Source organism: Mytilus galloprovincialis, chromosome 2, assembly GCF_965363235.1.
Source record: "Mytilus galloprovincialis chromosome 2, xbMytGall1.hap1.1, whole genome shotgun sequence".
In the NCBI taxonomy this organism is placed as follows: domain Eukaryota; kingdom Metazoa; phylum Mollusca; class Bivalvia; order Mytilida; family Mytilidae; genus Mytilus; species Mytilus galloprovincialis.
Window position 1 is genome coordinate 88,172,538 of NC_134839.1, and position 121,896 is coordinate 88,294,433.

Sequence of the window (121,896 nt, forward strand, 5' to 3'; positions counted from 1 at the left end):
TATTATAAAAGTGTCAAATAAACCATTTACAGGACATGGGCTCTGGTAATATGTAGCTTCGTTTCGTCTGTATTTAAGTCCAGACGCTATCTAATTTAAAAATATCGAGTTGACCTTCGAAACCTCCGATGGCCATATAAGGGATATACACATAAATATAGATATAAATAGATTAAGTAAACTTGTGCTCTTGGATTTTTGTAGGTCTTTTAAATTTCATATTATAGATTAACAGTATATGATAATCATCGTTTTTACCTGTATAAGAACGATTTTTTTTAAAGGATCGAATCAGTCGATCAAATGATTTACCTTTGTTTCACTTTCAATCTTTACATTCTTTTCCTTTAAATAAACGATTCATGCGTTATCCATCTCTAGCTACGGTTAAATTGAAGTTCACATGAATACGGAATCAATGAGGTCGAATTATCCACTTGCAATGTTTCTTAGTTTATCTTGACAACATTGAACCAAACTTAATGCTAAAAGCAATTTATTATTCCACTAGTCTATTTCATGTATCCCTTTCATTAATGATTGAACAAAAAAAAAACATATTTTAGATTTTTTACAAATCTCGTGGTTAGTGCCCCTTTAATGGTCGACCTAGCAAAGAATCTTGTTATACATTCAATCAAAATGACTGTAGTTACTTTTTTTTTAATAGACATGTATTTAGAAAAGTTAAGTTGCGATGGATAAATTTCTTTTGTTTATTGAGAAATTCCTATCAAGTTTAAAGAATTAACATTTAACTGCATTTCATATAGCAGCAAATGGAATAATCGCGACAAGAAGGAAAGGAGACATACATCTTGTATACATGTTGTACCAAAGAAAATAAGCTGTAAATAAATGCTGTTTTTTTTTGTATTTTTATTATCGTTAATTAACGTTTCGAATAGAAACCATCTGAAAATACAATTGATTTGGAGTTAGTCATTTTGATGAACATCTATCGATTGTTTGTTTTATCTCTCACATTTATTTCGTGTTATAGAATTGATGTCTCCTTGACGTTTATAGTAATCGGCATATTAAGCATACAGTAAAAGTACACATTGTCCAAAAATTCTGCAAGAGTATCTGAAAATTCTATCCATTTTAACGAATTTAGCTAAAACTGCGATTCATATATAACTGCAGGGTGAAGAAACAATAACATAAACGGTGCCATTGTTTTGCACAAGATACGCATTTCTACAATCTCTTCAGTAAGGCTCAAGGCCAAAATATTTGAAAATCCAAACTTTATTAACAAAATGAATAGCTTATAAATATTTTGATATGAGCGCCACTGATGAGTCTTATGTAGACGAAACGCGCGTCTGGCGTACTAAATTATAATCCTGGTACCTTTGATAACTAATTATAAACCTTAAAGGACAAAAAGAATAGCCAAAGCCGGGCAAGGAATCAGACCTTTGTATGGGGAGATGTATTCCTTAATCTAAAAAAATATATTTTAAAAGTTTGTAACAGCAAATTTTTATAACATAGTTGTTAACATCCGTATTTGCATGCCAGTACCGATGTGAATGCTTTATTCCAATGAAAGAAATTGGTTCATATTGGCCATCAAATATAATCTCCCAAAGACTAATAAAGGTATACATCATTGTCACGTATTCTAGTATAATCAAAAGGTCAGAAGAATAGCCTTCATTAAGATAAGTCATAAACTAAAGACCTCATTTAACGTGACACCATGGCGAGAACTGTATTCTTGTTGCTTGGATTATTTCTTCCCGTTCTGATACAATCAGATGGTAAGCCGTTAAAACTGTATATCAAATCTTTGAACATCATTTAAATTGCTAGCGTTTACAAACTAAAAGTATATGCGATAAACGTTCTGGTATTTCTATTATTTACTTGGAGACCTAATCCTGCTGACGCTTCAGTTTAGTCATATCAACTTCTCTTCAACTGATATGAATTTTGTCTGTCAGATGAGCACAGGACCAAAATAGTAAAAATACAAAATTGACCTTTCCAGGGTTTTGGTCTTTCAGCAAATTGTTGACATAAGTACGAAGTTATACATAATAGTACTTTTGATCAGTAAAATTGATTGACTGATCTTTTATTTTTCATTGTTGTGTTGTGGAATATTGTCTGTCTTTCCATGTGATTAATTTTAGCAACTGTGTTTTTCTTCAATTTTATTTTTTATAACCTTCTTCGATTAGTCTATTCAACCAAAAGAAAATTTTGAATTCTGAAACTCTTTTCCTTTATCAACAAGAAATACACTCATCATAGATACCGTCATTAATATTTCAAATGCTCCAGACGCTCGTTTCGTGTAAAACGATTGGTGTCAAAATGGCACTTCTATTATCCTGAAAATGTACCCATTATGTCACATCAAACTCCTAAATGTATAAACCAAGTTTGATAAAAATGCACATTTTAGGTCTTGATCAAATGACTGAATTTTAAAATGCATTCTTAGCATCAACAAAAAATAGTAAAATCAATGAGTATAATTAATTTTCTGTGCTAATGAAAACAGAAAAAAAAACCGGGTCATACGAAAAATATCTCTACCGTAACACTGATATAATCTGGTTTTGATGTCCTTTATGACAAACGTTACATGTGAAAATTGCTACTAATTTATGAATTTTTTTAACCAAATATAAGGGAAATACTTAGATGTACCATATTAGTAAAATCCTTGATAGTTTTCAATTTTGAAGACACCAAAATATCCTTAAATATAAGAATTGATTTTCCTGTTTTACTCTATATGGCATTGCGATGAACGTTCTGGTATTTCTATTATTTACTTGGAGACCTAATCCTGCTATCGCTTCAGTTTATTCATATCAACTTTTCTTCAAACTGATATGAATTTTGTCTGTCAGATGACCACAGGACAATAATAGTAAAAATACAAAATTGACCTTTCTAGGGTTTTGGTCTTTCAGCAAATCGTTGACATAAGTACGAAGTTATACATAATGGTACTTTTGATCAGTAAAATTGATTGACTGATCTTTTATTTTTTATTGTTGCGTTGTGGAATATTGTCTGTCTTTCCATCTGATTAACTTTAGCAATTGTGTTTTTCTTCAATTTTATTTTTTATAACCTTCTTCGATTAGTCTATTCAGCCAAAAGAAAATTTTGGATTCTGATGCTCTTTTCCTTTGTCATTCTATTATCCTGAAAATGTACCTATTATTTCACATCAAACTTCTGTATGTATAAACCAAGTTGGATAAAGATGCATATTTTAGGGCTTTTCAAGAGACAAAACACTAAAGCATATATTAATCTGCTTTTTTTGGGGATATACTAAAAGTTCTAATATTTTGATAAACACGATTTGTTTGACAAGGTTTCCCGTTTACAAGATTAGTATAAGAAACACAGACTATAGTAACTGAAATCCTCTTACATATAATACACGATGTCCGTACTTAGATTGTGAATGTTCAATTGTTCCCAGATTCTAGGAACAAAGGTACATTTGTGAATCAAAATGTTAGTAATCTATCTGACGAGGCTTATTCAGCCTTGGCTCACACAGAATACCAAACTATTAAGGGCTCCAAAAAAGACTAGCGTAAATCATTCAAACGGGGAAACCAACGGATTAATCTATATAAAAAAATGTGAAACGAGAAACACATATGAACCACAACAACAAACGACAACTACTGAACATCAGATTCCTGACTTAGAACAGGTGCAATCAAATGCAGCGGGTTTAAACGTTTTAATATGTACCAATCTTAACCATTATCTGAAACAATAGTGTAACATCCCAACATTGAAAGACACACTATAAAATAGCAATTGAAATGGCTAAACTCAATCAAAAGAAATATTAACACAAGTAATCATACACTGAACGAATACATTTGATATATGGCACAATGTAAATCCAATATCAATAAAATAAGGGGTAAGATGTTTAACAATTTTAGAAAAACAACAACAACCTTGAACAAAAAGCCGTCATATAGAATAATGTACACAGGTAAATGAAAATTATTTTGTCGTTTATTTTACAATACTAGTACAAATGAAAAACGGAAACATTGTTTACAAAATAAATATTTTTGGTGTTCATGGTACTGTATACATAGTTGTATTTCATAATGATCGTTATATGTTTTCAATAACAGAAACATAGTTCTCGATTTCAAATTTTTGTTTTCAAACATTCTGAAAATTAATGTTCTGTTGTCGTTATTATTTCTCTTTTACATCTTTCTCACTTTTTTATTTGATAGGTACGTTTGATCCAAATGCCTTAGGCTTTGGGATGAGCAGCGGATCTGGTAGTGGATCAGAAACTGGGGGGTCTACTGGAGGATTCGGAGGAAGTGGTTTTGGACAGAGCAGTGGATCTGCTAGTAGTGGATTCGGAGGAAGTGGTTTTGGACAGAGCAGCGGATCTGGAAGTGGCTCTGCTAGTGGTGGATTTGGAGGAAGTGGTTTCGGGCAAAGCAGCGGATCTGGAAGTGGATCTGGAAGTGGTTCTGCTAGTGGTGGATTTGGAGGAAGTGGTTTCGGACAAAGCAGTGGATCTGGAAGTGGCTCTGCTAGTGGTGGATTTGGAGGAAGTGGTTTCGGACAAAGCAGCGGATCTGGAAGTGGCTCTTCTAGTGGTGGATTTGGAGGAAGTGGTTTCGGACAAAGCAGCGGATCTGGGAGTGGATCTGGAAGTGGCTCTGCTAGTGGTGGATTTGGAGGAAGTGGTTTCGGACAAAGCAGCGGATCTGGGAGTGGATCTGGAAGTGGCTCTACTAGTGGTGGATTTGGAGGAAGTGGTTTCGGACAAAGCAGCGGATCTGGGAGTGGATCTGGAAGTGGCTCTGCTAGTGGTGGATTTGGAGGAAGTGGTTTCGGACAAAGCAGCGGATCTGGGAGTGGATCTGAAAGTGGCTCTGCTAGTGGTGGATTTGGAGGAAGTGGTTTCGGACAAAGCAGCGGATCTGGAAGTGGCTCTGCTAGTGGTGGATTTGGAGGAAGTGGTTTCGGACAAAGCAGCGGATCTGGGAGTGGATCTGGAAGTGGCTCTACTAGTGGTGGATTTGGAGGAAGTGGTTTCGGACAAAGCAGCGGATCTGGAAGTGGCTCTGCTAGTGGTGGATTTGGAGAAAGTGGTTTCGGACAAAGCAGCGGATCTGGAAGTGGAGGATCTTCTGGAGGATTTGGAAGTGGTTCTGGTTTTGGTAGTGGATCGGGCAGTGGAGGAACTTCTGGTGGATTTGGAAGTGGTTCTGGTTTTGGAAGTGGAGGAGGCGATAGCAGCAGTTCAGGTGGATTTGGAAGTGGTTCTGGTTTTGGTAGTGGATCAGGAAGTGGATCGGGCAGTGGAGGATCTTCTGGAGGATTTGGAAGTGGTTCTGGTTTTGGTAGTGGATCAGGAAGTGGATCGGGCAGTGGAGGAACTTCTGGTGGATTTGGAAGTGGTTCTGGTTTTGGAAGTGGAGGAGGCGATAGCAGCAGTTCAGGTGGATTTGGAAGTGGTTCTGGTTTTGGTAGTGGATCAGGAAGTGGATCGGGCAGTGGAGGAACTTCTGGTGGATTTGGAAGTGGTTCTGGTTTTGGAAGTGGAGGAGGCGATAGCAGCAGTTCAGGTGGATTTGGAAGTGGTTCTGGTTTTGGTAGTGGATCAGGAAGTGGATCGGGCAGTGGAGGAGCTTCTGGTGGATTTGGAAGTAGTTCTGGGTTTGGTAGCAGTAGTTCGTCGTCAAGCAGTGGTAGTTCATCAAGCAGCAGCAGCAGTTCTGGTACATTTGATCCGAATGCAATCAATGCTAACTTCGGAAGTTTTGGTGGAAAATAAACACCAAATGTATTTTCTTTGTTTATATTTTCCGAATCATGCATATATATTGTGTTTCTTTCCTATGTTTCATAAAATAGCAATGGTTCTATCCGAAAAATACTAAGAATAAACATAAAATCTTAGTATATATAAAGTTTGTGTGTTATGTAAATACATCATCATTGGGGTTTAAACTTTTAGTCTTCGACTAAACTATTTCCCGCTTACTATTAATCATAATTCGCTTTGATCGCCTTTACAAAATAAATCAAAGTACTGAAGTACTGAACATCAGATGACCGCAAGTGCTTGTGGATGGTCAAAAGCACATGTCACAGAAAAAGATCACATCTCTATACCTGAAACTGAGGTTAATGTACAGAGATATATATTTTTTTTTTCTGAGACAAGTTCGTGCGTAGATGATGAATAAATGACAGGAAATTCAACCGCACCGTAATAACCATTATATTGTAGTGATACAAATCAGTATACCTGGGATTATTATACTAATATAATAATAGTCCCAGAGTATACACTGGTTTGTTGTTATATATTATATCAATATAATAGTTGCATGTATATTTAATTTTCATCCATTTGTATATCATTCTATTCTACTATTCTAATAATAGTGCAGTGCAAGTACATGGTGGACACTTCTGTAAAAAAAGGATTTTTCTAAAAGATTGGATATGAGAAGCAATTCATATTTTCCCGCAAAAACAATAACAGAGTTACCGGTCCTTGTCGGGTGTGTCGCAAAACGTTCTTGAGATATTCTTCCACAAGCTTTAACACAATTTTTTGGTACGTGTGCTTAGATATTATCAATGATTTTTTTACTTTTAAATATATATCTAACGACAAACATTTTCATATTATTAATTTGTGTTTCTAAAAGATTGGATATGAGAAGCAATTCATATTTTCCCGCAAAAGCAATAACAGAGTTACCGGTCCTTGCCGGGTGTGTCGCAAAACGTTCTTGAGATATTCTTCCACAAGCTTTAACACAATTTTTCGGTACGTGTGCATAGATATTATCAATGATTTTTTTACTTTTAAATATATATCTAACGACAAAACATTTTCATATTATGAATTTGTGTTTAAAAATTTTTTTTAGGAGTATCCATTGAAAAAATGAATTTAAAACAAGCGATAAGTAATGTTTTTTTTTGCATTACATAATGTCCGCGGATCTATAATTTTATAGATCGGTTGAAACCCCAAAACTAATTTGCATAATGGAAATGTAGGCGATAGCAATACATCGGAATGACCTCACGGTCATCTCGATGTAAAAAGTAAAATAATAAAACTACAAGGAAATTTTAAAACATATTGTCCATGAACAAAAGACAAAACCACTAGCTCAAACACATTAAACTAATGGAAAACAACTGTCATATTCCTTACTGGTATTTCTTTGTGTAGAAAATGGTTGATTAATCCTGGTTTTATAGCTACAAAAAACTCACGGTTTTAGTTAGTAACCCGGATTTGTTTTCTCTCAATCGATTTATGACTTTCGAACAAACTAATAGTACTGTTGCCTTCATGTATGAATGTTTCTCGTTATCCATTATACTTATCAAGATAATAAGCCAAAACAATCTTCATTTAGGGGCTAGGGGTAACTACCATTTTTTCCATGTTGGTTTATTTTTAGATCTTGCTGATCATAGAAACTAGTACAAAATTAAGGGCATATATAACAGTTTTTGTGAAAATAGACAGTAGTTGATATCAACACTCAGAACATCTTGTCAGATTTTTTTTAACGCTTATGGACGAAATTTGCATACGAGCAGGTACCCTTATGATTCATTATTAGCCATGTTAGCCTTGATGTTTAAAAGGCGGGACCAGTGGACACATTTATAAATTAGATACCACTAAAATGCCTGTTGTAATTTGGGTCAGTAGTTTCAGAGGAGAATTATTCAGGCCAGTTTTTTTTAGTTTAGTTTAAACAATATTTTATTCAAATAAATTGAATTGGATTGGGCAACAGGCATAGCCTATGTAAGCCCTCTCCACAAAACAAGGTACAATATATTACATTCAAACAAAGCAACACATTCACAAACATAATGATAAAACAGAATTATTTTTTTTCAAAAATACCTCTTAGCTGACAGGAAAGATGTTTCAAATAGTTAACTCACAAAAATAAGAAAAAATAAATTATGAAAAAAGTTTTAATATTCTAGGTGATAAGCTCCAGCATTGATTTAGAGGTCTCACATTAAATTAAATGGTCTCCAGTCAGCTATATAAAATAATAAATTTAATTAAAATGTCAATTGTTCTTGAACAATTGAGAGGTCTTTCCTTTTCGTAATGTAAAATACATGTTCCAATAGTCGTAGAATGCATTGAAAAGCTCTCAAACACACATAAAACCGTTAAAATATGACAAAAACAACAAATTCGCTATTTAGGACATGACCTTGACTTTTGACCTTGTGATCTTTGTAAAGGTCATTGCTCCACAATGTCATTATAAAAGACCCCATGGGTCTAGGACCTTTGGTTCAAGAGTTAAAGCTAATTTTGTCTTTTCAGAAACCGTTAACGGGGGTTATGCCCCTTAAGGGTATGTCAAAGCTCTTCGGTCAACTGTAAAAAAGTTGCGCCTTAGTCAACTCAACATTTTTCACTATTTACTATTTCTGTAAGTATAATCGTTTTTGAGATCTCCAATAAAAAGTTGAAAGGTCAAAGGTCAAGGTCAACCTTAAAAAGCTTGAAAACACACTAAAAATCCTTTATATAAGGTTAAAAACACTAAATTCTCTATCTGGGACATGACCTTGACCTTTGACCTTTTGACCTTTGTCAAGGTCATTAGTCCCCAATGTGATTGCTGAAGACCCCATGGGTCTAGGACCTTTGGTTATATAGTAAAAGCTGATTTTGTCTTTTCAGAAACCTAAAACAGGGGTTATGCCCCTTACAAAAAAGTCAAATCTCTTCGGTCAAAATGTAACAAAGTTGCGCCGTAATGACCCAAACATTTTCCACTATTTAAAATTTCTGTAAGTTTAATGGTTGCTGAGATTATCCGGTAACAAGGTGTTAGGTCAAAGGTCAAGGTCAACATACACATTTGACCTTGAGGTATTTTTCAAAGTCACATGAATTGATGATGAATGGTGAAGATCCTAGGTGTCTACGACTTACGGTTTCTGAGTTTGGGTGGCCAACCGACACCAGTTAATTTTAATAGGGGCATAACCCTACCAATGAGTTGTTGAATCCTTTCGATCCAAATGTGACGAAGAACCGGGGTCTGGTCCTGAACAAATTTCACCCTTTGTTTTTTTTCTACCTATTACGGTTACGGTGTTGGAACGATAACAAGGTTTTTGGGTTTCGGAGGTATTACTCCGAACCGACAAAATATTTCGACTCACAGGGTGAGTTCCAGATAGGTATTCATGACACCGATACAAAGTGTGAACATGAAAGCGACACGTCTTACGGTTAAGGCTGCTAACTTTGTCAAAGTTTGGCGGAAGAATAATAATAAACAGAAGAAATACAGCAAGGTCTTTCCCTTTAGAAAAAGGAAAGACCTTAATAACTCATTTATAAAACAACATGTTTGATATCATGTACTTATTTTTACTAAATTATTGCGCCTGAAGAAAAACGACAGTGAGTAGTAACCATATTGATACATTAAAGAATTATAATAATATAAAAAGAATTTAGAATGTTAATAATAAGAAGAGAGAGAGAGAAAAAAAATAGGTTTAAGAAATTAAAGATATACAAATTGAATATATGAATGATATCGAAATAAAGGTGCATTTATTAGCTTTTTAGCTTTAATAATATTAATTTCAATGTACTGTCATTTCATTATTAACTTTTGTTTCAGTTTTAATTATTTTTCAGCTGGTTCGGGTCTAGCAGCTTAAATATAATATAAAATACAGACATACAAAGTAAAAGTTAATTTGGTTTTGGACTATAAAATACATTTCATTATACAAATCTCTCTGAATTTTTTATATATTCATGAACAGCTTTAACTATCTGCACATTGTCTTCATTACTCATAGATTAATCACCAAATAATATCAACTTTAAATCAATATCAACTCCATAAGCAGACAGTTTATTAAGGAGTGTGATCCTGTTAAAAGTGTATGATGGACAATCAAAAAAATAATGTTGATTGTCTTCACATTTATATAAACATTTAGGACAGAAAGGTTGTCAAAAAATCATGAAACAAGTGAGAATTTAAATTGCTTGCATCGTTTTGTAATTGACAATGAATAATATTAAATTATCTTAAACCTGAACAAAAATATTTAGGAGGAGTCTCTGGTTTATATATTTTATCAAGTGCAGATTTAAACTGGTTAAGGTTAGGTACCCATCATCAAATTTTGCTGAAATAATTCTAAGCACCTGCAATACTTCAACACATTTGTATAATGTAAAGTGCATATTGGAAATGTAATTCTTAAATGAACTATAAAGTTAGTTAAATAGGTTACAAACGCTTCCTTGTGACTGCTGCTGGAAATGACTTAATTGTGGCAAACGAAAGATATAAATAATATGTGCAAATATCTACTACTAACAATGACCACTGCCCTTTCCTCGATCTTGATATCTATATCATTAATGGGAAGCTTAATACAAAAAATTATGATAAAAGAGATGATTTTTCATTTCCTATCGTTAATTATCCATTTTATATGGTGACGTTCCCTTGTCACCATCTTATGGTGTTTATATATCTCAACTTGTACGATTCGCTCTAACAACGTATTACATTTTAGCCAGAGAAATTTATGTATTACTGAAAAATTATTACACCAGGGTTTTCGATATCACAAACCAGTCAAAACATTTACTAAATTTTATCATTGGTATAAGGAAATAATTCGTAAATATAACTCAACATGCAGACATCTTATTCGTTCAGGTATTTCACATCCAATCTTTTATGGAAATATTCTTTACAAAGCACAACAATGTCAGTATTCACCTCAAAAGCTTACAAAATTTTTAAACAGACTTATTAAGAAGGAATATAGTTACGATACTGTTGGCAGGTCATTAAAGATTGCATATTTTGGCTTTAATATTGATTCACTTATAGGGTCTTTGCATCAGAAATAACCACGTTTATTTAAAAAACAGTTGTTGGCATGACATGGGTTATGTTCTTCTCATATATTTATGATAGTATGATACTTAACCACTAACGGGAGGGATTGTGCCCTTTCCTTGATCTTGATATCAAGCCAAACCTGGTTCTTTCTTAAACTTTCAATCAGTTTAATTGAGGTCTGGAGCTGGCATGTCAGTTAACTGCTAGTAGTCTGTTGTTATTAATGTATTATTGTCATTTTATTTATTTCCTTTTGTTACATCTTCTGACATTGGACTCGGACTTCTCTTGAATTGAATTTTAATGTGCGTATTGTTATGCGTTTACTTTTCTACATAGGCTAGAGGTATAGGGTTGAGATCTCATAAACAGGTTTTACAATGCCGCAATTTTGCGCCTGTCCCAAGTCAGGAGCCTCTGGCCTTTGTTAGTCATGTATGATTTTTAATTTTAGTTTCTTGTGTATGATTTGGAGTTTAGTATGAAGTCGATTATCACTGTACTAGTATACATATTTTTTAAGGGGTCAGCTGAAGGACACCTACGGGTGCGGGAGTTTCTTGCTACATTGAAGACCCATTGGTGGCCTTCGGCTGTTGTCTGCACTATGGTCGGGTTGTTGTCGCTTTGGCATATTCTCCATTTCCTTTCTCAATATTATTTCACTTCTTGTTTCAATGAAAATTAATCTAAGTTTCCCTTTTGAAATCTTATATCAATGAGTGTTATCGGGATTAGTGATGGATTAACAGCAATGAAAATTCCATATCATGTCAATTTTACATAGTTCTAGTGAGGGACTTGTCTCATATCAACTCATTTTAATTCATTACAAAGGAAATACTGATTCCCATTATGAATTCTTCCTTGTAGTATTAGTCGAGACTCTCCTGTATTAAAAGAGAACATGAATTGAATATTAGTAACTTCACTTAAAGACATTAACACCTAACTAACCTTTCAAATGTGTGTAAGGATGTCACCTGAATGTCATTATCTATGTCGTGTTAAGAGCAGCTACAATTCTAACACCATACACTTCTCAATGATTCTTTATTCTTTGAGTACATTTACAACAGTATACATTTAACATAAGGCAAATATATATATATAAAATAATAAATTCTTTTCACTTGATAACAATCCTTTTTGTTTTGGTTCAGTAAATAAATTATAAATTTAAAACCAATGAACATGATCAACAATAATAAACCTTCAATAAAAAATATTTAAAAATGATATAGCTTATTGTAGAGTATAGTCAAAAGAAGGTACAGAACTAAAATCAAAATATCTAAACAAGCACCATAAAATGATTGTTCCTACAGTAACACTCAAATAACATAATTAACACATATTCTGTTCTTGATATAAATGGCAAGAAAGATCACTTTACATAATTAAATACAACAAAAACTCATTTCTGAAGATCCTATTTTTTTATATCATGTTTTCATCCTTTTATTATTAGCAAGCTTTTAAGATCCTACACGGCCAATTTTGCATAGGTACTATTTTTGTACTTAAAATCTGTAGTACTGAAAATTTACTTTTGATATTTAGTACTACTTCTTTATTTTAAAATTATTGTACTTTTTACGTACCTTTATTTTACAGTACTTGATTTGTACTTAAAATTTTGGTACAGAAATAATACAAAAAGCGATCACAATATTCCATGTTTGAAAATCATAATTTTAAGAGATTTGAAATAAACATACCATCAAAATGCTGAAAATGTAACGTTGTAACCAAAAATATGTAGTACTTAAAATTTCAAGTACAAATCAAGTACTGTAAAATACAGGTACCTAAATATTACAATAATTTTAGAGTAACAAAATAGAATTGAATATGAAAAGTAGATTTCCAGTACTACAGATTTTTGGTACGGACATAATACCTATGCAAAATTGGTTGTGTAAAGTTTGTTTTGGGTGCAGGTAATACCTGTAAACTGGTTGCCAATTTTTTTTACATAATTTGTAAATTGCATTTAATCTCAACGTAGCTTTTTCTTTATTTTTTATAATTACAAAAGGTCCTCATACTGTATAATTCTCTTATTCCTACCCAGGTCTAACATATCATAATAAATCTTAGGAGATGTCTCTGCATTAAAGAGCTTTCTACTAGTGGCCCTTTTAGACAACATTGCTCATCTTGCAAAAGGACTCAATTGAAGATAAGGTCTGATGTATTATTCCTAAATTAATTAAAATAGATTATTGAGTTTCAGAGGTAAAAAGAAAATGTAATTTTTCACAGATGATGACGGATGTGTTTAACGACCTTGACTACCTATACAGCCCTCAAATGGTCAGTTTTCAATGATAAAGAAAATTTGTTGAATTTGATCTCTGGCACTCAATGTCTCACGTCCAATCTGAACAAAATGATGATCATTTAAAGACACCTTTCAAAAATTCCAAAATCATTCCTGTAAAGTTCGCTTAAAGAGTGTGGAAAGTTTGCAAATAATGGAGCAAAAAATATCATTTAAACCAGGCTCTAGATTTGAATAAATTATTATGAAAATTAATTGAAATGCAGATACATCCGATATTATTATTTACATGAAATTTGACTAATCATTAGAAAATCCATCAAATGTTTGATTACTTGGTTATACATTCTAATAAAAGGATATTATGCATATACATTGAAATGAAATCTTATAATACTGCTGTAACTTAAATAAAGCAAATGCACATATATGTGTTTTATAATTTTTATATTAAATTGTCTAGTAAAAAATCTGATCAAACTCAGTTATCAGCTGAAGTTAATCACAAAATGCATTGATTAATTAAAAAGATAAAACATCATTTAAAGAAAGACTAGCATATAAGAAATAAAAATTAACAAAAATAGCTAAAACAAAAAGACAACATTCAATATATTATAAAAAAAGACTGGATTTCAACCTTTAATCCAAAAACGCATTATAGTACATGGATTTCTCTCCTAACAAAAAACAAATTCTTATTTGAAATTATTTGACTGGAACACAACAATTGTAAAAGTAATGATTTATGCTCTTGGTTAAATATTTTTTGGTTAAATTCTTTTTAGCTATTCTGACCATCCAATGAAAGGAAATGATTAGTAGTACAACTACAGTTTATTAATGCTGATTAAAAGGTTTTGTTGGTTTATCACATTTCTATTTTGTGAATTCTATAAAACCAGTTTCATACTCTCTTAAAATTGGTGTCATAAAAAAACAAGAATAAACTGTTAGTAAATAACAGCATCCTTATCATTTTCAATCATACCATAACAATAGTGTAGGAAGCAAATTGTAAACTGTTAAATTCAAAACATTCTTTTAATACAAGTCACAGCCATATCAAAGTTTGTAATGCATTCAAACTGTGTGTAAATTACTTTCTATTTGATCCTGAAAACACATTTAAAAGACGAGTGTAAAGTAATTTTACAATTTCTATAAATGTAATTAAAAGTCCAATTCAACATTTGGCAATTTTGGATAAAAATAAAATAATTTTTACAGGAGAATTGATGTAATTTATATAATACAATATCTCACAACCTTCGAAGTATGTTTTAAATGCATAGACATTATCAAATGGATTCACATACACATTGATACACCTATACTATTTAGGTACAATATATTATCTATATTTTTTATACATCACTTCAATTGAAAGAAACAATTCCAAACACATTAACTATTCTTATATATGGGAAAGACCCATTTGATTTTGGGGAGGCAGGATTTCTTTAGTGGAATATTCATTTTCACCTGTAGCAAGAGTGAGTTTTTTCTACATGTATGCATTTTTTGTTCACCTTTGTACAGAATAAAGTCCTGCTTTGCATGGGCAGAATATTTTCCCAACTCAAGGGAGGTAATTGTTTACTTGTAAAAAAACCCAATAGCAAGCAAATGGTGGTTGCGTATTTTTTAATTTGCTACCAAAAAAAGTTTTCATGAATTCATCCATTTTAAATGATGGGATCACTGCTTTGACAAATAAAAAGAATAAGGATTCTATTGTTTCTTAAGAATCTGATTATTTAAAACATTTTACACACATTTATGACAAAATATATAACATATTTATAGTAGGGTTAAAAAATATACATATGCAGTTTTCATGCCTGCTAGCACTTAAAAAAGTTATCACTACAGTTCTATAATTTGGTGTGTCAATTTGGTGCATGTGAGACAAAATTTGATGTCAACTTTCCATTTTATTTGAGTACATTTTATCGACCCAATAAATTAACCCTAATAAGATTCTCAATCTACTCACATGCACTATAAATATGATTTTAATAGTTTTACAAAGGTAATAACTTGTTTTCAAGTTGGCTGCTAAAATAGGGTTGGTTGAGAAGTAGATAGCAATATATTATTTAACCTACAAACAGTAAATGATTGTCTTATTCATAATACACTATTTAAGATTACATAATCCATTCAAGTATTAAACATAGGAAATAAATACAAAAACTTAATGTCAACAATTTATTTTACCTTTTTATATCAAAAAGACTAACACCTTCAATTATAAATCAAAGAAGTTAAATTAATTTTCATCTTTGTTCTTTTAAATTTAACACTTTTTTTTAAAATTATTTTACCAGTTGATTCAAATTTTAATATTTTAAGTCTATATACCTTAAATTAGAATAATTTAATATTCTATAAGTTATCTAGAGAAATTTCATTATATTTCTCCAAATAGAATTGAAAATGTTTCAAAGAAACAAAAACCAGACAAATGAACACAGAACAGCTCAAAGCTACCAATACGTCAACGCAGCAAGAAAATTCTGCCCCAGAGGTAGGCATCAGCTGGCTTCTAATGTCATAAGTATGAACTTATAGAAATTTACTTCAGGTTCATATCATAAAAAACATAAAATTTGGGAAAAAATATTTGAATGGAACATCTGGAAATGCATAAAAAGTGGATTTCTTTGTGAAAACACAAGAGACAAATGAGACCAGTATATTCCATTAACATTGCAGTACAATACTGTTTCTGAGTTCATTAAGCTACATTCTGATTGGTCTCCTGAGGTGTTTGCTGATTGGTTGTCTGTTGCTGTAAAGGTGCAGAATTTTGATGAGGTGCTTGAGGTGTAGTGTTCTGATAGGTTGGTTGGTTCAGATTTGTATTTTGATTGGCTATCTCAGTGTATGGTGGTGGCTGAATTGGAACTGTATCTGTATTAATAGGCACTGTATCTGCAGCTACAATATATAATAACAAACTTAATTGCTTTGTTCTGTTTTAATATATAGTTAGCTTTTACAGACATATTTAAAATAGTGCTGTTTACACCACTTACACACATATATATATATATCCACATTTAATGTAGCTCATGCCACTTCTAAATTCTAAATTATTCTTTCCTATAAGAAATCTAGAAAACAATAAGCTCTTAAAGAGTCTCAATTGTTAATGTGGGAAACATATGCCTTTTTGATATTTATGTTCATCTTTTTTTGGGGATTAGTCTTTTGTTTATAAATTATCTAAGTTTACCAGTTGTAATTTATCAGGCATTATATCTTGTAATACTAGCATCTTGTAACAATGGTATCCTTGTTACAGGTATCTTGTTCTGCTTGTATCTTATTATGCTTGTATCTTGTTATGCTTGTATCTTGTTATGCTTGTATCTTGTTATGATTGTATCTTGTTATACTTGTATCTTGTTATACTTGTATCTTGTTATGCTTGTTTATTGTTATAATTGTATCTTGTTATGCTTACTTGTGTCTTGTTATGCTTGTATCTTGTTATGCTTACTTGTATCTTGTTATGCTTGTATCTTGTTATGCTTACTTGTGTCGTGTTATACTTGTATCTTGTTATGCTTACTTGTGTCTTGTTATGCTTGTATCTTGTTATGCTTACTTGTATCTTGTTATGCTTACTTGTGTCTTGTTATAATTGTATCTTGTTATGCTTACTTGTGTCTTGTTATGCTTACTTGTATCTTGTTATGCTTACTTGTATCTTGTTATGCTTGTGTCTTGTTATGCTTACTTGTGTCTTGTTATACTTGTATCTTGTTATGCTTACTTGTGTCTTGTTATACTTGTATCTTGTTATGCTTACTTGTGTCTTGTTATGCTTACTTGTATCTTGTTATGCTTGTGTCTTGTTATGCTTACTTGTGTCTTGTTATGCTTGTGTCTTGTTATGCTTACTTGTGTCTTGTTATACTTGTGTCTTGTTATGCTTACTTGTGTCTTGTTATGCTTACTTGTGTCTTGTTATGCTTGTGTCTTGTTATGCTTACTTGTGTCTTGTTATACTTGTGTCTTGTTATGCTTACTTGTATCTTGTTATGCTTACTTGTGTCTTGTTATGCTTACTTGTGTCTTGTTATACTTGTGTCTTGTTATACTTGTATCTTGTTATGCTTACTTGTGTCTTGTTATGCTTACTTGTATCTTGTTATACTTGTATCTTGTTATACTTGTATCTTGTTATGCTTACTTGTGTCTTGTTATACTTGTGTCTTGTTATACTTGTATCTTGTTATGCTTACTTGTGTCTTGTTATGCTTACTTGTGTCTTGTTATACTTGTATCTTGTTATGCTTACTTGTGTCTTGTTATACTTGTATCTTGTTATGCTTACTTGTATCTTGTTATGCTTGTATCTTGTTATGCTTACTTGTATCTTGTTATGCTTGTATCTTGTTATGCTTACTTGTGTCTTGTTATAATTGTATCTTGTTATGCTTACTTGTATCTTGTTATGCTTACTTGTGTCTTGTTATACTTGTATCTTGTTATGCTTACTTGTGTCTTGTTATGCTTGTGTCTTGTTATACTTACTTGTGTCTTGTTATGCTAACTTGTGTCTTGTTATGCCTACTTGTGTCTTGTTATACTTGTATCTTGTTATGCTTACTTGTATCTTGTTATGCTTGTGTCTTGTTATACTTACTTGTATCTTGTTATGCTTGTGTCTTGTTATGCTTACTTGTGTCTTGTTATACTTGTATCTTGTTATGCTAACTTGTATCTTGTTATGCTTACTTGTGTCTTGTTATGCTTACTTGTATCTTGTTATGCTTGTGTCTTGTTATGCTTACTTGTGTCTTGTTATGCTTACTTGTGTCTTGTTATACTTGTATCTTGTTATGCTAACTTGTATCTTGTTATGCTTACTTGTGTCTTGTTATGCTTACTTGTATCTTGTTATGCTTACTTGTATCTTGTTATGCTTACTTGTGTCTTGTTATACTTGTATCTTGTTATGCTTACTTGTATCTTGTTATGCTTGTGTCTTGTTATACTTGTATCTTGTTATGCTTGTGTCTTGTTATGCTTACTTGTATCTTGTTATGCTTACTTGTATCTTGTTATGCTTACTTGTGTCTTGTTATACTTGTATCTTGTTATGCTTACTTGTGTCTTGTTATGCTTACTTGTATCTTGTTATGCTTGTGTCTTGTTATGCTTACTTTTGTCTTGTTATGCTTACTTGTGTCTTGTTATACTTGTATCTTGTTATGCTTACTTGTATCTTGTTATGCTTACTTGTATCTTGTTATGCTTACTTGTGTCTTGTTATACTTGTATCTTGTTATGCTTACTTGTGTCTTGTTATGCTTGTATCTTTTTATACATGTATCTTGTTACGCTTGTGTCTTGTTATGCTTGTATCTTGTTATACTTGTATCTTGTTATACATGTATTTTGTTATGCTTGTATCCTGTTATATATGTATCTTGTTACACTTGTATTGTGTTACGCTTGTATCGTGTTATACATGTATCTTGTTATACATGTATCTTGTTATACTTGTATCTTGTTATACATTTATTTTGTTATAGGTGTATCTTGTTATGCTTGTATGGTGTTATATTGTCGCTGTTATGCAAAACCTCGTATCTAAGGTTTTGACAATTAAACACCAGGCAGTAAAAATTGAAATCTTTTTATCGATTATTTAGAATTAAATATGTATATTCCACTGTATGCAAAAAGATCTGATCTTCTAACCAATCAATTACCAAGATGGGCAAAAATTTCTGCACCTATATTGTATTTTCAAAGCTTTTCATTATTTTTAAGCTAATATGTTAGCTTTGAGAACCTAAAATTGATAAAACTGTACCTGTTATAATGTCAGCTGCCGTGCAAAGTGTTTTTCTTTTGAGATAAGATATTTTAGCACAACAAAATGTCTCACCAATCCGACTACACTTTTTCGTCATATGTCAGAATTTGGATTAATGATTGGTTAGAAGATCAGATATTTTCGCATACAGTGGAACATACATATTTAATCCTAAATAATCGATAAAAAGATTTCCTCAAAAAATTGAGATACGAAGTTTTTGCATAATAGCGACAATATGTGTATCTTGTTATACATGTATCTTGTTTATACTTGTATCTTGTTATGATTGTATCCTGTTTTATTTGTATCTTGTTATACTTGTATCTTGTTATGTATTTATCTTGTTACCCTTGTATCGTGTTATACATGTATCTTGTTATACTTGTATCTTGTTATACATTTATCTTGTTATAGGTGTATCTTGTTATGCTTGTATGGTGTTATATGTGTATCTTTTTATGCTTGTATTGTGTTATATGTGTATCTTGTTATACATGCATCTTGTTTATACTTGTATCTAGTTATGATTATATCCTGTTTTATTCGTATCTTGTTATACTTGTATCAGTTTAACTAACCTGTTCTACTCTGACTTGAATCTCCAGGATAAGGAGGAAGATTTTCTTTATTGGTAGGATAAAGTCCTGGGTGCAACATTACCTTAAAAATAGTTAAGCCTAAGTTAATTAGATCTACAAATTAACAATCTATCCTTTGTTTATAAAAATCTACTATTTTAATTTATTATATTTCTAATATTTTATGTAAGCTGAGTAAAAGTGACAGATATACAAATGCATTTCAAAAGTGTGTCCATGCATAACAATATTATTCCAAGCAAATAGAGAAAATTAAAACTGATACCAAAATATATCATTATGTTCTCCAAATAGGTGATTAACTCATATTGATATTGAAAATGTACACATAGAAATTCATGTTCTCAATTGTTTGTATTATTTCCTGATTAAGAATCTAAGTACATTCTGGAATATTAAAATTGACTGAAAATAATCAACCACAAAATTGTAATTTTTCCAATGAGACAAATTTGCCATTGCTGTATCTGATATAAGAATAATTTTATCTTCAGACTCTAAAACATCTAGTTTATCGAAACTGACTAAAATACCTCAGAATAAGGAGGTGGTTGGTAAACATTGCTATAAGGCTCAGCACCAGGCCCTGAATATGCATAAGATGTAGGGTTTGTCTCCCCTGTGTTAGTGAGTATGATTGTTCTGGATCGTCTGTTACTACGCGTTGGGGAACCAGTCCTCCTACGAATAATCCTCTGACGCTGTTTGTAATATCCACAACCTCCGAAACATGACATCAAAACAAACAAAATTATAAACCTGCAAAATACATTTCATTTAATTTTACAATAGTGTCACTGCATGTTAAATATATAAAAAATAATATGTGGACAGTGTTGTATTATAGTTCACTTTAGTCTTTAAAAATATGAATAACTTGTAACAGAACTATAAATAATTTGTATTACAAATAAATAAAGAGTTTCTATTCTGTCTTTAAAGACAGATACTGAAGTTAATCTGTTACAAGAAAAGCACATTTTTGTACCAATATAGTTGCAGACCATGAAAAAATTCAAACATATATTGCAGTATCAATAACTGTAATGATTTCAATAGTCTGAAGAAGTAATTTCACACTTACTTTATAATGACCCTTAAAATCTGTCAAAATTGATGATCAATTTTTTTTCAGCAAATAGTTGGTCATCCTATGAGATTATTTGCAACAGTTATTGAAAGGTTTGATTAACAAAGTATGTGTAATATACAAGTATCTAAACATCTGCTGATAATATCCGCCTTTTTGGTGTTAAAGCATACATACATTTTTTTTATTTTTATTTTCAATTTTCTTTGAAGTACAGGCACTCCTGTGTTTCATTGATTTAAGTACAAAGTTTAAATTTTTGATACTCTAATAATCATAATCATGGCAGTAAATACATGTAGTAGAATTGTGCCATTTTTCTAATGTCTGTAATATTATACAAATTTTGATTCCATACATTAAGACATTGTGCCTTGTTATCCTTAAATAAAGACTCTACCTCTACCTATCAAGTAGAGAATATATGTACCCTGTTATCCTTTATTTAGGACTGTGTACACTTCTATCTTTTACATGTAGTTTAGAATATGTATCTAGTTATCCTTTAGTTAAGACTTTATATCCTGTTACTCTTAAGTTTAATCTGAAGAAATTCTACTAAATAGTCAAACTTACCAGAAATACCAAAGATTCCAAAAGGACATTCTATAACCATAGATATAATCATCATCGTTGTCGTGGCAGCAATTACCATGACAACAGGTGTAAGGACTGTTACATCTGAAATGAAAACTTCATGATTTTCCAGGTGTTTTTTGTTGGTTTGTTGACTCATGCATACTCAACTTCTCCTGATATAGTACTTAGTACTTATCCAATTTATAATCATATTTATCAAATAATATGAGCAAATCATTTCCAAGACAAACTAATATGAAATAACACAACAATGATCCTGAAATCTAGCATTTGAAATGCCCAACTGCAACGTAAAGCAGAAAGAAATCAAATTTGTTGTACAAGCATTAATAGTATTTGAAGTATACATTTACTTCATATGGATTAAAAAAATATCATTGTGATGTCCAATATTTAAAAAAAATATACAAACTGATATATGACACCATAAATTATGTACAGTGCTCAAACCCTAGACAATGCCTTGCAATATAAAGTCGCTTCACTTGACTAAAGAATATTAGAAAGCTCTTCTTTTTTTTTTTTTTGCTTAGATTGTTTATAGGTCAAACATAAGTTTCCACAATATCAAAGGAGCATAGATCAAATTCAAAATTCTGCTAACAGAAGTATGAAATGTGCTACTGTAAAATTATATATATTGTACATTTACTTACATTATCCCATTGGAACAAGTTTCTGCAACAACCTGTAATATATACAATGCAATTATATATTGCAATACATAACTGAGAGGACTATATTCTATTTGTATAAATAAGAAGATGTGGTATGAGTGCCAATGAGACAACTCTCCATCCAAGTCACAATGTGAAAATAAAAGAACCAAAAGTCTAGTGTACATGTATATATATACAACAAATGAAAAAGGTATTTTGAGGTGCATTAATTATGTACATGACATGTACGGTATCAGGTCCGTTCGCGCCCAATACACTTTTGCACCCTACACGTTGGCACCTCACATGTTCGCCCCCGAAGTCCGTTCGCGCCCAATTTTTATTTGAATTTTAGTTGAATTATTATTGATTGTATACCAAATAATTCTTTTTTCTTGTATAAAATTTCAAGAATTGTAATATAGATTTTTTTTTATTAATTTGATGATTAATTATAAAATGTTAATTATGTATGATTACTGCTAATTGGTATAATTTATAACAGATAAATTTGGTAATATTGTTGATTGTTTAAAAATCATGATTGTTGATTTAACTTGCTTTGATGTACTGAGCCATCTAAATTAGGAAAAGGTGTGCGACAAGGTGATGGCTTAAGCCCCCTCTTATTTAATATATATGTCAATGACATTGATTCAATTTTTCCCCAAGAATCATGTTTTCCGGTGCAGCTTATAGACACTAGAATGAATTGCTTATTATATGCTGACGATTTACTGTTACTATCTGAAAGCAAAGAAGGTCTTCAATCCTGTTTAAATTCTCTAAAAACATACTGTGATAGATGGAAGCTAAATGTCAATTTAAATAAAACAAAAATTATGATCTTCAGTAAAGGTAAAAAAGATTTTAAAAAATTCAAATTTTTTTATGATAACAAAGAAATTGAAATTGTTGAGAAATATAAATATCTGGGTATTATCATTTACTTAAATGGAAATTTTAAACATGCTGCAGAACACTTATACAAACAAAGCCTAAAGGCACTTTTTTCTCTGCATTCTAAGACATTTGGATTCAATACTATAGATCATAAACTAAAATTAAAACTTTTTGATACTCTTATAAAACCCATAAGTACTTATGGATCTGAAATATGGATTAGTGACTACAATAAAAGACTCAAATATTGATAAATTACCTTTTGAAAAAATTCATAATAAATTTTGTAAAAATATTTTAGGAGTTCACAAGAGAAGTTCAAATATGGCAGTAAAGTGTGAATTAGGAAGACAACCTACTTTGAATCATATACTAACCCTAGCCCTTAAATATTATGATCGACTTAAACAGCTTCCATCTGACAGATTGCTTAGTGAAACATATAAATTAGATCATTCATTATATACTGATGGACACAGATCTTGGCACAAATTTATCTCTAACTCTATTGAAAAATATAATTTAACAGACAATAATCTCAATTTAAAGAACTTAAAGGAAAATATTAATAACCAACATTCTAATAACACTTTGCATAATCTAGAAAAATTACGTTCAATTGAACAAGACAATAAATTACATTTCTATGCCAATATTTATTCAGAAGAATTTAAATTGCAAAATTATCTATCTTATAAATGTTCTCCTAATATAACAAGAAATCTTACAAAATTAAGAATTAGTTCCCACCCTCTTTTGATTGAAAAGGGTAGATATTTCAGACCAAAAATTAAGAGAGAAAACAGAATATGCTCTAACTGCAATCAAATAGAAGATGAAAAACATTTCCTTATTTATTGCAAAAAATTTGAAAATTATAGAAAACAACTATTTAATAAACTAAATTTTAATTCACAAGATCTGTGCCCTGAAAAAGTTATGGAAACCATTATTAGTTTACTTAACCCACAAAATATTGATGACACAAAAAATATATGCCATTACATACAATTATGCTTTGAATCTTTGTAATTTTATTCATTTAACCTTGATTTGATATTTTGTCATACATAATATATATTTATTTATGTGATGTAATATCATGTTAATGTGGGGGAAGACATCATTATACTTGTATTGATTTTCCTGATTTAATAAAAACTTGAAAACTTGAAACTTGTAAATACTGCATATATATTCAGCTTGGTATGAGATTAATTTGAAGATTTTAAATCAAAAACATGAAAGATAATTGTTTTTAACAGCTTGGCTCCTTTGATTTGTTGTAAAAAAAATCTTTATAGCAATGCAATAACAAAACATGATTAAGATTTTATCAACACATAAAAAACGTTGTCAGAATCTCACTTTATTTAGAAACAATGAACAAAAAATATTTATGTAGAGCAGTATTTAACATGTTTAACACATCAAATAAATATATTTGTAGATAGCAATACATTTACCAAAACTTGATTACAAAATGAATAACAAAAAAAAAAAATTCTATAGCACAATACCACTGAAAACTGGGCACAAACTTGTAGGGTGCGAAAGTGAAAGGGCGTGAACTGTGAACATGAATGGGTGCGAACATGATTGGGTGCGAACAGACCCGGATTCAACATGTACATGCATGCAATCTTAGATTCTTGTCCTTACGACCAAATGACAGTACATGTGTTCTTCGCAGACATTTCATACAGAATCGTGGTAAACAGGAAAATTTGAAATCCCATCTTGTTTATAAAATTATAGCATTTTTCTAATCTAATTTATCATTTGCATTTGCTGAACACATAATTAAATAATGCAATCAGTTGTCTATCTTGATAAAGAGTTGCCCTGTCAGGTGTGTTGATCTACCTGTACAAGTGATTGGTGATCCCTAGCCAGATATACCTAAGGGCTTGAAAACTGTAATCATAATCATTATCGCTATTTGTCCCCATTACTGGAAATCACAAAAGTTCCTGTAAAATGTTGACATCATATAAATAGAAAACATCTGACGCCAAAATGGAAAAGTGATTGTTCCAAGATCTCAAGTAAAGTTCAAGCGGGACAGATTTTCTGGTCAAGCAGGACTGATTTCCAAATAGCAATAAGGTGTATTGGACTAACATAGTACTAGTTACAAATCATGTAAAATGTAATTAGTACGGTCTTCTGCAGCAAATAATAAGAAAATTTTAAATCAAGACATTTTTCACTACGGTAATAGCCAAAATGGTTTATTATAAAACCTGTACATGTTCTATTTGTATGAGATGTCCTGACTTGTTTACAAAACAGTATACTGTCACTTGTAAATAAACAGTTTGACAGTTACGAAACAGTCGAGAGAAACCTTTTCATAATTTGTACTGTTGTAGTATATATTTACCTGAACAACATTATTTGTTATGAAAATCACAACAGATACAATTGAGTTCCTTAAAGGAAACATATTGTTACTTTTGTTTATCGTTTGGACATGTTAAACCTTCTAAAGTAAAGACATAAATGTTATTCAATAACACAAACAAAATGGATTTTCCACTTCCGGTCTAGTCTAATTTCTGATTAAATTATTTCCCTTTGTTATTTTTTGCCCCATGGGCTTATATTTGTAAGCAATAATCGCTGTGACGTCTAGGTGTTATTTAACTAATTGTTCACCTTTATCTGTTTATTTTTTTTTATTCAATAATGATAAAGTTTTTGACAGTGTCGCCAGAACCTGCTATAGTATTTTAATCAGAAGGAATGGTTTTTTATATAATTGATTATGCTGTATTTTAATGGTATTCATAAGCAAATATATAATATATATAATATGTACAATATTTTATTGTTTTTTTTTAAATAATATAATATTGGTTATACAGTCTCTCATAAATCTTTTAAGATTGGCACATACAATGTGAATTTAAAGTTTGTTGTTATACATGTATGTTTTACGTAAAAGGAGGGGGGGGGGGGAAGGGGGGGGGGGGTGGGGAGAGGGGTTTTAAGCCTTTTTTTGTAATATATAAAATAGAAATGAAGGGGTAAACCGACAAAACAGAGAATGGGAAAAATGTGCAGATTAAATTAAAAAATATTATGCAAAGTTTTTTTTACTATCAATGTGCCACATTAAAAAAAAATAATAAAAATGAAAATATCAATATAAAAACGCAAAAAATTTAATAAGAATGCGAAGTCATATGTTATAGGACTAGATATATGGGATGTTAAAATAGAAAGAATCGCCTTGATGATCTTGATCATAACGAACAACAAGAGTGCACACGCTGAAATGTCTCGCCTTCTATACTAATCATTGATATTATGTTGATAGTCCTAAGTATAAAGCTTTATTACAACTGTCTCATAAACTTAACATTAACCAAGATAACTAAACACAGACCAATGAACCATGAAAATGAGGTCAAGGTCAGATGAATCATGCCAGGCAGACATGTACAGCTAACAATGCTTCTATACAACATATATAGTTGACCTATTACTTATAGTTTAAGAAAAATAGACCAAAACACAAAAAATTAACACTGTGCAATGAACCGTGAAAATGAGGTCATGGTCAAAAGAAACCTGCGCTACTAACATAAAGATCATAAAATATTTCCATACACAAAATATAGTTGACCTATGGCATATAGTATTAGATAAATAGACCAAAACTCAAAAACTTAACTTTGACCATTGAACCATGAAAATGAGGTCAAGGTCACATGAAATCTGCCCGCTAGAAATGTACACCTTACAATCATTCCATACAACAAATATAGTAGACCTATTGCATATAGTATGAAAAAAACAGACCAAAACACAAAAATTTAACTATAACCACTGAACCATGAAAATAAGGTCAAGGTCACATGACATCTGCCCGCTAGACATGTACACCTTACAATCATTCCATACAACAAATACAGTAGACCTATTGCATATAGTATGAAAAAAACAGACCAAAACACAAAAATTTAACTATAACCACTGAACCATGAAAATGAGGTCAAGGTCAGATGACACCTGCCAGTTGGACATGTACACCTTACAGTCCTTCCATACACTGAATATACAAGCCCTATTGCTTATAGTATCTGAGATACGGACTTGACCACCAAAACTTAACCTTGTTCACTGTTCCATGAAATGAGGTCGAGGTCAAGTGAAAACTGTCTGACAGACATGAGGACCTTGCAAGGTACGCACATATCAAATATAGTTATCCTATTACTTATAATAAGAGAGAATTCAACATTACAAAAAATCTGAACTTTTTTTTCAAGTGGTCACTGAACCATGAAAATGAGGTCAAGGACATTGGACATGTGACTGACGGAAACTTCGTAACATGAGGCATCTATAGGTCTTCCACCTTCTAAAATATAAAGCTTTTAAGAAGTTAGCTAACACCGCCGCCGCCGCCGCCGCCGGATCACTATCCCTATGTCGAGCTTTCTGCAACAAAAGTTGCAGGCTCGACAAAAATGACTTACACATTAAAAAGTAAAAAGTAAAAGTGCAGAAATGAACCCCTTTAACCTAGCTCCTTTATTAAATGGTTTCATAATTAATAATCAGATACTGTAATATAAAGGGTCATTTACTTCAGTTCTTCTTTTTATATTGTCATCATCGCCTGATCATAATTCTCACTTTCCACCTCAAGACTAGTTCCTAAAGTTTTTGAAACAATATCAAGTAAATGTCAAAAATCAAACATGAAAGACCCTTTTTCGGACCTATTTCACCATGTTCACCGGTCATTCAAAATCCAAGTCATATAGAAAACGCTACTAAAATTCTATCAATATGGAATAATCTTAGTTATTATGTTGCTCATCCAAAAGATACAACACGAAAGGCCAGTTGATTTTAAATCCCCGTTCTAAGTGATCTTGCTACATGTATCTAATAATCATTCTGAAATACAAATCACAGAATATCAATCTATTTCTCATTTACCAATATGATTTGTTTCGTAAGAATTTTGAATAAAAAAAATCTAATATCGCTTGTCGCCTGTTCCATTTATTAATTTGTTTTCATCAGATAAACAAAATTTCGAAAGCTGACTTTTTGCTATCTGAAAAAATGGGTCATCTATTAAGTTTTCACCAACTTTCGACCATGTAAGTTCGGTAAAACATGCAAATTTGCATTTTTAAAGATGGAGTTGTCCCTCTTAGTACACAACTTTTGATTTGTTTTTTATTTCAAAATACAAATTATAACTAAAATTGTATTAAATGTTAAACTAAAAAAAAAAAAAAAATATCAGATGAAAATCGTTGTTTATTTTTGAAACATAAGCGTTATTTTTAAATAATACTTCAATGTAAAAATGGAAGTGGACATGATTAGTGTCGATAGATTGTATTGGTTTGTACAGATTAAATTTTGTCAATACGGATCAGATTTTATCATAAAGAGTTATACTGGAATAATATAACAATAAGGTTTATCAGTGTGTTTTTAATTGAATGAATAATTCACGCCGTTTTTTAGTATCAGGTTAAAGTAAAGAGTGTGAACACGGTTTGGTGAGGAGGACAACACGTTGAGGACATACACACCTTGATTTTTATTTCTCAATATTTGTTGAGTAGTAACAATCCTGTCCTCCGGACCATTTAGTGTTTTCTGTGTTTTCAGAGTAACAGATGAAGTCGGGTATACGTCACGGGGACAACAAAACCTGTTACTCCAAGAAAAACACCCAACAAAACTTAAAGATTGACGAGATAGATTAGACTGTAAATCTGCATGGTACATGATAAACTAGAGGCTCTAAAGAGCCTGTGTCGCTCACCTTGGTCCATGTGCATATTAGACAAAGGACACACATGAATTCATAATAATATTGTGTTTTGGTGATGGTGAAGAGTTTGTAGATCTTACTTTACTGAACATTCTTGCTGCTCACAATTATCTCTATCAATAATGAACTTGGCCCAACAGTTCCAAAGGTAAATATTTTGTAAAAATTTACAAAATTTACGAAAAATTGTTAAATATTGACTATAAAGGGAAATAACTCCTGACGATTTTGTTCATGTTGAATTATTTGTAGATCTTTTTTTGATGTACATTATTGCTGTTTGCAGTTCATCTCTATCTTTATCTCTATTCTTTGATAATATTGTAGATAATATCAAAAAACTGCAAAGAACTTTGATTTGATCTAAATGCTTTGGTTTCAGAGATATGATCCAAAAACTGCATTTTACCCCTATGTACTATTTTCAGCCATGTCAGCCATTTTGGTTAGAGGGCAGGTTCATAGGACACATTTCTTAAAACTAAATACCATAATAAGGATTGTAACTAAGTTTGGTTAAATTTGTCTCAGTTGTTTCTGAGGAGAAGATTTTTGTAAAAGATTATAGAATTTTTCGAAAAACTGTTAAAAATTTACTATAAAGGGCAATAACTCCTTAACGGGTCAACTGACATTTTTGGTAATGTGGACTTATTTGTAAATCTTACTTTGCTATACATTATTGCTGTTTACAGTTTATCTGTATCTATAATAAATTTGTAGATAATAACAAAAAACTGCAAAAATTTCTTAAAATTACAAATTCAGGGGTAGCAACCCAACAACGGATTGCCTGCTTTGCCTGAAAGTTTAAGGGCAGATAGATCTTGACCTAATAAACAATTTAACCCTGTTTGATTTGCTCTAAATGATCTAAATGCTTTGGTTTCAGGTGGGCAAGGTGAGCTTATAAGTAAAGAAAGAAGACAAAATCAGTGTTCATAAGTCTTAGATAAACGATAGAAACATTGCAAAAAAGAAAAAAAAGAAGACGAGCGACAATCGAGAAAGCTTTAAGATTGAACGACACGAACCCTCCAAAAAGAAACTGGGTAAGATCTCAGAAAGGCTCAAGTAACTCATTGATCTCCACACTGGCTAGTCTACTGGCATTCATAATTATTTCATTGAATTCTGTAAATCTTATTGCTGGTTTTGTTAAGAATAAAAGATGTAGATTTATACGCCAGTGAGACATCAACATACGACATACATTTTGTACATTTAAAAGCATAACGATATCTTGATGACAGAATTAAATCTTAAAAAGACTAAAAATACACAAAGCTTCAGTTTAAATAAATGTATTTTGTAAACGCCGAGTTCACTCTAACATATTTACAAAGTCATTATTATGTACAAAATATGACAAAGTATCAGATGATATAATTGATACATCATTGTTCCTTTACCAAGTGTCACCACAACTGTCATATAACACGGAGTCTTTGTTTTTAGCATCATGATAACCTGAAAAGATATAAAAAAAATAGGTTAAAAGAAAAGAAAGGGATGTACTAGTGTCATAGCTGAAAATATGAAACTCACAGAAGAAACTAATATCTCCATTTAATATTACAATAAGAATTGCATTTGGCATACCCGCGGTATAACGTACTGAAGTTACGCACGGAGTTCGGTTTAGCAAAGGTTACGGTACTCGACATCGTTTTTTTCTCTCTCTTATTTCAACCAACTTCTGTACAAAACGTCAATACGGCTGTAATATTTTTCACATGCGTCTGTCAACCTCGGAGTTGTATATCGCTTGTAGTCTATGGATACTGGTATTTATGGCAAATCTTTGAACTTTTGCAGACCAAAGGCGTTTACTTCCTTGTACCTGAGAGCACCATAGGGTTTGTTCTTTTTTGAAGTCAAAGCAGGAAATGGTGTTGTTGACTGATAAATGTCAGACTCATATTTGTTTTTGTAAAAGTAAAACGACGATTTACACTTTTTATCTATCATATGGAATCCGAGAACTAGGGAAAATATTGCATTTCGCTGATCAGATTTGAATGCGTGTTTCAGATGCAGAGCCAGTACTTTGACGGGGACATAATTAGCCAACGTTTAGACTGAGACTTGTAAAAGTCTACGGACTCATCATATATGTAGCTCCATAAAGGGGGCGGGGCTCATGTGCATCCACCCTTTAATCAACCTCTGTGTTTTATATACCTTAACATTGGTATGTAATTTGTATATGTTCATTACAAAAAAAAAAAACATTTACAACAAGGATACAATTATCATATATGTTTGCTAAAACTTTTGTTACAAATATAGGATTTTCACATTGAGGGATGATACCATTTTCTGACATTTTTAAAACTATTAAGATTCTATTAACACCAATATAAAAATCTTCAGACAATTTTATTGATTGTGTATCAAAGGATGTAGTAAGTACTTACGATAGTCATGCTTTATAAGACAACTTACCTTTATATCAGTTAGTTCCTATCTATCTTTCTTTTTTTCATTATTTGACCGATATCCTTTCCATCTAACAAAAATTTCAGACTATTTTTGACGTTTCTATTGAGCCGTTTGATTCGTTTTTCCTGTCCTCTAAGCTCATTAAACAGGTACGACATTGTCTGTGCAATCTCTGTCAGCATGGATCTCTCCCAGGACACAACATCCCAATTATCTGACATCATGTTCAATATCTTATCTAGTTTAGAATTGGTTACATCTTTGTCTTTTTCTGTTAGAGTATTGTTAACACCTATCACACGAATCTGTTTAATTCCCGGCTTGTCTTTTCCGACAACACCATTTGATCGTTTATACTGCAAAGTGTCGTTAGATTTTGGTACATTTAGATTTTTGCCACTTGAGTCCATTATTTCGGCATTCTGTTTGTATTCTCCGTTGAAAGGCACTTTTCTTTTTCCAGTTCTTGTCTCTTTTACACCAAGCAGGGTATCTAATATGTGTAAAGACTTAAATCTTGAAACACGCTCCTCTCCTTTTCCAACTTGATATTTCTTGTCAGCTTTGACGAATGGTTTACAATGACATGACACAATGTAAACAAATAAGACAACAAGAACCTTCATTTTGCAGAACAGTTATATCTTAAAGCTTATCTAGTATTGCATTGTTGTACGAATATGAACGATAGCTTTATCGGTACCAAGTGCACGTAATTAAACACTACGATAAACTTGAAATCCTGGGGCTAAATCGCAATACAGCAATGTTAACAGCATTACATTATTATTATAAATTATGAAGTATAACACTCCAAATGCAAAGTATCTTAAAAGGTTACTTATACTGGTGCTTGATTAATCCATAGTATATAAAACAAAAATAAGGAGATGTGGTAGTATTTTCAATGATATACCACTATCCGCCAAAGTTCAAATGAAATGAATGTAAGCATTCCAATTCATAAGAATAAACGAAAACATTTGAATATCAATCGTGTCTAACGATTCCAAGGTTGAACAATAATTTTTGGGAGAAAAAAAAGAATGCACCTGTCATGTAATTTACAATAATTTAAGGTGGAGTTGATTTTTTTGTATAAATTGTGTATATATAAATTGATGGTGATTAAATGCTAGGTGTTGAAATCGTCTATGATGCCAAGGCCAGTGCAATCACCTATCGTATGGTAAACGGTCAATTATATCTTCAATAATCATAAACACTTGAGAATTTATTTGGTTTTAAAAGATATTTACAACTATATTAGAAATATCTTTAACATAATAACGGGTTAAATCAACTTTTTTTTGTTTAAAAAAAGTACAGTTCTTTCTTCTCAAGTCGTCAATTATAAAGAATTAAAAGATGAAACAATTCTTCATGGCTTGTTTAAGAAGTTTATAACATATGGAGATTTAAATCGGTGTCTGGTGACGATGATGTACTTTTACAATACCCAATTTCCATGTCATTAAAACTTTTTCAGACATGCGCACTTTAATACCTCAATAAATAACGCCACATGCATATTGGTGGGATGGATGTGTGTGGAAGAGGGGTTGAATTTTCGTATATATATTTTTTTTCTAATATTGTGAACGTTTCAGGTGTGCCGGGGGTTGGAACCCCATTTTCAATTTTACGGAATCCACTCCTGCATCCTTTCAAGCTTCTTATACATTTAAAAAGACGTACATAATGACTTTGTTGAAGACGTTTATTCAAATATATACCCGGTTTTTGTTTGGTATGACTATACTTATTTACTTCTGAACTATGACAATAAAATACTTCCGTTTTCCATTACTGTATACCTTACAACAAAATTGTTTTCATTTACCTGTGTACATTATTTTATTTGGCGGCATATTGTCCAAGTTCATGGTTGTCTTTCTGATATCGTTTAGCATCTCACATTGTATCATAGACCAAATTTATTCGTTCAGTGTACGTTCACTTATGTTTATATGTCTTTTGATAATGTTAAGCCATTTCTATTGATATTTTATAGTGTGTCTTTCTATGTTGTGATGTTACACTATTGTTTCAGGGTGAGGGTTGGTACCTATTAAAACAATGAAACCCGCTGCATTTATATGCACCACCTGTCCTTGATGTTCAGTGCTTGTCGTTTGTTGATGTGGTTAATTAGTGTTTCGCGTTTTTTTTTTTATATAGATTAGACCGTTGATTTTTCTGTTCGAATGATTTTATACTAGTCATGTTTGGGCCCTTTATAGCTTGTTGCTCGGTGTGAGCCAAGTCTACATGTTGAAGACCGTACTTTGACTTATGTTGGTTTACTTTTACAAATTGTGACTTGGATGGAGATCGAGTTGTTTGATTTGGCACTAATACCACATCTTCTTATATCTATTACGTCAACGATATCAACGATATCAAACCGAAAAATCAAAATAAAACATGCAAAAGATATCTGGGGTTGAAGTCATAAAACTTTGCTAGGTTCCCGGAGCACAACATTCATGCTCGAAACATGAAATCCAGCATTTTGATTGGTTGATTTTGGAGTATGCGAACAAAAAACTGACTCGAAAGTTTTATGACCGCATGGCCAGGAAGTCAACATACGGTCTCCATCGATAGCGTGTGTATGATAAGTCTCATTGTGCACTTATTTAAAAATGAATTGTTATTGTATTGCTATTGGTTTGATAAAGCATATAAGTGAATTGGAAGAACCCTTTTTGCATTTAATAATTTTTTGGATTGAAAATATATATTCTTAGACTATTCAATTCTATAAAATTGCATTTAATTTGAAATGTATAGAGTTTTAAATTAACACGTTGTATCAGCAGTAAGTTAATCTTTTATTCAATTGCTTTATAGAATTGCAATCCTCAAATGAAAAGATAAAGATAAAGATCTTACATGCAGGTGCAAGTACAGACGATTATAGTTACGCATCATTTTATAACTTCAAAAATATAATTTGAAATTATATTTGATATCATTAGCTCTTATGAATACAGATGCGTAATCAATTCAAGGTAATGATCTTCAGTTGTTTTTTTATGTTACATAAATCACTTTAGGGTATTACGTACGGGTCTTCTATCATCTCGGATTGTTGAAAATCAGAAAAAAATTGTAACAATGGTAGATCTTCAATTAGATATTCAAATTTGAGACAGAAAGGCAATTCATTTGCAAGATTTTTTCAAGAAAACGAGTATAGGAATCCTTTTTTTTTCTGAAAACATATTATGATAACTATTCTCATATATATTTAATTTCTTAATTCTATCGCTTACTAATACCCATATCATATAGTAAGTTAAAACATGGATCTGGCATGACAAAATGTGAAACAATTCTGAACAGAAAATTAACGGCCTATTTTATGCTCAAAAACATAAAAAGAGAAAAACAAAAAGACAGACAGCAACCAAAGACAACGAAAACAACTGAATTACATGCTTCTGACTTAGGACATGTACAAGGATTAAACATGTTTTGGAGCGCACAACTTTCCCCTAACCGTGGATAAATGTCAATAGTCATATGTCGTCAAAACAGTGACAGATTTGTGACAGAATTGCATAATAAAACTTTGGAATTATGAAAAGAAATAACACTTATTACCTAATATATAATCTGATAAAATTTTACTTATCAAAACCACTCATGTGTCCAAATTCGATGAAATTAAAAAACGTAACGTGTCCCCACTTTATCACCTTCATTTGTCATTTCAGGGTCAAATAAACTAATGGTAATGAAGTCAATCAGGACCAGTCATGCCACAGTGCATGTTTTATAAAAAAAAAACTAATTATTTTAAATAAATATGTAATATCCTTGACAAACTAAAATCAATCATTTAAATACATTTCAAAAGCAGGCACGTAAGGTAAACATATACTTTGTACCTGAGAAATACCTGGTCGGAATTTCTTACCTTTTAATTGCTTTTGATTAATTGATCTTGGATTTTAATACGGAAACAATATCATATTGATTCTTCTTTACTAACTGAAGATTTATCTGGTTTTCAATGGAGTTAAACGTGTAAGCTTACAGTCTTATGACACTCAGGCGTTGTGTGTAGGGATGAATATCATACCAAATGTGTCCGTTCAAACATGTTGGTTTATATTAGTGGAGTATTGTTATCACTCAGAGTTTATGAGACTTGAGATTGATTTGTGAAATAAAAAAATTGAAAATTCTTAGGGTGGACCGGACAGTTATTATATACGTGGGAGAACTTGAAGAAGTCGTAAAATAACAACAGAGATATTTTACAATCTAATAAAACTTCAATTTTGTTTGTTTGGCTATTATGGAAATTGATTGATGTCTCGGGTATAAAAGTCGAATGACCGACAAAAATGCAGAGATTTACATTTCAGTTATCTATTGGAGGAAGTCGAATCATGACGACCAAAGACGTAGGAGACAATCCGAAGGGTCTTAAAAAGGCTGATCAGGCCACGAAAAGCGAGGTTATAAAACTGGACGAAGAGACCACTCCGAAGGCAGACACAAATACAGAAGGTTCAAAAAAGACTATTGAAGGAAAAAAACCTGCAAAAAATATGGAAGAAAAACAACCTGCAAAAAATATGGAACAAAAATCCGATGAAAAACCTAAAGGCATTACAAAAGAACCTAAAGGCATTACAAAAGAAGTAGAAGAACAATTAATGAAAAGTTATAAAAATGTGTCTGATGAATACAAAAAATTACTTATCAAATTTTTTAAAGCTGCCGATACAGAAAAAGTTGGATATTTAACGATTCAAAAGTTTGTTCCAGCTGTGAGAAAGTTGGGTTATTCTGGAACGGACAGACATTGTGCTGTAAGTATATAAAAATCTTTCTTTTCTTCCCTTACAAGTATCTGCTAGTAATGCCAAACTCTCCAAAAGATTGCAATCATCAAAAGAAAACATAAGCCATGCATGTAAATATATTATATTATCTCAATGTAACTTCAATGCACGATACTTAATACGTAGGCAGACCATAGATGAGGTTCTGGACTTGATACAGGCAGGGGGTTGAGGTTGTATTTGTAGATCTCATCTTATTAAATCTTGACCTTTTCGGGAATTTGAATTTTCACCCTTGCGATATACGTTTGTTACATTAGCGCCAATGCATTTATTTTGTGAATACTCAGTGTATCCTTCTGGTGTTTCTAGCAAAGAGAGAAACCAAGGTTTGTTTATAAAATACAACATGCTTTTGTACCAGTCCTTTATAAATTAGCTCGTCAATATCTTGTAAATATTCGTAATATGCTTTTGTCTCTATCGAAAATATCCCCCCACCCCGTTGAACCCATGCATATTTCCCACATAGTCAAATGTGGAACCTATCATACAGTAGTGATGCCTTTTCTAATTGGAGGTTTGGAGGTACAATAGTGACTTGACTTTTCATTTTGGTTGTTGATATATTTCTTTAAATTTACACCAAACACAGACCTAAACTCAAATTTTCGTGAGTTGAGATATTGCATTTTGTTGTTTTGGTGCATTCAAAATTTATATAGTCTACTTGTTTTGGAGGTGGTACATCGATATGTGTTTTATTATGTTCAACTGTTTGTGACACTTTTGTATCATAAATTCTCTTTATTTTCAAAACGACAAATGCGTTCATGGAATGCGGGGTTTAAACTTCTATGTAAGACTATGTTTTTGACTAATATATATTTATAACTTATTGTTCGCTTAATTCTATAATTACTCTTCAAAATATTAACCATTTACCTACGAAGCTTATAAAGAAACTACATTTCAATACAATTTGCCATTGTTTGGTAGTATTTTTCTATTCAGACACATTTGTTACATTAATGTTAAAGAAAACAAGTAACAAAAACATTATGCTGATACAATTCAAAACCGTATTACTATTGACATATATATATATATAAGCCATGTTTTACGAAATATCAATAATGCAAAGATGTTTCAACCATACAAGTGTGTAAAAATGTCAACATTTTACACCAAGGTCAAAATACTACTAATCAGAAGAGTAAATGTACAGTTGCATACCATTGACAACAAAGAAAAAGATTATTCAATTCAGAAGTTTTCTTTATCAGTGACAAATATTTTATGCATATTCCGGACGAGAACAAATCAACAACAAATCTTGTACGTGGGTTCTGCAAACGAGATCGATCGGGCGAAAATGAAGGTTGTGCATCTCGACATCCACTTATATATGAGGATACGTTGGATACAGACATATACGATCGACTGCTATGGGCGAATTAATGGTGTGCATATCGAATGCCATTAATCAAGGAGGGTACATACTAATGTATGTTTAATTATGGCTAGCGTTTTGCCTAATGCAACGGTTTATACTTACTGACCCATCAAAGAGTTACTCCAGTGGGTTATATAAGGCGCATATAGTGCTTCCTCGTTCAGAACGGACTCAGCTTCCGAAAATTTACACATCCATCACAGCCAACCCAACGTCCCATTTTAGCACGAGTTTTTCTGCCTGATGGAAGAAGTCCAGGGATGACCATATTAAAATAAAAATATTTGACTGGCGGTTAATAAAGGACCCACGACATCAATTTGAGATAAGACACATTAACATGTGTCATGTAATTGATTTTATTCTTTCATCTTGTTTCTAAGTTCTTATTATCGTAGTATCTATTATATTGAATATTTACAAGACTTTTAAATCATTACATTCTAGTGGTCGCCCGATTATTTAGAAAGTCCAATATCATTATTTAACAGTTTTTGAGTATCTGTGCGCATACTTATTTGTAAAACCACTTTGTTTACCTACGATAAACTTTTTGGCACCTTTTTTTTTGAGACACAATTTAGCATATAATATTTTGTGTTAACCGTAAACAGTTACTATTGGATATATCATAGCGGAATGTTTTATTTTTTTGTTATTGATGGAAGCTGTAGTGCTTCGTTTCTAGACATATCGTATGATTTTTTTCCCCAGACATCAATATTATGGGGTTTTATAGATTACACATTTCATATCGATACATTCACCTCACGGACGGCACTAATTTTTCGTTTGATTACAAGTACCAATGTTTACAAAGATGTACAACATTCCTTTATGCAAATTAAAATTTAACTTTGCTACAGTAGTTGTTAATAGTGTACATATCATGTTTTCTCTAATTTATAACTGTGATTATTACATGTAACTTCTGTATACCCTTGTATTGACGAACGTTTGTCAGAATAAAGATGTATATAGTAGTTTATAACGCAAACCAGTATAGGATGAATAAACGTCATTCCTACACGCCATAGTTTCAATATGTTTTTGCATTTGCATGAATAAATGAAAAAAAGAACTTTAATTGGCTTTTTCAATATAACATCCTCGTCAAACCGAAACGCCAATATGAAATTATTTTGGCTAACGGTCGATACCGTGTGTGATATTGAAAAGTCAAATCACACATTTAAAACAGTTGTTTTTCTGTTGAGAGTTGACGAAAACATATCTTGCATTTTTTTCTGTCGTTGAACTGCTACCCATTGACATGTATCTCATATTTTTCAAATTTATAATATATGCGTTTATGGTTGTTCGTAACTAAATTGCATGATAAAAATATTTTATTGTCAGTCATACTGAGGAAAGAACTTATTTGACCACACAAAAATTAAAACATAATTTTCAAAGTATAATTACTTTTTGCAATGTCAGCAAATTTATTAGCAGTATACTTAATCGTAAATTTGACATACATACAACAGTGTTGATTTTGTACTTGAATTATTTCTTGTTTATGACAGACTTTGAGTTTAAAATTTATTTTAAGTATTATTTAAAGGCGTATTTATATATATATATATGAAGTGTAACAGTCTCAACAGATATAACACTCACACATTTTAAAATAGCAATATTCACACGACTTTTAATACAGTTATTAGATTGAAAAGGGATATTGATTGAAATACACAAAAAATGTTCAGAATATTTAATTTTTATTGTTTCTATTATTTTTTTTATATTAATGCAGCTGACTTGTGTACAATTGAAGCAGGTTTTGATATGATATAATTGAAATTGACGTGGAAAAGTTCAGGATTTTTCTCTAGTAATATGACGTTTGATTGTTCCATTGGTATCTACCGCCTTTTCTGGTTGATTTCGTTATTATTTTCTAAGCTGCTATTTGATAATTTTTTGAATTAAGATCGATTTACATCTAACGGCATGAATATATTGCTTGGTGTATACTATTCATTTAAAATTAATCAGGTTTTGTCATGTTGTCCAAATCTGCACTACAATGAGAAAGGTTCCCCGAGGAAATAAACCACTAAATGATTTGCAGATTCTTTCTCAAACGATCAGTGGTAATTGAAATCGAAGTTACACACGGGAGTATATAGAATCCGTTATAGGTATACTCGGTGTTAATTGTCATTCAATTTGATACAATAAGCATTAACTTTAACTTTAAATACTATTGTAATAATAAGTATCGCGATCATCATAATTATGCTCGATTTGTATGAAAAGAAAGACAACTCTCATTTACTTGTGTCACTTGGGTTTATGATTTTTTCAGGGCTTTTATTCTATAGACCGAACATTTAATAAAAGATACATATAGCTCGCGAACGGCACTTATTATTAATTTGATTACAATTATGGCTGTTTATAAAGATTTATGTAAATTAAAATTAAACTGCGCTACAGTAGTTTAGAACGCAAACTAGGATGGATAAATAAACGTGAATCCTGCATGCCATATATATAGTTATGTTTTGGCATTCGCATGAATAAATGGGAAAAAAATAATTGGCTTTTTCAATATAAATCCTCGTCAACTAGCAATGCCATTATGCAATTATTTTGGCTTGTGGTTGTTACCGTGTGTGGCATTGATAAGCCAGATCACATATTTTAAACTGTTGTTTTTCTGTTAAGAGTTGATGAAGTTTGTGAAACCATGATTGATATCAATATTACGGATGGCTGACATAGAACGACTGTGGAACTTCTGTTAGGCGGGACAATTATACGTTGACAGAGTAGTTGTCTTTTCTTTTTAAAATTTCCGAAGTCGTTTTCATATCATCCTCAGTTTGGACCCTGGCTATTGGAATGGTTAGTGAAAATTAGTCTTTGGTTTTCTATGATGTGTTTTCATTATTTGCCATGGAGTTGTCACTCAGTTTGTCATCGACTTATGCGTTTGAATGTCTGTTTTGGTATCCCCCGCTCTCTTCTTCTTTTATCAGCATTGAAATGATCCATAACGAAATCAGCTCTTGAATTGTATTTTTCTTATATGAAATAAATTTTGTTATCTTTTTTCTTTTTTCTCATTTCAGCAAATGTTTGTTGATGTAAACACAAATTTTGACGCAAAAGTAACAATCTATGAATTTATGTCTGAAATGACCAAAAGAGACCCAAGAACAATAAGGCAAGTATCTTCTTGACTTTTAATATATATATTAAGATATGTTTTTAATAACCCTCTAAACGTTTACGCTGTTGCTTGACTATACAAAATTTTAACATGAATGAATTTCGAACAGATACACTATATAATGGAGCTCTTTTTTCGAAATATACCAGTCAAGTTTCTGATGTTGGCACAGTCGCTAGACATGTTACCTTAAGTAGCATATTGTTTTTACAATTCACCATTCATGTATACATGGCACATAAACCATCTTTTACTGAAAAACGTATGTCGTTTTTGAACTGTGATACTATTGAACTGTCTCATTTAAACATGTCCAAAATCTTATTCTATATATATTCCAATTTCTTTTTACAGTGATGCAGAACTTTTGGAAATGTTCCGGAAGTTTGACGCCAATAAAGATGGATACATAACAAAGGACGAGCTCGAAAAAACACTTGACGGAAGTAAGATTCGATGGACAGATTTTTTATTGAAAGACATTATAAAAAAGACAGATTTTGATGGTGATGGCAAAATATCATGGGATGAATTTAGAAAATCTTGTCAGTATAAACAGATCATAGTGTGAAAAGGACTGGATTTCAATTCATGTAAACTATTTAGACAAAAAAAAAATCAAAATGATACATTGTACAGAATCCAATATATATATATATATATATTATGCATACACAAAAGCAGCTCATGATCGTTTCTTAAATTATATACGTTTATATAATGTATTTTATATCAGGTAGATTTGAGGCAATTCCTTAATGGAAGTTTGCATCTTCCATGAGTGTTATCCATTTAAAAAAAAGCTTTTCCCTATATTTTTGCTGTCTCATAAGAACATGAATAAAAACATATTAATTTGTTTCAAATAAGAAGAACGTATGGCAAAAACATATGTCACTTATAGTAAGACATATGGTTATATGAGTAACACATAGTGTGAAAAGTAAAAATACTGAACTCGGAGGAAAATTCAAAACGGAAAGTCCCTATTCAAATGACAGAATCAAATGATAAAACACATCAAACGAATGGACAACATATTCCTGACTTGGTACAGGCATTTTCAAATGTAGAAAATGGTGATACAATACAAGACAAACTTCCGCACAGTCTATCACTTAACGAAATAAAAGACACAGGACCAGTTTCTAGAAAGAAAGAAAAAAAACCGAATCCTGCCACAAAAAAAAAAAAAACAAAAAAAAAAAATATCGATGGGAAAGCAAATAAAATAAAATGAAAATATCACATAAATTTGGTGGGTCCAAAGCAATTAATAAAACATAAAATGGGGCAGACGGGCTTGCAAATAGATCCCTTTGCTGTATACAATGATGACATTCTGTATAATATGACAATCTCTACGTCAAATTTTGTTAAGGAACCAGTAATAAGCAACACTAATCAGTTGAAAAAGGCTTAACTCATCAGAGATCACCAGAACAATACTTTTAAGTCATCAGCATGCTTGTTATATTGAAGGACGTAATTTAAACACCGAATATACCTATAACTGATTCTTATTTACTTCTACATAATTTACGTTACTTACGAGTAAATGCAATAATTGACCAAATGTTACTTAACGTAAAGTATGCACTTATCAATCAATCAATCAATCAATCAATCAATCAATCAATCAAGCATTGGACTATCTTCTCGTTTTTTCTTATGTAAAAAGTAAAACAACAAAAATACCGAACTCCGAGGAAAATTCACAATATACAATATGCTTTTATTTCAAAAACACTCCGTCACATTGACATGTGAAACAAGAGGTAAATTACAAAAAAAGGAAAGTTCTTAAGTAAACGGCAAAATCAAAAGCTCAAACGAACGGATAACAACTTTCATATTGCTGACTTGGTACAGGCTATTTCTAATGGATATATAATGGTAAATTAAAAAAACGTTTTATAGCTATCTAAACTTCTCATTTGTATGACAGTCGCATATAAATCCATTATATTGACAACGACATGTGAACAAAACAACAGATGTAATAGGTAAACATGCCTAAGATAGGGGTACAACAGTCAACATTTTTTTTATATTCAATATCTCAGTGGAAGCAGAATGTATTTTAGAATTGAAAGCTATTTTTTAATTATTTAGTTGTAAAAGCGTTGACCGCAGTACATTTTGTATGAAGGATCATGCATGGTGGAAGGGCCTCCGACTAAAAATGTACATATCTTAGGAAAATTCATCATAAATATCCGGATTGAAATTTTGTACGCCATACGTCCGTTTTGTCTAACTAAATACTCGTTATAGCGGGGAAGGGCGATGCGTCTCAGACTAAAAATGTGCGCACGTTAGCACATCATAAATACCAGGATTTAAATTCTGTACGCCAGACGCGTGTTTCATCTAAAATAACCACCCATTAGTGACGCTTGAATTTTTTTTTTTTTAAAGTTTAACGCTTAACAGCACTGTAAATTTTCGAAAAGAAACCCTGAACTCACACAATTACCTTTTACATACCTTATACATAAAATTACCAGTTCAATCAACCTTTCGTTTGCTTTTCTTCTATTCATTAATTTAAGCTCTCACGGATGGCACATGCAATTATTGATGTTGCATTTCAACTGTTTCGGTTCTTATACATGAATGGCTTTCAAATATTCAGCTTTGAGCGTTCCAGATGAAGGTTATACAGAAAAGCTCTCCGGACGCATACAATTTATAATGTTTTGTATCAATATTTTATACGAAAATATTATGTACCTCTGGAATGCCACGCCCAATCAATATTACAGAATCGTACAAAACTTTGACTGACAGTCGCGTTAATGTTTTCGTTTAAGGTGTGACTATGATATCTACTGATATAGTATTATTATTCTCCATTTACATGATATATGTCTTTAAATAATACTTAAAATAAATTTAAACTTAAAGTCTATCATAAACACGACAGAATTCAAGTAACAAATAAACACTGGCGTATTTTTATTGCTGACTGTTTTTATCTAAGTGTTGTGTTCATCAATTTGTTGACAATGAAAAATGTAAAACAGAAAATAAGGATTTTATTTTTTGATGAGGAAACAGGTTTTGTACAAGTTTGGGGTTGTCAATACATTCTTTAAATTGAGTGACTATAACATATAAATTTTGGAAATGCGAATGAACCACATGGGGTATTGGGTTATTAATTATAAGTTGATCTACTACACAAATTCTTTAGAAATATTAAATTAATATTAAGCAGCAATCTAGATTTTTATGCCCAACCTACTATTTATGCCCCACCTACGATAGAAGAGGGGCATTATGTTTTCTGGTCTGCGTGTCCGTTCGTCCGTCTGTCCTGCTCCATGCTAGAGTTTTGGTCAAGGTAGTTTTTGATGAATTTTAAGACCAATCAACTTGAAACTTAGTACACATGACCCCATGATATGATCTTTCTAATTCTAATACCAAATTTAAGTTTTGACCCCAATTTCACGGTCCACTGAACATAGAAAATGATAGTGCAAAGTTCAGGTTAAAGTTTTTGGTCAAGGTAGTTTTTGATGAAGTTAAAGTCCAACCAACTTGAAACTTAGTACACATGTTCCCAGTGATAAGATCTTTCTAATCTTAATGCCAAATTAAAGTTTTGACCCCCAATTTCACGGACCACCGAACCTGGAAAATGCTTTTGCGAGTGGGGCATCCGTGTACTATGGACACATTCATTGTTAATAGATAGGATAGTACATATAATTTGCAACTATAACATACTAATACGGTAACTCTTCTTAACAACAATTACAAATTATATATGCAAAGGTAGTTAAAACTTATTCGAAATTGTCTCCCATGCATTTCTCTTTTGTATGCTCATTTAATTATCTCCATAACAAGATCCATGTATGAGTTGTAGCTCATATCTTATGATACGTTTCAATATATTTTTTATGCGAGCAACACTTATATCATTGGTGTTGATGATTATATTGATATACATTTGAATTGTTCATAGAGATCTAAGCTGTGTTTACTATTAAAATGCAACAGTAATATACTGGTGTTCAAAAGTCATTAATCGATTGAGAGAAAACTATACGAAGAGAACAACGAAAATACAGAAACATCACTGAAATGGAACAAAATAAAACCGACAATGCAACATACATAGAAACAATCTATAAGATAACAACTGCAATAAACCTGACTTGGTACAGGACATTCTAAGGAAAATGGTTGGTTGAACCTGGTTTTGTGGCAAGCCTAACTTTGCGCTTTAAGAGGATGTTAGATATACCACTAAAATTACAGCTTTACATGACGGGAATACAGTACAAATAAATGCAAGAACACTCAGGACAGAGAAATACATAAATAAATGATGTAATATTACATTTCGACATGTTAACCACAACGAATAACTGTAATGAATTTAGGACAGTACACTGAAAAATGTCTTTGGTAGTTAGACACAGACAAAGACACGTCATATAGATCAACAAGTTTATTTTAGTTTTTCTTCACATAACTCTGTTGGAGCAGTTTCTGCTTAAAGAGTAGACTCCTGTATATGAATTCCGTATAGCATAAGTGTGAAATTGCACGAGCGTAACGTATCATTTGAGATACTAGTACATAAATACCATACGACGGGACAGAGATTATGTAACTGTTGAGAAATGGGAAATTGATAATTTGTAAGTTAACATCATCCCGTTTGTCATAGATTTTAGTCTGAACTGAAGTCGTCTATATGTGTCAATATTGAGCAAAATGTAAAGGTTATGAGCAGTCTTTGTGGTTTCATTAGTATTCTTTATTTCTTGTTCACTGGGATATATGAGATGCAAGTACTGGATAGAATATGGGTTATTCAGTGATAGGATATCATCAATATATCAATCTATAAGTTAAAAAATTGAAGAACTTCGCAAGGTGCTTTTTATTTTTGTATTTGATAAGGTCCTGAATGATAATAGAAAAAACAAATCGGCCAGTAGTTCCCACTGGAATACCGACTGTCTGTTGAAATATTAGTCATCTACACTAATCAAATATACTGTCGATCAAAAAATCTTCTGTGTATTTTCTGATAGAATCAGTGTGGCAATTCATACAATAAGACTAATTATAACCAACTTTTTTGTATCCATTGTTTGATCTATGATTCCCATTTTTATAGAAAAAGCAATGTTTAATGAGAATACGAAATCGATCTTATAATTTAGCAATGGGTAATTCTAGTGTAAGGGTAGAAAATTGAAAGGTCATAATTTTGTTTCAAAATTGCAGAGATTGTGCTCTAAGATTTAGCTAGATCTTTAGAATTGTTACGAAGGTAAATACTTCTTCTTAAAGCTGTTACAGTATGATGCATTTTATGTGAAATAAATGGGCAATTCGGTTTCTGAATTTTTTTTTTAACTTAGATAGAAGTAGACCTATTGGTCCTTGCATACGTCAGGTTTGTTCTGACGTCTGTTGTTAGAAAGATATTATTTTAAGATATATAAAATGGCTGTTTTACACTACATTCTATTTGTAAATGTGACAGTCGTATTTTTCATCCAAATGGAAGAAAATGAAGATTTAGTCAATATTGTTTGACGAGAACATGACATACTCTAAAACTGGATAGTTTAACATGTCAGAAAATATTTTACGCAGGACTACAACGACGGATTCAAACTAAAATAATGAAAACAACACGTTATAAATTTCATGCTTCCGAATCACTATCTTGATTTACTTTCACCAGGAACGCTCGAAACCCGATTATTTGCAAGGCATGGTTGTATAAGGACCGAAAACGTTGACGAGCTATAACCCAAAAAGGACATTAAAAAAAGACAAATGCATTCAAGGCCAACTGTGACTAAACTAGTCGAAACATTAGTATAACTGTTTCCTTTATTAGGTAAAATGTAGTAAATAGAGTCAGGTCTGATGAATCATAGTTTTGGAGGAAGTTGATATAGATAAAATATTTGGTGGGTGGTAACATCATCGAATCTAGGAATGTTTGAAACAAATTTTTATTTAAGGAAGATTTATGTAAAATGAACGTTTTAACAAGAAATATAGTAACCTTACCGACATTAAAATATTCGATATGACAACAGAAATAAAGAATATCTGATCCCCATTTAGACTTACTTGATTGTACATGTGCATTGTAATATAACTTCACAATCGAATACACTAAGATGTCACATACCAATTATTGAAATATATGTATTGAAGGTGGAGGTAGATGCAACCTTATACCAGAACATATATCAAGCTGTGAATGTGTCCGAAATATGATTCATGGTTTCATAGTTCTGTGATTGCAGTTTGATGTAAAGCATGAACTATTGAATTCAATTCATTGTGAGCTAATTCTACCGGGGCAATTTTCATATTAAGTAAGGAAGATTTGAGTGCGCAGATTTAATACTTCAGGCTTTGTTTTTTGTTTCCTCAAAACAGGAAGTTTTCACAACGCACAACATATCGAGTAACCTTGAAATCATAATGCAGTGAGCAAGACGAATCTTAAATAATTTTTTTAATGTAGATAATTGTAAACGAAATAGGCATCACCAAATAAAATTAACTACTAGTAATTCTTGAAACATTGACATGGGCTCGATTTAAGGATGACAAGTAAATCCCAAGTTAGTGAACAATAAACTAAAAAAGTTACTAGACTCTAAGGAAAATTCAAATATGAAAGTCTCTTCTTAAATAAATAGCAAATGAAAAACCCAAACACACCAAACTAATGGAAAATAACTGTCATATTTGTAACTTGGTATTGCCATTTCCGTATGTAGAAAATGGTGCAATAAACCTGGCTTTATAAGTAGCTAGACCTCTCACTTGTATGACAGTCGTATACAATTCCAGTAAATTGACATATACGTGTTGAAAAAGGAAGAGACATAATAAAAATAGAGGTACATAAGTCAACATTGAGTTATAATGTTTATCTATCACTATAAAGCAATCAAATTGGCATATAGACATATGAAGTACATTAAAAAATATGTAAGATAAAAATACAAAATAAATGACAACAGCACAACAACGCATTTGCGGTACGAAAAAGTACCGATGGACGCCAACATTATATTTAAAAAAAAATGGACCATATAGAATGGTAATTGTAAATTAACTACGTGTTATATGAAAAATATTTAAATGTTTTTATTTTTTTTATATATTTTTCATAATAATAACCTGTTTACATTTCACAATGAGGAAATATACAGAAAAAAATCCCCACACCGACAATATTTTCTGTTAACACTAGTGGTGTAGAAACAGTACTTTTATATTTTATCGTGAAAATTGTATTGAAAAGAGAGAAACGTTTAAAGCACAATTGATAAGAAAATCGAGAACTACCAATAAGTCCACATTACCAATATGGTCCATCGATTTTGTTGTTTTTTTTTTTATAATTTATGCCTTATAATGACTTTATACTTCGTTTTTGACAATCATCATGAAAACTATACTAGTTAGATAGAAAATATAAAAGCATAAACACATTATCTTTTATTGCTCTTTAATGACGATTTTACCAAATGTTCGCGTTCTGCAAATCTTTTTCAAAACTAAAACAGATAATAATGTTTATCGGTTTACTGATAATACAGGTTTAATAAAAGTTAAAATTCCGCATTTATTTTCGAGTCCCCCCTTTTTTCTTTGCATTCTGAACTTTGACCGTGTCTGTCACGTGACGTTACCGTATTGTGACGTCACTTCTTAATTTTCTAACGTTTGAACGGGAAGCATGTTCAATATTGTTTTTGAAAAATCCAGTTCCATCCTCAACACAGATGAAACCTCAGAAAAGAAATAGGCAACCGCCTAATAGTTTACGATATGGTGCTGAGAAAAATGCTACTTCTAAGCGTAAAAAAACAAATGTTAGGAAAAGTCATGTGCATTCTGATCCAAAAAGACCCATGGCTCCTCGTGGGAATCAAAACATAATTGCGGCGGGTAGTCATTCAACTCAAGTTATGGTAAACGCAAGCGTAGACGAGATTATTGCCTCCAACCAAAACCAAAGTGACCGTGCGGAGTTGGACCCTGTGACAGTAGCCATTCCTTGACCGTCATCTTCGAGAGTTTCGATGTCGGGTACAGATTCTAAGCGACCTGAATTGTACGATGTCACCACAACAATCAACAGAATAGAAGCCGATAATTATTCTAGTATAGTTTCCCAAGTCGAGATGGTTCCAGCGATTCAGGATAGTCATGGTATGTATACGCATACAGGGGACCAAAATTCACCCCCTTTTCTCAAAGTTGGAGGCCACAGTCGCTAATTACAGGCTTGCATTCGGCCAGTAATGAAATTTCCCTACTTAATCACATTCCGGAAAGCATCCCTAGCATATTTGATCCGATTGGGGCTCATATTCCATTAAAGATTAAGGAGAAAATTTGGCGAGGTGAGTTTATTCATTTAGGTTTATTGCTAAAATCTGCTGCAGTTTTAAGCTCTCATTCAACTTTGGATGGCGATTTTGTTTTGAAAGGAGGTGCTCTGAAGTCTGTGGTTAATAAGAAACCAGATTCTTTGAACAATATAGAAATTTGGACTTCGGTCTTTATGATTTATATGGCAATTCTATTAGAAAAATAGCCTATGAAAGCCCAAGAGTATTTGAAATATATGCAAAGCATTCGATTAGCGTCGTCTAGGGGTACTAATAATGGTTGGGCCGTGTACGATGATCAGTCCCGACTAAAAAAGAGCGCTTTCCATCATCTTCCTGGGGTGTCATTGATCAGGAATTGTAGGTTTTGTGCGTGGTGGCAGGGAATGTCAATCAGTCATCCTCGAATTATCATTCGGCAAGTAATATGACTTAAAAAAGCATGGCCTATACAAATTGATGTGTTCACATGTTTTATATCTTTAAATACTTATCGTATTCTGGTTTAACATCATCTAGAATCAATACATACATGATACTTATCCGGGATTAGCCATAAATCATAAATTATTAGGTGTAAATGACATTACATGTACTTTTATAGTTTCTTCATGTTAGAGGGAGTTCGAAGGAAGAGTCCCAAATTATCAGATATTCGCGCTCCTGTTACTTTAGAAATTTTACACAAAATTATACGATCACTACCATCCGTTTGCTCCCCTCTGAATCTTGTCTTTTCGCTTCTGCATTTAGTCTTGCATTTTTTGCTTTATTAAGAATAGGTGAGCTCACGGCCGATACGAGTACATATATCGGAGCCCACACAATTTTCTTTAACGATCTGTCATTGAAAATTTCAAATAATAAATATGAATTGCATTTGAAGATTTGTAGTTCGAAAACTGACCAGAGAGGTACTTCAACGACTTTGGTTATTCCTCAAAGGGAACCAGATCTTTTGTCCTGTGAGCATGTTGCGTGCCTTTTAGGGAATAATATACCCTGTTTCTGACAAACCCTTGTTTTAACATTTTAATGGGCCTCCATTGACTCGTTTTCAGTTTATTTCTATACTTAAGAAACCCCCTTTATTTTTGTGGCGTAAAAGACTACATTCGATCACAATTGTATAGAATAGGCGGAGCATCCCATTATAGCAGAATGGGAGGTTCGAATTCAGTAATTAGGAAGTGGGGACGTTTGGTTTTCTGATGCATACACTAGTTACACTAGTTACATTCGGATTTGATAGATTCATAGATACGAAGATTTTCGAAGCTGTATATATGTAATATGTTTTGTAAAGATTTACACAGAACAGTAAGAATTTTTGTCAAGTTTTGGTCATGGGGTCATCTTTTGTATATTGGGCGGCCAGAAGCGTGAAGAGAAGACCAGGGGGTCAAAACTTGATAACAGTCAAAAGGTTATAATTTTCATTGGTATGGGCAGCGAGGGATGACATGTGTAACCGGAGAGCACGAATTTACTCTACAAATTTATATCGTCACCATCGAGATTCGAACCCCGGTGGTCTGCGTGACAGTCAGTGCGTTAACCCACTGAGCCAAAGAATCGATTCTCTAGCTCAGTTGATTAAGACTGGCATTATATGTTCTACCTGTACTGAGGGGAAGCAACCCTGCTACACTATTCCCCCACCACAAGAGTCATCATATCTTCATATTTGACTCTTAACAACACAAACCCTGGCTATATTCCAGATAAACATCGTGGATTTTTCAGTCGGGCGCCAAATGTAACCGGAGAGCACGAATTTACTCTACACATTCATATCGTCACCATCGGGATTCGAACCACGGTCGTCTGCGTGACAGTCAGTGCGTTAACCCACTGAGCCAAAGAATCGATTCTCTAGCTCAGTTGATTAAGACTGGCATTATATGTTCTATCTGTACTGAGGGTAAGCAGCCCCGCTACACATGAACAAAAAAAAATATATTTCCTTCAGTTGAAGAGAATCTTAGATGTTATCCACCTCCACAATTTTTTATAATCTATTTGGGTTCTAAGTTTTGGGTTTAATCAAAGGAAAAAGCTTATTGATCAGTTAAGGTTGAACATAATGCGATTACATGTGTTACTGCCAAATCTCTCCTTGGTGTGGAGTGAAATTTTGCCTCGTAGATACTGGCACTTGTCAGAAAATCAGGTGGCTATCAATTCTACTCGTAAACGAGTTAATGCAGCTCTTCAATATATTCAAGAAGATTGAAAATCATGGCCTTGTAATTTGCCACCCAAATATAAAAGCTCAAGATCGAAATTTATTCAGGCTTGACGGACCGTCGAGTATTTCCTAATATAAATTATATTTCAGTAGGGTGTAGTAAACTCGTTTCTTTGGGGATGAGAGTGTATAGACCTTCTCATTTGGCGGGATCTGACAAGATGACAGGGGGGTCATGACCCTATAATTCTACGTTAGACCATATGTTAAAATATTCTACTGTGGTACCACAGGGAAGTTGTGTTTTTTACAAACGGCTTTCTCTTGTTTACCAGAGCGGCCGGTTCATCACTGTTTAATACCAGTTTTGAATTTTATCCTCCGAGTACCGAGGAAGCGTTATTCGAGTTATGGCCTAGCGTCAGTGTGGGTTCGTGCTCCTCGTTCACTCTAATTTTCCATAGAGGAACTTTTGTTACTTCTGTTACCAGAAGAACACCTACTTGCCAATATTAAAAATGCCGTCGGTTTGTATCGTCTTGCCAGACCTCGTTTACAGTTTTTTCCCATGCGGCCGATTTGATTCCACATAATATTTCTTAAATTATTTAGTATTAAGGAGTTGCGGAATGATTGCCTATGAGACAACTGAACTGTAAAAACAACGTTGGTATTAGCATCTAAAGGTACCCGTACAACCTTCAACAATGAGCAAAACCGTTACCATATGCGGCCTGTTTTATTCCACACAATATTTCTTGAATTACAACACATTTTAAAAAGTACAAAAAATATTAACAATACAAGTTCTACAAATAACTTAATTGAGCGAAAGGAGTTATGCTTTTCAATGACGGTTTAAAAAAAATCGTTTTTATTTGTTATCTTCAAAACTTTAAACAGTAGATAGACACTTTGATCATGTTGCTAGCAAAACATGAATTATATACTAGTTTAAATATTGGAGAGTGTCTATTGTTTAAGATTACATAACACACCCACATATACATTTTCTGACATTATTGGCCTAGATAAGGAAAAAGGAAGTAAATCAAACATTGTCAAAGACAGGTAAATATAGAATCAAAATATTGTAACTAATGCTGTATTTATTTTTCAAATAATTCATTGCATTAGTGCATTTGTGGTTTAAATAGGATGTTTTCCCAAAATTGGATCTACAAGATTTTATATGTGTCGGTTATAAAACAATTCACAGTTGTAACAAACGTTGCAAACTTAAAAATAAAGACAAGGTCGAGGTGAGTCAAATTGATAAATAAGAAATTTGCCAACAACCTCAATCAAATTGTCAAAAAACTTTATAAAATACTCTTTTTAACTAAGTGGATCATATCTGTGGAACTTTAACAAAATACTTAATTCATACTTTCTTAACCCATTTCTCTGCCGTCAGTCTATTGTTCTAACAGTGGATTATTTTTCGAGAATCCATTGACGACCATGTAAACTTAAGACAACTTATATCATAAGTTTAAACTTTTAACTTCCGATATGTTATCCTCTCAAAAACAATGATTATTGAAAGGTTCGAACTGGCGCGTATTTTCGATTGTAAAGTCTGTAGTCTATGCATGATTCCACTAGACCAGGAGTGCTGATACAGTTTGTTATTTAAATATCACTCTTATAGCGTATAGCTGTCAATGCATGTCAATAAACTGTATTTATGTCTTTTTGTTATCGAATAAAATATTTAAACACCATGAAATCAAAGAATTGTAAATATTACTTATTAGTACAATTCCTTGATAAAATAAACATGCATGTACACATTACACTTGTCACTTTTAACGTACAAGGCCTTTCCCTTTTCATCATAAAAAAATGTTTACTTTTGGTTTTAGGATTATAAAGATATCATACTATGATCACTTAGATTTTCTCTGTTTGATTATAAATGGTTCAAATATACATCAACATATAACTGACTGCTATGTGAATAAAGTGTGATAAGCTACGACTGTAAAACTACTTCTTTGATGGTAAAACAAGAAACAAAATCGTCAACTTTATGCGGTAAAAATGAAATATAGATACCTCTAAGATTAAAAACTATATTTTGGTAGAGAAAAACACAACTAAAAATAATCATTCAGGGTACTAGGCTTGAACTTGGCACGGTTAATATCACAGTAATTTCTTTCGGTACCAACGACTAGACGATCACGGCTATGAACTGCTTACATGTTACATTGCAAATTTGACATTATTATATATTGTACATTTGTAGCAAAAGCAATTCTGCTTGGGTTTCAGAATGCGTACCACACATAATACTAGTTCATTAATTGATTGACGATGGATGCCAAATGCAATAACGTTAAAATATTCAAAACATAATGAAAGGGAACCAGTTTACACAAAATTTATATAAAATGTTTCAATTCAGACCAATCATGGCATCTATTTTATTATCAACTAGTGTCTAGTGCAGTGGTATTATTGTGAAATTTACACTTCATTCATGTTTAAAGTTTTTAGTCATTTTGAATGTGTGTTGTAAATTGACTCACATGGGAGATTTAAACGACACTGACTTGCTCATTGGGTTGCTGAATAGTACATATGTAAATATTAAAGGTTTCTTAATGTTGGTAATTAATTTTTTTTCAATTTTCAAAAATTCCATATATTAATTATATGTCTTTTTGAATGGATTATAAATACTTAAATCCAATCAATATAAATTATTTGTAATGATTAAACATTAAATGAAATATTTAATTAAAAATATAAAATCTGGTAATAAAAAGGGGAGATAACAACACATTTAAGTTAAATTGAACTTATATTAAGTTAAATATAAATGTGAACCGTGTGGATCTAATCATTTCCAGCTATTAGAGAAGAAAAAAGACAAAATACGATATTATTTTGATGAAATTCCGTTGATTCATTGTCAGATCATGAAACAGATAGCCGTTTTACTAAAAATGGGTTAAGCTAGAGAATTGATAAGAAGTAGTGGATTCGAAAACGATAATCAACTCGCGACTTAAGTCGCTCGTTGATTATTGTTTACGAATCCACTACTTCTTATCAATTCTCTACTACATAATCATATTTCACAACTATTAATCAAGATGATCTCACTTTATCTATAAATGATGTTGTTGACTTAATTTACCCTAAATATTTTAAAGGTTCATGTGGACCTTTTGACTACAATGGCTGCGTTTTCACCCAAAATCACCTCTGCGTATCAAAAATAAAATATGTGCATGTGGAAAGAATAAGTTTAAGAATATCTATTGCATATGGTGAAGCATTCTACTGTTTTCATTGGATATGACGATTAAGTGTTTGAGAGGTTATTTTACATATCTGTAGCCTTGTTTCTTTTTTTACGTATATTGACGCTATTTTTCTATTTATATGTATACTTTAAGGTTCACGTGGACCCTATGGCTAAAATGGCCGTATTTTCACCTCAAAATTTACTCTTTAGTACAGGCAAACCTGTGCATCTGGAAAAGTTTTAAGGCATAGCATGCCTAGATAAATAGAATTCAAATGCATTGTATGATTTAGAAAATTCATAACTTAACTGGATTTTTCCGTACACTTTTTTTCGTCCCTGCATTAGATGATAAAATTAACAAACAGTTGAGTTTACCTTGATATGGTCCACTCAGGTACATAGTTTAAATGACCAATTATTGTCAGATATCTATTGTCCATCTCATGTCCGTGTCAAGCAATACAGCTCACTTCAATTATTACCTGTGGGGAAGTTCTCAAACCTGTTTCCCAACTTAGTTTATTTTGGCACCTTCTGGAGGAATGAAAAAAAGTGCACGGCAAAATCCTGGTAAGTTTTTATTTTTCTTACACATAAAACATATTTAAAAAATTATTTATCTAGGGCATGCTATGCCTGATTTTTTTTACAAATGCGCAGGTTTGTCTGTACTCAGAGTAAATTTTGAGGTGAAAATACTGCCATTTTCGCCATAGGGTCCACATGAACCTTAAACCATCTTATTTTCGCGAGCGATTTATTTTCTCGACTTTCGCGAGTAGAAAGATAACGCGAATATTAATCGTTGCGAATATGTAATACTTGGATCATTCCTTATTGAACTTCAGAAAATCGCGAAATTAAGTATCCGCGAAAATAAAATGGTTTACAGTATTGGTGGTCAATTTTAAAATATTGCTTACTTTAGACTTATGAAGTTATGACGTGACATATAACAACCACAGAGGAAGCGCTGCAGAAGACAAAAAGAAATTTGCAAGTTTATCAGAAGGAGATTTCAAAAATTTATGTTAAATGCAAACGCTGACAATACAAGAAAGCTAACGCAACAAGCTATGATGTTGTTCCTAATACATTATTTACATATGAAATATAAAGAATTAAGGACTTTCATTCAGTCAATACGTTATATCATATTGACACTCGGAAACTCGTCCTGGATCAATATAATCTGAACAGGTCCATATATAACGTATTGACCTCGTCAGAAGTCCATAATATACAGATGAAGCCTTTGTATGAGGCGATACAAGGATATATTGACCTGAAAGAAGTATGTTGACTGAGGACGAAGTCCGAGGTCGATATACTTCTTTGGGTCGATATATCCTGTATTGACCTCATACAAAGGCTATATTTGTTATAATATTAATTTCAGACCATTATGCATATTTGTATCAAAATCGTCATTTGATTTTGTTTGAGATATATCATATTGTCTCCTTGACAATAACAACATATTAGTTGTTATCTAATTTTTTGTTTGTTTGTTTGACATCTTTTTTCGTCAAATAATCGATCACAGATATCATTTGTATCAAAACGTTTAAAGATATCCTGGAATTCATTACATGACGTCACAAAGTAAATGTTTTTTATTAGATATTCTAAGAATAACCGTGCAATATGCTCTGTGCAAAATGCTTTTTGCTATCCGCCGTGTTCTCTCTACCTTCGGAAATATGGTTTAACATGTGACTCTCCCTAAACGAATCAAATTTGTTCAAATATACGAATTAATAATATTGATAATTATTAAATCGAATTAAATAAACTCATCATAGATACCAGAACCAAATTTAGTATATATGCCTGACGCGCGTTTCGTCTACAAAAGACTCATCAGTGACGCTCGAATTTAAAAAAGTTAAAAAGGCCAAATAAAGTACGAAAGGGCCCATTTCTGAGCATATACATATTATGATTTATACAGTAATTTTAAAGATATATTACATCAAATATAAATGATTGAATAACTCTACCCCATACTAGATGGTGTTTAAAATAAAGACATATAAGGGAACGTTTTCACATTAAGTGCTGGCTTCATTAAGAATAAAACCCCGTGCTTTTTATCATATAAAACAAAACTCGTCTTCAACCTGCATAGTTTTGCACTGCACACAACATATTTTATCTTTATAGATCTTTTTATATATACCTCTCAAGAGCTGCCTGATGAGCACTGATTCGAAATTGAGTTTCTCGATATTGAAATTTATTAACTTGACATAATAAGTTCACTTTTAAAGATTTTTTAAATTCAAAACATAAAGTATGCATTTTTCCTCTTTTTAACATTTTTATTATCGTCTATAGTAACTTTCAAGTAAATCCTATATCTACTAATCAGAATATTTTCAAATTTTCAACGTCAATACTTTCTATATCGACATCAATACATTTTAAAATTCAATATGAAATGTAAAAATTCATGTTTCATATGCCATTGTTAGAAAAGAATGGAGTGAACATTTTCGAAGGGAGATAGTAGTTATGTTATATATGTATATGTCATATTGTCATTCCACCAATAAAACATCTGACCAGTAAAAAAAAAATAAAAAAAAAAAAAAAAAAAAATTCAATATTAGAATGCCAAGATGACTTACCTAACTGCGATCAAGCTTTGCGAAAGGTCGTACGACATAATCAGTCATACAATTTCTTTTAAATTAACTCTTTAAGGAACGACCGTTTTCATTGGTCAATTAAAATTTTCGACCTTACACCTGCGAAAATAGAACACACGTACTACGACCGTTTTCATTGGTCAATTAAAATTTTCGACCTTACACCTGCGAAAATAGAACACACGTACTATAACGTTGAATGAACTGATCAATGTTCATGTAGCTGGTCAAGGTCGTTAACAGCTTCCATTGTCGTATTCGCATACATGATTCTGTTTTTGATTATCCAATGACAATTCTAGCTTTTATACATGTGCATGTAAAATATATTGATTTTATAAATTTGTGCAATAATAAAACTTTAAACATTAAATCTTAACAGTTTTCACATCGAAATATTTAATTCAACAGATTAAGAGACGACATCAAAAGTTTTATGTAGGATAAAAAAAACTTCATTTACATAGTTTTTTCACTGACCCCCCCCCCCTTTTCCCCTCTTAGCTTAATTTGGGAGAAATTGCTTGACCAATATGGATAAATGTAAAATCGATGTCAAATAAACAAAATATGAAGCAATTTTTACCCCCACCCACCAAACTATTTGAATTAGTTTTTGTTTTTATCCTGCATTGATCTTTTGATGTCGTCCTTTAGGGAGCCCAGTTTATTTTGTTATCAGTTGGAATCTCTGTCCCGTCGTTTTAAATTTCAGTCTATTCAGTCCTTCTTTTTTTAATAGTTTATCCTGACTTTGTTCACAAAAATTGTCATCTTGCCTTTCTTTTTGCCAAGTTGTTCATCCTGCCGTCTTTTTTTCTAAATGGACTCAATGAATTAACGTTGTACTTGAAATGAAACCGTACTAAACTACAAAATAACCAAATTACATACTAAAGATGTTGCTCGATTTTTTTGTAGTAAATGGGTCTGTTTTATAAACTGTCTTGTTCACTATTCGTATTCTTTCGCAAGTTTTATGTTTTCGACATAGGATAGTGTGATTTTTTCTGATTCAGTTTAAATAACTTGATTTTGAGAAAAAAAATCCCGAAATTTTAAGTAAATTCAGAAACATGTAACCAATCATAATGCTTTGTTTAGAAAAAAATGGAGATGGCAAACCACGGCTCAGTGGAAGCATAGATATGGAACGCCACAGCTGTCTTATGTGGAACTCTGATATTACTTTATGTTGTTTTATTATTACTTAATGATATTTTGTCTTTACTTAATATGGTTTTGACATTACGTAATGATGTTTTAATATAACTCAATATGGAATATTCATTACTTAATGATATTTCCATATTACACGATATGGTTTCGGATTGACTTGATATAGTTATGTCATGACTCAATATGGTTTTGTCATAATTCGATTTGGTTTCACCATTATTTAATATGGTTGAGTCATTAGTCAATGTTGTTTGAACATTACTTGATGTGTATGTGAGTTAACGTAATGTAGTAATTTCATTACATGATGTGGTTTTGCTATTTCGTAATGATGATTTGTATATTCTTTATATAAACAATAATAGTGCATTGACTTGACATATCAACGATATAAGGATGAGGCTTAGAAACGGGGAAATGCGAGGCTGTGCCGAGCTATTTCCCCGTTTCGGGCCGAATCCTTATATCGTTGATATGTCAAGTCAATGCACTATTATTGTCTTTATACTGCAATCTAAAAAAACATTTTCAATTGTTGTTTAATGCGTTAAGGTAATTTATTTGATTTAAATATTTGAGGAAATCCCCTTTAAAAAGGCCTCATATCATGCTCACGGAGAAATTTACAACACAATGAAATGTACATTTACCTGTTGAAACCCACACTCGATGATGAACGAAATCATTTGAGTATGGACTAAAATATCAACCATAAGCATAACAAATTAATGATTTATAGGTTGCAAACAAAAAATATTAAAATGAAATATGTTTTTCCAATAATTGCAAAAGAAACAAGGTTGAGTCGTTCCACTCATCGTTGTATGCATTGGAAACAAGAACAGGTTCAAGAGGTCGTATGAATAAGTTAATGTTATTTCGGCAACTTCTATTTAAATATTCATGAGGAAAAGTGTTATCGGGTCAGTGACTGTATATGACATAGCAATATACAGTCAACGCATTTTGACTGCTCAAATAGAACGAGTGCAGTATAAATGGTTTTAACATTACTTAATGATGTTTCAAAATTTGACAATTTTACACTACTTGATGTGTTTGTTTCATTATTTGATGTGGTCTTGTCATTCTTTGATGTGGACCTGTCATTCTTTGATGTGGTTTTCCCATTACTTGATGAGGTAAAACCACGTGACCAATTCGGAAAAAAACTGTTCTATTTTTAGATAGATTTCCATGTTGTATGTGCCTTGAATGCGTGTGGCCATCCATCTAAATAGTATTCCAATTAAAGTTCGGGTTACGGTTTGAGTTAAACTTTGAGTTAGTTTTCGAATTGAAGTCATGCTTAGAATTAAAGTTCTAGTCAGCATTGAGTTTCGAGTTGGACTTCGCGTTTGAGTCACATTTAAAGGCAGAGTTCTAGTTACAACTTTGAATTTGAGTAAGATTCGAATTTAAGTCTCATTTGGATTAACTAAGATTTCGAGTTGAAATTGGAGCTATTTTATGTGTCTTTTTGAGTTCGTAATTAAATTATCTATCGCGGAACAAGGGCTTTTGCTCGGGCTTCCGAAAGGAGGGCTCAGGGATATGCGTACTAGATAAACAATGTTAAAGTATACAAAACACAACATAGGAGTTGAAATAAAGTTAGATGTGGTGTTATTGTCAATGAGACAACTATCCACAAGAGTTTAAATGCAGTGGATGTAGAAATCATATATAGGCAACCGTACAGCCTTCAACACTCTGTATAGTCAGCTACAAAAGACCACCATGCACTATGTGAAAAAAAAACGAAAAAAATAATGGTCTATCTTACAAAAAAACAAATATGACACATATGTATACAACGACAACAATTAAACTTCATGCTCCTTGACTTGGGGCAGGTACATAAAGAAAGTGGATGTGGCGGAGTTTAACATGTATGTGAGCAAACATCGGACTGTAACAGTAGTGTAACAGCACAACACGATAAAAAAAATGTAAACTAAACAAAGTGATGCCCCGCACTCCACCCATTAAACCGCTTATACCCCAAAAAGGACAAAGTTCAATTTTTCTCCCAAAAGAGGAAAAATGATAAAAAGAAAAAACCCTGACCACATGCACAGCTTCAATACATGTACAAACAGCTAGCAGAGTGATAAATTCCTAGCATCAGACCTTTGTCATTTTTGGGAAATTTACTTGCATATATAAGTAGGGCGTTTCCAGATTACTCCTCCTACAGTTTGAATGCTAGGAATTTCTCTCAACATTCTCCCAAAAGAGCACATATTAATAAAAATTAAACCATGACCACAGGCAGCACACCTTTAATATATGTACAAACAGATAGTAAAGGGAAACTTCCTAGGATTCAAACTGAGGAGTTATACGGAATAACTATATACCCATAATGGGACGGAAAGACGGACGGAAGGACAAATGTTAAACACATTGCCCCCAACTATCAGTTGCGGTAAAGTTGCGGTGGCTTAAAAAAAACCAGTTAAATTGGCTGACTCAATAGAGTCGGTATGACTGGGTAATTTAAATCCATCGGGTGTGATCTCGGGTCCCCCAGAAAGGTAAGGAGATTCTTCTCAACGTGTGGCACCCGTCGTGTTATTCGCGAAATTACAAACCTAGTGATTTGGTTTTATTTGGAAGTTCACATTCGAGTGAAAGATAGAGGTATTATGGTTCCGACAACTGGAACATGTTCGTCGTCACATGTGAAACAGATATTCTAAAAAGTTTGTTTTGCAATTAGTGCGAGATAGATCAGAGAATTCAATTGATTAAAAGTAAAAGATTGATATTCGTATATATGTTCAAATGATCATTAACGCTAAACAAATTTGGAGAATTCTTATTTTATAGTATTGATGCTTTTTCGCTTAGTCCGAGCCCCCCTCCCCCGATTTTCCTGTGATTTAAGTGTGAGTTGATTTGAGGTGTCTCATTTGTCAACAAAAAATATTAGTCTTTTGATTTGTGTCGAGTCTGCGACATCAATGTAGCGGCAGATAGACACAATAACGTCGTCGAAAGTGGCGTCATTTCGGGACCCTTCATAGCTTACTATGGGGTAAGGAGTATAGGAGTTTTTCCTCAATATCAAGAAAAAGCATCTACAGAAAAAAAACTCAAATTGTTTTGACCGATGAATGTACAGCCGATCAACATTACGCTTTTACACTGAAAGCAGCAATATCAGGCGAGACACAGCGTCCCGTGGACTATTAAAAAAAAATATTATAATACCGCTTCTATTTGAGAACTTCGGATCACATAACAGGAACAAGTGGTTTGGGGATATCCCAATTATGTCCGAAATACTGTAAAAAATTTAGGATTTTATTTTTTTATTATTGTCTGCCGTTCCCCTTTTTCAAACCAAATAACTCTGAACAACCACTCGAACTTTAATTTGAACTTTATCTTTGGCGATACTCATCCATTACATTACATCTCCAAACAACAACTAGGGCACTACGATCAGAGGGCAGCCTTAGACTCGAACTGCCACATGTCCGAACAAAAACGTACGGTGAAAGACAATTTAATCGTGCTGCCGCTACCCTATGGAACAATCTACCTGTACAAATTCGTCACTCTAAATCTGTTCAGTGTTTTAAAAAACAATTGAAGACATATTTTTACAGACTTGCGTTTAATAAGCTGTTATCTTAATTCTTATTCCTTTTATTTGAAAATGTGCTGTGATTTTTGTTTTTTTGTTTTCTTTGTACAATTTTTATTCTAGCAAAAGTTTTCATGACCATTTCAATTATTTATCATAATCTTTCTGCTAAATTTTTAATATATTTTCGCTTTCTATGTTTTAATTATTTTTATTTTTTTTTTGTACTTATTATTGATTTTAATTCTATTATTTTTCTATCAATATAATTATTTATGTTCATATATCTTTCATATATACGTTTTTAGTTCTTTTAAACATAACATTTTTTATTTCATTTTGTTTTGTGGTTAACTTAATATATTTTTATCATGTATATATATATGTAAAGCGCCTTAGAGCGATTTTATTGTTATATAGGGCGTTATAGAAATTTTTACTATTATTATTATTATTATTATTATTAAAGCATATTAAACAAATTAAAGTGTGTGACTCAAACTCGAAGTCCAACTCGAAACTCAATTGTAACTAGAACTTTAATTCTAAGCATGACTTCAATTCGAAAACTAACTCAAAGTTTAACTCAAACAGTAACCCGAATTTTAATTTGAACACTAATTAGATGGATGGCCACACGCATTCAAGGCACATACAACATTGAAATCTATCTAAAAATAGAACAGGTTTTTCCGAATTGGTCACGTGGTTTTACCTCCTCAGGTAATGGGATAACCACATCAAAGAATGACAGGTCCACATTAAAGAATGACAAGACCACATCAAATAATGAAACAAACACATCAAGTAGTGTAAAATCGTCAAATTTTGAAACATCATTACGTAATGTTAAAACCATATAAAGAATAGACGAATCATCTATACGAAATAACAAAACCACATCATGTAATGAAACAACTACATTACGTTAAGTCACAACCACATTGACTAATGACACAACCATATTAGATAATGGTGAAACCACATCGAGTAATGACAAAACCATATTGAGTTATGACATAACTATATCAAGTCAATCCGAAAACATATCGTGTAATATGGAAATATCATTAAGTAATGAATATTCCATATTGAGTTATATTAAAACATCATTACGTAATGTCAAAACCATATTAAGTAAAGACAAAATATCATTAAGTAATAATAAAACAACATAAAGTAATATCAGAGTTCCACATAAGACAGCTGTGGCGTTCCATAGTATATAGATCTATGGTTTATTATACGATGTGATGATTTTGTATTTCATTTTAAATACGCATTCATTATACAAATATAGCCTTTGTATGAGGTCGATACAAGGATATATTGACCTGAAAGAAGTATATTGACTGAGGACGAAGTCCGAGGTCGATATACTTCTTTGGGTCGATATATCCTGTATTGACCTCCTCATACAAAGGCTATATTTGTTATATTATTAATTTGCGACAATATTTGTATCAAATCGTCACTTAGGTTTGTTGGAATTTTATAGATATATTACATTGTCTCCTTGACAATAACAACATTTTAGTTGTTATTTCATATTTTGGACAGCTTATGTATTTGAAGATTTTTTTCGTCAAATAATCGATCTCAGATATCATTTGTTTCAAAACGTTTTTAAACAATATCCTGAAATCCATTACATGACGTCACAAAGTATATCGGTTTTTAGATATTCTAAAAATAACCGTGCAATATGCTTTTTGCAGGTCAATATGCATTTTGCTATCCACCGTTTTCACTCTACCTTCGAAAATATAGTTTAACATGTGACTATCCCTAAACGAATCAAATTTGTTAAAATATACGAATTAATAATATTACTTCATATCACTTTGGCGGATAGTTCAAGCATGTTATGCAAGGCTCTATTCTTACGGTATTAAATTAAAAGATAAATGTTCATCCGATTAAAATCGAAAACATTACACTTATATTATTCCTTATAAACTGCGACATTTCTCACAAGTATTTATTTATAATTTAGTTCCACACATGCAAAAGAAATAATATTCGCCGATGTAACATGGTCAGGATAATAACGTAGCGCTAGTAAGAAAGAAATTTAAAATGGTTCATAATTATTATATGCATTCGTATAAAAGCGGCACATGTATTTTATTTTATCCATATATTTTTCAAAATTCGATACAAGATAATTGTTTTGAGGCATGCATAAACTGAGAACAAAGAATATTAATTTATATAAATATTTCGACCCCACTATTTGAAATTCACAAAACATTTATCTAATTCTTTTGACTAAAGATTTGTAAACTATTTACGTTCGTAGTAACATAGTACATTCCATTGTCGGTCACGTGTGTCAATTCACATGCATACTACGATTGTTGTTGAAATTGAATCTTTCGGCCAATGAAATGAGACGTTACAAGTTGTTTGTTTGTGATACGACAGAATGTTATCAATGAACTATAAAACTCTAAACTTGACTGCATTTTAGTGTATAACATGTGTGAGTGTGAATACTTGTGAATAGGGCTTGTTTTAACAAATGATCCTTTTCTAAACCATTAATTCTGTGCAAAAACTTACAAATAGAACAAACAATGTCAATATGCAATGGAGTACGACAAAACTCTCCAATTACAGCTAAATTACATGACTTTTTATTTACCTCGAGATGTATTTGTAAATCTTTTAAGCAATCTTACTAAATTATTTAAGGCATAGACCCTAGATAGATAAAATTCAAATACAGGCGCTGTATTTTTACATCCTGTCATTGTATTATTGTGTTATATGCTAAAATTTTGTATTCTTGTCTTTCATGTTTGCTAATGTGTTTTGCCTACATGTCTTTTTGTGTAACATAATGTTGACTGCTGTACCCCAATGTTTGATAATTGTACTTTCTATGTATGTATGTTTGTTTTGTTTTGCACATCGTTGTCACAATAATGGAATTTTATGCGACTGCCATACAAGTGAGAGGTTTAGCTAGCTACAAAACCATGTTCAATACACAATTGTCTGCAAAAGAAAATGCATGTACCTTCTACATAAGAAAATACATGTACTAATTCAGGAATATGACAGTTTTTTTCAATTCGTTTGATGCGTTTGAGCCTTTGATTTTGCCATTGATTAGGGACTGTCCGTTTTCAATATTCCTCTAATTCGATGTTTTTGTGATTTTACTTTTATGCTATAAAAAATTAAAAAAATCTTACTAAATGTTGATATGATCTTAATGCCGTCGCTGCTGAAGATGATAAAATTGAGATCGGTTGAGTTTTGCTTAATATGTTCCACCCAATGAAAAAAATTAAAATAAAAAAGAAACTTAACTCCGGGGAAAATTCAATCGGAAATTCCCTAATCACATGGCAAAATCAAATGACAAAACACATCAAACGAATGGACAACAACTTGTCATATTCCTGACTTGGTACAGGCATTTTCAAATGTAAAAAATGGTGGATTTAACCTGGTTTTATAGCGCTAAACCTCTCACTTTTACAACAGTCTCATCAAATTCCGTTATATTTACAACGATGCGTAACAAAACAGACAAAATAAATAAAATAGTCAAAATATGGGTACAGCAGTCATTTCTGTGTTTTAATCTTAAATCAAACAATTTTACAAAAAAACACAATGATATAGTTCATATCACTAATTATTGTTAGTTATACATGTCCGTCTATCGTCAATGTCAAAATCACACCCATTTTAATTTTTGTTGTGCGTGATGCTCAGTCTTTGGTGATTTTCCAGTTGTTTGTCTGTTTCAATATTTCTTTTTAAGCGTTTTCACTTAATTCTCGACTTATGAGTTCGGATGTCCCTTTGGTATCTTTCGCCACTTAAAATATGTTTTCTTTTTATACTTTGTTTGATAAGAAAAAAAATTCCCAATACTTGTACATATGAAATATGTGCAGTTAAACAGGATAGTAATGTCAATACATTATCCGATCTCTGTATCTAGAAATATTTCAAAATCTAATAAACCCTTTTTGTTATTTTGTAGAATAATCAGTTCCTAAATTAAACTTTAATTTCTAAACAGCTTTTATACAACCATCGTTTCTGCAATAAAAACTATTTAGGGAATGACTGCAAGGTTGACTCCAATTAGGAATTGCTTTAGTCACGGTTTTGTTCTATTCTTATCGTGTGTTTTAAAGACAGTCACAACTGTTTGGTCATTGAACAAATTCTCTGAATATATTTGAAGATTTAAGATTTTCAAAACCACACAACTGGGGTTTATGAGTCACAGTATCAAATAAAGGGGAATCAATGGGTTCTACAAAGACAAGACGAAGCAATAATCAATGTCTTAGCCGATGCAATAGATACATTACATTCAATAAAGTATGGATGAAATTCATAACTTTTGTTGTTGTGGGGTGAATCGTATCTATAGGTTACAAGAGCGCAATTATATGTTTACATTTTACCGGCAAGTTCTTTACCCCCAAGATGGTACTCACAATAGAATCCTATACGGCTTCTGATTGGTTGATACAGGATTGGAATTACATTTAATCGAAATATGCCTTTTTCATTAAGCGAAAAAAGTAGACGATCTTTTTCAACAGCATTTTAAGTCAATTTGAGCCGAATGACCCTATATATTTTCCTGGTTGTAATGCAACACTGGCATTTCTAGTAACAGGAACTGCTACCCGTTTTTCCCTAGTTTGTGTAGTCTTCGAGAAAAAAAATACGGAACACTAGTGGTACCCTATGGAAAATGCATTACGAATAATTGCGCTCTTGTAACCATTAGCATTTAAATTACTGATGACATAATTATTTTATTTATCTCCGAGTCATTATTTTGTGGTTTTTTTTTTTCAGTATAAAGATAGCAGGTCATGTAAGTATTCATCAGACAAATTGCTGAAATGATAAGCAATTATTTGAAATATGAACTATAATTGATTGTAAATATTATTCTCATTTTTTAAAATGCGCTTTATTCCATATATACTAGTCAACAAAAGAAACAATACACGACTTTAGAATAAAATTTATCAAAAAGCATTAAAACTAACACAAAACGAGATACACTATTGTAAAAAGCTTTCATTTGCAATGTATGCACATATGATAATGAAAATCAAAACCTGTCGGAAAGTAACTAAATTCCATGTAAACGATCATAGGGTGCAAATAATTTTTGTGGAACAAACACAAAATCGACACATAATTTTTAAGTTCTAAATGAATTTTCAAATTTGTTTAAAAATATTCAATATTCTAATCAAGTAATGTTCATATTGTTACTAATGGGTTAAAGTATTGGTTTTATTTTTAATTTTTGGTACAAAGTGTTTTTTTGAAATCTCAAAAAATAAAAAAAAATTAAAAAAAATGTTTTCGTCTCAAATCAATGTTTTAGATATGAAATTAACACCCTGTAAATTTGGAACCTTTCGGATGAGTTTTAAGAGTATTAACGGTTTTTTTTAAATTCTCTTTACACAAACTGACAATGGTAAATCAATTGATAATGTTTACATTTTAACGATTTCTTGTTGCTTTACAAATAAACAAGGAAACTACCGTAACGATTTAAAAAGAATTGATGGCAAACATTGTCTTTATTTTTAAATGAGAGGTTGGCATCATTAGTTGGAACTACTGTTTTTAAAATTGTCGATTTATGTAAATTTTGTCAAAAAAAAAGAATTTCGCCAATTGACGTAATGAGAGCAAAAAAATATTTTTTTAAACGGATCTATATTTCAATGGTCATTAAATATTACTACCTTCAATATAAGTTCTATAAACGGAAAACTTCATCTTTAATTTGAAAAAAAGTCGTGTATCGTTTCTTTTGTTGACTAGTATAGATCTGAAACATGTATGTATGAATATACTGGAAAATACCTGTTAAGTTCAGATAGCTGTCAAATTTTGAAATTTTGAGAAAAAAAAATAATTCTGAAACACATATCAGCAGCAAACATGTTTTCATGCATAAAAATAAAAAAAATATGACATTTCTTGTGAATATCTAGAAGCTACCAAAAGTTCTTGGTAGGATTAAAATGACGTTTATAGTTGTGATATACATGACCCTAACACCAGCAAACATTTTAACAAAAAACAAAATACCATAATTACTACAAAATGTTTGCTAAAGGAAGTATTTATCAAGTTAATTCGAAAAGTTACTACGGTTGTTAACAAAAATGAGTTAATTTATATACGGCATATAACCGAAACAAGACCTTCGGGCCTCTATTGCGTTTATATTTCAAATTTCCCTATTCTACTATTCTGAAAGATTTCAATTCAGTGTGTTTGTTAACAGTTTTGTCGCTATATATTCCGTGCTTCAAGGCATTTTTGGATAGCAACAACCATCTATTAGTCTTAGCAGTACACGTAAAGGTGTGATTTCAATTTAAATCAAGCTTCATATAATGTGTTTTATTTATATTTTAGGTCTACAAACAATGTTACCGATGTCTCTTCCAATGATACAACAACGGGCCTATCACTTGGGGCACTGGGCATAGCTGTAAGTAGATTCACATAAATCAACAATATAAATGACATGTCCTATGCGGTGAAAAATACATCAGGTTAAAGTTTTGTAACGGTACCTTATCATGAACTTGAGGTCCCTAAAATTGGTACATATCTTTATTTAAAGGTTAACATTTGTCCCAATTATCCCAAATTGGGTTTTACTCTGCTTTTACTAATTAATGTAAAGACAAAAACGAGGCGAGAATGGGGTATGAATTCATTTGGATTCTTGCTTTAAGTCTTTTTTTTTTAGTAAACTAAAAAAGATGTTTGTCATAACTGAATTACTATCAAGATCGTGTTGAAATATATTTGAACATCATATAAGTATCTTTGCACATCATATACTGACAAGTGCTCATCATGTAAGGGTAAATGCACATCATATAATGAAAACTGGCATAACAAGACAGTTTTGGCGTTCCATACCCTAGGTTATATAGCAACTTATGGTCTTCAACCATAGATACGTGTTTATACTGGAAACTTATCCGAGTTTTGAAAAAAATCTAATGAAAATAATTTGAACAGAAACAATAAAATTATAATTCAAAAGACATTATTTCACATATGTCAGTATAAATATATAGTTTTAAAGTAAAAAACACAAAAGATCACATCATAAATCGAACATTGTTTCTGTTAGCGCTTTCACCGCATTTTCCTGCTAACAGAAACAATGTTCGATTTATGATGTGATATTTTTTGTGTTTTTTTTACTTTTAAACTATATTATCTGTACCAAGTTTTTTTTTATTTATCAAAATATATATGTTTAATTTTATGTATATGTATATATATATAATTCGTCTTAACATCAGCCCAACAATGTTAGACCTGTTAATTTGCTTTCGCGAATTTTTTGTTCTTCCCTCGCCGGGATTCGAACTCGTGCTACTAAATAAAGTGACACTAAATCGCCTTGCACTATATCAGACGAGATAGACCACACGACCACCTATGCTTCATAGATATATATGTGTTCCATATAGATGAATGGAACCGTTACTTTTCCAAAGAAAGTTGAAAAGTTTGTTTAGCCTATATATAATTGATAAGTATCGGATAGCGCGAACGTACCCCGAACGGATAACTTTTTTTGAACCCGTTCATGTCTGTAAGACGTCCGTTCTCATCCGTTAGTTATCCGTCCATATCAGTTTCATTTCCGTTTAGTGTCTGTTTTACCTTTCGACGTCCGTTCTGCCCGGTGTAAAATTTTGAGCATGTTCAAACGGATAAAGTGTCTGTTGAACGTCCGGTAGGCGTTCGTTTTTTAAGGTACTCGTCCGTTCTTTTTTCGTTTTGTATCCGTTGCTTGTCCGTTATACATCCGTTGGAGGTCACAATTATAATCTCCTCAGTGATGATTCAGATATTCACGTTTAAAAATCCAGAACTTAATACAACCTCTAAAAAGCTTATAAAAGCTTATAAAACCGATAAAACCAAAAACTGTAAAAAAAAAAACGGACAAAAAAAAATCAGAGAATGCATGCAGGAGGAACATTCTATAATTCAATATTATATTCGAAGATTGAGAACAACAAAATATAGACCAATAAAATAATTTCGGTATTTACATGCCAATTTAATGAGCTACTTATCTGGTAACACTCTCAGAGATCACTGTTAGCATATTTTATTAAAGAAATCATTATATATATAGCTACAAGGGAAAAGACAAAAATACGAACTTTCAAGAATCTCTGACTTATAGTCCGTGAGAAAACTGAAAGGACAGTTTCATAAGGCATATATAACGTACAGACAGGATTGAAACGGTATACCCCCTTTTTATAAATGGACACTATGGGATCTTCAATTGTAGTCACATACCAACCGCATTTATCTGTAAGGATAATATTATTTCAATAACCCATGCAACAAAAACTTGAAACATCTATGTGGTTATTGTCACAGCATTGTGGCATGTCGCTTTAGTGTTAAACTATTGAAACAATATTGCCATCTTGCTATTCCAGGGACTACCTGTACCAAGCTAATGTATATATTTTGAAAGAATGCTTGTAATTAATTGAAAATGATGCGACTGTCATACAAGTTAGAGGTTTAGCTAGTTATAATAAAACCAGGTTAAATCCACTATTTTCTTCAGAGGAAAATGCCTGTACCAAGTTAGAAATATGACAGTTGTTATCGATTATTTTGATGTGTATGAGGTTTTGATCTAGCCATTTGATTAGGGACTTTCCGTTTTGAATTTCCTCGGAGTTCAGTATTTTTTTGTTTTTACTTTTTTTCCATTACTGGTTCAATATAATTTCAGACGTGTAGACATATGAGCAAAAAAACGAAACATAGGGTAATAATATAAAGATATATACGTTGGAGTTTATGTCAGTTTCTTAAGTGGTATATGGTATAAAACACAATAATAATAAAATGCGCTTTAATGACTTATGGAGATTTTATGAATCTTATTCTTTATGGCCTATATGCATTATATATACAATTGTACTTCTGTTTTGTATTTTTGTTGTAATTCTGTATAAATGTTTTTCTATATTTCATATCATTGGATTTTACCTATATTAAATTATTATTTGCAAATCTATCACATCTATTATGTACTGTATAAACACATAAGAGCTTTGCTACATCCTCAAATGAAGAAGGTATCTAAAATCTTGAAGATGCAAGCTACAACTGTGCATTCATCATGTTCATTCAAAGCATTATTGACCCCAAAAAATAATACTTACCAGAACCATCTAATTTTTGTACGCTTTTTTGTTTTTGATTTTTTTCCTTTTTTTGTATGTTTGCTGTAGCTAAAATTTGACTTTCCACAAAGTGGGTATGCATCTTAAACTAGTAATCGAATTAATAATAGACCTGTCATTGCTTTCGTACTGTGGTATTGACCGGAATGATTTAGTATATTATTGATAAACAGACTTTCCCCTTAAATGCAAATTGTAAAGGGGATACACTTCCCAGTATTTAAAAAAAATACTGAATCTCTAGAAACACATTTAAAGCTCCTTAGAAATAGAACATGTGACCGTGCTCAATTCTGTAAACTGATATTTTCATTCAAAGGTAACATCAAGACAATACCACCGAAGACTTGTTAACGCACATTTACATACATACTCTGATACAACTGTACAACAAGATATTCTTATTTTTCAGATTTTACTTTCAATTTTTCTTTCCTTTTTTGAAACAAACAAACGGGGAGGAAGACCAGGTATTGTAGTGTAAGTATTCCAACTGAATATTCATCTTCTATAACATTCGTATAACAAATTAAAATGATTTAACAGATGGGTATCAGACATCGTTTGCAAACAATTCTGTTCCTGAAAGAATGGATTTAAAATGAATGGAATAGCGTACTTATTATTTATTTCAGAAACGAAACCATTACCTTTTTTATATAATGACAATTATCTGAATTTTTATTTCATAAAACCGACATAAAATATTAATAAGGCAAACAAAACAAAAAGCCAACGAAAGACACTGAAAAAGAAGGTAATAGGCACAATAAGAGTGCACAGTACAATGAACATCACACACAAAACTATAGATTCAACAATTCAAACCCATCAAATTGTTACCAAGGACCGCAATCTCTGGTAATCTATTATGATATAGATGCCCTATAATAGTCCACATAATACAATTCTGTTGCCCGTTAAATGTGTGAAGAGATGATTTCAATTTTAACTTAAGATTATGTCCTGAAAGCCACTTTATCAAGATATTTTTTTTCTGGAAACGAGGTAATTTTTTTCTTCAAAATGGAGATATTCATCCAATACACAGATGCTGTTAAAAAAGAAAGAGACGGGGGATTCATTGAGACATTTATAACTAATGTTGATAAAAAAAAACTGACAGCCCCAAAAAATCGGATTACGGAGAATAGACCATGATAACACACTTCATAGAAAACTGATCACGAACCTAAATGAAATGCAACACAAAGATAAAACAGCTTTCCACTGTCAATTTCCAGGATATGAGACAGACATACTGTAACTTTGGTATCTTTATTTTAATTTCAATGGGATATTTTCAATTTATAAGATTAAACATATTTCTATAGTATGATAAAATCATCATTATCCCAGAATGAGAAGTGCATGATGATGTTAACTTTTTCTACTTGATTTGACTGTCTTCAAGTAGATTTGTGCCATCCAGAATTGTAGCATGTTGTGTTCCAATAGACATACTGTGGTTTCATTTATTTTCGTTGGTACCAATTTTCTTGAATTGTTAAGGAAAAAATCCTGAAATATTTTTGATGTCAGCTTAAAGAAAATTCCAACTTTTTGAGTATTGAAATTCGTGGTTCAACCACGAAATCTTACAAATATTAATGAATACAACGTATCATATCTTATTTTTCAAATTTTTGAAGAATGTAACGTGCCCTATAGTTGTTGTTATCTATAAAAGAAAATATGATTTTTGTTTGACTTTTCTTTTTTTTTTTTTATATAAAAAAGGATTGAATAATAAAAATACTAATGTTTCATTTTTATACGCCCGTCAAAATTTTGACGGGACGTATTATGGTTTACAAATGTCCGGTGTCCGTCCGTCCGTCCGTCTGTCTGTCCGTCTGTCTGTCCGGCGTAAACATGTGGCACCATAACTTGAGAACGACTTATCTAAATTTCATGAAACTTAATATAGTTGTTTTTTTATGATGGTCAAATGATCTGTATACTTTTTGGTGAAAATTAGATTTTAACTATTTGAGTTACGGCACTTTGTAACTAAAACAGGGGTGTGTTTTTTTTCACATGTCGCACCGTATCTCAAAAACGATTCTTGATTATTGCTTAAAACTTTACACACCTCTTAGTTATATTAATCTCAATATCTGTATACTTTTTGGTAATGATTCAAGATTTCATTTTTGAGTTATTGAGTATTTTGTAAAAAAGGGGGAAGGTTTTTTACATGTCGCACCGTATCTCAAAAACGATTTATGATTATTGCTTAAAACTTTACACACTTCTTTGTTATATTAATCTAAAGATCTGTATACTTTTTGGTGATGATTCAAAATTTCCTTTTTGAGTTATTGAGTATTTTGTAAAAAAGGGGGAAGGTTTTTTACATGTCGCGCCGTATCTCAAAAAGGATTTATGATTATTGCTTAAAACTTTACACACTTCTTTGTTATATTAATCTAAAGATCTGTATACTTTTTGGTGATGATTCAAAATTTCATTTTTGAGTTATTGAGTATTTTGTAAAAAAGGGGGAGGGGTTTTTTACATGTCGTGCCGTATCTCAAAAACGATTTATGATTATTGCTTAAAACTTTACACACTTTGTTATATTAATCTAAAGATCTGTATACTTTTTGGTGATGACTCAAAATTTTATTTTTGAGTTATTGAGTATTTTGTAAAAAAGGGGAGGGTTTTTTTTACATGTCACGCCGTATCTCAAAAACAATTTATGATTATTGCTTGAAACTGTACACACTTCTTTGTTATATTAATCTAAAGATCTGTATACTTTTTTGTTTGATTCAAAATTTTATTCTAATGATATTTGTAAAAAAAAAACAGGGTTGGGGGGGGGGGGGGGGGGTTTCACATGTCCCGCCGTGTCTCAAAAGCAATAAATGGTAATTGCTTAAAACTTTCTCAGAAACTATTTATGATTATTGCATAAAACTTCCACACAAGACGTCGGGCGTATCATGCGCTCATGGCGCAGCTGTTTATTTATTCTTTTACTTGTCATTATGAATTTTGCCACTTTCTTTTTTTCAATAGAAAAATGACCGGTCCGGTCGTATTTCTGACATAAAATGCTAGCAAAGAAAATTATAAAAACAAAAAGACCTATACAGTTAATTTAACATTTCCCTTCATAGAATCTATGCATTCATATTTCAAAAGACTATGCACCTTAAATGGGTTTTTAAAACTTATTTTTTTTTGTATTTTTACAATGCATGACATAAAAAACTAGAAACGCTTACTTATTATTGCAGAATATAACATGTGAAAATATTTCAGGCCGATAAACTTCCTGGAGGATGACAATTTAGCTATTATTTATACAGCTGCGTTTGGATGTACTTCAGTTAACCTGGTGTCTTTAATATTTCAAAGAGGAACAGTTTTAGACTCGTTGAATATTCCAACATTAGTAAGCCCCTGGGTCAGAGGTAAGCGATCAATGTTTTTCAAAGTTTATGCTCAATACAAAGCAATAACATGTTGAATCGTTAATACTGTTAGATATATATGAGAAATTGGCTACACATGGCATACATTATACAACTCACATATCTTCGCTATGTTGTATGTAGAAATCCCCGACTTTTTGTGCTATTAATTGCACTTTGTCAATACAACTATTTCACATACAACGCCTCTTTTTCGGAGATATTGTTTATCTACTAGTTTCAAAGTATATAATCTCTATGTTTGACCTTATAGAGACACAATATAGGAGTTTTACCAGTATTTACATTTTGTATATACATAGATTGCGGTCTAATTTGAATTTCTTTCTTATTATTATCATCATATTTTGGAATAAAAAGTAGAGCTCTAATTACTATCCTAATGCTAAATTATATCGATGTCAAACACATTATTTGGAGGTTACCTTATATCTGCAGTTAATTCGGGATAAACTAATTACAATAAAACTTGAAATCTAATAATTGTTTGTCATTCTGTCATCCTAAGTGCTATGTGTTTCCTTATTCTACATTGGCTAGATGTATACGAGGAGGGTTGAGATCTCACGAAACATGTTTAACCCCGTCGCATTGTGGCGCCTGTCCCAAAGCCAGGAGCCTCTAGTCTTGAATGTTATTTTTAAAAATTTAGTTCATTTATATTTTTTGGTATTTATTGTGACGTCCATTTTCACTGAACTAGTAGACAATTTTATGTAGGGGCCAACTGAGGTCCGCCACCAGGTGCGGGATTTTCTCGCTGCGTTGAAAAGCAATTGGTGGCCTTCGGCTGATGTCTGTTCTTTGGTTGGTTTGTTGCCTCTGTGACATATTCGTCATTTCAATTATCAATTATATGAATTCATTCGTGACAGTTGATCAATTCAAAGATCTCAATTAAATTTTAGTTCCAATATGTCTTTTGACGATATATCACCACCGTGTACAATGATCACCTAGGTCTTGCCACTAATGCCAAAAATTAAAATAAATAGCCTAGGCTAGAAAATATGCTACTAAGTCAAACCTGTTCAGCCACTAGGACACATGCATTACGTCATATTACCATGCACACCGGCTCAGTATACGCCTGTTTGCTTACTTTGGGCAGACAGATTCAGACAGATTCACCTTGGCATCAAATGACATTCCGCAATTCGTTTGTCTTTAATACAAGTAATACATTCTAAGTTGGACAAAGGTGTTGTGGTTGCGGGCTCGGCATTTAAAGGAGTAATAGGGTGTAAAAAAGACGGAGTTTAGCCATAGTCGTAAAATTGATTTGTAATATAAACATTTAAATTTAAAATATCAGTTATCTAATTATCACTATCAAATGCATGTGAGTTAGAATACTCTTTCATGAATATTTGAAAATGGTGCTTCAGACGATTATATGTTACAGATTAGACCTTTCATTTGTTTAAGGCACTGGCTACGGTTACATGGAAATGTAACAATAATAAAAATATTATTGTTACATTGGAGACTAAATGCCGGAATGCATGGTTGGGTAAGGACCTTTTTAATTACGAATGTAACAATAATTATTGAGGCTACGGTTACATTGCGTTATTGTTACATGAAAAAAAAAGCAATGTACGATGGGACTAGTAATATGTACTAAATAATAAAAGTTGAGGACATTTATTCAAAAATTTATAACATACAATTTATTTTCTGTAATTTTTTATTTACAATGACAATTTCTACAAATCCAGTAAGTTGTTTTTAAAGTCCGATACATTTTTGATGAACGAAATTACGTCCTCCACGGACACGTGTACATACAGAATTTCTTAGTATTTTTTAAAAGTTACAGTTAGCAAACTTTGCTTTTGATTATCAATTTGCGTCAAGTTATAAAGCTGTATGTAATGTATGTCTTGATATTTTTTCAGTTTCGTTTAAAACGCATCCCAAGTTTTATTTTTTTCACCATAAACAAAATTGGTCCAAAGTATAATGACACTTAATAAGAGTAGGTGTGCAGTTAAATACTTTAAAAAACTGAAACCATTGAACTATATTTTTCGCCTTTGACAGTCACACTCCTAATCTTGAGTAGTATCTTGAAGAACATCAAAACCATTAATACGTAGTAAAACTATCAAGTTGTACACCATTTGTTGAATAATAATATTTTATTATTTATCAGTATTAAATTACAAGTATTCTTTAGTACATATGAAAGAATGAAGCAATACAACTATAGAAGATTTAAGTTTAATCAATCTAGCGTACATTGCTGTTTTTCATGTAACAATAACGTAATGTAACCGTAGCCTCAGTAATTATTGTTACATTTGTAATTAATCCGTTCCTCACCCAACTTTGCATTCCGGCAACTAGTCGCCAATGTAACAATAATACTTTTATTATTGTTACATTTCCATGTAACCGTAGCCAGTGCCTTTGTTTAAACTATAATTAGCTTTCTAAATTTAATATTGAACGGATATTCCCTATGTTGTACTAGGGATAACTCCTGCCTTACTAATTTAAAGGCATTTCACTGTATGTTGTTGTCCAAGAGGTTTAAGAGTAAAGACAAAAAACTGATTATCGAAAGCATTATGATTATGTACCACACTTCAGTGCCTAGCGGGGCCAGGGAAGACTCTGTCCAATACTTTGTTTTTCTTGTTTATTACGAATTAGCGTTTGAAAGAATTACTTGCCAAAGAATGGGGGTTTGGAAGACATTTGTGTTCATCTTATACGTTGTTACTTTTAATCATACCATTGTTTTTTTTCAGTTTTTGTTTGGCTGCTGATGGCACTGTTTGTGACCCTAAAATTTTATCCTGTTTTTGCTGTTATTAGATGCAAAAGAATTATCATTGAACCTTTAATTGGCTTTTTCTACACTACATTCATGTAAGTCAGTTACACTTATTTTTTTAAATTACACTATGATATAAAATAGTTAGAGTTTTTCCACGGTCAAGATAGTTTAGCAAATAAACAATTTCTTCACTCTTTTAAGGATTAAATTTAGATAAGCACATACCCTTCTTTCTTTCTTTTGGGAAACTCGAATATCAATATGAAATATATTTTCCTTAAACACTTAACAAATTGTATATACTACTCAGTGATCCTCTTAACAGAACCTAATTATACGAAGAAGAAAAACTATGAAACCATTAACTTTATAAAAATACGTTGAATATATTCCATTGAATGCGAAAGACCGGTCGCGACATTCTGTTGTTATTTTGTCTCCTTTTGAACTTATCATATTTCATTTTTGTCATTTCTGAGTTCCAAGTCGTTATTTATTTTCTGACATGAATGTAAAATTGAGAATGGAAATGGGGAATGTGTCAAAGAGACAACAACCCGACCAAATAAAAAACAACAGCAGAGGGTCACCAACAGGTCTTCAATGTAGCGAGAAATTCCCGCACCCGGAGGCGTCCTTCAGCTGGCCCCTAAACAAATATATACTAGTCCAGTGATAATGAACGCCATACTAATTTCCAAATTGTACACAAGAAACTAAAATTAAAATAATACAAGACTAACAAAGGCCAGAGGCTCCTGACTTGGGACAGGCGCAAAAATGCGGCGGGGTTAAACATGTTTGTGAGATCTCAACCCTCCCCCTATACCTCTAACCAATGTAGTAAAGTAAACGCATAACAATACGCACATTAAAATTCAGTTCAAGAGAAATCCGAGTCTGATGTCAGAAGATGTAACCAAAGAAAATAAACAAAATGACAATAATACATAAATAACAACAGACTACTAGCAGTTAACTGACATGCCAGCTCCAGACTTCAACTAAACTGACTGAAAGATTATGATTTCATCATATGAACATCAGGCACAATCCTTCCCGTTAGGGGTTAAGTATCATACCATCATAACATATATGAGAAGAACATAACCCGTGTCATGCCAACAACTGTTTTTAGAATAAATGTGTTTAGTTCCGATGCAAAGACCTTATCAATGACTCAATATTAACGCCAAAATATGCAATCTTTAATGACTTGATGTGTTTGTTTAATGTGTTTGTTTATTGTTTTCGGCATACATCAGTCCGTTTGTTTCCTCTTATGAATTTCTCATCATACAGGGACCTCAAATGAGATTTTCTTTAGTTGTTGACATTCTCCTCTTTTGCTTTAAAAAAAGAGGGACGAAAGATACCAAAGGGACAGTCAAACTCATAAATCTAAAACAAACTGACAACGCCATGGCTAAAAATGAAGAAGACAAACAGAAAAACAATAGTACACATGACACAACATAGAAAACTAAAGAATAAACAACACGAACCCCACCAAAAACTAGGGGTGATCTCAGGTGCTCCGGAAGGGTAAGCAGATCCTGCTCCACATGTGGCACCCGTCGTGTTGCTCATGCGATTACAAATCCGGTAAATAGTCCAATTCGGTAGGTCACATTCATGAAAGGGAAGGGGACTGCAGTTACGACGTAAGGAACATATCCGATATCATTTATGAAACGGTTATTCCATAACGGTCACGGGGACAATGTCTAATTGTCAATTTACAAAATACCTTTTATTTTTATATTATAAATAACAATGTGATGTTAGGTGGTGTTGTAACATCTTTTAAACATCTGTGCCTATTGATGAGTCCTGAGTGTAAATGATCATCCACTTATTTTTTTATTTTTTTTTCCAACTCAGAATGTATTTTGCATTATATGCAAGTTATAAATAACTGAACAAAATCAAATGCATTTGACGAACATCATACAGATTATCAAAATGGAGACATAAACTGAAAATTATTACTGGTTTGCTGGTATTTATGCTTGTCACAACCTTTGGAAATTTAGAGTTGTGCCAGTTCACATCGCAAATAACTATTTTTATTTGGCATATCTTTGTAATCTTTGCGCCGTGTTTGGAAATTTTAAAATTGTACCAGCGTCTGTGGTGTTCAATTAAATTGTATAAATTTCAAGATTTTGATAGTTTCTCAGTTTGAATATATTGACATGATTCATTTGACATCGTGCTATTATTGAAGAAGGATATCTGTTATCCGAAATATCTAATATTTGTTCATTTTATAGTTATCTAATGGTGATGTTGTACCCTTTTTGACTTATATATTATATAGTGTACAGAATCATATTACATAATCTATCGCCCTGTAAGAATAATCGTTGACTATTTATTCAATCATTTTATATATATATATATATATATATATATATATATATATATATATATATATATATATATATATATATATATATATATATATATATATATATGAGTCTGAAAGATTGTGTAACAATACCGATAAATAGATGGAAAACAAAACACTAAAAAGTGTTGAATATCATTGCAAAAAGATGGAAAAACTGAACAGATGATATAAATTATACAATAATTGCAAATATTTCGGCTCAACAAATGGCCTTCTTCGGTGACAAAAGTTTTAACAATAATGATATATAATGTATAAGGTGTAAACATAGATCACTAATAATACAGGTAAGTTTTGGTCGATTGATTTTAATCCAAAATCCTGAATATAATAATTTAAACACTAGACTGTAAATTTAATTATTTCTTTCTTTTCTTGAGTGTCCTAGATGTGGTCTCCAATATGTTGGTGAATCTATGCAGCCATTTCACAAACGCCTCAATGGCCACAGGAGTGACCTCACAAAAAAACCGTATATTCCTGTCAGCCAACATTTCAGGTTACCAGATCACAATCTGAAAGATTTTGATCACATGAAGATCCTTGTGATCGAACAGGATTGTACATGGCAAAATAGGCAAAGAGAAAATCGGGAGAGGTTTTGGATAAAAACACTGGGTGTCCTCCATCCAGATGGAATCAATAGAAAGAAATAATTAAATTTACAGTCTAGTGTTTAAATTATTATATTCAGGATTTTGGATTAAAATCAATCGACCAAAACTTACCTGTATTATTAGTGATCTATGTTTACACCTTATACATTATATATCATTATTGTCAAAACTTTTGTCACCGAAGAAGGCCATTTGTTGAGCCGAAATATTTGCAATTATTGTATAATTTATATCATCTGTTCAGTTTTTCCATCTTTGTGCAATGATATTCAACACTTTTTAGTGTTTTGTTTTCACTCTATTTATCGGTATTGTTGCACAATCTTTCAGACTCATATAATTTTTCCTGTTTGTGGAGTATTGTCAATTTTGATGATCCAATACCTATTAAGTTTACTGGTTGGTAGATTCTTATAGACTCTATATATATATATATATATATATACAACTCGTCTAAACATCAACCCAACAATGTTAGATCTGTAAGTTTGCTTTCGCAAATTTTTGGTTCTTCCCTCGCCGGGATTCGAACCCATGCTACTGTGATATCGTGACACCAAATCGCCTGCACTGCAGCCGTCCCGCTAGACCACACGACCACCTGGGCTCTCATAAAAGACCTTTCGCTGGCCATGTGTTACCTTTCCACGTCAGTTTTAATCTAGCGGCGTACTACAGTACATGATATATAAGGCATGAAGATGTTATTGTTACAGATCAGATATATATATATATATGTGTGTGTGTTGTTGTAGAAGTTAGAAAATAAAGTACAGGTTCCAGCCCCGGCGCCGGGGAGGAAGTTACGAATCAAATCTACTCTAACATCGTTAGGTTGATTTTCTAGGCACTTTATACATATATATATATACCAGAGTCTAAATTGAAAACTACGTTCAAACCTATATAAATATATGAACTAACACTTGGAAATCTAGGGATTTAGTATAGTTATAACATTTTCATTAATATAGCAATAATAGTAATAGTAGTACAAGAAATATATGAGCATACATATATGGTATGGTATAACTGTATACAAATAATTTCAAATTCTCATATACACACATGTTTGTACATTTTCCTCATTTAAATTTAATTGATGACCTTTGCCCAGGGGTTTCAGTTTAAGTTGTGTTCTTCCACACTTACATATCTCGAAGAAATATGTTTCTCTTAAATCAAGTTTTCTTTTATATAATTTTGAAGACCTTTTATATGAGGTTTTATATCTTGCATCTTATATCTATAAATGAAGTACTTTGTCAGTTGGATAACTTTATTTTTAGTAAAATTCAGTTGATAATTTTCATAGAGGCCAAAAATTACAATTTTCAAATTAAGAGGAATTTCGATAAGAACCTTATGAAAAATCCAAGAATTTAGATTGTGCCAAATGTCGGCTACAATATGACAACCCCAAAATGAATGTTCAATAGTTTAGGGCTCTTCCTTTGTTAAATTAAACAAATTACAAAAAACTCATTTTCGGACATGATGGTTTTTTTTGTTGTTTTCTTTTTGTTGTTTTCTTTTTGTATTTTTTCTTTTATCTCTTTCAATGATGATTCCAATGACATAAATTTGTTCATTCATGTTTTTCTAGCAGAATGGCTTGCTCTTTAAGGTCATCAATTTGCTTTTGTATCTCAATTTTTTTTCTTCAAGTTTATCATTCTCTATGAATTGTGCATCCATACCTTGAACACCTCTTTCGAGCTCTGTGAAATCATTACGAAGAGTGTTTTAAAGCCCTTTGTGGGAGGTTTCGTACTTAACATTAATCACATTTACATCAGCCTTTACCTCATTTATCATACTTGTCAAGTTGCGTTCAACTTTATTCAGCTTTGTAGAAAAACAGTAAGTTTCTTATCTATTCCCATAATAAGAGTCCTCAAATCATCAAATTGTTCTTGTGATGCCATGTTGGATTAGAAATAATCGAATTTTACAGTTTCATCTGACTACTGGTACTGCACTACTACATGTACATATATGACGTAGTTTTCTTTTGTGTTTAGAATTGTATCGTTATAATACCACTGGTTATATGATTATAGAAATCTTTAGGTTATGTCAGGGAATATATATATTTGCCTTTGGTTCTTGTAATAATATAGAAAAGTAAAAAATTACGGTCAATAATTACTTCATTACTCATTATGTAATATACTTTTTGCTCAGCTCATCCGTGGTGCATGGATATGGGCCTATATTGCCTAATAGTGATAACACACTATGTTTATGTATATAGTAATGTCAATTCATTGAAACAAAATCATATGTACCACTTTTTAAAGACTATACATCTCCGTTATTTCTGCTACAAATTTTTGTTTATGGACGCAGCCATTACAGGGGAGGTATTATCTGTTACCATCAACTTATACTTATCGGTAATATGAGTAAGTATAAATAAAATTCTTCAATCCTTTTTTTCGTCAGTCCTATTCATACTTTAAAGACTTTTAATCAGTTTGAAGGAGGTGTGAGCATCTGTATTGGTATGTGCCATATCTGGTATATTGTCGTTACTTAAAACCATTCTATATCTTCATAGAAACAATGTTACAAAATATTTTACTAATGATACTTGGAATATTTTAAAAGAAATGTATGGTGGCTTGAATTTTACGTGATTATACAACGGGCTGGCTCTTAATGTTTATTCAAGTATCAGCATAATGGACCAACCCGTTGTAAAATTGTAAAAACATTTCTTTTAAAATATAACAAGTGTGGACACATATCAGTATTGATAGTATGTGCGGATGTTTGACAGTGTTTTCCGACACAAAGAGTTCTTTGGTTTTTCCCCATATATTATATGTTGAACAAATAAAGCTGTAAACTGAAAATTTGTTCAGAATCTTCCAAGTATCATTATTAAAATATTTTGTTAAATTGTTTCTATGAAGATATAGTATGGTTTTAAGTAACGACAATATACCAGATATGGCACATACCAATACAGATGCTCACAACATCCGATGGATACAATCTGTTGTAGAGTTGACACTGGATATGACGTACTTATGATATAGTTATTTTTGTGACTGCATCTTACATTCATTTGTAGAATCTTTTACAATAGATAATTCATCCGATTTGTAACAATTCCATCTGTATGCCTTATACATTATGTACTGTATAACACAGCGAGATTAAAACTGACGAGGAAAGGTAACACCCGGCCAGCGAAAGCTTTATTATTGAAGAGCCTTGGTGGTCGAGTGGTTTAGCGCGTCGGAAACAGTGTAACGCGATTTAGTGCCTATATATCTCAGAAGCATTAGTTCGAATCTAGGATAGGGAAAACAATCCTAACGTAAATTTACAGTTTTAACATTGTTGGGCTGTTATATAGAGAAATTATATATACAGAATGTCTTTTCAGCCTTGTATCACCATCACTGCAGTCTACTGGTGATCCAATGGATAAAATCTGTAGTAGAGTTGTCACTGATTCAGACGTACTTATAATATAATTTGTTTATGACTGCATCTTACAGTCCTTTGTAGAATCCTTTACAATAATTATGTAAAGTTTACACTGAATCAATCAAAGCAAGCTCCAATAATGTTACAATATGTGTTGACTTTTACTTAAATCTAAAAAAGAAGATGTGTAATGATTGCAAATGAGACAACTGTCCACAAGAGACCAAAATGACACAGAAATTAACAACTATAGGTCACCGTACGGCCTTCAACAATGAGCAAAGCCCATACCGCATAGTTAGCTATAAAAGTCCCCGAAATGACAATTTAAATAATAATGTGGCAATTAAAGTTTCCCAACTCTAATGCAACAAACCGGACATTTTGATAAGAGATAAGGTAGGTTCCATCATCTATCCTAACAATGATGCAAAGTTTGATGCATGAAATTAATACAGGAATACTGGAGTAAATGTACTAAAAAATTGCCTTAAACGTGAGAGTTAAAAATCTGTAACTCTGGTCCGATAAACCGGAAACTAAACCAAATCAAAAGAAAGCGTCCTTTTCTCAATCCCCACAATGGTGTAAAGTTTTTGGGAAATCCAACAAGGTATATTGCAGTGCACCACTTATAAAAAAATGTGTGAAATCTAAGTGCCAAATTTCCGTTACTCTGAATTCAGCTGTAATACCGCCATTGGTTTTCCCCTATTAGTCTTTGTTAATTTGCGCTTTTCAAAAAGTTGTGCAGAATTTATCTTTGTTTCAAATAAAGAAATACTTGGCATGAGTAAAGTTTAATCCTGTCCAGTACTATAGAAAAAAAATTCACATAACATTTCATGGCATATAAGAAAATAACCATCACTGTAAGTTAACCAATCAAATCTCTCTCTTTATTTAACCTGTGGACAAGATTTAGTAACCATGTAACCCCAGGTTTACAAAATATTATATAGAAACCCCAAATAAAAAAATAATGGTGCTTTGAAATAACCAAGACATATGTTTATGACACAGAAATGTTTTATTGCAATAAAATGTAGGATTAATTACCTACAAATGTCAAATTCAAGGGAATATTTTTTTCGACCTATTTTCGTATACAACAGGCTGTGACGTACCATAATTTGGTGGTATAACACCAGAAACAACAGATAAAAAAAAAATCAAAATCAAAAGTCAATCAATTATAATGTCAAAGTTTTGGTTAACGCGAGTTTCAGTTATATAACGAAATATCAACGGACGAACGGACGCACCGAGATTGGTATTCCATAATGCGTCCCGTCTTAGACTGGCGTGTATGTCGTTGTTTAAAAATGACCAACACAATAAAATCGATAAATGAGTCAATATGGTCAAATTTGTCAACCCACTCCTTATACTAATTCTTATTATTCATAAGTAAAACTGATCATCAATACAAGATCTACAAAAATGTAACTTAATAAGCAGGTATAATTGGTAACATGTAATTTCAGTAAATATCAAAATGGCAAATTTCTACCTCCGAGCGATTAAGGCTCATACAAGCCTCTTGTTTACCTTGAAATGTTGAGATTTAGGGGGATGTTATAATTATTTTATGTTTTGTCATATGACTTTGATCTTGTAATCTTGATTCTGTGGGAAGGGAACTTGCTTATTAGAATAGAAATAGTTATTAGTACGAAATAACAGTAACTTCAAACATTACAATTGTAATAATATTATTTTTTTATATAGATTTTCAATCTTAATTTACCAGCTGACCGATTCTGTGCTCGTAAGTATACCCCTTAATATATGTTATTCAGACAAGTTCTTACCAACCGAATGAGACTTAACTTATCCTTGAAATTGATATAAACACAACTAGTTCTTTATAAGGATAAATATATTTTGATTCTAATGAATTAAATACATTCAGCAGACTCATTTACTCTCAGGTATTATGTCAGGACCAAATAATAAACTAGCTATTTCGAATGAACCTTTCATCATATATCTACAGTCCGTTTTATATACATAAATGTGAATGCAAATATTTTTGGGAAATCAGATTTAAGACAATGCTTACTTTGAATATAGTATTACCATTAGTGTAAAATATATGAGTTACGCATATATTTTAATTTACTACACGAATATATTCACGCTTAATATGGCATGCGGTCCAATAACACTTTAAGTACATAAGATACAGTTACAATTGGGGTCGGAAATCTAATTTGGTATTTCGGTTAGAGGTTTCTAGACATCCCGTTTTTCAATTTCATAATACACAATGGCAGTATCATGCTTTAGATATGTTAATTATTGTGGCTTTATTTTTCTATCACTATTCACTTATCATGAAAGACTATATACAGTTTTACAATAACTTCAATTAAAGGAAGCACAATACAAAGATTTTTTCTATCCCAATCAGACTTCAAACTGATGTATTATTTGAGAAAAGTACATGGTTTAAATATCAATATACAATTGTGTTCATTTAATTGCAAAGACGACTCAGTATATTGATACATTTTACATGTTTTGTATTTTAAAACATCCCAACGAAATCAGTTTCAATTTGAAAATTTGATTTACAGTTTTTATCATTGATAACGTTTTGTCTGATATTTTTTTTTAGATACGAAGCATTGACGCCTACTTTTTAATTTATATGCCAACATTATTGTGTTATGTGATATTGATTGGCTATTTTCTGTACAAGTCCGTTCGACATACATATAGTTTTGTTAGACGTCTTAAACAGGATACAGATTATGAGGTAATAAAATATTTATTGTACTTTTAGTATGTCATTTAAACAAGTTTATGAAAATATGTTAAAACATCGTTTCCTTAGATACTAAACATTTTCATACACCAGCATTGCAGCAGCACGATTACATATGGGTACTCGTACAATATTTGAGAATATGTGTTTTCTTACATTTAATTCTTGATAAAGCATTGTTTTTTCAATTGAGCAGTTAATGAGTTCTTAAAAATAAAAATTGAAGTTTTCCAACGCAAGCTAGTATGCTAAGCTTCAAACTTATGGTGTCTCACATAACCTTTGATATTGATAAGTTTTGTGTAATGATCATATCCCTGTTAATGGGTTGGGTGTGTACAAACAGGCTTAACGTACTGAACAGGGAGAGTATTTTTGCTTAGAAATAGATATTTGGAAATTATAAATTTTCAAGGTTGTCATAGCTTCTTGTTTAAAGCAGGCCATCTAGATCAATATCGAGGGAAATATATATAAAAAGAAACACCCAGCAAACTTTCTACTTTCGGTTATATCTTTCATTTTAATTCAACTAGGACATGAGATGTCAGCATACAATGAAATTTAGGTTATCAAACTTAATATATAAAAAAGAAACGGCAATGGGATCAGTTGAGTACAAAACTTTACGACAAACGGGATAATTTCAGTTTTCCAATTGAGATTTTTCCATTTTTATGTAGTAACCTTTATGTAGCGCTTGTTTATCGATTATTTATCTCCAAATTAATACAATATTCCAGAGGTTGGGTATCCAATCGGGATTTCCCTAACAAGGGGTTGCTTCTAACATGGAAGCCATCCTATGTTAAACATAGCCAACTTCGATTCACATGTCACAGTCTACACGGTGAAAGCGTTTTCCGGTTTTACGTTCATCAGAGACACCCAGAATACTTGAATGCCAAGTTATAAATCACGTCAGTACTATATTACTCAGTACTGAGCTGATGATACTATCGGGATTTATGTTTCATTATCTCTCTTTGAAAGAGAACGGTGTTGTACCTCTATTTATCCTGCAATTAGGTGTCCTACTATACAGATACAACCCTACAGATATCGCTATGCTGTATCTGTATACTATACAGATATCGCTTAAAAGCTCCGCCCACTGCCGGACTGTGTATTGTAGGAACCTGCGTGACCTCAGAATGTGTATTGCAGTCGATTTCCAATGCGTATCAATTGCGAATTAACGATTACTTTATACGTTCTGTTTGTTTTCAAACATTTCTTTAGAGCAATAAGAATCCCACCAATTTTCTGATAACATACACACAAGAACAGCAGTCTTTTCTACGATGACAACGATCGATTTCAAAACTTGAATGTGTATGATTGTGTAACAAAAACAACCATGTCAATTTCAGCATGCATGTTTAGTGAATGTCAAGTCTGAAGCGTAGGACAACTCGTACACTCATGTTTCAAATTGGACAATGTTTTGTTATTTGTTTTTATTGTTGAATATAGTTGTTATGTTAAAATAGATAATTATTCACTTTGAGCGATGTATTATTGTTGAACATTCGAGATTCTTTTTTTGCGAACCCGTCTTCAGCTGAATGTGTGATTACTGTATCGTATTACTACACAGGCCTCGGGGGATTTCAAATAAAAATAAATGCAAAACATGTGTTTTGTGTCTCTAAAACACAAATAATATACAGAATTAATTGCAGGATAAAGACAATAACTGTTTAGTGTCTTTAAATATCAGCTGTAATTGTACTCGGCTCGAAACAGGTGTAATAGCTCGCTAAAAGCTCGCATACACCTTGTTTCCTAGCCTCGTACAAATACAGCTGATATTTAAAGACAATAAACAGTTATTGTCTATATAAAACCAGTGACAGTGTCACAGATTATCGAATATGTTTCATTGTCGTGAGCATGATTAAGTCCTCTTTTCTTCATCATCGAATTTGTACTTCTCGCATGAGCAACACGGCGGGTGCTTCTATTGTATATATGGCTACCCTTTCAGAGCACCTGAGATCATACCCAGTTATTGGTTGGGTTCTTGTTGCTCATTCTTTAGTTTTCTATATAGTGTTATGTGAACTTGTATGTCTAATTGTCCACTTTCGTTTTGTGTCATAGCGTTGTCAATTTTCCTTCAACTTATATGTTTTGAATGTCGCCTTAGTATTTTCCACTGCTTTACACATTTCGGTGTTATCGAATCTTTATTAGATGCAGTTTTCCTGCAATTTCATGGCTGATTGATTACCGATTTTCTGAGTCATTAACAAACTTTTGACTTTATTTTTCTAGTGGACTAATATTTAGCCAATGTTTGAATTTGTTTTGATTATATCAGGTATGCAAACCATGTGCAAGTCCGCCACAATATAGCTACGTTAAGTGGTTATTGAAAAGACCAGAAAGGGACATTAAAGATACATGTACGGGGTTGAAGAGGTAAGAATTCACAATTCAAAATCCGTTATGCTTTATTAGAGATGATTGATTATCTAACGTAAGAAATACATGTACGTTAAGTGCTCCTATTAAGAAGTTTCACTCACAGCTGATTTACATGATTTTCCGTAGGAAATGCGACATCTTTCATTACATGTTCTTTCCTCCTAAGAATTATATACGTTATAATTGCCTGTGTGTTTTTCCATAGAAATATATTTGTTTATGTACGTCATGTTATACGTTAAGCCCCAGTCCCACTAGACCCCGATCGTACCAAGCTCACCGCGATCTAAATAATTTCAGATCGTAGCGAGGTCGCGGTATGAAAATGTAAATTTACGTTGCTTTCACGATGACACGACGTCCTCATTACGCTTCTACAACGATCCCGCTACGATTTAACCACGTTCTCACCGCGCTTATTCTGCGACCTCACTACACGTATCAAGATCTTTCTACGCTCATCACGTTCTCACTACGATCATACCACGAGTTACCCGATTGCAACACGATCGTACCACGCTTCTACTGCGATTATAGCACGTTCTCAACACTATTATACTACGTTCATACCGATCTTACCACATTTCAGCAATTATATCATAATCGTGTTCCATATCAATACAGTTCCATTCCTTCTATTTCTGATTAATACGTAGATTTCTCGGGAACAATACAGTCATGCCACCAAAATCAACTAGCACACGTGCGTGTGGTGGTAAGGGTTGATTCAGAGGCAGTGACAGCTCTGATTACGAACCCTGATTCAGCAAAGATGTCGGAACGACCAATACAACCCGAATTACAACCTATACCTGGTTCATCAAGCTCAAATGACGATATTTTAGTGAACGATAGTAGAGATGACACAGATGTGTGAATATACAAAAAAATAGAAAATGTGGTATGATTGCAAATTAGACAACTCTCCACAAGAGACCAGCATGACACAGAAATTAACAAAATTACTAACCACGACCGTAATACGACCTTAATGCGATCTACACGATCGCACTACGATCGTCAAAATTATCATTTTTTTCACAGATCGTAGTGCGATCGTGGCCTAGTGGGACTGCTGTTTTACCTATACACTAGTAGTCGGACTTAAAATTGTTTAACACCTTTTTCTATGAGAAGAAATAAAATGTATGGAAATGAACTGTTCGCCTCTATTTGTCGACCGCTTCATATTTTCATTTGAATCAGAGTTCCTTCAGACACTTATCAAAAACAAAAAGATCAAAGACGCCAGGTCATTTAATTTCACTTTCAAATATATTGATGATGATCTTTCCATTAATTTTTCTGATTGAATTTCATTTATATATCCCAAGAACTTGAAATCAAAGAAACAACAGACACGGCTTCCTCCGCCTCATTTTTAAACCTATACCTCGAATTTGACATACACGGTCATTTCAGTGCCAAAATCTATTAATTTAAATTATTGAAATTATCAATTCCCCCACCTTAGTAGCAATATACCAACTTCACCTGCATATGGGATATACATTTCCCAACTTATTTGGTATTCTAGAGCTTGCAGCTCATACTCAGATTTTGTAAAACAAGTCACATATCTCGTCATTTCCCCCCAAAAAGGTCATCGTAAGGTACCAAGACATTGTTGATAAATATTTCGTATCAATTTCACAAATAGTACACGATGGATTTGAAGTATAGAATCTGGGTACTGACGTTGTTTATATATATTTGATTTAATGAATACTACTTTTACTGTTTAGTCTGTTTTTATTGATATCTATTTGACGTGGCTCGGTACTTGTACATCCTGTCATAGTGTTATTGTTCTCTGATACTTCTTGTATTCTTGTCTTTCACTTTTGTTAATTTGCATTGTCTATAATATGTCTTTTGGTGTTTCTTTGATACAAATGACGTTGCTTTGTACTTAACATGCCGGAAGTGTGCTATTGTTAAACATTTTTGTGTTCTTGTCTTTCTTTTTTACCCATGTGCTTTGTCTGAAATGCCTTTTATGTTCCTTTGATACATATATGTCGTGGCTCTGTACTTATACATCCCGTCATTGTGTTATTGTACTATGGTACATCTGTGTATTCTTGTCTTCAATTTTTGCTAATATGTTTGGTCTATATGCCATTTTGTGCTTCTTTGTTACATATTTGTTTGCTTTCATAGTGATTAAGATTATAACACAATGTCGACTACTGTGTCCCTATTTATGATATTTTTAGCTCACCTTGCCCAAAGGGCCAAGAGAGCTTTTCTCATCACTTGGCGTCCGTCGTCCGTCGTCGTCGTTAACTTTTACAAAAATCTTCTCCTCTGAAACTACTGGGTCAAATTTAACCAAACTTAGCCATCACGATCATTAGGGTCTCTAGTTTAAAAATGTGTCCGATGACCCGGCCAAACAAACAAGATGGCCGCCATGGCTAAAAATAGAACATAGGGGTAAAATGTAGATTTTGGCTTATAATTCTGAAACCAAAGCATTTAGAGCAAATCTGACATGGAGTAAAATTGTTTATCAAGTCAAGATCTATCTGCCCCGAAATTTTTAAATGAATCGGACAACTGGGTGTTGGGTTGCTGCCCCTGAATTGTTAATTTTAAGGAAATTTTGCCGTTTTTGGTTATTATCTTGAATACTATTATAGATAGCGATAAACTGTTAACAACAATAATATTCAGCAACGTAAGATCTACAAATATGTCAAATGACTAAAATAGTCAGTGACCCCTTAAGGAATTATTGCTCTTTATATTAATTTTTTACCAATTTTTCGAAAATTTTTGTAATCTTTTACAAAAATCTTCTCCTCTGAAACAACTTGGCCAAAAACCAAACTTAGCCACAATCATTATTAGGGTATCTAGTTTAAAAAATGTGTGTGCTGATTCAGCCAACCAACCAAGGTGGTCGCCATGGCCGCCATGGCTAAAAATAGAACATATGGAAAAAATGTAGATTTTGGTTAATAACTCTGAAACCATTTTGAAGCATTAAGAGCAAATCTGTCAAGTAGTTATAATGTTTATCAAGTCAATATCTATCTGCCGTGAAATCTTCAGATAAATTGGACAACTGGTTGTTGGGTTACTACCCCCAATTGGTAATTTTTAAAGAAATTTTGCCGTTTTTAGTTATTATCTTGAATACTATTATAGAAAAAGATTACCGTAAACAGCAATAATGGTCAACAAAGTAAGATCTACAAATAAGTCAACATGACCAAAATGGTCAGTTGACCCCTTAAGGAGTTTTTGCCCTTTATATTCAATTTTCATTAATTTGGTAATTTTTGACGTTTTTTTACAAAATCTTTGCTTGTAACTAAAGGGCCAAGTTTATTATAGATAGAGAAAATTGTAAGTAGAAAGAATGTTCATAAAATTTAGTTCGTCGTACGTTCATGAATATTCATGACAGGTGACCATTTGTCCGCACTTAAAACCCGTGCGGTCACCTTTCTGACCATCGACTTTCGATATAGCCTAAAGAAGACACGTGTATTCACGGATGATTAAACGTGAATTTGTAATTGGAATTATGATATTTTTTATTCTGTTTGTATTTGATAAATACATTATTGTATTATATAGAATAAAGGTTATAGCGAGTAGCACACCTACATTATGTCGTTTGTTCTTTGTTAAGGCCATAGAATATAATTACTTTATATTCGGACGAACGTAGTGAGGGAGAATATAAAGTAAAGTAATATCTACAAACACATCACCATCACAAAAACACAATTTAGTCATAAATCCATCTGTTTCCTTTGTTTAATATGCACTTAGACCAAGGCGAGGGACACAGGCTCTTAAGAGCTTCTAGTTACCTATTGTGTTTGTTTGTTTTGTTCACACATCATTGTCAGTAAAACAGAATTTCATGCGACTGTCATACAAGTGAGAGTTTTAGCTAGCTTAAAAACCAGGTTTAATCCATCATTTTGTACATAAGAACATGCCTGTCAGGAATATGACAGTTGTTATCTATTCGTTTGATGTGTTAGAGCTTTTGATTTTGCCATTTGATTACGGATATTTTTTTTTGAATTTTCCTCTCAGTTGAAGTTTATTTGTGATTTTACTTTAAACTCCTAGTAAATTAACAGAAATATGCAAATACATAGATGCTGACAAATTTATATAAATATATAGCCCTTATCCATTACACACCAAAGAAAGATTGACCACATATCCAAAGGAAGCACCTTTGTGTATATCTTTGGTTCTTATATCGTGAATCTATACTATGAAAGATACCATCATTATGTTATTGTTCTATTTTATGTCATTATGTAACAGTTACTGTTCTATTATAAATTTGGAAATACTTTAAACGACAAAATTATTCAACTCGCGTAGTGGTATTAAACATATGTGGATTCTTAAAAATTCTAAAGAACTTCTGGACAATTTTAAATCTCGGTCTATTTCTTTGAAATTAATTCTAACATAACTTTTGATTTTTTAACCCTGTACACCACCATTCCCTATGTGACATTATAATTGTTTTGAATATAAACATTGAACGAGTCGACAAAATTTCTTCCTATGTGACGTTTACATTTTCTGACGTCAGAAACAATAAATGTGTTTTTTTTTTAATTTGATAGATGCTCTTGTGTCTTTTTGTAAACAATTGTTTGTTTTGTGATTGTAACACAGTAATGACTATTGTACCTATATTTTAACTATTTAATTTATTATGTCTGTTTTGTTCATGCATCGTTGTAAATATAACGTTATTTGATTCGACGGTCATACAAGTGAGAGGTTTAGCTCTATAAAACCAGGTTCAATCCACCGTTTTCTACATTTGAAAATGTTTGTACCAAGTTAGGAGTTGTTGTTCATTCGTTTGATGTGTTTTGGTATTTTATTTTGCCATTTGATTAGGGACTTTCCGATTGAGTTTTCCTTGGAGTTCAGTTTTTTAGTCATTTCACTTTCTGCTAACATTTTGAAAATCTATTGTTAATTTCTAAATTTACAATGCAAAAGAAAACTCCAATTCTATTTTTTTTATACTAGAATTTGTGGGTAAAAAATATAGATAGATCAGAATATGGTGAACCATTTCTCTTATTTTCAGATAAAAACAATTAAGAAAGGCAAAACCTAATCGACCATAAGGGATACTGGGATATGGTAGTATGCCACATTGGCAGTAAAAGCTTATTAAAGTTAAATGTCCGTTTGGCTGAGCGTGAAGTTCATATCCACACCCGGTCTGAATGAGCTAGGGCGTTTAAGACGATGCCTCGTGTAGAAATGGTGTCACGATATCTGGATGTTAAAAAGCTCTTAGGGGTGCGTAGGAGGCAAAGGTTAATTTGTATCTCTACCAATTTATCATAGTTAATCAGTAGAATTAAAATTTTAGGAGGTCAATTCGTATTACTGATCATTACTAGACTTATGCTTTTTTACACAGGAACTATTTGCGAAATGGAATTTAACAAACCACAACCAATTAATCAATACTCAATTTACCTTATTAGTTCAAAAACTTGTGTTGTATAAGCTGTAACCATTGTCGAGATACCAAAACGTTTCCATCTGCAAAATTTGAAAAAAGACCAGCCATAACTAAATTCTACTGAACAAGAATAGATGCGATGCTCTGTTTCGCTAACACAGTTACACCATTCTTAATGAAAATTAAAATCTCGATCAAACCCTTATTGAACATTATTTATTTACCTAAAATCACATCCTATAAATGAACAAGACCGAATACTAAAGATATGTCTGCTTTTAGAATTTTGAAATGAACACCGTTAACATGGAAATAGCAAAAATATGAAAATTTCAAAATGCTACAAACTTAATGAGACTTTCGAAATATGTTATTTGGCATGTATAGATAAGCTGTTTGGCATTGGAACTTTCAAATCGCTTCCATTATCCTGGCAATGAGGGGAACAAGGGTGCCATCTGTTATTGCTAGTTACAAATCTAGTTGAATATACTGTTTGTTTTCCTAGGTAGTAAATCTATGTTTTGATGGCTTGGCCATGTCAACATTATCGCAGTGCATTTTGGGTTGTTGTCTTGTGGTGCTGACGGATATTATTTCTATCTAAACGTTTCTGAAGTAGATGGTTTTGATACAGTGAAATTTGACTCATAGACATATTTTTCAGGACCTTCTTGGTTCGTAGTAAAGGTATCAAAAACAAACTTGGTGTGAAGTCCCCCTTACATGCATCTCCAAGAGTAATTGCAACATTAGTTGTAGCATCAATTACTTTATTTCAGGTAAATATATTTTATTTCGTTTTCGAATATGAGAGGCAAGGGTTTCACTTTTATGTAGATTGTTATATACACACAATAAACCACCCGAATTATCATAGAAATACATTAACAAACAATCACAAAGAGACAAGTAATGACGGAACTACACAAGGAATATTAATAATGGACGGTGAACCGGTTGGAATATATACAGAAAATACAATGACTGCTAGATATTGTTATGTGTCCCCAATTTAACTGGTACTTTTGATACTATATATTCATGCACTCAATTTTATACATTGTATTTCATATGACCAATCCAATTTAATTTTGAACTCCAATAATAATAAAGGTCTTACGACTTAAAAACGATTTTAATGACCCTACTACTATTCATAGAATCTAATCCGAATGAGAGGCGTATTTGAATATTCTGCCCAAATTTACGATTTCTGACTAACTGAAAAGTAATATACACATTGTGTACGATTAAATAAAACAAAGTTTACTAATTTATTAATATTTAATTCAGTCTTCTTTTTCAGCTCGGTGTTGAACTGATAACTGTTTATCTACAAATAAGACAGGCAATGCAATTGTTATCCATAAACGGAACATCTGATATCCCGTTAATACAACACAGTAAAACGTTATTAACTGTTCTAGATGGTATTTATATTTATATTTTTACATTCTTAGTTTTTTTCAAGAATAAATAAAAATGATAATGTCCAAATAACTGTATTTATCGGTCGTCCAACTGTCTATATCAATCTGCTCAGCTCTTAATAAAACTCCATAACACGGCTTTGTGACGTCAAATACGTTGACCTGGCCTTAATAACTTTGACCCGGACATATCAGCGACGTCATAATGTTTGAACCGACGTTGATAAGTTGACCCGAACTTATCAAGTCAACTTCCGGTTGCTGGTGAAACTAAGACAATACTTCCAAAAGACGCAAATACAGCCCGATAAATCGATTATCAGGTTATCGGCATATTAATATTGTAAAATATCAGCTGCTCGACATAATATGAAGGCTTTTTGATCTCGTTCGCTGCGCTTACTCGACAAAAAGCTTCATATTATGTCTCGCAGCTGATATTTTACGATATCAACATGCAGACAACCTGATAATCGGTACAGATCTGGATATATAAATATGATAATCCCTTGATTTCTCCGTCCGAAAGTTTAATATAGCGAAGTGGTGACTCTCTTTTTTGTGCAAGAGAGGCAAAGACGTACACAGAAAGATTACAAATTTATTGTTAAATTACATCCTGACTCAAAATATCTTGATGGATACAGCCTGCCTCGTATCTAAATATCTAAACGTCACTGACGAGTCTTATGTAGAAAAACAGCGTGTATGGTTTTTCAAATATTTCTGTACAACAGTTATAGTTGGCCTGTAGCATTCAATAAATGATGATTTCAAAATAAGTTGGCACTAAATGCAAAAAAAATTCATTTCAAAATGTTTATATAAAAAAAATTTTAAAATTTTAAAAACTGCTTTATTGATGAGTTATGTCTTAGCACCATTTCAAGTATAGTTATTTGATAAATCATTATTTTTTCATGAAATATAATAGTCACTCATTGCTCAAAGATTGATTTTTTTAATCTTTCATACAATAATTGCACCAACCAGACATCATGAAATAAACACTCGCGGCCGTCAATAAGTGTTCTACAACTGATCTTTCAGTGCTTTTAACAAGTTCCGTAACTACTTTCAAAGAACTTATCATAAACTATTACAATAAAACATATGAAAAAACTAGAATTATCTATTTTTGGAGTGAACAAATTCTTTGGATGTTTTATAAAAAAATCGTGCTTTTGATGGTCCTTTTGATTCGGTTGGCTGGTTTGATTTTTCTACTCTTTACACTACACTTCTACACAATCTTATCAAACAAAAGTTTTCCTATTTAATTTTTATGACCAAACTCAGTAAAGACCCGTCTAAATTGTATTTAATTCATAAATTCTACAACACTTACAGTTATCTGGATGAATTATTTCAATAAATAATCAAGAATTTTTCTCAATTATACTGCCGAAAATTACCCAAAGGAACTGACTTTAAATCAATTAAATTTAAAAACGGTAATAACTGTCCATTCCTAGATTTAGATATTTCGGTTTAAAACGGGAAACTCCACACTAAAATTTACGACATCATCATACTTTATTTCCTCCTAAAGGAGATTGACAAAAGGCATATAAATTATGTACAATTACAAAGTTTTGAAATTAGATAATAGAATTAATCAATCTCCGGCGCAGAGTCATATCCGTTCCATACATGCTCCGCAATACTGCACTTAATATGACCTCTGCCATACATTGTCCGACCCCATGAGGAAATTTCCTCATGGCCGACAAGCATTCGGTATTCTCTGCAAAGTCCCTTGCGTGATACACAACCTAGCGAGGACTGTCGAAATTTTTTATGCGGAAGGTTAGGAGTAATCAGGTAAAGTGGCTGGCGGAAATTATGAGAATCATCTTATCGCTTCATCTCCTTCAAATAGGATTGTCGCCAAATTGAAGATTTAAGATTATTTTGACGAAACGCGCATATGATGCAAACACAAAATTTCAATCCTGGTAACTATGAGGAGTATATTTGAAGCAAAAAAAGAAGAAATTTTATGAATTTTGCCGACAGGCTACATGTACGGCAAATTATCTTGAGTCTTTCAAGTTTTTTATCACTCGGTTAGCACTTTTGATCCTGGTCCTTGATGGTAGTTGTCCACTTAGCAGCTCTGTAAACCACAGGGGGTTGTTACAATTTGCCGGGTTCATATATACAAAAGAAACCCCCAAAAATCAAACTTCATTTTACATGTCATAGAGTGATACTGATAGACATAGAAGCATAGGCGGATCCAGGGGGCTTGCCCTCCCTTTTCTTGAGAAAAAAATAGGTTGATTATATAGGGAAGCGCTGAAGCATGACTGGAGTGGGCTCCCGTTAGGTCAGTCAGATACCACCCCCCCCCCTTTTATGAAAAGTTCTCGATCCGCCACTGAGGAGACTAATTATCCAGTTGGAACAAAGTACATGTAAGTGAAAGTCTTATTGAAATAATGATTTGAAACAAAGTTGCAAAGGAGGTTCCACCCTTGTATTTTTTTTCGGTTTTTAAATTGTATAGATAAAAGTAAACAAACAAGCCCAGCAAATTGTAACAAAACCCCTCCCTGTGTTCCAAAGTTTTTGCATAAAGAACAAATTTAGAAATTAAGAAGATGTAAGGTTGGGAAATCTAGAATAAAGTGCTAGATATTACTACAAGGCCACACTTAAAAATATTTTGGTTTGCCCAAACCCTACATTCAAAGGTTGAGACAGTGGGTAGGTAGGTAGTCATTTTCTTTTTTTTCCAACAAAAAGAAATTGAAGTATCAGATGTTTATTAATCTTCCTGCCTATCTGATTAAAAAAACAATCTTCCTCAAATCAGGACAATAAAAGATTTTGATTAGGCAGCTATTTTATGGGTAGGTATGATTAGGGCAAGCAAACATATTCTTTTTTTATGGCCCAATGTACATGTATCCATACCATTAGGAATCCATTAAACTTCCATTAAAAAAAGGTAAATGGCAAATATTAACAAACCTCTGTGATACATGTATAACAGCATAACCCTTTGTCAGAGGGAAAGCCTCTCCTAGCTTGGTGGGGTTGTTCCTATCCTAATAAAAGTTCTTGCTACCAAATGAGAAAAATATATTGCTTTGCTTTTATGAAGCCTATTCTTGTACAAGCATTCTACAGTACATAGACACCTGTATGAAATAATTCTTTCAAATTCTGAATCTTGCAGTATAACACATGACAATGTTTTTATTACTCTACTTTTATTCTTGCATTTTGACCCCTTCTCTCTAGTATCATATAATCTTGACTTTTACTGCACATTAACCAATATCTATTATTAATATACATGATTGGGGACTGGGTTTTAAGCTAACAGATACCTTGGTAGCTGTTACACCCAAATTATGTCCTGATACTCTTGGCATTATCAATAATTGATATTGGAGTTGTGTGCATTAAACAGTTAAACCAGTGATGAATGTATGTACTGTTAATCAATTGCTATTATTTCAAGTTGAAAAAATTCTGGACCCTATTATCACTGCTAAAAAAATATTGTCTCACTGGCAACAAACACATCTCATATTTTTTATTCAGTAAGCCAACAAAACCTGGAAGCTATATTGAGCTTGAATTTTTCATCTTGTAATACATGCCATATTGAATTCAGAATAAATTGGAAAACCATTGTGAGCACATTTACATACCCCACGTCTCCACATTGTCACTGGACAAACAAAATCTCAACAGATTCCTAAGTTTAGTCATAACTTTACATAAGTCAACTGATAACAATTTTCCTCTTTAAGCATGTTAAGTACTAGGAAAAAAAATTGAATTAGAATTTCTTGTTGATATGCACATCTACCTAGTATGTCCTTGTTGTCTAAAAAGCTGAATAAGATTCTCTTGTGAGTTTTCATAGAATTTGCAATGAAAAACTGTTGCAGAAGTAAATTGAGGCCAATAAGTTCAAAGGGGAATTACTTCTAGAAAAAGAATTGAATCACAATTTCCTGTTGATATGCACATCTATAAAATTTCATGAAGTTCTGTTGTGTGTTTTCAGAGGATTTGTGATGACAAGTTGTTGAAGACCAGGACTGACAGACAGACAGACAAATGCATGGGTCAAAAACATTATCCCCTCTCTGCAAGTTCATTGTGTGGGTCATGAAATAATTGTCATTGTAAGAGGTAATAATACTGAACTTTCTTATGCATCAATACAACCATTTTACCAAGCACAGACATGATGTACATGTATCCAGTTTAAGATGCATTTAACCCATTGCATCTTTTTTTGCAAGACAACTGTTATTACTGTTTTCTTTTTGTTGATGGCAGATCTTTATTTGTAACTGAAGTCTTTAATTTAGAATTTTGTGTTTTTGAATGCTGTCCAATGGACTCATACCCAATATTTCCTTGAATTCATATGCTTAAATCTAGGGGGAAAAGTTAAATCAGTTTTATCTGAACATAACTGAAGTTATGAGTAGTATAAAGCAAAAGGCTTTTTTGAAGTTTTAAAAATGTAAACAATGTGAAGGACATTTATATTTCCATACTACTTGGCTAAAACTGATAAAATGTATTCTTTATTTCTATTTTAATTGTTAACAACAATATGTTCATGATAGATTTAAGAAGACATACAAAATTTCAAAACAACAATTAATAAAATTCATTGTAATTAATACATGTATTAAATGCACACAAATTTTCATGTGCAATTAGAATCACTCCAATTCACTCATTGAAACATGAATCATTTTTTTTTATGAGTTCTTAAATCTTGTTTGTAAGTTCTTTTAAAGTGAGAGTCTATTCCATTGGTGTGTATAATCTATGCAGGCTTGTAATACTTCTCATGTTTCTAGATAAACCTCCTATGATCAGGTTAACATAATTGTGATCTGAAAATATAATAATTTTTTTTTTTATCTTTGTAATTTCTGGTTTTTATGAAGTTAGGGATATACATGGTATGCCATTGTTTTTCAATCCAGCCGTTTAAATGTCAACACTTTATTCAATATCTCAAAGGAGTAGATGCATAAAAGACCCTTATTTGACTCACATTAATATAACTTCAAATTTTAAAGGCATCTTAATCCTAAACATTTAAAAAATTGTCCAAACTAGACTAAGGAGCTAAAATAATAAAGAAGTATAACTTTAACCAGATGCTCAGCAAGGCACAGCTTTATAAGACCCCAGAGGTAGAATCCTGAACAGTTGGGCAAGTATTGACACAACATTCAAGCTTGATATAGCTCTGAATTTGGATTGTGAATAAATAGTTGACACAAAATAGGTTTCTGACACAGAATGAATGTGGTCTAAAATTGAATTGGAAATTTACCTGTTATTGTCCAATATCCAAAATCAAAATACATTTTTAGATTTAGCATATCAAATAACCCAAAGAATTCAATTTTTGAAGAAATTTAATTAAGTTCCATTTTGAAACTTTTAGACCTCAATGTCGACAAAGGAGTAGGTCCGGTAAGGACCGATTTTGGCCTCAAATTTCAGATTCATCTGACAAAAGATTTTGACCACATTTTAAACACTTAAGTGTCTATTTCATTTGATTCAATTAATTTATGTGAAAAATTTTACTAATTTAGTCATTAAAAACGTTCTGATTCAAGCTTAAATATGACAAATCTACCAAATATGCCGAAAAATGTCACTTTTCAGATGTTTTTTGTCAAAAATGAAAGTGGCCGCATCCGTGTTCATCCTCAACCTTTATATATGTTATGTATTATCATCAAATACAACTTAAATTTCAATATTTAGGATGAACACGAATGCGGCCACTTTCGTTTTACACGGAAACCGTCTAAAATTTAACTAAAATGCTAGAATTATGAAGATTTCAGTAATTTATCATGACTTATTGGTGCTAGTACCCGATATATGTGCATTGTATTGTCAAAAACAGCCCATATTTATGTAGCAGAAGCATTCTACTGTCCATTAAATAACTAAAAGTTTACATTTTAACAATTTTGTAAAACTGCTATATTTTGAGGCCAAAAAGGAGTCTTACTGGACCTACTCCTTTGATAACTGGTCCCAAATATCAAAAATCTAAATACATATGGTTAGATTCAGCATATCAAATATATATCCATATATTCAATTTTTGTTTACTTTTGGACCTCGATTTAGACCAGTTTGAAAACTGGGCCCATAATCGAAAATCTAAGTACATGTTTAAGTTCGGCATATCAAAGAACCCCAAGAAATCATTTTTTGTTAAAATCAAACTAAGTTTAATTTTAGACCCTTTGGACCTTAATGTATACCAGTTTGAAAACTAGGCCCATAATCGAAAATCTAAGTACATGTTTAAGTTTGGCATATCAAAGAACCCCAAGAATTCAATTTTTGTTGAAATCAAACAAAGTTTAATTTTGGACCCCACTTTGGACTAACTTGAAAACTGGGCCAATAATCAAAAATCTAAGTACATGTTTAGATTCAGCATATCAAATAACCCCTATATTTCAATTTTTAATGAAAGTTTAATTTTGGACCCTTTTTGTCCCTTATTCCTAAACTGTTGGGACCAAAACCCCCAAAAATCAATCCCAACCTTCCTTTTGGGGTCATGAACCTTGTGTTTAAATTTCATAGATTTCTATTTACTTATACTAAGGTAATTGAGTGAAAACCAAGAAAAATGCTTATTTATGCCCCTTTTTGGTCCCTAATTCCTAATCTTTGAGACCCAAACCCCCAAAATCAATCCCAACCTTCCTTTTGTGGTCATGAACCTTGTGTTTAAATTTTATAGATTTCTATTTACTTATACTCAAGTGATTGAGCGAAAACCAAAATCAACTACTTACAAAATGTAGTTGAGCCCCTTTTTGACCTTTTTTTCAAAAGCAGTTGGGACCAAAACCCCAAAAATCAATCTCAACCTTCCTTTTGAGGTCAAGAAACTTATGTTTAAATTTCATAAATTTCTATTTACTTATACTGAAGTTATTGTGCAAAAACAAATGAAAATGCTTATTTAAGCCCCTTTTTGGCCCTAATTCCTAAACCATTGGGACTCAATCTCAAGCTTGCTGTCCATAGTATGCATATGAACTACATGTACGGACCTGAGGAGTAACAAAAACTTAAATTTTAGAAAATTAGGAACAGTCTTTAAAATCAGGTTAAGAACCAACAAATATGCACCATTTTGTATTTCAATTTCAATTTCTGCAGTTAAAAGTCTTCCCTGTTGACTATAAGATGGCAATATAAGTCTACTCATAATTGTAAAAAAATGTGTTGAAACAACAATTGGGATCAGAATCAAAAAGTTAAAGTTGTAATATTTGAAGAAAAAAAAAAGACAGATTTTAGATATTTTGATTAAAATGCATTATGTAAGAGTGCATCAGATAATTCATTTTAGCCAAAAATACAATAATATATATAAAAAAATCAACACCTACTGAAAATATCAATGCATCAATATATAAACAAGTAATATCTTTTCTTTAATGTAAGATGTAGGTTTACTGTTTCGTCCCTGCCAAGGGTACTCATCAGGTGGCAAATTATGGCTACCACTACAGTAATTGTTTATTGAAAACAAATAAGTTACAGCCTTTTTAGAAAATTTGTTAACCAAACTGTAAGTTTATATGACTTTGCAGTGTCTGTGCATTTATATTTATGCTACACATATGGTACATGATTTTGTTTTTCCATCATATGCATTTTGTTTAAAAATCTACAAATAAGTCTGTGCTACTATCTCATTCAGATGGAGAGTAACTTTTACAGGATAAAAATATGTCCAGTTTGGTATATTTTTCTGTTAGTTTAAACACCAACACCAATATGTAGAAAATAATAGTGAATTCAACACTATAATGAGCATTCTTTAATATCAATCTGATCAATTTTACAGGTATTATATTTTATTTTCTATCTTTTTTTTGCATACATGCCAATTAAATGAATTGTGCTTCTTTCTTTTTTTTTGAAATAAAAAACAAAAGTCTGTAGGAAAATATAAAAGTTATTTTCCAATTATTATTAAAGAAGCTATTATCCTAAAAAATCATTGCTATTTTGTAAAATGATAAAAAAAAATGCTTTCATAAGCTTAACTAGCTTACATTTGTTCGTCTGCAGTTGGATTCGAACCAACATACAACAAGTGTATTTCCCTTATTTACAGACTTATATATAATGAACTTTGTTATTATAGAGCATAAATTTTATCTTCAAGCAAAAAAAAAAACAAGAAGCAACATAGGGCCAAATGAGTAAATTGAAGCAAAAACAAAAGATAAAGCAATTAGTGAGTTGCAAAATAACAAATGGGGGCTTGTGCTTGATCAGCTGTTTGTATAGTTGTATAGCAATCCCAAGTATAAATGAATACTGAGTGTAGTGTTACAAAGTATTGAACGGAACGGAACGGATATGTGATCTCTGCGCCGGAGATTGAGAATTAATGACACTTAATATTTTGGATTCAAATGTATTTCCAGTCTACAGTATTTAAGATAGGAAAATCCTTCGTTAAGGACGTCTAAACAATGCTCTGAAAAAGTTCAAGAAAGCTTCATGATTGCCAAGCAGACAACAGGACACGTACTCGTTTGATTTTGAAAGCAGTGTGTATAAGAAGTTGTCACTAGTCATTTCTGATAATCTTTTATATAGCAAGTGTCTTTGTGTTTGAAGTTCTGTGCACATTCTAATTTGATGGTAAGGTGTATCTTGAACAAAGTGTCCACACAAGTTGCAGTTTCCGCTAGTCGGGGGAGTAGACCAAAGTTTAGCTACATGTTTAGCGGTTCGAAGTCTGCCAGTATATTTTGCATATTGCCAAATAAAATATAGCCATTGTTCTCAGACAATCTTAGAAATCGTGTAAAATCGTTGTAACTACGCATTCTTTTCGATGTTTCTCATCCAAGTTAATCGCATGGTGATGTTCCTTTGACACCATCTTACGGTATTTATATTTCACAACTCGTTTTCTATGGTCTTGTCTGTTGTGATATTTTTTATTTTGATGAATATAATTTATGTATTACGGTAAATAATTAAGCCAGGGATTTCGTTACCACTAATTACTTAAACCCTGTACTAAATTCTTAAAATAAAATTGAGAATGGAAATAGGATATGTGTCAAATAGTTATCAAAAGTACCAGGATTATAATTTTATACGCCAGACGCGCGTTTCGTCTACATAAGACTCATCAGTGACGCTCAGATCAAAATAGTAAAAAAGCCAAACAAATACAAAGTTGAAGAGCATTGAGGACCCAAAATTCCAAAAAGTTGTGCCAAATACAGCTAAGGTAATCTACTCATGGGGTAAGAAAATCCTTAGTTTTTCGAAAAATTCAAAATTTTGTAAACAGAAAATTTATAAAATGACCATATAATTGAACAACCCAACCATAGAACAACAGCAGAATGGTACCAACAGGTCTTCAATGCAGGAAGAAATTCCCACACCTAGTATCGTCCTTCAGTTGTCCCCTAAACAAATATATATACTAGTACAGTGATAATGAACGCCATACTAAACTCCAAATTGTACACAAGAAACCAAAATCAAAAATAAAGCAAGACTAACAAAGGCCACAGGCTCCTAACTTCGGACAGTCGCAAAAATGCGGCTGGGGTAAACATGTTTATGAGATCTTAATCCTTCCCCTATACCTCTAGCTAATGAAAAAAAGTAAACGCATAACAATACGCACATTAAAATTCAGTTCAAGAGAAGTCCGAGTCTGATGTCAGAAGATGTAACCAAAGAAAAATAACAAAATGACAATAATACATAAGTAACAACAGACTACTAGCAGTTAACTGACATGCCAGATCTACACTTCAATTAAACTGATTAAAAGATGTGTCCTCATCATATGTATATCAGGAACAATCCTTCCCGTTAGGGGTTTAGTATTATACCATCATAACATATATGAGAAGAACACAACCCGTGTTATTCCAACAACTGGATTTTAAATACATGTGTTTAGTTCCGATGCAAAGACCCTATAAGTGAATCAATATTAACGCCAAAATATGCAATCTTTAATGACCTGACAACAGTATCGTAACTATATCCCTGCTTAATAAGTCTGTTTACAGGTTTTGTTGGCTTCTGAGGTGAACACAGAGATTTTTGTGCTTTATGAAGAATAATTCCATAAAAAATGGATGTGAAATACATATACCTGAACGTATAAGAAGTCTGCATGTTGAGCTATATTTACGAATGATGTCCTTATACCGATAAGAAAATTTAGTAAATGTTTTGATTAGTTTGTGATATCGAAAATCGTGGTGGAAGAATATCTACAATAATACATAAATTTCTCTCGTTGAAATCTAAAACATTGTTACATGCACGAGCGAATCGTACAAGTTGAAATATATAAACACCGTAAGATGGTGACAAGGGAACGTCAACACCTAAAAATGGATAATTAACGATAGAAAATGAAAAATAATCTCTTTTATCATAAATTTTAGTATTAAGCTTTCCGTTAATGATATATCTATCAAGATCGAGGAAAGGGCAGTGGTCATTGTTAGTATTAGCTTTAATTGAAGTAAGTTCAACAGGACACATTTCTTTAGTATACATACTGAAGTCGTCATTATTGAGGGCCAATCTTTGCTGATTATTGTCATAAATTGTAACTCATAGCAATACAAAAACAGGTCCGCAATAAGTGGTGCACAGTTAGTCCCCATAGGAATTCCAATAGCCTGACGATGTACGGAATCTCCAGAGCGAACAAAAATGTTATCTAGCAAAAATTCAAGGACAGATATAGTATCAAAGCATGTCCAATTGACATAGGTTTTTGTTTATTGCTACTAAAAAAATACTTAAAAGAGTTTGAACATATATAAATTCACATTCTGACTTTTTAAATGCCCATTTAATTAGGTGTGTTATTTTTTTTCTTAATGAGAATGTGAGGCAATGTGGTATATAGGGTAGAAAAATCAAAACTTTGAACAGATTTAAAATCACCAATATAAGCTGCAATTTATCAAGTACTTCCAACCAGTTCTTGACACTCCAAAAGTAATTAATTCCACTAATTTCAAAGGCCTTTCTTGAACAATTTATTATCAGGTTTTTGTTTGTACCAAGTGTACTGGTAAGTATAATAGACAATTTAGTAGTGGAACAATGGCTTGAAGAGGATACAAAGATTTGGTATTGAAGTTTTATTAGTGGTTGTCGTTTGTTTATGTGTTGAATATTTGTTTTTTCGTTCATTTTTTGTACATAAATTAGGCCGTTAGTTTTCTCGTTTGAATATTGTTTAACATTGTAATTTCGGGACTTTTCATTGCTGAATATGCGGTATAGGATTGGCTCATTGTTGAAGATCGTACGGTGACCTATAGTTGTTAATTTCCGTGTCATTTGGTCTCTTATTGAGAGATGTCTCATTGGCAATCATACCAATTTTTTTTTATATACTCATGGTACACATAAGTTTTCTCATGAAGTAAAAATTCTGTTTCACTTTTAACAATCATCTTTTCAGCTGGATTTTATGTATCATTCTCTCTGTCCAGTATATTCATGGTATTTTACGTCCTTGCAATCTTCATTGGTTATCGTAAAGATCTCGAAAAGATGCAAAGAGGAGACTACACATTCTTGCCAATGAAACTCAGAAAGAGTTTAAATGATAATCTAGTTGTAAGTAAAAGAAACTTTTTTGTATAAGTGCAATGGAAACCGGTTAATAATAAATGTGTCAAATACAAATGCAATATGCAAATATTCAAAACAAAAACGTTCTGTCATGTATAATAAACATTTTGACATACCAATTAATGGTCAACATATTAATGAAAGTCATTGTTAACAAAAATTTTGACATATCAATTAATGGCCAACATATTATTGAAAGTCATTGGGAACAGGTCCATAGGTATTTTGTTGACTTAACTATGAAATCTGTTTTGATAATTTCAATTGTGTCATAATAACAGTTAATTCTTCGTTAAGGGACCAACAGACTGGATGAAGATTGCACTACGATTTGAAAAAAGAATTTGTGCAGATCGTGACAGATCATTGCATAGAGTACCATATGTTGATCAGGATTTGCCTAACCTTCCGGAGCAGCTGCGATTACACCAAGTTCTTTGCGGAGTTCGTGTTGCTTAGTCTTTATTTTTCTATATTGTGTGTTTGTGTACTATTGTTTGTCTGTTTGTCTTTATCTTTTCAAGCCATGGCGTTGTCAGTCAATTTTCGATTTATGAGTTTAAATGTCCTTCTGGTATCTTTTGCCCTTCTTTTACAAGGCGTGGCGAAGTATATAAGAACCGGATATGCAACTTAGTTTGGTCGGCTTTGTGCATGGTAGTGCGAAGTGAAGCTACGACAATATGCACAAATCCGGTTATAGTCTTAATTGGTAGTTTCATTTTTAAGAAATAGAAATACATTTTATAAATAAGAAAATCACAAACGGTTCAAATGTTTACACTGCAAAATATGCCTATTTGTCTAACAGTATGATGCTATCATAACTCAATGCCAAAATATGCTTAGGTGAGGTCAAGTTTGTTTACATTAAAACCCTTTGTTTACCAATTTTATTCATTATAATATATTACTAGTATTACTTTTATTTACGCAAAATTATACGATCATTGTCTCAAACTTTATTCTTGAGTAGAATGAAAAATTATCAGTTTAAATTGCGATTTTATCTCATCATTTCAAATACAGAGAACAAGCCAAAAGCTTCCACTCTGATCAAATCATCCTGTCTTGATTGTATTGAACCAAGACGACTGTTGAAATATAATCCTCTGTCTCTTGCCTGTCGTAGTGTCACAGTTGGGTCCCAATACTGTATGCAGTACAGTACTGCATGTTAGCCTGATTTCTCCATACTCCATGAATCAGGTTGTACTGATCGTCTTCTCGGTCAAGAATTGCATTTTACTGAACTAGATACCGTGTTCGCTAAAGAAAGATTTCAAAGACACACACAAGAGGAAATTACATCTCATCGTGTATCAGATACAATCTGCATAGTGGAAGGCAAAACTAAAATCTCCAAAACCATTATTAACGACACGTTGACCCCTTGAAATTTCTGTAGTTATGCTTGCGTTGTTCTATTGTAAAGCCCCTCTGTAAACAAGGTGTCACGTGAAACGTTCACAAAACGAACGCATCATCTCTTAGAAAAAAAGAGACATATTGAAGACATTGGTTCAATTCAGATTAATGAAATACTAGTATCTGACAGTCCGACATGGACCCCAGACAACCGATTTCTCCCGCATAAAAATGACACAGATGAGGTTTTTATAATTGTTATAAAGAATCCAGAATTTGAGTCCCTAAATGCAACCTGTTTGTGGTCGTTGACAGAGCTCAGGCACGTTAATGCAGATGGTGTTGTCTGCTACTCTAAACCGATACCGAAGAGTTTTGTATTTATCACCAGTAGTCGTGAAAATTATGAGGCAAAACCTGATTCTCTTGCTGGCAGCAGAGTAATTCGATAGTATAGCACGTAGCAGTATCCAAGCATAGTCTTATGATATTAAAAAAATATCGGGTTCGCATCATGTTTTTTCGGATGTATAATCGTACTGGGAAATTATCGATGATATGGCATTAGCGCAGGAGGACTGCGTGGTTATGCAAAAAACAGCACGTCGTCATGACATGCTAGTTCGTGCGTAGTAGCAGCGTGGCAATGTCTTGTTAGCCTTCGGATTGATCGCAGTTTTGTACGACCCTGCTACGCCTGTTCAGTTTCTAGAAATCGCAGAGAGTTTAGTAGATTTTCATCCACTGCAAAGGTGCCTTTAAAATAACTCGAATTGTAACGCAAGTATTATTTGATTACCATGCATATATTTTCCTACACTTGCAAAAATTTTGTTCAGTATTGTGACACTGAATCAAATCATATAATTGTATACGCTATAAATGTTTTTACGACAACGATATTCGGAAACGCATTTCACATTATATTATTCTTATTTTAGGCAGCAAGTTTACGGTATTCTGGTGCACAGATTGTATACCTAATATGGTGTAAGTAAGCGTAAATAAAGGCAACAGAAACATACCGCTACCGCTAGAAAAGAAATCCGTATTTCAAACTAAAACAGAGGGAATCACGTCAACTATAAGAGGTTAAAAAACGGGACACAGAAACACTGAAGTGCATGCAACAAAAACAAACGCCAACAAGCATAGAATCGAACTATTTGATAAAAAATACCATATTCCTGAATTTGTAATACATTTTAAGTAAATATGGTTTGTTGAACCTTATTTAATTTGCTAGCTAAAACCTTCTGATTATATGAATGGATATGTTAAAATAAATAGAAATGCAAGAACATTCAGCACAGAGAAAATCACAAATAAATAATATAACAGACCTTACAACATGTAAACCACAGAATAACAACGAACATCTTCCATTTACGACGTCACAACAGGACAAAACAAATAGTGAGGTAATTTTGTGACGAACATATAATTTTCAACTTCATACAATTATTTTTACAACATTTGTCAAATTAATTATTATGATTATGAAAGTTTGTGCTTTATCAAATCAAAATAGCTGCCTTTCGAGTTTATAGGTCCGCTTTGTGGTACAAAAACTGTGCATTTGTCTTTTAGAAGCGGTAAAAATGTAATGCATATTCTAATTAAAATGAGTATAGAACATAGTATTATAGAATTATTTATTTAATATAAAGCGTAATCATGTTAAAATAGTTTAGGGTTATATATGTTGACGATGCAACTGATGAGGACATTCATGCTATAAAGTCTTCTTAAACTAGTTGATGTATGTCTAGTGTTAGAGACAGTTCAATATTTAATTGGAACTGTAGTATACCGCTGTTAAAAAGAAGTAACTCGATTGAGAGAAAACAAATCCGGGCCACAATCTTTATTATCAATATTTGTCAGAGGACTTGGCCGGCACAAGCTAAATTTTATTTGTTCAAAAATGTATATGCTTATCTTTTCGAATTGTTTTGTAAATGAGCGCGCATTGAAAGTCATGGGTATAAAACTTACCTCAATCCTTGTAGTACAAAATTTGTGCTCCAAATATTGAAACCAATTTAAATTATGAGTTTCCTTGTGATAGTTGTATTTGATTTTTATTATGACCGTACTAACTGGTATCTTTGACAATATTGTATGTATAATTATCATAACTTCGATTATTTCCTTTAATTTTTCGTGTTTTTTTCAGCTTATTAATGTCAATTTTATTTTGAATTAAAAGTTCGTGTTTTCCCATGGAATGCGTCTTAGTGAAAGGAAGGATCATAACAAGGCTAAATAAAAAGAATGCAATTCAACGAAAACATCATGCAAATACTTTTAGGCAGTATTCCTCATGAAAAAAGGGATAGAACGAAATCTTCTCCGTTATTTCTGATGATGATATTAAAAACGTACCAGTCAAAAAGACGTATACAAATTCAATTATTATTTTGATTTATTCCAGGTTACTTATTACTTCTTCTGATAGCATGGATGGCATGCATTGCGATTGCCTATATTGTAGTGTTGCCTCTAATGGGAAAGGTCCCATTTTGGTTTTTTAATCCAGTTCTTATTTTTCTGTGAGTATAAAGCATACATTATAAGTTTCATGTGAACAGAATCTAAACTTATCGTCGAATGTTTTGTAGAGTAATGATGTATCATGTGGTATTTCATATAAAAAGGGTGTTAGATGAATATAACGTATCGCTTCCAAAACCATTTACAGACTTATAGGGTAGAAACACTGGAGGAAAAGAAATTTGAAACTTATTGCATTCAGTTTTTTTAATAAGCAGGTTTTCTTCAGCATGAAACAAAATATTAAATATAAAAAAAAAAAAAAAAAACAGAAACATCATTAGTCATATACTCAACGCTTTATTGCATCAGCATTTACCAAGCTGACTCTAGGCACAATGATTAAATGTATTGGGGTCCAAATTGAATTTTTTGTAGCAATAAAGAAAAAACTATCATTTATAGCACTCACCAATACGACATCTTGTTTTAAAAATTAAATTATCCGATTTAAAGTTCGATGGAAAAATGATAAAGACACCAAGTTATTTATAGGAAATTTATATTTGATATAAACAGACAAAAACATAGTTAAACGTCGCAGTGTCGTTACTATTTCCTAATTATGCCCCACCTACGATAGTAGAGGGGCATTATGTTTTCTGGTCTGTGCGTCTGTTCGTCCGTTCGTTCGTCCGTCTGTCTCGCTTCAGGTTAAAGTTTTTGGTCAAGGTAGTTTTTGATGTAGATGAGGTCCAATCAACTTGAAACTTAGAACACATGTTCCTTATGATATGATCTTTCTAATTTTAAAGCCAAATTAAATTTTTGACACCAATTTCACGGTCTACTGAACATAGAAAATAAAAGTGCGAGTTTCAGGTTAAAGTTTTTGGTCAAGGTAGTTTTTGATGAAGTTGGAAGTCCAATCAACTTGAAACTTAGTACACATGTTCCCTATGATATTATCTTTCTAATTTTAATGCCTAATTTTATTTTTTACCCAATTTCACGGTCCATTGAACATAGAAAATAAAAGTGCGAGTGGGGCATCCCTGTACTTTGGACACATTCATGTTTTTTAATGCTTTGGCAATATGTATTTGAGATAAAATTTTATAAAAAGTATTCTTAGAATAAAATACAATAGGAAATAACCTGATTAAAGTATAATCATTTAGTTGACAAGCAACAAAAGACCTTATAAAACAGAAAACGATAAACAAATGGATCCATATTTTTTTAATTAGAATGTCCTAATAAAACTATTTAATGTTATCGAGAACGATTATGACAAAGTGACGATTTTGCAGTTTTTACTTTTGACTAAATATGTTAGTATACCTTGTATGTTCCAATCGATAAACGGAATGTATGGTCCAAAACCTCTTCCAACCGAGGATAACACAATTTCTTTACAAGTTACTAGGACTTAATTTTATAATGAACTAACTATCCCAGAAAAAAGTAAACATATCTCTAATACTGGTATTTTTTTGTGTTTCGTGCTGTTTTGTTTCAGTGTCGTTGTATACCTTCAATTCTCCTTTTGTTCATACTTTTTATCCTTGTCATTTTCAGACCATTGATGCTAATGAATTTCGGCTTTATGAAATTGCAAATCTTCTTATCAAGAAGATTCTTTCTACAGGATTTTTCTGTCATGATGCCTAAAGGGTTAAGGACTCAGAAAGCGCTTGCATTGGATAATATGTAAGTTTATGATTTTGTTTAATATATTCGTAACTGAAATAAATGTGTCACATTTTGTTTATGGTTTAGGCGTCGTTGGGATATCTACTTTTTTACGGATGTCATCTCGAGTAGGTTGACTGTTAACGAACATTTGATTCACAGATGACGACGAAATCAAAAATCAATCAAATCAATATCAAGGATTGACATTTTTTTATATCAACAAAAATTAGACATTTTTAAGGAGAACACATCTTTTTTATTACAGAAAACGTACAGTGTCCTTATCTTTATTATTGTCATGAGTTACCAACTGGTATTTTAAAATCGATTCAAATAAAGATCGGTTGAATTTCGTTCAAGTGTAAACGGGGCCATATGATTCCTCTCAGTTTTGACTTATATGCAGGATAAGGATACGGATATATTACTGTTACATATAAGACGAAATTTCGACATACTGAAGTATAATTAAGCCGTGTGTTTGAGTGGACACAGGAAAAGATTTACATAAACCGAGTAAATTGGCTTATAGATTTTCTGTTTTTTACATTTTATTTTACATTTTATTTATTATTATTTTAAATCAGCGCATTGTAATATAAAAAAAATAGTTTGCAACATTGCCATTCGTGTATACTTTTTGTGTTCATAATTGAAACATACTATATTTTCATTTTCACGAACATAATTTCACTATTTTGGACAAATACAAAAGGTTATATTGATTAAGTTTAGGAGATCTGGAACTCCTTGTATTACATCTTGTAAAAATATTTTGTCTTACAATTTTTATATAGATAACACCAGGCATGCTTAATTGTTCTACAAACTAATTTAACCTGTCTTTACATGTTTACGAAATTGATATGGCTGTTTTAATGATGTGCATTGTGACACTATTAAATTATAACTTTTGTCATTTTTTTTAGAAAAGTGTTCAACATATTGTCCTTCTTTATGTTCTTCTTCCACGTCATCATTGGAGTTGTTGGCTGTCTTAATCGGATTATGATTGGTCTCGCTATTGGTTTAATATCCCTTGCCAGGTTAGATAGGTGTATGCTTCCGATGGGATTTGAAAAGTATGACAAAGGTAATTTTTATTAATAAATATTGAAATCATATTTCGATGGGTTCTTCGACAATGTTTATGAGCTCATACTGCGTAAAGATCGAAATTCATCTTAATGAGAGCAATAAGGACATAAACCACAAATTTAAATTTAAACAAGACAATACAACAAAGTATGTACCAACGGAAATTAAAAAAAACCAACACTATTTTATCTTTGATAAACGTTACAAAAAGTAATTTCAGCTGGCAAAAACCGGTCACTTCATTCATTTGACAATACTCGTAATAACTAAAAGAATAACAAGTGAAAATACCAACAGTATCAGTTGAAAGTTTAGGTATGGAAAAAGGTAATGAAAGAGCTGCGAAAATAATGAATAATTCCCCATGAATTTATTACATATTACTGGTTAAACATTCTTTCAATCTACTTAAATTCACACTACCACAGTGTCATGTGTGTACTTCATGGTTCTACAAACAATATGATTAAGCCGAAGACCATATCAAACACGTAAGAAGATATATCAAAACTAAAATTATGTTAGACGTAAAGTTGAATTTAGTCTTTTTGAAATTCATGTTGATTTAGAACGTCCTTTGAGGTCATATTTTACAAAAAAAGTAAATTAGCAATGTATTTGATATGATTCTTATTCTTATTCCGAAGAGCAGAAAACAACAGAAGGCCACACATGGGTCCTCAATACAGCGAGAAAATGCCGCACCCGGAGGCGTGCTTCAAGTGACCCCTAAAACAAAAACAGTGATTTATAACAAAATATGTATTTACATGAGCAACATGAAATTTGGTCTTAGTACAAGAACTTGTTAGATGACTTGATTTTTTTATGGAAATCATTGAAAAATAACCGCACCTTATCAGTATGTATGATCAGTGGATTTTCCCCTGCAATGTTTAAAATAAGATTTTGAATAAGACAAATCGTTGCAAAATACAATTTCAATATTGAAGTCTATCTTATATTTATGTCTTTAAAGAAGGCATGTAGGACTGTGCATCATAGTATTATTATAGTCGGTGTTCAAATGATTGATTAGCGATCATTACATGTATTATAATGAACTTTTATAATCAACATTACTATTTGTCAGGTTATTCGACTTATCTTGGTATGTTAATGGTAGAAGTTCATCACAGAAATCCAGTAGCGTCCGTATTTTGTAACGAACTACTAGTTAGCAACAGAGAAAAGGGTTGTGATAACGTTTTACTAGCACCTGCCAATAATATACAAGGGAATGTCGAAACAATCAGTCAAAAATACAGACGTATCTGCCGTAAATGGGCTAAGCTATACACACTTATTAACAATCCATCGGTCAGACGTTATGTGGATCGAAAATCGGAATGTTCAATCGAACATGTCGAAATCGCCATGTAGTTGAAAGACCGTGTTGATGAAATGATTCATAAAGGAGTGGAATTGTTGTAATTTGGAAATGGTCGTTATTTCAAGGATTATTAGCAATACTTACAAAGAAGATGATAACGTGTACGAAAATTGAGAGATACAGTTATAATTTGATTACGGAAACGTGGTTTTTATTTTTTATATATATTTTTTATATCATATCTACCTCCGGGTATTGATATAGTATATATTATATACTAGTAGGTCCATACATGTATCGGATAATCTGTTGGCTCTAAAGCTTTTGATTATTATGTGAAAGTTATATCTGGAAGTTTGTTAAGTATAAAACCAGGTTTAAAGGGACACTAGCTATGATATATTTAAAAAAAATCTAAAGTATTGTTTTTTTGTTCGATCAATATCTACAGTGGACGTGTTTCCCTCGGTCATAAAGTTTAAATTCCATAATAGTTTAATGTAAACCTATTGCACAAACCAAATTGACACAACAAGATATTTCAAAAAGAACTATGTTATCACGATTTCATTTATGAAAATAAAAATTCATATTATTTGTAGTGAAGTTAAGATAAAAAAAATATGGTATGTAAAAAAAAAGGCACAGTAGTTTAGCGCAGTTAAAAATGCATTAATCGATCGAAAGAAAACAAATCCTGGTTATAAACTAAAACCGAGAGAAATACATCAACTATAACAAAAAAAAAACCAGAACAATAGAAAAACTGAAGTGCAACAAAAACCAACGACAATGCAACATACATAAAAACGAACAATTAGATATCAACTGCCATATTCCTGACTTGGTACAGGACATTTTTAAAAACCATGGTGGACTGAACCCCGTTAACTCGCTAGCCAAACCTTGTGCCTTATGGTAACGTTAAATAAGTAATATAACAGTACATTTCGAGATGTTAACCACAGAATAACAACGAATAACTATATATATATATATAACTAAAACTAATTTAGGGCAGTTAACAGAAACAGCATATCAATAGAATTTCGAAATGTGCATTATACCAATATATATCAACGCCACAACAAGTGACGTCACTGGTAAATTTAAAAAATTGGATATAAATTGAGGTTAGGTTTGTAATTATGGGTTTTAATGTATTTAAACACAATAAAAGAATTGCGTTTGTAATTGTGTAATCATTGTATCATCAAACTATGTCGGTTTTCTTTAAACTGTGTAAGACAAATACATTCTGTGCTATTAGTTGCTTTCAATTAAATCATATAAATGTACTTGGTGATCTATTATCTTTACTGTAACAAACGAATATAAAATAACAAATAGAATTACTACAAACAATAAGACATCAAAACAATATCTGATCAGAATTAATAATAAAACATCATATCTCAATACATGAATGTTGGATATACTGACACATGTATTATAGCAATGCGAATTCACACTCAGCATTCAGGAAAAATTATTATTTTTGTGATATCTGATGCCATAATAATTACCCGCTATAGTTACAGATTGATATTTTTGTCTAAATTTATAGTCTATTTATAGAAAACATCCCTTAAAAAAATCCTGTCAGCTATTTCATGTTTTAATACTGTACTTTTGATACACTCGGGACGAAAAGTCCACCAGCAGATGCATTACCCAATGCAGAGGTCAAAAGTGATCAAAGGTACCATGCTCACTATTCAAAAAGTAAGTCACGCGCTTCTCCTGCACAAGACTTGTCGGCTGCGCTCGGAACAAACTGATGGTTTTCGAATAAACTAAGTTTTTGGAAGGGATGCAACATTTGTCGAGTAGTTAATGTGTATAAAAAATAGTTGCATTAATAATAGTTCATGTCGATATTGGTGTGTTGATTATTGGCATATAAAAAGTGAACGAAACATCCGCCAGTTGTTAAATCATTCTGGTTCAACAAATTGATAGCTATGTCTATGAATAGCACGAATTGAATTCAAAATTGAAGTAATAAAATTGTAATATTGTTTTCAATATTTTGCATGGAATATAATATATGAAACGTCAAAATTTCAAATGAAAATTCAATCCAATTTTTATATATGAATATTAACAATCAAACATATCTCCTTGTTTTAGGGAAGCATAGAAATTAGTACCATAAAATCTTTATTTTTCGACTACACCTTGTTCAAAAGACTAAGCTTTTGACTGACAAGTAGCAGCCATGTTGGTTTATTTTCTTAGTTGGAAGAACAAAATAGGGACGATAGATACCAGAAGGACAGTCAAACTCATAGATTGAAAATAAACTGACAACGCCGGAGCTAAAAATAAAAATTCAAACAGAAAAATTATAGTACAGAAGAAACAACATAGAAAACTAAAGACTAGGCAACACGAACCCCACTAAAAAATGGGGGTGATCGCAGGTGATCCAGAAGGGTAAGCAGATCCTGTTCCACATGTGGCACCCGTCGAGTAGCTTCTTTTATAACAAATCCGGTTAAAAGTCAAATTCGTGAAAAGGGAAGGGTTTTGTAGTACGAGATAAGGAACATATCCAATATCATATGTGAAACGGTTATTCAATAACGGTCAACCAACTCGTGCTGGCGTCCGTAAAATTTACGAAGGGATGATTTCAACTTCACCATTTGGAACTCTTGGTTTAATAGCTTCCAAGTGAGCAGCAATCCTCTATCGAGGAAATCATGATAGGAAACAAAACTCCGGGAATATCGTATCTATTGGGAGATATATACTCCTTATGCAGACGATGCTGGAATATTTCTCACAGAAATGGAAAGTTCACAATTTATATAGGTCGATTTATTTGTGTTAATGATGTATGAAAAGCAATGTAATACTTATTATAATACATAATGGTCGTGGAGTGAAGTCGTCACCAGTATTTTGTTTAATCTCCTTCTCCATCTCCTTCTCTATCTAGATGAACATTTAAAATTTGAGTGATATCATATTTAGAATAGACTATTTCTGTTTTATTGTCGAAATCATCAATGTAAGAACAGATCAAACAATTGAAGATTTATAACTAAATTTAACAGCTTTTTACTATGCGACGTATGTGACAATACGAGTTTTGTATTTTATCGATCATTTTAAAATATATCAATATATAAGTAGGCAAATATCGAAAACTAACGTGTTTGACTACCATTTTATATAGGTATAACATAATAATCTTTACAATTACAGTTAAACGATTTAAGCTTAATATTGTGTGTAAGTTGAACTATATATTTCCGCTTTCTGATTTATAAATACATTTGGAAGTTACAATTTTTGAACTAATAAAATTGAGAATGGAAATGGGGAATGTGCCAAAGAGAAAACAACCCGACCATAGAAAAAAACAACAGCTGAAGGTCACCAACAGGTCTTCAATGTAGCGAGAAATTCCCGCACCCGGAGGCGTCCTTCAGCTGGTCCCTAAACAAATATATACTAGTTCAGTGATAATGAACTAATAATGCATGATAATGCATGATAATGCATTGGATAAATTGTAAAAAAATACGGTTGAAATGGATTTTTCAAGAGGACGTAAACATTGCAAGGTAGATTGTGACAGTTAAACAAGTCATTTACAACCAATGCATTTATTGGTCTCTTATATTATAAGTGCATGTTTTACTTTCATATGACATTTCATCCAATCGGATAAAATATCTGTATCTGTGTCAGATATTAAGACATTCATAGTCGTTTCAAACGTAGCGACCGTATCAACATAAGGACGACATCACCAGGTAAGTTCAAATCTAACAAGATTTTTAACAGTCCTACATTAAAAAACTGCTGGTATTTTTCTTTAAATTTTGATCCTGGTATGTATTATGAATTTATTTTATGTATTGTTGTGTATTATTGACCATTCCTGGTAACCATTTTTAAATGAGAATTGCGTTTTTTTTTACATTAAAAACTTCCACTGATCGAATCATATAAAGAAACATAAGTCGTTTTAACAAATTATAACCTCAGATTAATTTAAATTGATATATACATACTACTGTAATATTATTTGTTACGATATATTAAATGAGATACAGCGTTATTTATTGTTTATAGCATTTTCTGTTTCTATGCCGACAAGTATTCACTAGATCTCATTGAATAATAATTACAATCTTTTTTTTTATTGTAACAAATAGATTAGCACAACATGTATGAACAAAGGTATACAGAATGACATTTTCACACAAAGGAAATATCAAATAATAAAACAACAATTGAATATATATGATGGTGCAATAAAAGGTTGAAAATAAATAAATATCTTATAACATTGAAATCTTATGTGTTCTTGCAATATACATAAGTGGTGTTTCAATCAAATTTTAACATTTATTATTTATTCTATGATAGGGGCCCAGGCACTCCAGTATTTGTTATATTCCTCTATAGAGAGGTTTTTAAATGAAATGTATTTTTCTAAGTTCAAGTGTTCCTTTAAATGTTTTTTTAAAGCATTTAGATTTGGCAAAACTTCTTGTAGTTTTGTTCTGTAAATGTAGTATTTTGAAAGTAGAATAATCTTGTTTTTAACAAAATTAAATTTAACATTTTCGTAGATACCAAATAAAATAATCATAATATTCAAAGGCAGTTCAATATTTGTCCTTTCAAAAATCCAGATGTTAAGTGCATGCCAGAGACTGGCAACCATCGGACAGCTCCAAAATAAATGTTCTATGGTCTCTGGTCCTTCTTTACAAAATGTACATATGTTGCTTCTATTTATTTTAATCTTGTAAAGTAGTGAATTAGTTCCCAAAATTCTATGGATAGTTCTATATTGGAACCAGCAAAGCTTAGTGCTTTTACTATATTTTGTACACGAAGTGTGTATTTTTTTCCAGTTAATACCAGTCATATTAAGATGGTTCTCCCATTTTTCCTTTGCAGCAAATGTAACATATTTTTCATTCAATACTTATGTTAAAAGGTAGTATTGCATGATTTTTTTCTCTCTTTGATTTCAATATTAATCGTGTTTAACCACTCATTAAGCGAGTGCGCTATTCCGTAATAATGTAAAATATTTGGCCTAAATTGATATAATTGTTGGAAATTTTGAAATGACATAACTTTGCCCTGGTCATCTAACAAATCCTGTACTGTCCAAATTCCCGCATTTGCCCAGTTTTTATAGTAGACTCTTGAACTACCAATTTTAAACAAACCTAGTGATTTGGTTTTATTTGGAAGTTCACATTCGAGTGAAAGATAGAGGTACTATGGTTCCGACAACTGGAACATGTTCGTCGTCACATTTGAAACAGATATTCTAAAAAGTTTATTTTGCAATTAGTGCGAGATAGATCAGAGAATTCAATTGATTAAAAGTAAAAGATTGATATTCGTATATATGTTCAAATGATCATTAACGCTAAACAAATTCGGAGAATTCTTATTTTATAGTATTGATGTTTTTTCGCTTAGTCCGAGCCCCCCTCCCCCGATTTTCCTGTGATTTAAGTGTGAGTTGATTTGAAGTGTCTCATTTGCCAACAAAAAAATATTAGTCTTTTGATTTGTGTCGAGTCTGCGACATCAATGTAGCGGCAGTGAGACACAATAGCGTCGTCGAAAGTGGCGTCATTTCGAGACCCTTCATAGCTTACTATGGGATAAGGAGTATAGGAGTTATTCCTCAATATCAAGAAAAAGCATCTACAGAAAAAAAAACTCAAATTGTTTTGACCGATGAATGTACAGCCGATCAACATTACGCTTTTACACTGAAAGCAGCAATATCAGGCGAGACACAGCGTTCCGTGGACTATTAAAAAAAAATATCATAATACCGCTTCTATTTGAGAACTTCGGATCACATAACAGGAACAAGTGGTTTGGGGATATCCCAATTGTGTCCGAAATACTGTAAACATTTTAGGATTTTATTTTTTTATTATTGTCTGCCGTTCCCCTTTTTCAAACCAAATAACTCTGAACAACCACTCAAACTTTAATTTGAACTTTATCTTTGGCGATACCCATCCAAAGTAAACAAATTAAAGTGTGTGACTCAAACTCGAAGTCCAACTCGAAACTCAATTGTAACTAGAACTTTAATTCTAAGCATGACTTCAATTCGAAAATTAACTCAAAGTTTAACTCAAACAGTAACCCGAATCTTAATTTGAACA

The 121,896-nt window shown here is 32.0% G+C and overlaps 4 protein-coding genes across 6 annotated transcripts; 3 read left to right on the forward strand and 1 right to left on the reverse strand.

Moving 5' to 3' along the window:
- Positions 1-1,685: 1,685 nt before the first annotated feature.
- On the forward strand, positions 1,686-5,828 carry LOC143062451 (uncharacterized). 2 transcript variants are annotated; one of them, XM_076234142.1, is made up of 3 exons: positions 1,686-1,772; positions 4,254-5,549; positions 5,607-5,828. In XM_076234142.1, exons 1-3 carry the CDS (start codon positions 1,712-1,714, stop codon positions 5,813-5,815), a joined length of 1,566 nt encoding a protein of 521 aa, XP_076090257.1. In that variant the 5' UTR covers positions 1,686-1,711; the 3' UTR covers positions 5,816-5,828. The 2 variants fall into 2 exon arrangements, with proteins under 2 accessions (XP_076090257.1, XP_076090256.1); XM_076234141.1 differs by having other exon boundaries at positions 4,254-5,828.
- A 9,723-nt stretch (positions 5,829-15,551) lies between these two features.
- On the reverse strand, positions 15,552-25,476 carry LOC143064755 (uncharacterized). Its single transcript, XM_076237827.1, has 6 exons — positions 25,313-25,476; positions 22,021-22,052; positions 21,341-21,445; positions 20,208-20,433; positions 19,654-19,735; positions 15,552-16,176 (listed from the first exon to the last, which is right to left on the reverse strand). The coding sequence occupies exons 1-6, from the start codon at positions 25,373-25,375 to the stop codon at positions 15,974-15,976; spliced, it is 711 nt and encodes a 236-aa protein (XP_076093942.1). The 5' UTR covers positions 25,376-25,476; the 3' UTR covers positions 15,552-15,973.
- A 9,708-nt stretch (positions 25,477-35,184) lies between these two features.
- LOC143064756 (uncharacterized) lies at positions 35,185-41,258 on the forward strand. The gene is made up of 3 exons (XM_076237828.1): positions 35,185-36,018; positions 40,531-40,625; positions 40,986-41,258. The coding sequence occupies exons 1-3, from the start codon at positions 35,548-35,550 to the stop codon at positions 41,200-41,202; spliced, it is 783 nt and encodes a 260-aa protein (XP_076093943.1). The 5' UTR covers positions 35,185-35,547; the 3' UTR covers positions 41,203-41,258.
- A 10,954-nt stretch (positions 41,259-52,212) lies between these two features.
- On the forward strand, positions 52,213-117,021 carry LOC143064757 (stimulated by retinoic acid gene 6 protein-like). 2 transcript variants are annotated; one of them, XM_076237829.1, is made up of 17 exons: positions 52,213-52,301; positions 66,769-66,787; positions 68,365-68,440; positions 71,611-71,678; positions 74,475-74,626; positions 77,407-77,527; positions 85,644-85,683; positions 86,536-86,676; positions 89,012-89,112; positions 95,265-95,379; positions 95,907-96,030; positions 107,558-107,715; positions 110,040-110,088; positions 111,536-111,653; positions 113,176-113,307; positions 114,222-114,385; positions 115,484-117,021. In XM_076237829.1, coding segments are annotated over exons 2-17 (1,851 nt in total). In that variant the 5' UTR covers positions 52,213-52,301; positions 66,769-66,785; the 3' UTR covers positions 115,774-117,021. The 2 variants fall into 2 exon arrangements, with proteins under 2 accessions (XP_076093944.1, XP_076093946.1); XM_076237831.1 differs by lacking the exon at positions 52,213-52,301 and adding an exon at positions 52,362-52,492.
- The last annotated feature ends 4,875 nt before the right edge of the window (positions 117,022-121,896 follow it).

Coding starts and splice junctions, on each gene's coding strand:
- LOC143062451 (XM_076234141.1), top strand. CDS start 1,712: ATGGCGAGAACTGTATTCTTGTTGCTTGGATTATTTCTTCCCGTTCTG. Junction 1,773..4,253: donor CGTTCTGATACAATCAGATG/GTAAGCCGTTAA, acceptor TTTATTTGATAG/GTACGTTTGATCCAAATGCC.
- LOC143064755 (XM_076237827.1), bottom strand. CDS start 25,375: ATGTTTCCTTTAAGGAACTCAATTGTATCTGTTGTGATTTTCATAACA. Junction 22,053..25,312: donor TAACAAATAATGTTGTTCAG/GTAAATATATAC, acceptor TATATATTACAG/GTTGTTGCAGAAACTTGTTC. Junction 21,446..22,020: donor ACTTGTTCCAATGGGATAAT/GTAAGTAAATGT, acceptor TTTTCATTTCAG/ATGTAACAGTCCTTACACCT.
- LOC143064756 (XM_076237828.1), top strand. CDS start 35,548: ATGCAGAGATTTACATTTCAGTTATCTATTGGAGGAAGTCGAATCATG. Junction 36,019..40,530: donor GAACGGACAGACATTGTGCT/GTAAGTATATAA, acceptor TTCTCATTTCAG/CAAATGTTTGTTGATGTAAA. Junction 40,626..40,985: donor AGAGACCCAAGAACAATAAG/GCAAGTATCTTC, acceptor TTCTTTTTACAG/TGATGCAGAACTTTTGGAAA.
- LOC143064757 (XM_076237829.1), top strand. Junction 89,113..95,264: donor ACATGTACGGGGTTGAAGAG/GTAAGAATTCAC, acceptor CATATTTTTCAG/GACCTTCTTGGTTCGTAGTA. Junction 96,031..107,557: donor GTTATTAACTGTTCTAGATG/GTATTTATATTT, acceptor TCATCTTTTCAG/CTGGATTTTATGTATCATTC.